The sequence below is a fragment of the Pseudophryne corroboree genome, chromosome 8 (genome assembly GCF_028390025.1).
Source record: "Pseudophryne corroboree isolate aPseCor3 chromosome 8, aPseCor3.hap2, whole genome shotgun sequence".
Taxonomy (NCBI): Eukaryota; Metazoa; Chordata; class Amphibia; order Anura; family Myobatrachidae; genus Pseudophryne; species Pseudophryne corroboree.
Window position 1 is genome coordinate 442,365,225 of NC_086451.1, and position 144,179 is coordinate 442,509,403.

General features: G+C 50.3%; 1 protein-coding gene and 1 long non-coding RNA gene across 6 annotated transcripts; one reads left to right on the forward strand and one right to left on the reverse strand.

Annotated features, from left to right (window-relative positions):
* Positions 1-7,273: 7,273 nt before the first annotated feature.
* Positions 7,274-82,774, reverse strand: LOC134949510 (uncharacterized). Of its 2 annotated transcripts, none has more exons than XR_010183171.1 (5): positions 82,717-82,774; positions 42,078-42,395; positions 8,635-8,699; positions 8,343-8,443; positions 7,274-7,784 (listed from the first exon to the last, which is right to left on the reverse strand). It is a non-coding gene; the product is annotated as an uncharacterized LOC134949510 (long non-coding RNA). The 2 variants fall into 2 exon arrangements; XR_010183172.1 differs by having other exon boundaries at positions 42,103-42,395; positions 82,717-82,773.
* NEU1 (neuraminidase 1) lies at positions 82,303-110,297 on the forward strand. 4 transcript variants are annotated; one of them, XM_063938123.1, is made up of 7 exons: positions 82,303-82,577; positions 85,693-85,746; positions 87,544-87,736; positions 96,690-96,952; positions 97,237-97,419; positions 97,614-97,833; positions 109,318-110,297. In XM_063938123.1, the coding sequence occupies exons 2-7, from the start codon at positions 85,702-85,704 to the stop codon at positions 109,533-109,535; spliced, it is 1,122 nt and encodes a 373-aa protein (XP_063794193.1). In that variant the 5' UTR covers positions 82,303-82,577; positions 85,693-85,701; the 3' UTR covers positions 109,536-110,297. The 4 variants fall into 4 exon arrangements, with proteins under 4 accessions (XP_063794193.1, XP_063794190.1, XP_063794192.1 ...); XM_063938120.1 differs by lacking the exon at positions 82,303-82,577 and adding an exon at positions 82,842-83,087; XM_063938121.1 differs by lacking the exon at positions 82,303-82,577 and adding an exon at positions 83,638-83,685.
* Positions 110,298-144,179: the final 33,882 nt, after the last annotated feature.

Consider the following 144,179-nt stretch of genomic DNA (forward strand, 5'->3'; position numbering starts at 1 on the left):
ACGCTGCCGTATGGATGGTACACGGCACCCCGGGTCTTTACCAAGGTAATGGCCGAAATGATGATATTCCTTTGAAGGAAGTGAATTTTAGTTATCCCTTCCTTGGACAATTCCCTGATAAGGGTAAGATCCAGGGAACAGTTGGAGGTCGGTGTAGCACTATCTCAGGTAGTGTTGCGGCAGCACGATTGGATTCTCAATATTCCAAAATCGCACCTGGTTCCGACGACGTGTCTTCTGTTCCTAGGGATGATCCTGGACACAGTCCAGAAAAAGGTGTTTCTCCCGTAGGAGAAAGCCAGGGAGTTATCCGAGCTAGTCAGGAACCTCCTAAAACCGAGCCAAGTCTCAGTGCATCAATGCACAAGGGTTCTGGGTAAAATGGTGGCTTCCTACGAAGCAATCCCATTCGGCAGATTCCACGCAAGAACTTTCCAGTGGGACCTGCTGGACAAATGGTCCGGATCGCATCTTCAGATGCATCAGCGGATAACCCTGTCACCAAGGACAAGGGTGTCCCTCCTGTGGTGGTTGCAGAGTGCTCATCTTCTAGAGGGCCGCAGATTAGGCATTCAGGACTGGGTCCTGGTGACCACTGATGCCAGCCTGCGAGGCTGGGGAGCAGTCACACAGGGAAGGAATATCCAGGGCTTATGGTCAAGCCTGGAGACATCACTTCACATAAATATCCTGAAGCTAAGGGACATTTACAATGCTCTAAGCTTAGCAAGACCTCTGCTTCAAGGTCAGCCGGTGTTGATCCAGTCGGACAACATCACGGCAGTCACCCACGTAAACAGACAGGGTGGCACAAGAAGCAGGAGGGCAATGGCAGAAGCTGCAAGGATTCTTCGCTGGGCGGAAAATCATGTGATAGCACTGTCAGCAGTATTCATTCCGGGAGTGGACAACTGGGAAGCAGACTTCCTCAGCACGACCTCCACCCGGGAGAGTGGGGACTTCACCCAGAAGTCTTCCACATGATTAAAAACTCGACAGGTATTGCGCCAGGTCCAGGGACCCTCAGGCAATAAGCTGTAGACGCTCTGGTAACACCGTGGGTGTACCAGTCAGGGTATGTGTTCCCTCCTCTGCCTCTCATACCCAAGGTACTGAGATTGATAAGATGGAGAGGAGTAAGCACTATATTCGTGGTTCCGGATTGGCCAAGAAGGACTTGGTAACCGGAACTTCAAGAGATGCTCACGGAGGATCCGTGGCCTCTACCTCTAAGAAGGGACCTGCTCCAGCAAGGACCCTGTCTGTTCCAAGACTTACCGCGGCTGCGTTTGACGGCATGGCGGTTGAACGCCGGATCCTGAAGGAAAAAAGGCATTCCGGATGAAGTCATCCCTATCCTGATCAAAGCCAGGAAGGATGTAACCGCAAAAACATTATCACCGCAATTGGCGAAAATATGTTGCGTGGTGCGAGGCCAGTAAGGCCCGACGGAGGAAATTCAACTGGGTCGATTCCTACATTTCCTGCAAACAGGAGTGTCTATGGGCCTGAAATTGGGGTCCATTAAGGTTCAAATTTCGGCCCTGTCAATTTTCTTCCAAAAAGAACTAGCTTCAGTCCCTGAAGTTCAGACGTTTGTAAAAGGGGTACTGCATATACAGCCTCCTTTTGTGCCTCCAGTGGCACTTTGGGATCTCAATGTAGTTTTGGGTTCCAAAAGTCACATTGGTTTGAACCACTTAAATCTGTGGAGTTAAAATATCTCACATGGAAAGTGGTCATGCTGTTGGCCCTGGCCTGGGCCAGGCGCGTGTCAGAATTGGCGGCTTTATCCTGAAAAAGCCCTTATCTGATTTTCCATTCGGACAGGGCGGAATTGAGGACTCGTCCTCAGTTTCTCCCCAAGGTGGTTTCAGCGTCTCACCTGAACCAACCTATTGGTGGTGCCTGCGGCTACTAGGGACTTGGAGGCCTCCAAGTTGCTAGACGTTGTCAGTGCCCTGAAAATATATGTTTCCAGGACGGCTGGAGTCAGGAAATCTGACTCGCTGTTTATCCTGTGTGCACCCAACAAGCTGGGTGCTCCTGCTTCTAAGCAGACTATTGCTCGTTGGATTTGTAGTACAATTCAGCTTGCACATTCTGTGGCAGGCCTGCCACAGCCAAAAATCTGTAAATGCCCACTCCACAAGGAAGGTGGGCTCATCTTGGGCGGCTGCCCGAGGGGTCTCGGCTTTACAACTTTGCCGAGCAGCTACTTGGTCAGGAGCAAATACGTTTGTAAAATTCTACAAAATTGATATCCTGGCTGAGGAGGACCTGGAGTTCTCTCATTTGGTGCTGCAGAGTCATCCGCACTCTCCCGCCCGTTTGGGAGCTTTGGTATAATCCCCATGGTCCTTACGGAGTCCCCAGCATCCACTTAGGACGTTAGAGAAAATAAGAATTTACTTACCGATAATTCTATTTCTCATAGTCCGTAGTGGATGCTGGGCGCCCATCCCAAGTGCGGATTGTCTGCAATACTTGTACATAGTTATTGTTACAAAAATCGGGTTATTATTGTTGTGAGCCATCTTTCAGAGGCTCCTCTGTTATCATGCTGTTAACTGGGTTCAGATCACAGGTTATACGGTGTGATTGGTGTGGCTGGTATGAGTCTTACCCGGGATTCAAAATCCTTCCTTATTGTGTACGCTCGTCCGGGCACAGTATCCTAACTGAGGCTTGGAGGAGGGTCATGGGGGGAGGAGCCAGTGCACACCAGATAGTCCTAAAGCTTTCTTTAGATGTGCCCAGTCTCCTGCGGAGCCGCTGTTCCCCCATGGTCCTTACGGAGTCCCCAGCATCCACTACGGACTATGAGAAATAGAATTATCGGTAAGTAAATTCTTATTTTTTCAAACACAGCATGTGACCTGGCAGTAAGGAGCTGATTGGCTGGTCATTTATCTCTCCTTATGTGTCTCAGATGTATCTCTTGTTAACGCTTAATACATTTGGGCCTATGTTAGAAATATATACATAGGCGTGCGCAGCTAATTTTATTAGGGGGTGCACCCCCGGAGGGGCATGTCTAGCACTGCCTTTTGAAGGCGTGTCTAGCACCACCCATAGACATGTCTAGAACTATTTTACATTCTCTCAGTAAAATCACATGGCTTAATCTAATTTCTCCGTAATAATAAAGTAGATATACTGCAATACACCCCAGAGAAACCATAATGAAATATAATGGTGCGACCACCAGGCAGTACTGACGGTCTACTACGGCATAACCCTGAGTGCTAGCTTCCGCTGTACCCTATTCACTGCTTACACTTCCACAATCCATCCCTGACCTAGTGGCGGAACTAGAGAGTTATGGGCCTAGGTGCATATGCATTCCCCTCCCCACCCCCCCACCCCCCCACTTGCACCCCCCAGCACTACACCCTAATTTTGAGTGGGCCACTCTGAAAAGTACGGGAGATTTATTGAGCCAAATGGGAGGCGATCACAAGACCGCCTGTCGGAAAACCGGCGCCACAGGCTTTTCTCCCTCTGTGAGTGTGCACGACACCCATAGAGGGAGAATAGATCCTTCGGTGAGCGTAGCGAGCCTGCAAGGGGCTTTCTAGCGCTCACCCCGCTGCAGGCATACTGGTGGTCAGTATCATGACAGCCGGGATCCCGGCCTCCGGTAAGAGGTATGTATTCTGGAACAAACATTTCCATTCTAAGATAACATAAGTAGGTTTATAATGTACACATGTGCCATCAGAGCCGCATGTGCCTCTTTCTATGCCAACAGACCCCTCCTCTGCAGGACACCAGCATTTGTCACACATGTTCCCATGCTCACCAGCTACTAGCCAGTTGTACCCCTTATTCACATTATGAGTCAAAATTCACATTATGCCACACAGTATGAGCCGAAATTCACATTACGCCACACAGTATGAGCCTAAATTCACATTACGCCACACAGTATGAGCCAAATTCACATTACGCCACACAGTATGAGCCGAAATTCACATTACGCCACATGGCATGAGACGAATTTCACATTACGCCACACGGTATGAGACGAATTTCACATTATGCCACACAGTATGAGCCAAAATTCACATTACGCCACAGCGTATGAGCCAAAATTCACATTACGCCACACAGTATGAGCTGAAATTCACATTACACCACATGGTATGAGACGAATTTCACATTACGCCACACAGTATGAGCCGAAATTCACATTACCCCACATGGCATGAGACGAATTTCACATTATGCCACACAGTATGAGCCGAAATTCACTTTTTGACATACAGTATGAACTGAAATTAACGTTATGCCACACAGTATTATCCAAAACTCACGTTATGTCACACAGTATGAGCTGGAATTCACATTATGGCAAACTGTATGCCCCCAGCAGTGCCAGATACACATAATACCCCCATAGTGCTCACCGTTATTATAAAAGTATAACACATTATTAATAATACCTGTAATAAATATTTTGAGGGATATAAATAATCCATAGTAATAAAAAAAAATCCAAATTTAACATATTATACAGAGCTGTCTCAGTGACACACTGACAGAGAGTGTGTGTCTTAAGGCCCATGCACACTGGGCGATTGTGAGCTGAGAGCAGGTCACTTTTGGTGTGTTGACCTGCTTTCAGCTCAAAACCACCCAGTGTGTATGCCCCGGCGATGAGCGTTGATGCGCGCCTACCAGCAGATGAACAGTGCGGTGGACGGCTTTCCATAGCGTCCTGTTATGGAAAGCCATGCACCCCCACTGACATCGCTGGGCGATTTTCAGCCCAGCGATGTCAGCGATCATCCCTGTGCATACACGCTGGGCAGAAACGTCCAGTGTGTATGCACCTATATACTCTCTGCTGAGTGCTGAACTGTCTCAGGCTCGCTCAGCTGTGTCCTCCACTTCAGCAGCGGCTCCGATTCCTCCTGAGAGGAACGCTACCTGGGCTGGGCCAGTGAAGTTGGCGTGGCTGGCGGCAGCAGTTACAGGACAGTGAGGACACAGCGCAGAGGCAAACACATATATATATATATATATATCACATAGTACACATAAACACACACAGCATACATACACACACGGTAAACTCACATAATAGTGTACATACACATAAATGATATACTTACATACATAAACACACATAGCAGTAGTACACAACATGCATACATACAGTACACACGTACACTAGTAAACAGATACACAGCTGACACCATAGTATACATTCTGTAGTGTACACACACACATCTCTTTCACAAAAAACACAGCCACCATAATTGCATATAGACACTGCCAGCCCCTGCCGAGTCAGCGAGAGCCCGCCTGGCTAGCATCTTTAATCAAAGACACCCGCGTACCGATCTCCCCCCACTGGACCCGCAACTACCGCCGTCCACCCCCATGAGAAGGAAGGAGCTGCTCTCACTTACCCCCTTGCGCGTGCGTTGCCGCAGGAGGAGACTGAAGAGCGGGGGCGGGAGGCGGCGCTTGACATCAGTCACCCGCTGGGCTGCCATTCGTGACACCAGCATGTGCCTCTATTTACTATATTGTCCGTGGCGGGCGGCGGGCGCAGCGGCAGTTTTCAGTGACAGACTCACGATTAACACAGGCGTGGAGTGCGGGGGGGTGCCAGACATTAGGGGGTGCCTGTGCGCACCAGGCAACCCCCGTGCGCACGCCTATGAATATATATATAAACTTATTTCACTGTTTATTAATAAACACCTATAGACGATATTTAACTAAAGCTAATGCTAGTATGTGAATGTCGCCATCTAGTGGCGCAACTTGAAAATAACAGGCTAAGTGGAGAATAATTTAAGAGTTTCGTATATAGCGCAGCATATTCTGTTGCGCTTTACAATTAGGGAGGTCTACTTCCTAAGCCTAAGATGGAGATAAAGTGGACGGAGAGAAAGCACCAGCCAATCAGCTCCTAACTGTCATGTTACAGGCTGTGTATGATAAATGACAGTTAGGAGCTGATTGGCTGGTACGTTATCTCCATCCAAGCCTTAGTAAATAGACTTCTTACTCCCCATTCAGGCGCGCTGCCTCACACAGGTCCCGCCAGTACGCATGCTCCTGATGACGTCACCAATAGTGTACCCATCACCACGGTCACAGACTGTATTAGAGAAAAGTACAATAAAGTTTAGTGAAACGAGCACTCTTAAAACTGCCTTAGAGATACGAGTGCGGTGTATAATAGTAATGCACGATGTATATCAAATATATTAAAGATATAAAAGACATTAAAAACTGTTATTTCACTGTTAATTTGTTAATAAACACCTATACACAATATTTAACTAAAGCTAATGCTAGTATGTGATTGTCGCCATCTAGTGGCGTAACCTGAAAATAACAGGCTTAGGGCCTCATTCAGTAAGAGCAGAATCTGCTACTCTTTCACTCGGATGCTGGGAGCCGCCCATTCATGCTACCCACTGCCCACCAACTGCGACCACGCTCTCTCTATATATATACACACATCATTAATATGCCGTTTTCTCACACATTGTATCAAAGTGGGTCTTGTACACAATGCTGTAGCCGGGTACTAATGGGCCCTCCACCCCCAACGTATATGAGACATCATGAGGTCACTAAGGGGGGTCTGGACCAGGGAGCTGAGCATCCTAAGGACTCATCAGGTGGCTCTCCAGGCTGCAGGGTGCCAGCGATGGTCCCACATCCTCTGCCTTGTGCCCTGAGCAGTACCACTTCTAGTTACTGCCCTGCTTGTGCTCAGGTGTTCATACACACTGACATAGACATCAACAAACTGTGCGTAACACACAGGAGTAGACACCGAAGCTCTTGTTGTTTCAGTCTTCAAGAAACTGCTGATCCATCTCTTCCAGAGGGAGATGTTTAGTTTTAGTTAAATAAAATGTTAAACTTCTCTCTTTCCCTCTGTAGGAGTTTCAGGAGTTTCAGCAATGTTTGCGTTTGCAGAGAGCGTAAGTGATGTTTTCTTCTTCTCACTGTAACTCCAAATTACCTATAACACAACCCTCAGGGCAGCCATATATGTGATACGTAGTATGTGTTGTGAGTTTCTGTGTTCCATAATATTCTGTATTTTCTGCTTGTAGGGAATTCTATAGACAAATGAATACACGGGCACCTGGTCATGTAAGTGATCTACATATATAAAAGCCAAATACCACTGATTGACTCACGGACCCATCACCAAATCTCCGGAACCATGAGGACTAGGAACTTGACATTTGGACAGTAGCTTTGGTTTGTGACGTAGGCACTCACTAAGAAGGGAGTTTTCAAAAGTCCACCCCAAAGGGGTGCAAAGGGGTGAATTGTTTATTTTTTTTAAGATACATTTTTCATTATCTCTTAATCCAGATAAGACTTACATTTGGTTTGTGCATACAAACGTTACCAAATGAAGTGCCTGAGTAGGTGTATATATTTTTAGCAGCATGATAATCTAGGTTTAAAAACAATTATTTTTTAAGATTTTTTTTTAACTGACAATCTGTCGATTTTTTGTTTCATTTTACATTGGAGGATTGTTAGGGGCTTCTTTAGCATCCACCCGAAACTCTCTCCATTCCCCAGAATTCCTCTGATCCCATCAGACTACCATTTCCAGTTCAATGGCTGCAGTTCCCGGTAAATGTCGGCTACGCCATGACCAGTAACAAAGCTCAGGGGCAGAGTGTGAAAGTGGCTGGTGTGGATCTGAGGAGTGACGGCTTCTCCCATGGAGATATATGTTGCCGGTTCCAGAGTCAGGTGCTCCGACAGCCCGGCCATTCTTCAGCCTGAAGGAAAGACTAAAAATTAAGTTTTCCAGGAAGTCCTTCAATGTTAAACGCACAAAAATACTTGAAATTCCATAGCGAAGCACGGGTATTCAGCTAGTTTAATACACGCACACAGACAGGAATAGTGAAATGTATAATACATATTTAAAAGTTTATATTGTCTACTGATCCTTTTCTTTTTCTCCCTTCTGCAGCAAGGCTTTGATGTACCAGGTAAGTCCCAAGATGTTATATGGCTTTTACTCTCTGTTATACCAGCCAAGAGTACGAAATAAGTTTTATTATATGCAAACGTTTTAAAAATATATATATAAATCTAAAAATACTCATTTTATGTTTCAGAGATACAGCCATGGGAGGAGGAGGACGGGTAATTATATTATTTTATTTAATGTTTGGACATTTTAGGTCTGGTAGAACCACATTAATAATAGCACAGGTCTAAACATAATTTTTATGAAAGAATACTGTATGATGTTATTTTATAAACCGATGAGGTTACTTGAATAAAAAGTGCATGCTCTGTAACAACTTAACATTCTGGCAGTGTCATACCGGTGCAGTGTCCTCAGGGGAAATGGACTGGTAGGGGGTCCACGGAAGGGAGGTGTGGTCAGCTGATTGAAGGGGTGTGACAGAGTATCACAATTTCCACCCTTATAATACAGAGAGCAATGCAGTGACTGCCATATAATAGAAAGCAATGCAGTGACGGCCATATAAAACACAGCAATGCAATGACATCATATAATATAAAGAGCAACGCAGTGACTGTAATAATACAGAGACAACACAGTGACTGCCAAATACAGACAAAACAAACACCCTCACATAAACCTTTACTTACCGGTTTATTTATCTCTGAAGTCCTGTGTGTCCAGGCTGATCCACTTTGATTCACGTAGTCATCCCCTGTTTAAAAAGAGGGGGGGGAGGGGGAAAGCATCAATTCTACAGCAAGTTTATTCCCACAGGCTGAGGTCAGACCATGGTCTAGATACACAGTACTATGCAGCGGCTTTTACCAGCTACCAATTCTCTGCAGATTTGGCCCTGAAATTTAAACCAAACACAACTGGTTTTAAATTTAATATTGATGCCACTTTGAATTTCAGGGTCGAACCTGTTGAGAATAACCGGTTTCCAAAATCCCCCATTATTATTATTCTGTATAGTCAGGCAGTGTTGTGTCACTTTTTTTCTTTAGATTGCAATACTGCTCTGTTGTGCTTTGTGCATCTGATATCATTGTAACTTTTTTTTATTCTTTTTCTAACAGAGCTGTGATGACATCTGGGTAACTACCTACAGTCTTGTTTTATTTTTCTAACAGATAAGTCACATAGGATTATATATTTTAATAATTTAATCAGCTCCTTGTTACAAAACTGTACATCACAAAGTAACAGAAAGTAATGCTGTATACTGTTATCCAGCACGTATTGTATGATTTACATTCTCACACGTTTTCTTTTCCTCTATGTGTAATAACCCACCCAGAATGGTATTGGATGACAGGCTCAGGTATGTATATCATTGTAACATGTTGTATTATGGAATATAGACAACGCGTATCTGTAGTAATGCTGCATACTGTTATACACCTATATAGCAGGTATATTATGATTAAGATTCTCACACATTTCCTTTTCCTCTGTGTAGCTTGTCTTCTGATGACACCATGTTTGGCATGTAAGTATATCTTTCTATGTCTTACTATGGGATACAGAAAAAACATCTCTATGTGCTAGTGTTGTGCTTAACAATCAGACACAGTTTTAACTTTTTCTTCTTCTTCTTCTTTTTCTAACAGCCCTGATCTGCCCTATGAGTAAGTACCTACATTCTTTATTTATATTTCTAACAGATACGTTACTTATGATGGTATATTTTAATCATTTAGCTGTTAAAAAAATCTACTTCATTAAGTAACATAATACTGAATACTGTAATACAGCTCTATAACAGGTATAGTATGATTTACATTCTCACACTTTCTTTTCCTCTGTGTAGTACGTCATCTGAGGGAGATCTGAGTGAGATGTACGGATATCTTTGTAACATGTCTTATTATGGGATATAGAAATGACATATCTATGTGCTAATGATGTGCTTGAGATTCAGATATAGTTTGAACTTTTTTCTTCTTCTTTTTCTAACAGCCCTGATCTGCCCTATGAGTAAGTACCTATGTTCTTTATATTTCTAATAGATAAGTCCCTTATCGTATATTTCTCTGACGTCCTAAGTGGATGCTGGGGACTCCGTCAGGACCATGGGGATTAGCGGCTCCGCAGGAGACAGGGCACAAAAATAAAAGCTTTAGGACTAGGTGGTGTGCACTGGCTCCTCCCCCTATGACCCTCCTCCAAGCCTCAGTTAGGTTTTTGTGCCCGGCCGAGAAGGGTGCAATCTAGGTAGCTCTCCTGAGCTGCTTAGAATAAAAGTATAGACTTAGGTTTTTTTATTTTCAGTGAGTCCTGCTGGCAACAGGCTCACTGCATCGAGGGACTAAGGGGAGAAGAAGCGAACTCACCTGCGTGCAGAGTGGATTGGGCTTCTTGGCTACTGGACATTAGCTCCAGAGGGACGATCACAGGCCCAGCCATGGATGGGTCCCGGAGCCGCGCCGCCGGCCCCCTTACAGAGCCAGAAGAGTGAAGAGGTCCAGAAATCGGCGGCAGAAGGCATCTTGTCTTCAAGAAAGGTAGCGCACAGCACTGCAGCTGTGCGCCATTGCTCTCAGCACACTTCACACTCCGGTCACTGAGGGTGCAGGGCGCTGGGGGGGGGGCGCCCTGAGACGCAATGAAAACACTATTTATGGTAAAAAATACATCACATATAGCTCTTGGGCTATATGGATGTATTTAACCCCTGCCATTTTACCTCATAAAAAGCGGGAGAAAGGCCGCCGTGAAGGGGGCGGAGCCTATCTCCTCAGCACACAAGCGCCATTTTCCCTCACAGCTCCGCTGGAAGGACGTCTCCCTGACTCTCCCCTGCAGTCCTGCACTACAGAAACAGGGTAAAAAAGAGAGGGGGGGGCACTAATTTGGCATATAAGAACATATATAGCAGCTATAAGGGAGAAACACTTATTTATAAGGTTGTCCCTATACATATATAGCGCTCTGGTGTGTGCTGGCAAACTCTCCCTCTGTCTCCCCAAAGGGCTAGTGGGGTCCTGTCCTCTATCAGAGCATTCCCTGTGTGTGTGCTGTGTGTCGGTACGCGTGTGTCGACATGTATGAGGAGGAAAATGGTGTGGAGGCGGAGCAATTGCCTGTATTAGTGATGTCACCCCCTAGGGAGTCGACACCTGACTGGATGGTCTTATTTAAGGAATTACGTGATAGTGTCAGCACTTTACAAAAAACTGTTGACGACATGAGACAGCCGGCAAGTCAGTTAGTGCCTGTCCAGGCGTCTCAAACACCGTCAGGGGCTCTAAAGCGCCCATTACCTCAGTCGGTCGACACAGACACAGACACGGACACTGACTCCAGTGTCGACGGTGAAGAAACAAACGTATTTTCCAGTAGGGCCACACGTTACATGATCACGGCAATGAAGGAGGCTTTGCATATTTCTGATACTACAAGTACCACAAAAAAGGGTATTATGTGGGGTGTGAAAAAACTACCCGTAGTTTTTCCTGAATCAGAAGAATTAAATGAAGTGTGTGATGATGCGTGGGTCTCCCCCGATAAAAAATTGCTGATATCTAAGAAATTATTGGCATTATACCCTTTCCCGCCAGAAGTTAGGGCGCGTTGGGAAACACCCCCTAGGGTGGATAAGGCACTCACACGCTTATCAAAACAAGTGGCGTTACCGTCTCTTGATACGGCCGCCCTCAAGGAGCCAGTTGATAGGAAGCTGGAAAATGTCCTAAAAAGTATATACATACATACTGGTGTTATACTGCGACCAGCGATTGCCTCAGCCTGGATGTGCAGCGCTGGGGTGGCGTGGTCGGAGTCCCTGACTGAAAATATTGATACCCTGGACAGGGACAGTATTTTATTGACTATAGAGCGTTTAAAAGATGCGTTTCTATATATGCGTGATGCACAGAGGGATATTTGCACCCTGGCATCAAGAGTAAGTGCGATGTCCATTTCTGCCAGAAGATGTTTATGGACACGACAGTGGTCAGGTGATGCGGATTCCAAACGGCATATGGAAGTATTGCCGTATAAAGGGGAGGAGTTATTTGGGGTCGGTCTTTCGGACCTGGTGGCCACGGCAACAGCTGGAAAATCCACCTTTTTACCCCAACTCACCTCTCAGCAGAAAAAGACACCGTCTTTTCAGCCTCAGTCCTTTCGTCCCCATAAGGGCAAGCGGGCAAAAGGCCAGTCATATCTGCCCCGGGGTAGAGGAAAGGGAAAAAGACTGCAGCAGACAGCCTCTTCCCAGGAACAGAAGCCCTCCACCGCTTCTGCCAAGTCCTCAGCATGACGCTGGGGCCTTACAAGCGGACTCAGGTGCGGTGGGGGGTCGTCTCAAGAGTTTCAGCGCGCAGTGGGCTCACTCGCAAGTGGACCCCTGGATCCTACAGGTAGTATCCCAGGGGTACAGATTGGAATTCGAGACGTCTCCCCCTCGCAGGTTCCTGAAGTCTGCTTTACCAACGTCTCCCTCCGACAGGGAGGCAGTATTGGAAGCAATTCACAAGCTGTATTCCCAGCAGGTGATAATCAAAGTACCCCTCCTACAACAGGGAACGGGGTATTATTCCACACTGTTGTGGTACCGAAGCCGGACGGCTCGGTGAGACCGATTCTAAATCTAAAATCTTTGAACACTTACATACAAAGGTTCAAATTCAAGATGGAGTCACTCAGAGCAGTGATAGCGAACCTGGAAGAAGGGGACTATATGGTGTCCCTGGACATCAAGGATGCTTACCTTCATGTCCCAATTTGCCCTTCTCACCAAGGGTACCTCAGGTTCGTAGTACAGAACTGTCATTATCAGTTTCAGACGCTGCCGTTTGGATTGTCCACGGCACCCCGGGTCTTTACCAAGGTAATGGCCGAAATGATGATTCTTCTTCGAAGAAAAGGCGTCTTAATTATCCCTTACTTGGACGATCTCCTGATAAGGGCAAAGTCCAGGGAACAGTTGGAGGTCGGAGTAGCACTATCTCGGGTACTGCTACAACAGCACGGGTGGATTCTAAATATTCCAAAATCGCAGCTGATCCCGACGACACGTCTGCTGTTCCTAGGGATGATTCTGGACACAGTCCAGAAAAAGGTGTTTCTCCCGGAGGAGAAAGCCAGGGAGTTATCCGAGCTAGTCAGGAACCTCCTAAAACCAGGAAAAGTGTCAGTGCATCATTGCACAAGGGTCCTGGGAAAAATGGTGGCTTCTTACGAAGCGATTCCATTCGGCAGATTTCACGCAAGAACTTTTCAGTGGGATCTGCTGGACAAATGGTCCGGATCGCATCTTCAGATGCATCAGCGGATAACACTGTCTCCGAGGACAAGGGTGTCTCTTCTGTGGTGGCTGCAGAGTGCTCATCTACTAGAGGGCCGCAGATTCGGCATTCAGGATTGGATCCTGGTGACCACGGATGCCAGCCTGAGAGGCTGGGGAGCAGTCACACAGGGAAGAAATTTCCAGGGAACGTGGTCAAGTCTAGAGACTTCTCTCCACATAAATATACTGGAGCTAAGGGCAATTTACAATGCTCTATGCCTAGCAAGACCTCTGCTTCAAGGTCAGCCGGTGCTGATCCAGTCGGACAACATCACGGCAGTCGCCCATGTAAACAGACAGGGCGGCACAAGAAGCAGGAGGGCAATGGCAGAAGCTGCAAGGATTCTTCGCTGGGCGGAAAATCATGTGATAGCACTGTCAGCAGTGTTCATTCCGGGAGTGGACAACTGGGAAGCAGACTTCCTCAGCAGGCACGACCTCCACCCGGGAGAGTGGGGACTTCACACGGAAGTCTTCCACATGATTGTGAACCATTGGGAAAAACCAAAGGTGGACATGATGGCGTCCCGCCTCAACAAAAAACTGGACAGGTATTGCGCCAGGTCAAGGGACCCTCAGGCAATAGCTGTGGACGCTCTGGTAACACCGTGGGTGTACCAGTCAGTGTATGTGTTCCCTCCTCTTCCTCTCATACCCAAGGTACTGAGAATTATAAGACGGAGAGGAGTAAGAACTATACTCGTGGCTCCGGATTGGCCAAGGAGGACTTGGTACCCGGAACTTCAAGAGATGCTCACAGAGGACCCATGGCCTCTGCCGTTAAGAAGGGACTTGCTTCAGCAAGGACCCTGTCTGTTCCAAGACTTACCGCGGCTGCGTTTGACGGCATGGCGGTTGAACGCCGGATCCTAAGGGAAAAAGGCATTCCGGAAGAGGTCATACCTACCCTGGTCAAAGCCAGGAAGGAGGTGACCGCACAACATTATCACCGCATTTGGCGAAAATATGTTGCGTGGTGTGAGGCCAGGAAGGCCCCCACGGAGGAATTTCAACTCGGTCTATTCCTGCATTTCCTGCAAACAGGAGTGTCTATGGGCCTCAAATTGGGGTCCATTAAGGTTCAAATTTCGGCCCTGTCGATTTTCTCCCAGAAAGAATTGGCTTCAGTTCCTGAAGTCCAGACATTCGTCAAGGGAGTACTGCATATACAACCCCCTTTTGTGCCTCCAGTGGCACCGTGGGATCTCAACGTAGTTCTGGGATTCCTCAAATCACATTGGTTTGAACCGCTCAAATCTGTGGATTTGAAATATCTCACATGGAAAGTGACCATGCTGTTGGCCATGGCCTCGGCCAGGCGAGTGTCAGAATTGGCGGCTTTGTCTCACAAAAGCCCATATCTGATTTTCCATTCGGACAGGGCAGAACTGCGGACTCGTCCCCAGTTTCTCCCTAAGGTGGTGTCAGCGTTTCACCTGAACCAACCTATTGTGGTGCCTGCGGCTACTAGGGACTTGGAGGACTCCAAGTTGCTAGACGTTGTCAGGGCCCTGAAAATATATATTTCCAGGACGGCTGGAGTCAGGAAAACTGACTCGCTGTTTATCCTGTATGCACCCAACAAGCTGGGTGCTCCTGCTTCTAAGCTCGTTGGATTTGTAGTACAATTCAGCTTGCACATTCTGTGGCAGGCCTGCCACAGCCAAAATCTGTAAATGCCCATTCCACAAGGAAGGTGGGCTCATCTTGGGCGGCTGCCCGAGGGGTCTCGGCTTTACAACTTTGCCGAGCTGCTACTTGGTCAGGGGCAAACACGTTTGCAAAATTTTACAAATTTGATACCCTGGCTGAGGAGGACCTGGAGTTCTCTCATTCGGTGCTGCAGAGTCATCCGCACTCTCCCGCCCGTTTGTGAGCTTTGGTATAATCCCCATGGTCCTGACGGAGTCCCCAGCATCCACTTAGGACGTCAGAGAAAATAAGAATTTACTTACCGATAATTCTAATTCTATTTCTCGTAGTCCGTAGTGGATGCTGGGCGCCCATCCCAAGTGCGGATTGTCTGCAATACTTGTACATAGTTATTGTTACAAAAATCGGGTTATTATTGTTGTGAGCCATCTTTTCAGAGGCTCCTCTGTTATCATGCTGTTAACTGGGTTCAGATCACAAGTTGTACAGTGTGATTGGTGTGGCTGGTATGAGTCTTACCCGGGATTCAAAATCCTTCCTTATTGTGTACGCTCGTCTGGGCACAGTATCCTAACTGAGGCTTGGAGGAGGGTCATAGGGGGAGGAGCCAGTGCACACCACCTAGTCCTAAAGCTTTTATTTTTGTGCCCTGTCTCCTGCGGAGCCGCTAATCCCCATGGTCTTGACGGAGTCCCCAGCATCCACTACGGACTACGAGAAATAGAATTATCGGTAAGTAAATTCTTATTTTTACTCATTTTGCTGTTAAAAAAAATCTACTTCATTAACTAATATAGCGGTAAATGTATTATGTGTCGATATTGGGGAGAAGCGGTATCAGCCCACATTATGTGCACTATACCGCTTCTCCCCCATGTATGATGGCAGCGGTGTCTGCAAGGTGACAGGGACGCCCCTGTCCTTATCGGCGCTGCTATCTAAAAGATAGCAGGCCGATATGCGAGGGCAATGTTTCGATACCTGCAGCTGCCGATTTTGAGTAGCGAGATCCTGCACATGCGCAAAGGGAGGCAGAGCACGTCATCTCTGAGCTGACGCGCTGTGAGCTCAGGGGGACATCGCCGGAGCATGGAGCTTTCGCTCCCCCGCTTCGGCAGACAAGATGTTAATACATCTTGTCGATATCCCTTCCTGTTTCCCCTCGGTAATGAGGCAAAGCAGGAAGTGTTATTATGGCAGGATATGTGCCGCTATAATACATTTATCTGATGATACTGAATACCATAATACAGCTATATAACAGGTATAGTATGATTTACAGTCTCACACACTTTTCTTTTCCTCTATATATAGTACACCATTTGAGGGAGATCGCTCGAAGGAGATGTATGTCTATCTTTATAACATGTCTTATTATGGTATGTAGAAATAACCTATGTGCAAATGTGATTGAGTATTAGATATAGTTTAAACTTTTTCATTATTATTATTTCTAACAGCTCTGCGTGGAGTGACCCAGTCACAACTTTTAAGTAAGTACCTACATACTCTTGTTTAATGTTCTAACAGATAAGTTATTTATGATCGCATATTTTAATAAATTCCTTGTAAAAAAAAAAAATCTACTTTATTAAGTTACATAATATTGCTGAATACTGGTACACACTTACATAGCATGATTAGAGTCTCACACATTTTCTTTTTCTCTATGTGTAGTCCACCATCGGAGGAAGAACCTCATGAGATGTATGTATATCATAACATGTTGTATTATAGGATATAGAAATAACGTATCTATGTGCTAATGTACGCATCGGATATAGTTTTACATTTGTATTATTTGTATTCTTTTCTAACAGCACTGTGTGGAGTGATCCTGTGATCACTTTTTATAAGTAAGTACCTACATTCTCTTATTAAATATTCTAACAGATAAGTTATTTATGATCGTATATTTTAATCATTTAATCAGTATTAAGCTAAAAAATAATGCTGAATACTGTTACAGTGATCGCGCTCCGCGAAAAAATTGGGTCCCAGGGACCTCTCACTTTAAAAAAATTGGGGTCCTACGCCACTTTTTCCGGGTCCCATCACATATTATGGGGGGTGAGGGCAGGCAGCAGTTGGGACAATGCTGGGGAAAAAGGAGGGGTATATATATATATATATATATATACTAGGTGCTTCATCGCGCCCTACGGGCGCTCTTCACACCGTCGCAAGGGGCTACGCCCTGTTAACCCTTGCATGCCTTTCTGGGGTTCAATATTTGTATTATATGGAGTATTACCTGCATTCCTTTGTAAGTGGGTAAATATTGCACAATGAAAGGGCGTGCGATGGTGAAGGAGGCGCAGCCCCTTGCGACGGCGTGAACAGCACCTGCAGGGAACGATGTACAGAATGTAGTGGGTGCGGGGGGGGACTGCGGATGGGGGAGGGTGTCTGTAGATGCTGCGGGTGGAGGGGGGGCGGAAGCGGGGGGGAGGCCGGATGGTGAAGGGTCGGGAGGTGCTGAGGGTGGGGGAGAGGCAGAGGAGTGGGGGCTTCAGATGGGGGAGGGCTCCGGAGGCACTGCAGGTGGGGGAGGGGCAGGGGTGCCACGGGTGGGAGGGGGGCAGGTGCAGGGATGTTGCGGATGCGTGAAGGGTTCTGGAGGTGCTGTGGGATGGGAAGGGGCGGGGGTGCCGGGGGTGGGGTAGGGGGTCCGGAGGTGCCATGGGTGGGGGAGGGGCAGGTGCAGGTGGTGCGGCGGATGGGGAAGGGGGTCCGGAGGCGCTGCAGGTGGTGGAGGGGCAGGTGCAGGGGTGCCGTGGGTGGGATAAGTGGGTGAGGGGGGGGGACCGCGGATGGAGGAGGGTGTCTGCGGGTGGAGGGGGGGGCAGGTGTTGGGGGAGACATATATGGGGGGTGGATGGTGGAGGGGGTCTGGAGGTACTGTGGGTGGTGGAGGGGCGGCGTAGTGGGAGCCGCCGGTGGTGTAGGGGGTCTGGAGACACAGCGTGTGGGGGAGGGGTGGAGTGCCAGTGGCGCACCCAGGGGGGGTTTCCGAGTACCCAGAAACCCCCCTCCACTAAAAAAAAAAAAAAAAAAAAATTTTTTTTTTTTTTTTTAGCTGCATGAGTATTATTAATGACTGTCTAGCGTCCTCTGCAGCCTGCTGTCTTCCTGGTGGCACTTGCAAGTGCAATAAAAGTTTACTTTTTTTTAATTATAGTACATATATATCCATGTGCCTACATATATACACATGTATATACATACATACATACGTACGTACATACATACATATAAACACACACACACACACACACACACACACACACACACACACATATGATATATATATATATATACATGTGTATATATATGTGTACTGTATGTGTGTATATATATATATATATATATATATATATATGTATGCATGTTTAATATGCTATGTATATGTGTATATGGATTCACTACGATCTCCCGGCGGCCGGCCTCCCGGCGACCAGCATACCGGTGCCGGGAGGCCGGCCGCCGGCTTACCAACAGTGTGGCGAGCGCAAATGAGACCCTTGCGGGCTCGCTGCGCTCGCCACGCTACGCGCGCCACACTATTCTATTCTCCCTCCAGGGGGGTCGTGGACCCCCACGAGGTAGAATAAGTGTCGGTATGCCGGCGGTCAGGCTCCCGGCGCCGGTATGCTGGTCGCCGGGAGCCTGACCGCCGGCATATTGAAGACCACCCGTGTATATGTATGTGTGTGTGTATGTGTGTATATATATATATATATATATATATATATGTGTGTGTGTGTAGATATATGTGTATATATATATATATATATATATGTGTAGATATATATATATATATATATATATACACACACACAGACACACTAGTTTTACGGACCCAGCATATACTGGGTCACCTCAGTCCCCACCCCCGTGATTGGCTCCGCCCAGTTCTGGAAACCCCCCCATGCAAATCCTGCGTTTGCCACTGAGTGCCGCATGTGGTGGTGGGGAAGGTGCGGAGGTGTGGTGCATTGGGGAGGGGTCTGGAGGCGCTGCGGGTACAATACCTGGCAAAAAGGTAGTTGGAGGGTATGCAGTAACAGGGCCAGGACAGGGGTGACAGGGTCAGAACAGGGGTGACGGGGCCAGGACAGGGGTGACGGGGTCAGAACAGGGGTGACGGGGCCAGGACAGGGGTGACGGGGCCAGGACAGGGGTGACGGGGCCAGGACAGGGGTGATGGGGCAAGGACAGGGGCGACAGGGCCAGGACAGAAATGACAGGGACAGGATAGGGGTGACAGGGCTAGGGTAGGGGTGGCAGGACCAGGACAGGGGTGACAGGGCCGGGATAGGGTTGACAGGGCAAGCACAGGGGTGACAGGGCCAGGATAAGGGTGACAGGGCCAGGATAAGGGTGACAGGGCAAGGCCAGGGGTGACAGGGCAAGGCCAGGGGTGACAGGGCAAGGCCAGGGGTGACAGGGACATGACAGAACACAGGGCACGGGAGAGATTGGTATCAGGGACAAAACAGTGGTGACAGACAGATGTGTCTTACCGGAGTCACCGCTGCTGGCTGCTGCTATTCCACTCGAACCTGTTGGGATCTGCTGCTGGTGGAGACTGGCATGGCTGACTCTCTCAGGCTGGAGTCCTGCTTCCTCTGCCCATCCGCATCCCTCCCCCCCACCTCAGTCACACACCGCGGACCTCGTGCGGCTGCCGGGCACTGTGGTAAGGGGAGACTGGGAGTGACTGGTTAGCCCCCAGGAGACGCTGCGGCTGGAGGGAGGAGGGGGTCATAGCATGCACGCGGCGCGGACCTCGCGGCTGCCGGGCACTGTGGTAAGGGGAGACTGGGAGTGACTGGTTAGCCCCCAGGAGACGGACTTCTGCAGCACTGCCTGCCGGCTAAAGTGTGAGGAGCTGGGTGCACCTCACTGCAGGCGGCAGCACTGCAGGTAGCGGTGGGGTTGCTGGGGCTGGAGATAACAGAGGCGGTACGGAACCTGCACAGCGGCAGGTGCCCCACAAAACTGCAGCTAAGAAGCGTGGAGTGTGCCAGAAAGTGACGCTCCTCCGCGCCAGAGAGCCCCTGCTGAGTATGCTGATGTGGGGGGTCAAGCACACAGTGAGCCGGTGCCCGTCTCTGTCTGTACGGCTTACCCCCTCACACACCACCATACCATACCTGCCTACCTGACCCTCTCCATGAGGGAGAAAATGCTCTGTTCCTGGACTTTCCTGGTAATGTATGATTGCCATCACCTGTGGTGAGCTAGTTAATTGATAAGAAAGGTGTTTCACCACAGGTGATGGCAATCATACATTACCAGGAAAGTCCAGGAACAGAGCATTTTCTCCCTCATGGAGAGGGTCAGGTAGGCAAGTATGCCCCATACCTCCCAACTGTCCCGATTTTCGCGGGACAGTCCCATTTTTTTGGGTCTGTCCCGCTGTCCCACCCGCGGGCCGCAGTATCCCACGGTGGGGGGGCAGTTGGAAAGCTCCTGTACTCGCTGCGCACAGCGTTTATTTAGTGGAGACAGGGAGAGGGGACATCAAGGGGTACGGATTAAGAGGGGGTTCCGGCAGCAGAGCCGTATTAAGGAGGGGGCCCAGGGGGTACGTACCGCGGGCCCCACAGTTTTAGCCCCCCCCCCGGCTGGAGTAGCTCTGTCCCAGCTCTGAAGCTCCCCCGTCCTGCCAGTAACAGCAGCAGCATTGTCCTACAGTCAGCACACGCTGCTGCGTGTTGGCAGGTCTGTGGTGTTGCAGGGAGGCAGAAGCCTCCCTGCTTTCTTCTGCCTGTGCGGGTGTGTAGGGGGGGTGTCTGGATTTACCCCTAGCTGAGGGGACAAAATCCCATGTAAAAAAAAAAATTCCTGGAATTTGCATAAGAGGGCGTGGCAACACGGGCGCGATTAGGCCACGCCCCCAAACCCACAGCAGGCACAGCAATGAGATGACTCAAGTGCCCTGGGCCCCCCAGACTCATAATCTGCCCTGGGGGCATGCCAGCAGCTCACAGAGCGCTGGGCATGCCCCCTCACTTACGAAAACGGGGGCGTGGCTCGTGATTGCGGGTCCTCCCGCAAAGCCACACCCCCTTTTTGTTGACCACGCCCCTTTTCGCTCTGTGTGTGTGTGTGTGTGTGTCCCTCATTCTGCCTAAAGAAAGCTGGGAGGTAGGCACCCCTGTCTGCCTGAAGAAAGCTGGGAGGTATGCATCGCTTCTGTTCCTAGTCTCCTATAGATTTGAACAGATCTGTGACTCATTTGACTAACTCCGCCCAGTGTTGTGACTCCGCCCAGCGTTAGCAAATGAAGCACAAAGTCACAGATCTGGGCTATTATATAGGAGATATATATATATATATATATATATAATATTCATATATATTCTCTCCAGAATTCTTTCCAGCCGGATGGCATAAGAAATCGCAGAGTGGGGGCCTTTGCACATTTTTTAAACCATGCCCAGATTGCTCTGTGGACACTTGTGTTTTTAAAGAGTTCACAGATAGTGCCCAGTTGCTTTGTGGATGCAAATATTATTTTTTTACAGCTTCCAGATACTGTCCCCACTTGCTTGCTTGACTGATAGCCAGCCCCTATACTGCCCCCACTTGCCAGCTACACAGAATGCCCCCCAGTAACAAGCCCTTGACGTGTCCGAAAAACACGCCGTGCTGACGTCAGTGTCTTGCAGCTTTTGGACGCGTCTCTGTGCTAGGAGGGTTGAGGGAAAGCCGTTAAAATACCGCTAGTCGGGATCCCGGTGGTCACAATGCAGACGCCAGAATCTCGACTAGCGATGAAATGCCACCGCCGGAATTACGGCGAAGTAGGTGATGCTCCCTCTATGGGTGTCCACGATACCCATATACGGAGAACATAACCTGTGGTGAGCGTAGCGAGCCACCAGGCCCACATTGTGGCGAGCCTACAAGGGACTTTCTAGCGCTCGCCCTGCTGCTGGCATACTGTTGGCCGGGATGCCGCTGTCTGTATACTGACGGCCCCCGCATCCCGGCCGCCAGTCATTCATACTGAACCCGGGGTGAGTGCCGATGACAGGCAGCAGGGGATTTTTGCTGTGCTGAGAGCCCGGGCAGAACACTGTATTGTACCTGGTGACCCCTACCCATAGGCCTGTAATACTGGTCTGACAGCACCCCTCAATCTGTCATATTGCCCTCACAGAACTCCTCACCCACCCCTTTGTCTCTGTAACTCCTCTCCCCCCCCCCCCCCCCCCCACATGTCTGTCATACTGCTGCCCCTTCCCCCCGGCCATACCCCGTTACTCCTGGGCCCTGACCCTTACAGGCTGCCTGCAGAATCTCCCTCCTCAGCCCCCCCTGTACTTGATCAGCTCCTCCATTCTCCACTCACAGTGCTGCTGAGACCCAATGAACTTCTGCTGCGCCTTCTTCAGCTTCTGCTCCACCATCAGTCATTGCTCCATGTCCGCGGATGGCGAGGCTGGGGAGTCCAGGGGCCTTCCTCAGACAAGAGCAGCTCCTCAACCGAGGCCAAACCCTCCACTGCCAGTGTAACGTGTGCGGGGCTGGGGTGGCCTCTCCGCCAGTACAGGTCTCTGGCTCTCTGCGCTCGGGTCTCCTCTGTGCACTCCCCGGGAAACGCCGGCACTGACAAAGCTGCTGTGATCGGCGGTACGCGGCCGCACCACTCTGCGGGCAGGGTTAGCCAGATGCTGCTCAAGTTCTCATTGGAGCAGCGCGCTGGCGGTCAGGAAGGAGGGAGGTCCCGGGAGGCACCTCAATGGGGATTGGCTGAGGTGGGACTCAGAGCCGAGCGCGTCCTGCAGGACCCGCTTATTTTTTAAAAATGAGTCCTCTGCTGCCCATAGCGCGTAAAAACGCGATATACCGCGTATTTTGCGATCACTGCTGTTATACCGCTACATAGCATGAATTACAGTCTCACATATTTTCTCTTCCTCTATATGTAGTTCACCATCGGAGGAAGAATCCCAGGAGGAGAGGTATGTATATCATAACATGTCGTATTACAGAATATTGAAAAAGTGTATCTATGTATAAATTAAACTTATTATTTTTTTCTTTTCCTCTGTGTAGAATCCCATCTGCATCCTCCGTGCAGGAGACGTATGTATATCATTATAACATGTCATATTATGGAATACAGAAACAGCTACAGGTCACGCAGCAATGCATCAAGTTTAAAATGTTGCCCTTAAATATGAAAATATGCCCCCTCACTGATTATGGGCCTAATTCAGGTTGGATCGCAATTTGCTTTGATAAAGCTTTGTTTTACCCTATCCCACAGGTTCTCAAACTCGGTCCTCAGGACCCCACACAGTGCATGTTTTGCAGGTCTCCTCACAGAATCGCAAGTGAAATAATTAGCTCCACCTGTCGGTCTTATAAAATGTGTCAGTTAGTAATGAGTACACCTGTGCTCCTGCTAGGTGACCCGGAAAACGTGACCTGTGTGGGGTGACAGTTTGAGAACCACTGCAATATCAGGATTTTGGTACTTACCGATAAATCCCTTTCTCCGATTCCACAGGGGCCACTGGAGCGTAGTTACAATGGGGAAATAGTAGGCAGTAATTGGGAGCTGGCACTTTAAAAATTCTCACACTGTGGCTAGCTCCTCCCCTACTATCTCCCCTCCAAGCCAGTCTACGTAAAACTGTGCCCGAGGAGAGCTGGAAAAAACAAACCGTAAGGTAGAGGAGGTTAATGAGGCCCTGTAAACCAGGATAACCCAGACCCAACCTGGAACAGAACCTGACAAAAACCAGGCTAGCCTGAACTCAACAAGCAGTCATATGGTGATCTGCAAACCGTTAAGCAAAAAACAAGGAGGAACAGCGCTGGGCGGGCGTCCAGTGGCCCCTGTGGAATCGGAGAAAGGGATTTATCGGTAAGTACCAAAATCCTGATTTCTCCTTCATCCACTAGGGGCCACTGGAGCGTAGTTACAATGGGGACGTCCCAGAGCTCCCAAAACGGGTAGGAGAGCGCTGAGAGTCCTGTAAAACGCTCGGCCAAACTGTGATGCAGAGGCCGCAAAAGTGTCAAACTTGTAGAATTTGACAAAACGAATGTCGGTCCGACCAAGTAGCCGCCCGACATAAAGTCTTCATGGCGACCCCACGGGCAGCTGCCCACGAAGGTCCCACAACGCGCGTAAAGTGCGCTGAAATGGAAAACGGAGGCTCCTGAGCAATCGCTGGGACCCCGGCTATTTAGTACAGGAGCATCGTACCGAACAAAGAAGAAAAACCCTTTGTTGAATAGCCTAAGACCTCTGTAGAGAGAGTCGGCGAGCCCTGACAACAGTCAAAGAGGACTGAAAAACACTAGTGTCAGATTTATATGAAAAAACGGACATCCCCTTTGGAAGAAACGACCGCTGAGGCCGAAGCTCAGCCGGGGGAGTTGCCAATAGAGAACTCCCTGAAGGAGAGCCCGAACTTACGGCCGCCAGGCTAATCTCTTTTGGAAGAGAACCGAAAAAGGCAGAGACCTAAAATTTAGGTCCATGTGGTTTGAAGCGCAGCGGAGCAAAACCTCCCAGAGAAACCAAGGATGACGGCTGAATGGTAACTGAAAGAAGGGGAAAAACCCCTTTTATCCTTAGTATGTCCCATACAGTTTTCCAAAAGTGGCAAAAGCGAGAAGAGGTAACAGACTTCTGAAATCGGGGCCCAGTAGGCCTAACCGAACTAGGGAACTCCTCTTCTGAGGTCTCGTGAACAGTCACACGGTTAAATGAAACCAGTGTAGGATTGAACAAAGAAAAAGGACCCTGTTGAAGTAGACAGTCCAGTCGAGATAGGAGCCAAGGCTCCTCTACTGACAACAGGTGTAGCCGTATCTTCAAGTCATGGGTGGCCGAACCCGAGCCACCGAGAGGACTAGCACGCATATTCCCCTCCTTTTTTTTTTTTTTTTACCGAAAGTAAGGTAGAAATAGAAAAGGAGGCAGGATAGAATAACCAGAAAATCCCAGGAGCCCTGAGGGCATCCTCGGCTACTGCCGCCAGAGCGCACGTCCGAGAGTAGTAAAGGGTTAAAGAGTCAGTCAGAACGCCCTGAGGTCGATTCGAAATCTCCACCCACAGCAGACCAGCTGACAAAACTCTGGGGAATGTTCCTTCACCCAGGAGTCTGACCTGGTGGCTTGTGGAAAGAAGATTGTTGTCTCCCGCTCAGAGGGGAATGTAGGCGACCATCATTGCGTCGCAACTTGACTGAAGAAATAAAGTACCTGGTGCCGAGGGGGGAAAAATCCTCTGACGGACCGTGTTGAGAAAACATCTATGAGGAGCATAAATTGGATCTGTGTCGAACCAGAAGCTCCTGGATCCTTTGGATATTTAGAAGCCACCCAATGTACAGAGTGTGATAGTAGCAGTAGTTTGTCCCATTAGGGAACCAACGTCACCTCCTGCCCCTGAAAAATAGTTATTCTGTGATCTTCCTGAACCCTGTGGGAGCGGAAGAGAAACCGAAAGGAAAGGACCGACAGTGAAAATGAGAATCCTGTAATGCGAATCTGAGAAAAACCCGATGAGGAAACCCAACGGAAATGAGTAAACAGGCATCCCTGAAGACAAGGGACGCGTAAAACTCCCTTTCTTGTTAAAAGTAGCAATCACAGACCGAAAGGATTCTAAGGCCAGAATAGGCCTGGCCGAGTCAACTGGCTTCGGAACGTGAAAAGAAACAAAGGCCTGAGAACTGTCCCGATTCAAATGATATGTGAAACACAGGGATCAACCCCCCTTTGCGGTTAGAAGCATATGGAGCGCCGCCTGCAGTATGACTCTCTTTTCATAGTAAATCGTCCGACCCCTGCCAAGGGACTCCCGAGACGGTTGTACTCCAAAATCTAGTCTGTAATCGCCCAAGCCTTCTCCCACCGACCTGCGCCTACCCTGGGACCCTCCAGGTGGTAGGAAAGTCTGACCTGTAGTGTGAGTATAGGATGATATAAAATCAGCCTGGACCGAGGAGGATGAACCTCTGCTTCAGCTTTTTTTTTTTTTTTTATCAAATCCCCTGGCGACGGAGATATCGCCCGTGTTGGGTCGAAAGCTTGAAAGGGCAGGGAAAAAACTAAAGGAAAGACCGGTAAAGGTCTGTTTTGGAGCTGGGGCAGTAGTAGGAGAAAGCAAAGTGGACTTACCTCCAATGGTTCAAGAAATCCTGCAGAAAGTTCCTTCACCTGAACCATCTGCCTGTAGGATTTCATGTTCACCTGTCACTGTCGCAGCCTCAGAGGTAGTCAGGTTAAGACAGCCCAAGCGAAAATGCAGGTTCGGAGTCTGCAGACGTGAAGACCTCCAAAGAACATAAAGCAGAATCGTGATTCTGACCTGTACCAAAGTATCAATTGATCCTGATGCGAAACATCATGTAACCTATAAGACAATTGTTCCACAACCTACCTGCTCCGGACAAGGTAGAACCCCGTTGCCGTATATGTGCGTTCGATGGTTCCCTGAGCAAGGTTGCCTCAGGAAAAAAAACTGCAGCTTGTTGGACCGGCGATACATCGAGGGGTATACCCTGGAGAGGTACTGATACCATTTCCTGCCGTCTGCGGGGAAAGGATAGGAAAACAAACATTGTTTGATACCTGAAATTGTGTATTCGGGTGTCTACCGGAGCCTGCCCAGCTCATTCGATGCTGGACCAGTCGCTGTCATTTCGTCATTGGCGTCGAACCCTGATGGACTTGACGTGTCCGCCTCCTTTACCTGCAGTCTCAGACGAACTGCTGTATAATGCACCTGGATATTCTGAGACCTTGGTTCAGACTCCACAGAAAACAGACATCATCAGTATTGTAACATGGAAGGTTAGCAAGGATCCTTTAGAAACCTTGGAGAGGTGAAATGACGTATAAGGTCTCTGGTTACCAGTGACATTACCTGCATAATCTGAGCTGTTCAAACAGGAGTGTCCTGCAGGTGCGTGGACGGCTCTGCAGATGGCTCCACCGCATACTTCACACCTAAGAGGGAATTCTTTGACTATCCCAGGTGAGACAAACTAAAGGAGAAAAGGTGGTTAAATAAACACAGCCCTATGTAAGGTCTGCACTATAATGTGTAGTGACCGACACAATTCAAATAAACTTTCTGGAGCAGCGGAGACCTGAACCAGTAGCGCTGCGCTGTGGGACAGGAGTCTTAGCCCTAGGCTATAGGAGGTCCCGTTAAAGTTTTTTTTTTTGGATTTAAACCTCTGTTCAGATATCCGTTACTAGTATACAGAGCCACAGTGCTATTTGTCGGATGCCTTAGACACATTCCCAAATTACAAATAGCATTAGTAACTAGTGACACCAAGGAATAATAAAGGGAAGGCAACACCCCGCCCTGCGTTGAGGGCTGAAGAGATGGCTGCCCCGCTCAATCCCCACCTAACGGGCATTTCTCTTGCTATGAACGAATTAAAGATGCGTAGCCCTATGTAATGTCTGCAGTATTACCTGCAGTGACAGAATAGGAGCTTTGAAGTAGGTTTTTGTTGGGGTCCCAACCTTGGTCCCTGTGTTCAGATGTACCCGCTACTCGTGTACTTGTCTGATGCCACACACATTCCCCATTACAAGTGAAATAAAGGAATAATAAAAGGAAAACCCGGATGGTCACCCAAAATGGCGGTTAGCCAGTGATAAAAGCTGGGGAGAAATGTTATGTGGCAAGGCGGAGAATGGCCGCCAGATTGAAACTCCCCTGGGCTATGAGATAAAACCTATATAGTGCTGAGCCACTGTGACTGCATAGTGTATATTAACTCTTATAACTGAACATCCAATATACATGGGACTTTATCTATTTGTGTATGCAAGATTAGCCCCCTATGGAAACACTGCAAATATGAAGCCAGGTCTGTACCTGGATGTGGCAGAGGTTTCCCCTGCAGGGAGGATTACACTCTCACCAGCACCACCTGTCTGAGTTGTGCATTAAACTCGGATAAATGGCCACTACACTATAACAGTGGCCGGGGAGCGGAGAGCGCTGAGCCCGCTGTACAGAGCGGGAGTTAGCTCCGCCCCCCGGTTATGGCGCCTTATTGAAAACCTATAGCTACCGAAGCGGGAAGCGGAGGGCTGGACCTGCGAGTCACCGCGGGGAGCGTTGAGCCCTGTATCTGCGAGCCGCTGCCGGGGAGTGTTGCGCTGTACAGAGCGCGAGTCGCCGCCGGGGAGCCGGGAGCGCTGAGCCCGCTCTACAGAGCGGGACTTAGCTCCGCCCCCTACGTTCAAGGCGCCAATTTAAAAATTGCTTTGCGCTCCAGCGGGATCCCTGTGCCGGCTCTGTGAGTCGCGCTGAGCGGGGATCCGTGCGGGGGGAGCGGGGAGGTGTAATGAGGTTCACTACAGATTAGAACCTGTGATCTCAGTTCCATAAAACTCCGCAGCAACTTACATGTATAATCATCTACACAGCCTCCCCCATACATCCTGTCTGTTTCTCCCTGAGGAGGAACAGGTAAGGATACATGAACCACCCAGTACATTACAGCCCCAGAGAGCCCTTCTGGAGTGGGTTGTACAACACTAAACAGTGCATTGTTCTAAAAACATAAATAGCCACCACAAATAAAGTACAGCTCACTCACCACTGCTGCTGTTCTTGGTGGAGCGGCCCCGACACGCGCCGCACGCAGCGGTGTCCGGCCGTATATACTTACTCCAGCTGCCGGAATCTTCTGCCGGATGGAGCGGCCCCGACACGCGCCGCACGCAGCGGTGTCCGGCCATTTTTGATACTCACCGCTGCCATGCTGCCGGAATCTTCTGCTGGATGGAGTGGCCGCGACACGCGCCGCACGCAGCGGTGTCCGCCAACTCAGGAGAGCTCAGTGTCTCCCTCAGCCGGGGCCCATCCCGAGCCGCACGCAGCTGCGATGGGACCCCGCCGGCAGCTCCCACGGTGCAGACTGGCAGTGGCAGAGCTGCCAGTCTGTGCATGTGTGTAAAGAAAAATAAAATAATAAAGAAAAAAGAAAAATTTCTTCAGCTAAACCCAAGTGAACCAGCTCACATCGGGCACTAACTAAGACTGGCTTGGAGGGGAGATAGTAGGGGAGGAGCTAGCCACAGTGTGAGAATTTTTAAAGTGCCAGCTCCCAATTACTGCCTACTATTTCCCCATTGTAACTACGCTCCAGTGGCCCCTAGTGGATGAAGGAGAAAAAGGGTTAATGGTAACACTGCTTTCACTACTAATAACACCTATTGTTGTTGATCTGAGTATTATTTAAAAAAATGCTATTTTATTGGACCAATGCATCTTCTATTGTCTAAGGCAGGGGTGGGCAATTATTTCAGCTGAGGGGCCACTTGACATTTCCTGTCAGTATCCGAGGGCCACATACAAAATAGCAGCTCCCCCCACTTGCCAAAAATATAGGGACGTGCTTCATGTGGAAGGGGTGTGGGCAAAAAATAATACAGATTCATATTAGGCTGCACAATAGTCTCCATTATTCAAATTGCGCCACACAGCGCCACTTACACACATTACACCAGATAGAGCCCCTTTTACACAGTATGGAAGGTAGAGCCCCTTTTACACATTACACCAGATAGAGCCCCTTTTACACATTACAGCAGGTAGAGCCCCCTTTTACACATTAACATTTTATTTAGGATAATTATTGTGCAGCAAGCAAATTATCCAGTGTCTTATGGCCCCTCGGGAAAGGTGTGACACGGTGACAGAACACGGGGAGGGGGGGTGACAGTGACAGAACACGGGGTGTGTGACACGGTGACAGAACACGGTGAGGGTGACACGGTGACAGAACACGGGGGGTGTGACACGGTGACAGGTGACAGAACACGGTGGGTGTGACACGGTGACAGAACACGGTGGGTGTGACACGGTGACAGAACATGGTGGGGGTGACACGGTGACAGAACACGGGGGGTGTGACACAGTGACAGAACACGGGGGGGTGACAGTGACAGAACATGGGGGGTGTGACACGGTGACAGAACACGGGGGGGGGGGGTGACAGTGACAGAACACGGGGGTGACATGGTGACAGAACACGGGACGGGTTGGTACAGCGAGAGCTAAAGATCTCTCCCCCAAACCTAAAAACAGACTGACGCCACTGCCCGCACACACAAATATACGCACACTATCACACACACACACTATCACACACACACACCCCTTTCTTTCTCTCACTCACTTTTCCCATTAACTTTACTGATCTGGCTGGCTGGCAGTGGCAGGAAGGATGGATCTATTCTGTACAAGTCTGGCTCTTGTCCCGTGTAGCTCCGCCCCCTGAGGCCCCGTGTAGCCCCGCCCCCTCATTGGCACATAGCTCCGCCCCTTTTCTGTTGAACCCAGCCGTTGTCACTGGGGACTCTGGAGGAGGAGGAGGCTGCTACAACGCAGCAGCAGGGGAGAGAGGCCTTCTTTATTAATTTGAAGCAAAAAGTCAGTCCCACTGCACAGGCCCACGCACCCGAGCTTAACGTCTGTTTTTTGTTTTTCTGAAAGCCTAGGCGATTCTCGTGCCTGTGGTGGCGCGCCAAGTGCCTAAAGTGAGTAATAACCCGGATTATAATCCCTTCTCATTTCCACATTACCCTATTTCATGGGTCTTCAACCTGCGGCCCTCCAGGTGCTGTGGAACTACAAATCCCAGCACTGCCTCCATTTTAGCATGTCTTAATAGCAAAACTATGGCAGGGCATGCTGGGATGTGTAGTACCACATCAGCCGGAAGGCCGCAAATTGAAGACCCATGCCCTATTTTAAGGGTTAATTTACATTGAAGTGGTGGCGACTGGAGCATTACCAGAGATTTCGCCCCCGTTTTAATGTAACCTATAAAAGGAGACGTGAATGAGGGATCAGGGATCTCTGACAAAGTGACTGTTTCTTGGCATGTGATGGTATCTAAATGCACATTCTTTCCCACTGTAGGTACTTGTGCTGCTGTTTCACAGCAAGTGGCCTTACTGGCCAGTAAGGTAAGTACACAGGAGGCTCACAGGGGTAGGTCACATTACAGGACAGAGGGATACTGGCGCTCGTTACCACAGCACCACAGTAGTGTCAGGGACGTTGTAGAGTTGGTGCCATCTCCTCAGATTGCCTTTAGGGATAGTTATGGTGTTCTGGCAAGATAGGGACTTTACATTCATGGCATGAAGCCTGAATGGTAATTACACGGTGAGAACCAGAATAATGGGGGCTGCGGTCTGCAGCGTCACTTTTCCTCCCAGTCCCTTAAATAATAAGAATGATAACTATACCAGTTCATTCCAATGCTCCACAAACAGCAAAACTATATTCACGAACAGTACTAATACCTCACTTACACCGCCAGCATATAACACGGGTTATTGCATATAGATGTGCATAACCCTTGTGATCTCCCAGCGCCGACCCCGCTGCGTCACAGGCAACGTCACCAACCCGGCAATATGCCGGGCTGGTGACTGTGGTGGGAAAGGGGGTTGACGTGGGTCACAGCCAGGTAGCACCCGTGACAGGCTCCCGGCTGTGACCCGCGGTTTTTGTTGGAAAATAGGTTTCTCTAACGTCCTAAGTGGATGCTGGGGACTCCGTAAGGACCATGGGGAATAGCGGCTCCGCAGGAGACTGGGCACATCTAAAGAAAGCTTTAGGACTATCTGGTGTGCACTGGCTCCTCCCCCTATGACCCTCCTCCAAGCCTCAGTTAGATCTCTGTGCCCGAACGAGAAGGGTGCACACTAGGGGCTCTCCTGAGCTTCTTAGTGAAAGTTTTAGCTTAGGTTTTTTATTTTCAGTGAGACCTGCTGGCAACAGGCTCACTGCATCGAGGGACTAAGGGGAGAAGAAGCGAACTCACCTGCGTGCAGAGTGGATTGGGCTTCTTAGGCTACTGGACATTAGCTCCAGAGGGACGATCACAGGCCCAGCCATGGATGGGTCCCAGAGCCGCGCCGCCGGCCCCCTTACAGAGCCAGAAGACAGAAGAGGTCCGGAAAATCGGCGGCAGAAGACATCCTGTCTTCACCAAGGTAGCGCACAGCACTGCAGCTGTGCGCCATTGCTCCTCAGCACACTTCACACTTCGGTCACTGAGGGTGCAGGGCGCTAGGGGGGGGCGCCCTGAGCAGCAATAAAAACACCTTGGCTGGCGAAAATACATCACATATAGCCCCCAGGGCTATATGGATGAATTTTAACCCCTGCCAGAATCCATAAAAAAGCAGGAGAAAAGTCAGCGAAAAAGGGGCGGAGCCTATCTCCTCAGCACACTGGCGCCATTTTCCCTCACAACTCCGTTGGAGGGAAGCTCCCCTGGCTCTCCCCTGCAGTCACTACACTACAGAAAGGGTTAAAAAAGAGAGGGGGGCACTAATTAGGCGCAGTATTAACAATACATCAGCTATAAGGGGAAAAACACTTATATAAGGTTATCCCTGTATATATATAGCGCTTTGGTGTGTGCTGGCAAACTCTCCCTCTGTCTCCCCAAAGGGCTAGTGGGGTCCTGTCCTCTATCAGAGCATTCCCTGTGTGTGTGCTGTATGTCGGTACGTTTGTGTCGACATGTATGAGGAGAAAAATGATGTGGAGATGGAGCAGATTGCCTGTAATAGTGATGTCACCCCCTAGGGGGTCGACACCTGAGTGGATGAACTGTTGGAAGGAATTACGTGACAGTGTCAGCTCTGTATAAAAGACAGTGGTTGACATGAGACAGCCGGCTACTCAGCTTGTGCCTGTCCAGACGTCTCATAGGCCGTCAGGGGCTCTAAAGCGCCCGTTACCTCAGATGGCAGATATAGATGCCGACACGGATACTGACTCCAGTGTCGACGGTGAAGAGACAAATGTGACTTCCAGTAGGGCCACACGTTACATGATTGAGGCAATGAAAAATGTTTTACACATTTCTGATAATACGAGTACCACCAAAAAGGGGTATTATGTTCGGTGAGGAAAAACTACCGGTAGTTTTCCTGAATCTGAGAAATTAAATGAGGTGTGTGATGATGCGTGGGTTTCCCCCGATAACAACTGATAATTTCTAAAATGTTATTGGCATTATATCCTTTCCCGCCAGAGGTTAGGGTGCGTTGGGAAACACCCCCTAGGGTGGATAAAGCGCTCACACGCTTGTAAGGGCTCTATCCTCTCCTGAGATGGCCGCCCTTAAGGATCCTGCTGATAGAAAGCAGGAGGGTATCCTAAAATGTATTTACACACATACTGGTGTTATACTGCGACCAGCAATCGCCTCAGCCTGGATGTGCAGTGCTGGGTTGGCGTGGTCGGATTCCCTGACTGAAAATATTGATACCCTAGATAGGGACAGTATATTTTTGCCTATAGAGCATTTGAAAGATGCATTTCTATATATGCGTGATGCACAGCGGAATATTTGCCGACTGGCATCAAGTCTAAGTGCGTTGTCCATTTCTACCAGTAGAGGGTTATGGACACGTCAGTGGTCAGGTGATGCGTATTCCAAACGGCATTTGGAAGTATTGCCTTATTAAGGGGTGGAGTTATTTGGGGTCGGTCTTTCAGACCTGGTGGCCACGGCAACAGCTGGGAAATCCACGTTTGTACCCCAGGTCGCCTCTCAACATGAGAAGACGCCGTATTATCAGGCGCAGTCTTTTCGTGGATAAGTGGGCAAAAGGTTCCTCATTTCTGCCCCGTGACAGAGGGAGAGGAAAAAGGCTGCAGAAATCAGCCAGTTCCCAGGAACAGAAACCCTCTCCCGCCTCTGCCAAGCCCTCAGTATACGCTGGGACTTTACAAGCAGAATCAGGCACGGTGGGGGGCCCGTCTCAATGAATTTCAGCGCGCAGTGGGCTCACTCGCAAGTAGACCCCTGGATCCTTCAGGTGATATCTCAGGGATACAAATTAGAATTCGAGACGTCTCCCCCTCGCCGTTTCCTAAAGTCGGCTTTACCGATGTCTCCTTCTGACAGGGAGACAGTTTTGGAAGCCATTCACAAGCTGTATTCCCAGCAGGTGATAATCAAGATACCCCTCCTGCAACAGGGAACGGGGTATTATTCCACACTGTTGTGGTACCGAAGCCGGACGGCTTGGTGAGACCGATTCTAAATCTAAAATCTTTGAACACTTACATACAGAGGTTCAAATTCAAGATTGAGTCACTCAGAGCAGTGATTGCGAACCTGGAAGAAGGGGACTACATGATGTCTCGGAACATCAAGGATGCTTACCTTCATGTCAAAATTTACCCTTCTCACCAAGGGTACCTCAGGTTTATGGTACAGAACTGTCACTAGCAGTTCAGACGCTGCCGTATGGATGGTCCACGGCACCCCGGGTCTTTACCAAGGTAATGGCCGAAATGATGATATTCCTTCAAAGGAAGGGAATTTTAGTTATCCCTTACTTGGACAATTCCCTGATAAGGGTAAGATCCAGGGAACAGTTGGAGGTCGGTGTAGCACTATCTCAGGTAGTGTTGCTGCAGCACGGTTGGATTCTCAATATTCCAAAATCGTAGCTGGTTCCGACGACTTGTCTTCTGTTCCTAGGGATGATCCTGGACACAGTCCAGAAAAAGGTGTTTCTCCCGGAGGAGAAAGCCAGGGAGTTATCCGAGCTAGTCAGGAACCTCCTAAAACCGAGCCAAGTCTCAGTGCATCAATGCACAAGGGTTCTGGGTAAAATGGTGGCTTCCTACGAAGCAATCCCATTCGGCAGATTCCACGCAAGAACTTTCCAGTGGGACCTGCTGGACAAATGGTCCGGGTCGCATCTTCAGATGCATCAGCGGATAACCCTGTCACCAAGGACAAGGGGTCCCTCCTGTGGTGGTTGCAGAGTGCTCATCTTCTAGAGGGCCGCAGATTCGGCATTCAGGACTGGGTCCCGGTAACCACGGATGCCAGCCTGCGAGGCTGGGGAGCAGTCACACAGGGAAGGAATATCCAGGACTTATGGTCAAGCCTGGAGACATCACTTCACATAAATATCCTGAAGCTAAGGGACATTTACAATGCTCTAAGCTTAGCAAGACCTCTGCTTCAAGGTCAGCCGGTGTTGATCCAGTCGGACAACATCACGGCAGTCACCCACGTAAACAGACAGGGTGGCACAAGAAGCAGGAGGGCAATGGCAAAAGCTGCAAGGATTCTTCGCTGGGCGGAGAATCATGTGATAGCACTGTCAGCAGTATTCATTCCGGGAGTGGACAACTGGGAAGCAGACTTCCTCAGCACGACCTCCACCCGGGAGAGTGGGGACTTCACCCAGAAGTCTTCCACATGATTATAAACCGTTGGGAAAAACTCGACAGGTATTGCGCCAGGTCCAGGGACCCTCAGGCAATAGCTGTAGACGCTCTGGTAACACCGTGGGTGTACCAGTCAGTGTATGTGTTCCCTCCTCTGCCTCTCATACCCAAGGTACTGAGATTGATAAGATGGAGAGGAGTAAGCACTATATTCGTGGCTCCGGATTGGCCAAGAAGGACTTGGTAACCGGAACTTCAAGAGATGCTCACGGAGGATCCGTGGCCTCTACCTCTAAGAAGGGACCTGCTCCAGCAAGGACCCTGTCTGTTCCAAGACTTACCGCGGCTGCGTTTGACGGCATGGCGGTTGAACGCCGGATCCTGAAGGAAAAAAGGCATTCCGGATGAAGTCATCCCTATCCTGATCTAAGCCAGGAAGGATGTAACCGCAAAAACATTATCACCGAAATTGGCGAAAATATGTTGCGTGGTGCGAGGCCAGTAAGGCCCGACGGTGGAAATTCAACTGGGTCGATTCCTACATTTCCTGCAAACAGGAGTGTCTATGGGCCTGAAATTGGGGTCCATTAAGGTTCAAATTTCGGCCCTGTCAATTTTCTTCCAAAAAGAACTAGCTTCAGTCCCTGAAGTTCAGACGTTTGTAAAAGGGGTACTGCATATACAGCCTCCTTTTGTGCCTCCAGTGGCACTTTGGGATCTCAATGTAGTTTTGGGTTCCAAAAGTCACATTGGTTTGAACCACTTAAATCTGTGGAGTTAAAATATCTCACATGGAAAGTGGTCATGCTGTTGGCCCTGGCCGGGGCCAGGCGCATGTCAGAATTGGCGGCTTTATCCTGAAATAGCCCTTATCTGATGTTCCATTCGGACATGGCGGAATTGAGGACTCGTCCTCAGTTTCTCCCTAAGGTGGTTTCAGCGTTTCACCTGAACCAACCTATTTGTGGTGCCTGCGGCTACTAGGGACTTGGAGGACTCCAAGTTGCTAGACGTGGTCAGGGCCCTGAAAATATATGTTTCCAGGAGGGCTGGAGTCAGGAAATCTGACTCGCTGTTTATCCTGTATGCACCCAACAAGCTGGGTGCTCCTGCTTCTAAGCAGACTATTGCTCGTTGGATTTGTAGTACAATTCAGCTTGCACATTCTGTGGCAGGCCTGCCACAGCCAAAAATCTGTAAATGCCCACTCCACAAGGAAGGTGGGCTCATCTTGGGCGGCTGCCCGAGGGGTCTCGGCTTTACAACTTTGCCGAGCAGCTACTTGGTCAGGAGCAAATACGTTTGTAAAATTCTACAAAATTGATATCCTGGCTGAGGAGGACCTGGAGTTCTCTCATTTGGTGCTGTAGAGTCATCCGCACTCTCCCGCCCGTTTGGGAGCTTTGGTATAATCCCCATGGTCCTTACGGAGTCCCCAGCATCCACTTAGGACGTTAGAGAAAATAAGAATTTACTTACCGATAATTCTATTTCTCATAGTCTGTAGTGGATGCTGGGCGCCCATCCCAAGTGCGGATTGTCTGCAATACTTGTACATAGTTATTGTTACAAAAATCGGGTTATTATTGTTGTGAGCCATCTTTTCAGAGGCTCCTCTGTTATCATGCTGTTAACTGGGTTCAGATCACAGGTTATACGGTGTGATTGGTGTGGCTGGTATGAGTCTTACCCGGGATTCAAAATCCTTCCTTATTGTGTACGCTCGTCCGGGCACAGTATCCTAACTGAGGCTTGGAGGAGGGTCATAGGGGGAGGAGCCAGTGCACACCAGATAGTCCTAAAGCTTTCTTTAGATGTGCCCAGTCTCCTGCGGAGCCGCTATTCCCCATGGTCCTTACGGAGTCCCCAGCATCCACTACGGACTATGAGAAATAGAATTATCGGTAAGTAAATTCTTATTATTACACATTGTCTATCAGCAACATCACATTTCTCCTCCCCTGTTCCCCATGTTACAGAAGATAAGAATGTATCTCCTATATAATAGCCCTATTCTGTGACATTGTGATTCATTTGCTAACGCTGGGCGGAGTCACAACACTGGGCGGAGTTAGTCAAATGAGTCACAGAGATCTGGCCAAATCTACAGGAGACTAGGAGCAGAAGCAGATGGTATGGGCATTGGGCATGGCACAGGCAGGGGTGCAGACCTCCCAGCTTTCTGCAGGAGCTTTCTCCAGGCAGAAGGAGGGACACACACTCGTCGAAAAGGGGGCGTGGCTTCACGGGAGGGTCCCCGTTTTCGTCAGTGAGGGGGCATGCCCAGCGCTCTGTGAGCTGCTGGCATGCTCCCAGGGGCTGATTATGAGTCCGGGGGGCCCAGGGCACTTGATACAGGGGAGCCCTATCTCATTGCTGTGCCTGCTGGGGGTTGGGGGCGTGGCCTAATCGCGGGACGAGCGGCCACGCCCCCTTATGCAAATTACGAGTTAAATTTTTATTTTTTAAATGGGATTTTGGCCCCTCAGCTAGGGCTAAATCCAGCGGAGGTGGTCGCTCCCCCCTACACACCCGCACAGGCAGAAGAAAGCAGGGAGACTGCTGCCTCCCTGCAACACCACAGACCTGCCAATACGCAGCAGCCTCCCTGCAACACCACAGACCTGCCAATATGCAGCAGTGTGTGCTGACTGTAGCACAATGCTGCCGCTGTTGCTGGCAGGACGGGGGGGGGCTTCTGAGCTGGGACAGAGCTACTCCAGCCGGGGGGCCCCCTAAAACTGTGGGGCCAACGGTACGTATCCCCTGCCCCCCCTCCCTTAATCCGGCTCTGCTGCTGGAACCCCCCCATTAATCCGTACCCCCTGATGCCCCCTCTCCCTCTGTGTCCACTATTCACCGCTGCTCTGCTAAGCAGAACAGCGAGTACAGGAGCTTTCCAACTGCCCCCCCCCCCCACCGCGGGACACTGCGACCCGCGGGTGGGACAGCGGGACAGACCCCAAAAAATGGGACTGTCCCGCGAAAATCGGGACATTTGGGAGGTATGGGGTTGTGTGAGGGGTATGTCATACAGACAGACGGACACCGGCTCACTGTGTGCTTGACCCCCCACATCGGCAAACTCAGCAGGGTCTCTCTGGTGCAGAGGAGCGTCACTTTCTGGCACACTCCACGCTTCTTAGCTGCAGTTTAGTGGGGCACCTGCCGCTGTGCAGGTTCCATACTGCCTCTGTTATCTCCAGCCCCGGCAACCCCACCGCTAGCTGCAGCGCTGCCACCCGCAGTGGAGTGCGCCCAGCTCATTCACACACTTTAGCTGGCGGGTAGCGCTGCAGAAATCCGAGCTGCTTGCAGGCTCAGACCCACTTCTCCCTCCAGCCGCAGCGTCTCCTGGGAGCTAACCAGTCACTCCCAGTCTCCCCTTACCACAGTGCCCGGAAGCCGTGAGGTCCGCGCCACGTGCATGCTATGACCCCCTCCTCCCTCCAGCCGCAGCATCTCCTGGGGGCTAACCAGTCATTTCCAGTCTCACCTTACCACAGTGCCCGGCAGCTGCGCGAGGTCTGCGGTGTGTGACTGAGGAGGGGGGGGGGGGGGATGCGGACGGGCAGAGGAAGCAGGACTCCAGCCTGAGAGAGTCAGCCATGCCAAGTCTCCAGCAGCAGCAGATCCCAACAGGTTGGAGTGGAACAGCAGCAGCCAGCAGCAGTGACTCCGGTAAGACACATCTGTCTGTCACCACTGTTTTGTCCCTAATACCAATCTCTCCCGTGCCCTGTTTTCTGTCATGTCCCTGTCACCCCTGGCCTTGCCCTGCCACCCTTATCCTGGCCCTTTCACCCTTATCCTGGCCCTTTCACCCTTATCCTGGCTCTGTCACCCTTATGCTGGCCCTGTTACCCCTATCCTGGCCCTGTCACCCCTGTGCTTGCCCTGTCAACCCTATACTGGCCCCGTCACCCCTTTCCTGGTCCTGCCGCCCCTACCCTGGCCCTGTCACCCCTATCCTGTCCCTATCATTTCTGTCCTGGCCCCGTCACCCCTGTCCTGGCACCGTCACCCCTGTCCTGGCACCGTCACCCCTGTCCTGGCGCCGTCAACCCTGTACTGACCCTGTCACCCCTGTCCTGGCCCTGTTACTGCATACCCTCCAACTACCTTTTATGGCATGTACAGTACCCGCAGCGCCTCCAGACCTCTCCCCAATGCACCACACCTCCGCACCTTCCCCTCCACCACATGCGGCACTCCACCCCTCCCCCACATGCTGTGCCTCCAGACCCCCTACACCACCCGTGGCTCCCACTCCTCCACCCCTTCACCACCCACAGCACCTCCAGGCCCCTTCCACCATTCACCCCCCTTATATGTCTCCCCCCACACCTGCCCCCCTCCACCCGCAGCATCTGCAGACACCCTCCTCCATCAGCGGTCCCCCCCTCCCCCACCCCTCCCCCACCAATGGCACCCCTGCACCTGCCCCTCCACCACCTGCAGCACCTCCGGACCTCCTTTCCCATCCGCCGCAACACCCGTACCTGCCCCTACCCTACCCAGGGTGCCTGCGGTCCCCTACCCCACCCCCGGCACTCCCGTCCCTTCCCATCCCACAGCACCTCCGGAACCCTTCACCCATCCACAACATCCCCACACCTGCCCCTCTCCTACCCGTGGCACCCCTGCCCCTCCCCCACCTGCAGTGCCTCCGGACCCCTCCCCCATCTGCATCCCCCACTCCTCTGCCCCTCCCCCACGCGCAGCACCTCCCGAACCTTCCCCATCCGGGCCCCACCCTCACTTCTGCCCCCCCCTCCACCCGCAGCATCTACAGACACCATCCGCAGCCCCCCCCCCCCCGCACCCGCTACATTCTGTACATCGTGCCCTGCAGGTGCTGTTCACGCCGTTGCTAGGGGCTGCGCCTCCTTCACCATCGCACGCCCTTTCATTGTGCAATATTTAACCACTAACAAAGGAATGCAGGTAATACTCCATATAATACAAATATTAAACCCCAGAAAGGCATGCAAGGGTTAAGGGGGCGTAGCCCCTTGCGACGGTGTGAAGAGCGCCCGTAGGGCGCGATGAAGCACCTAGTTCAGTAATAATCACTGGTGGATTTCCCACTAGGTACCCGAGGCCTGGTGGGCGCCACCTGCTGGGAAGGGAACAACAGGCTGCTACCCCCGTCACATGCAATTTATTCAATGGCAGAGGCAGTCTGGGGACCAGGGCTTACTGTGTCTGGACCTATTCTATTACACGCCAGCCCCCTGACAGTGATTTTTTTTGTTCCCTTAGGCCCCCTTTTTCCTGTTTCTCCCCGCCCTCTTCTTTCCTCCCCTTCCTATTACTCCCTGCCCTCCCCCCAAAACCGCCATCTGGCACACCTCCCCTCCCTCCTCCCAAAACCGCCATCTGGCACATCTCCCCTTCCTCCCCCCAAAACCGCCATCTGGCCCACCTCCCCCCTCCCTCCCCCCCAAACCGCCATCAGGCGCACCTCCCCCCCTTATCCCTCTCCCTCCCTCCAAAACCGCCTTCTGGCGCACCTCCCACCCCTCCCTCCAAAACCGCCATCTGGCGCACCTCCCGCCCCCCTACCCCTCTCCCACCCTTCCTCCAAAACCGCCATCTGGTGCACCCCCCCCCCCCCCCACCCCTCTCCCTCCCTCCAAAACTGCCATCTGGCACACCTACCCCCCTCCCTACCCCTCTCCCTCCCTCCCTCCCTCCCTCTTCAAACCGCCATCTTCGCACCCCTTCCCCTCCCTCCCTCTAAAACCGCCATCTGACGCACCTCCCTCCCTCCCTCCCCCCCTACTCCAATTCAACTCCAGCAGAAGAACAGTGAAAGAGGGAAGAGCCAGTTATCATCCTGACTCCATGCCCTCCATACACTGAGAGTGGAAACTACAGCACCAGTGTTTCCTGTAATTCCACAATGAAGGTAAGTCACTTACTGTACCTGTTACACTTATCATTTATTAATAACGTGCAGCAATATATATTAGACATGAAGAGCACTGGAGGTTACGCAGTCATCATGATTTTTGACATCCGTGATGTCAACGTGTTCATAATGTTGACATTAAACATGTCGACAGGCAGAATGTCAACACATGAATTTAGGGTTAGGCTGCAGTTAGGGTTATGGTGCAATCAGGGTGGGGTTTATGGTGCAACGTGGGTGAGGATTAATCTAATAATAAGTAATACTTACCAGGAGCCACATCTGCCGGGTTGTGGGTGACAGTACAGATGATCTCCCTGCCTGTAAGATCTCACGCCCGCTGAGAGCAAGGGACAGTCTGCAAACTACTTGCCACTGTACACGTGTACTCACACACTGCTGAATACACTTGTATAATGGCAAGTAGTATGCAGACTGTCCCTTGCTCTCAGCATGAGGTAGACTGTGACCTTGCAGACAGAGTAGCCAGTGTGGTAAGTATTATAGGTGTAATGGGTGGTGGTGGTGAGGGGTTGGAGAACCTGTCATTGTGTGTGTCCCTTATACCTGTACTAAGGTGTCCCCCCTACTACTAATACTACTGTGCCTAGGGGCTTCCTGACCCCTAAATCCCCCCGCTGGTAATAATCCTGTCTCCACATATGCTATGTACATCACAGTAACATGACTTTATTTCCACTAATTACAGGTTACCATCACCAGAGACCCCACCCCATTATTCCACCTGCTGGAGACAGCAATAATTACATATATGTGGGGTGTGACCTGGACATGCATGGTGGAAGAAGAAAGTCCTGCAGTTCCCACAACCAATGAGTGTACTGCATTGTCTAACGCACCAAATCTCCTCCTACCAGCATATAAAGGATGATAATAATAACACTGTTATAATGACAATAAAACCTTTGAATCTTAAATCATCCTGAGTCTTAATTCTGTGGTTACCCTGAGACTCCTGCTTACCTGTACCTGATGTCCATCTACTGACCTCTGACCTCTGTGTGCTTCCCTGATCCTCCGCTCTGCACTGCGGCCCGCCACGCTTCCAGATGCTAAGCCGCCATTACTCTGCTCTCCTGTCTGTGGCCCCGCTGTCTGGTGGAGCTTCTATTCCTGCCTCTGGATTACTCACAGCTGCCTGTCCCCTTCCTGCTGAATGCTCCTATGGCGCTGACCCTCTGTTGTGGTCTCCGGCCTACCACCATCTTCAAAGCCTCTTGCTGATTGCTGTGTTGCTCCAGGCGCCGCTGCAGCTGCTCAGTGGTACTGCAGGCCGAGGAACTGAAAAATCAAAAAGTAGTGATTTACACAATAATAGCTCTGACTGAAATTGCACATATTGCTGAACATCTTCCAGATGAAGACAGTAACAATGGATATCCTGGGTGACGTTTATTGAGGAGCTACAAAAGACCAGAGAACACAATTCATGCTCCTTCACCACCACCTAGAAATAGGGTCAGAGGTGCTGAAAGAGAAACTGGCAAAAGAGCAGAGCACTGCTGCCAATGTTAGTGCTGGGAGGAGAAGACGAGGGCCCTGCACGTGAGAGCTTAGGTATTATGGGGAAGGGGAGAACAGGGGGAAGGTGACCTGGTAAGGATATGTGGAGGAGATGTGCAGGGTCTCTGGATACAGAAGCTGCTGTCCTAGAGGATCCATAACTATTCCTAGTAGCTGTGTGTGGGTGTGAGGTTTAGGCCTCAGTATTCCTATGCCCCCAGTACTGATAATGATGTGGGTATACCTGCACAGCCTCATTCCAGAACACTCGCTGGCCTGATTCAGAGTTACACACTAGTCGCCCATATAAGCGGTAACACTGTGTGTCTGTGACATAGATGCTGCTGTATAGTCACCTATAGTCAGAGCTGCACACACCTATGCAGCCACTCCGCCCCCGCCGATCCACATGTGGATGTAGCCATCACTATTATCGCATTGGTTCCTCTCCTCTGTGTAAAAGCCGTATTCCTGTCTACACTCCCGCCACGCTCCCTTACCCTACATGTGACTATGCCGTTACCTCCCAGTTACATCTACTCATCTGGAGGCTGGATTGTGCCCGTAGCTGCTCAAAGTCACATACAGTATGCTCCGCTGCAGAGTGGTCTACACAGCGGGGCTAATTCAGATCCCAAAGAACCTGCATCCTGCGCAAAAGTACCGATGTCCACCTCTGCAGCACTGCACCTTGCCCAGACACCACTGCGGCACTGCACCTTGCCCAGACACCACTGCACCTTGCCCAACCACCTCTGCGCCACTGCACCTTGCCCAGACACCTCAGCGGCATTGCGCCTTGCCCAGACACCTCTGCATTACTGCACCTTGCCCAGACACCTCTGCGCCACTGCACCTTGCCCAAACAACTCCGCGCCACTGCACCTTGCCCAACCACCTCTGCGCCACTGCACCTTGCCCAGACACCTCTGCGGCACTGCACCTTGCCCAGACACCTCTGTGGCACTGCACCTTGCCCAGACACCTCTGCGGCACTGCACCTTGCCCAGACACCTCTGCGGCACTGCACCTTGCCTAGACACCTCTGCGCCACTGCACCTTTGCAGCACTGCACCTTGCCCAGACACCTTTGCAGCACTGCACCTTGCCCAGACACCTTTGCGGCACTGCGCCTTGCCCAGCCACCTTTGCGGCACTGCACCTTACCAACACACCTCTGTGGCACTGCACCTTGCCCAGACACCTCTGCAGCACTGCACCTTGCCCAGACACCTTTGCAGCACTACACCTTGCCCAGCCTCCTTTGCGGCACTGCACCTTGCCCAGCCACCTTTGCTGCACTGCGCCTTGCTCAGACACCTTTGCGGCACTGCGCCTTGCCCAGACACCTCTGCGGTACTGCGCCTTGCCCAGTCACCTCTGCGGTACTGCGCCTTGCCCAGTCACCTCTGCGGCACTGCGCCTTGCCCAGCCACCTTTGCGGCACTGCACCTTGCCCAGACACCTTTGCGGCACTGCACCTTGCCCAGACACCTTTGCGGCACTGCACATTGCCCAGACACCTCTGCGGCACTGCACCTTGCCCAGACACCTTTGCGGCACTGCACCTTGCCCAGCCTCCTTTGCGGCACTGCACCTTGCCCAGACACCTTTGCGGCACTGCAACTTGCCCAGCCACCTTTGCAGCATAGCACATTGCAGCAGCCACCTTTAACACACTCACATAGATGCACAGCGGCCTGACACACACACATAACACACATATATTTACAGCAGCCTGACACACACACGGGACGCAGTTGAAAATAGGATTTTAATACCTACCGGTAAATCCTTTTCTCTAAGTCCGTAGAGGATGCTGGGGATGCTTCAAGAACCATGGGGTATAGACGGGATCCGCAGGAGACATGGGCACACTTTAAGACTTTGAATGGGTGTGAACTGGCTCCTCCCTCTATGCCCCTCCTCCAGACTCCAGTTTAAGTAACTGTGCCCAGGGAGACAGACATTTCGAGGAAAGAATTTATTGCTAACCACGGTGAGCATTTTACCAGCTCACACCTCCAGTATACCGCAGAACGTGGCATTCAATAGAAAACCAGCCGACGGCATGAAGAATATGCAGCAATACGCTGACATAAAGCGTAACACAACCTGTGTGTGTAAACACAACCAATAACAGCATAACGCATGCCATGGCATGAATATCGTCAGCAAAAGGCTGACTTAAACGCAACACACCATGGCCCTCATTCCGAGTTGTTCGCTCGTTAGCTGCTTTTAGCAGCATTGCACACGCTAAGCTGCCGCCTACTGGGAGTGAATCTTAGCATAGCAGAATTGCGAACGCAAGATTAGCAGAATTGCGATTACAAATTTCTTTGCAGTTTCTGAGTAGCTCGAGATTTACTCTGCCACTGCGATCAGTTCAGTCAGTTTCGTTCCTGGTTTGACGTCACAAACACATCCAGCGTTCGCCCAGACACTCCCCCGTTTCTCCAGACACTCCCGCGTTTTTCCCAGAAACGGCTGCGTTTTTCACACACACCCATAAAACGGCCAGTTTCCGCCCAGAAACATCCACTTCCTGTCAATCACACTCCGATCACCAGAACGAAGAAATTTCTCCGGCAAGCCGTGAGTAAAATACCAATCTTTTTAGCAAATTTACTTGGCGCAGGCGCAGTTTGCGACTAATCGCACCGATGCGAAGAAAAATAACGAGCGAACAACTCGGAATGAGGGCCCATGTGTGTAAACATACTCAATAACTGCAGATACAGTACGCACTGGGACGGGCGCCCAGCATCCTCTACGGACTAAGAGAATAGGATTTACCGATAGGTATTAAAATCCTGTTTTCTCATACGTCCTAGAGGATTCTGGGGATGCTTCAAGAACCATGGGGTTTATACCAAAGCTCTAGAACGGGCGGGAGAGTGCGGATGACTCTGCAGCACCGATTGACTAAACAAGAGGTCCTCATCAGCCAGGGTATCAAACTTGTAAAACTTCACAAAGGTGATTGATCCCGACCAAGTAGCAGCTCGGCAAAGCTGGAATGCTGAGACCCCTCGGGCAGCCGCCCAGGATGAGCCCACCTTTCTGGTAGAATGGGCTTTCACCGATTTCGGTAACGGCAATCCTGCCATAGAATGAGCCTGCTGAATCGTATTACAGATCCAGCGTGCAATAGTCTGCTTGGAAGCAGGAGCCCCAATCTTGTTGGGAGCCCACCGGACAAAGAGCCTCTGTTTTCCTAATCTGAGCCGTTCTGGCGACATAGATTTTGAAAGCTCTGACCACATCGAGAGACTTCGATTCCGCCAAGGCGTCAGTAGCCACTGGCACCCCAATAGGCTGGTTTACGTGAAACGATGAAACCACTTTTGGCAGAAATTGCTGACAAGTTCTCAACTCCGCTCTATCTGCATGGAAGATTAAATAGGGGCTTTTGTGAGACAAAGCCGCCAATTCAGACACCCGCCTTGCAGAGACCAAGGCCAACAGCATGACCACTTTCCAAGTAAGGAATTTCAACTCAAGCTTACGCAAAGGTTCAAACCAATGAGATTGCAGGAACTGCAACACCACATTAAGATCCCATGGTGTCGCTGGGGGCACAAAGGGAGGTTAGATGTGCAGCATGCCCTTACCGAAGGTCTGAACTTCTGAAAGGAAGGCCAATTCTTTCTGAAAGAAAATAGATAAGGCCGAAATTTGTACTTTAATGGAGCCTAACCTTAGGCCCGCATCCACCCTGCTTGCAAAAAATGGAGCAAACGCCCCAGGTGAAATTCTTCCGTAGGAGCCTTCTTGGATTCACACCAAGACACATATTTTCTCCAAAAACGGTGGTAAAGCTTCGCCGTTACTTCTTTTCTAGCCTGAAGCAGTGTGGGAATTACTTCACTGGGAATACCGTTTCGGGCTAGGATTTGGCGTTCACCCGCCATGCCGTCAAACGCAGCCGCGGTAAGTCTTGATACACGAACAGTCCTTGCTGTAACAGGTCCTCTCGTAGAGGAAAAGGCCAGGGATCTTCTATGAGTAATTCTTGAAGATCTGGATACCAAGCCCTCCTTGGCCAGTCCGGAACAATGAGGATCGCCTGAACCTTTGTTCTTCTTATGATCTTTATCACCTTCGGAATGAGTGGAAGTGGAGGGAACACATAGACCGACTGAAACACCCACGGTGTAACCAGGGCGTCCACCGCTATTGCTTGAGGGTCCCTCGACCTGGAACAATATCTCTGAAGTTTCTTGTTGAGGCGAGACGCCAGCATGTCTGTTTGAGGAATTCCCCAACGACTTGTCACTTCTGCAAAGACCTCTTGATGAAGACCCCACTCTCCTGGATGGAGATCTTGTCTGCTGAGGAAGTCTGGTTCCCAGTTGTCTACACCCGGAATGAAGACCGCCGACAGAGCGCTTACATGTCTTTCCGCCCAGCGGAAAACTTTTGTGGCTTCTGCCATTGCCGCTCTGCTCTTCGTTCCGCCCTGGCGGTTTACGTACGCCACTGCTGTTAAGTTGTCCGGCTGAATTAAGACGGGCAGATCGCGAAGAAGATGTTCCGCTTGCAGAAGGCTTTTGTAAATAGCCCTCAATTCCAGAATGTTTATTGCAGACAAGCTTCCTGGCATTTAACCTGCTCACTGAATGGCCTTGTAGGCCGCAACCATCTTTTTCATCAACGGAACGTATTGATGGATTGACACTGTTGCAGATCCGATCTGACTCTGGATCCACAGAGCTCTTTCCACCGGAAGAAACAAACTCTCAACAGTTCTGTATCTAACATTATTCCCAACTCTGACAACCGCGTCGTTGGGATCAACAGTGATTCTGGCAAGGTCAGGAGCCAACCACTTTGTTGAAAAACTGTCAGGGAGAAAACAACATTTTGGACCACTTGTTTCTTTACCTCGCCGTACTCAGGAGAGCGTCCCAGTACAGAATAATAATGACTCTTACTATAGAAGGAAAACCATCATACCGCCATCACTCCGGTGAATTGGCAATGACAATCCTGAATAGCAAACCCAGGTAAGCCTAATGCGGAAGAAACCGTACTTAGACCCTCTTTCTCCTTTTACAGATTGGAGATCCCTGCCCTGAGAGATTCCATCTTGTAGTTCAACTTCTTAAGTAGAAATTTTTGGGGTTGTTCTGACCGAGCCGTCCGGCCTCAGAAGGACGAAAAAGCTTGAATAACAGCTTTTTCCTTTTTTTTTTGTGACCGGGACAGCAGGACAATGACCTGATCCTGACCCAACTCCTGTATGGCGTTGCATACTACCTCCCCGTCCAGAGGAGAATCGGTAAGGTCTATTTGAAAAATCAGTGAGGGGAATCGTCTGGAAACTCCAGACCCTTGGGACTCTATTCTTAAACTCACTGGTCCATGTCCATTCCAGGACTGACTGAAGAGTATTACAAGTGGTCCCACCGGTGTGGGCTCCCGCAAGATAGACCCAGCGACATGCGGTGGATATGGTAGAAACAAGAGGATGATTTCTGCTTCTGCGAACTTGAAAAAGATGCTGACCTCTTACCTTTTCACCTTCCTCTACCTGCAAAGAAAGGGAAAACCGTATCCATTTGATCGAAATGACTGCATCCTACACAAATGCGTCACCAACCGTTGTGAGGGAACATAGGTCAAGAAGGTAGACTTACCAGTGGTATCTGTCGAGATCAACTTAACAAAGCCATCCCCAAACCAGGTTTCACCTTCATAGGGAAGATACTCCAGTACTTCTCAGAGTCCGCCTCAGCATTCCATTGGTGAATCCACAACGTCCTCCTAGTCGAGACTGCCATGGAAGTGGCCCGCGATCCCAAGAGTCCTATATCCCTTGTAGTCGCACGGCAGTATGCTGCAATGATATAGACATGACTCAACTTCAGGAGTACCCTGCATACTACTACTCCCCCATGCGCATGCAATGCTAGCATAATCAACGTACATGCGGACACATAATTAGAGTATCACATATCTTCCTGCATACGATCCTTTGTGACAGAGCACTGTGCAGAACAGGGGTGACTCTCACTTTATTCTATCCATGAGAAGGAATAACTTTACCTCAGCATTCATTATAAAAATATATATATATATATATATATATATATATATATATACAGGTTGAGTATCCCTTATCCAAAATGCTCGGGACCAGAGGTATTTTGGATATGGGATTTTTCCGTATTTTGGAATAATTGCATACCATAATGAGATATCATGGTGATGGGACCTAAGTCTAAGCACAGAATGCATTCATGTTTCATATACACCTTATACACACAGCCTGAAGGTCATTTTAGCCAATAATTTTTGTAACTTTGTGCATTAAACAAAGTGTATCTACATTCACACAATTCATTTATGTTTCTTATACACCTTATACACACAGCCTGAAGGTCATTTAATACAATATTTTTAATAACTTTGTGTATTAAACAAAGTTTGTGTACATTGAGCCATCAAAAAACAAAGGTTTCACTATCTCACTCCCACTCAAAAAAGTCTGTATTTCGGAATATTCCGTATTTCGGATATTTGGATATGGGATACTCAACCTGTATATATATATATATATATATATATATATATATACATACCTTCAAATGCACCTATACACACATATATCTATATATATATCTAATACGTATACATATATCCTTTTGTCAGGAACAGCAGGGTCCCTAGTGACGTTAATACGTTCCAATCTGTATGAACAGGTACTGAATGCCGATTTTGTGGATCTGATCAGGAAACATTATGGTCAACATAAGAAACATTATTTGAGTCGATCTCAGGGAGTAGTAACTGGGCAAAATAAAATTTTTGCGACCCCGAGGGGTCAGAGAGAAATCAATTCTATGAATATGACTCCCTCCATAAATATTACCACGTCTGTGATTGTGCCACAGACCTATGTAACTTTACCATACATATATATATATATACATGTAGGTATAGCTCTTTCTGATATGCACCCAGCCACGTCGGTGTCTTCCATATAGTTTTCTCTTGGGAAAAATATACCTCTACTGACATGTTGACATTTATTTACATGTACCAAGTACTATTAGGAGTCGACAGTGCCGACATAGTCATTCCCTTTGTGGCAGAGCACTCAGCCTCAGATATGCCGACACACGTGTACCAAACACCCACCGACATTACACTGGCTATAAGGGATAGACCCCAGTACATTCTGTCATGGAAACACAGAAGGAGTTACCAGCTCATTTCCTCAGCGCTCATGATATAGTGTGCTTTTATGTTTAACTTATATTGCACCAAACAACTGTGCCCCCCCTCGTTTTTCACTCTGATCTGTACAGCAGTGCTTTGGAAGGACCAGCGTCTCTGTGAGGAGAAAATGGCGCTGAAATGAGCTGTGAGGGGGAAGCCCCGCCCCCTTAATGTCGCGTTTCAGCCCCACTATTACTTACAAATATTAATACTGGCGGGGGTTAAATATAGTGCCCAGTCTCTGTTGAGGATTTATATGCCGCCCCCCCCCCCCCCTCGTTTTTCACAGCGTCACTGTGAGGAGAAAATGGCGCTGGTTAGAGCTGTGAGGGCTAAGTCACGCCCCCTTAATGGTGCGCTTCAGTCCCGCTCATTTTTATATATTTATACTGGCGGGGGTCTGTATTTAGTGCCCAGGCACTGTATACTCTTTATGCCAGTTGCTTATGAGGTTTTATGCTGCCCAGGGCGATCCCCCTGCGCCCTGCAGTGCCGCTTTGTATGTGGGAGTGTGGCACGCAGCGCGCCCGCTGCGCGGTACCTCAAAGCAGTCACTGAAATCTTCTGCCGTCACTGAAGTCTTCTGATCTTCTTCTACTGACCCGGCTTCTGACTTTTGGCTCTGCAAGGGGGGTGACAGCGCGGCTCAGGGAACGAGCATCTAGGCGTACCTAGCGATCAGACCCTCTGGAGCTAATGGTGTCCAGTAGCCTAAGAAGCAGAGCCTTGAAACTCACAGAAGTAGGTCTGCTTCTCTCTCCTCAGTCCCACGATGCAGGGAGCCTGTTGCCAGCAGTGCTCCCTGAAAATAATAAACCTAACAAAGTCTTTTCCGAGAAACTCAGTAGAGCTCCTCAGTGTGTGACCAGTCTCACTGGGCACCGAATCTAACTGGAGTCTGGAGGAGGGGCATAGAAGGAGGAGCTAGTTCACACCCATTCAAAGTCTTAAAGTGTGCCCATGTCTCCTGCGGATCCCATCTATACCCCATGGTTCTTGAAGCATCCCCAGCATCCTCTAGGACGTATGAGAAATACCGGTTGTCGGTATCCCGAAGTTTAGGAGACAGACGCCGGAATCCCGACAGCTGGTGAAAATAAGAATTTACTTACCGATAATTCTATTTCTCATAGTCCGTAGTGGATGCTGGGACTCCGTCAGGACCATGGGGAATAGCGGGCTCCGCAGGAGACAGGGCACATCTAAAAAAGCTTTTAGGTCACATGGTGCGTACTGGCTCCTCCCCCTATGACCCTCCTCCAAGCCTCAGTCAGGTACTGTGCCCGGACGAGCGTACACAATAAGGAAGGATCTTGAATCCCGGGTAAGACTCATACCAGCCACACCAATCACACCGTACAACTTGTGATCTGAACCCAGTTAACAGTATGATAACACAAACGAAGTAGCCTCTGAACAGATGGCTCACAACAACAGTAATAACCCGATTTTTGTAACAATAACTATGTACAAGCATTGCAGACAATCCGCACTTGGGATGGGCGCCCAGCATCCACTACGGACTATGAGAAATAGAATTATCGGTAAGTAAATTCTTATTTTCTCTAACGTCCTAGTGGATGCTGGGACTCCGTCAGGACCATGGGGATTATACCAAAGCTCCCAAACGGGCGGGAGAGTGCGGATGACTCTGCAGCACCGAATGAGAGAACTCCAGGTCCTCTTTAGCCAGAGTATCAAATTTGTAAAATTTTACAAACGTGTTCTCCCCTGACCACGTAGCTGCTCGGCAAAGTTGTAATGCCGAGACTCCTCGGGCAGGCGCCCAGGATGAGCCCACTTTCCTTGTGGAATGGGCCTTTACAGATTTAGGCTGTGGCAGGCCTGCCACAGAATGTGCAAGTTGGATTGTACTACATATCCAACGTGCAATCGTCTGTTTAGACGCAGGAGCACCCAACTTGTTGGGTGCATACAATGTAAACAACGAGTCAGATTTTCTGACTCCAGCTGTCCTTGAAATATATATTTTTAATGCTCTGACAACGTCCAGTAACTTGGAGTCCTCCAAGTCGCTAGTAGCCGCAGGCACCACAATAGGCTGGTTCAAGTGAAATGCCGAAACCACCTTAGGGAGAAATTGAGGACGTGTCCTCAATTCTGCCCTGTCCGAATGGAATATCAGATATGGGCTTTTGTATGACAAAGCTGCCAACTCCGAAACTCTCCTGGCTGAAGCCAGGGCCAACAGCATGGTTACCTTCCATGTAAGGTATTTTAAATCTACCGATTTTAAAGGCTCAAACCAATGAGATTTGAGAAAATTTAGAACCACGTTCAAATCCCACGGTGCCACTGGAGGCACTATTGGGGGTTGTATATGTAGTACACCTTTGACAAAAGTTTGTACTTCAGGCACTGACGCCAATTCCTTCTGGAAGAAAATTGATAAGGCCGAAATTTGAACTTTAATGGACCCCAATTTGAGGCCCATAGACAATCCTGCTTGCAGGAAATGTAAGAATCGACCCAATTGAAATTCTTCCGTTGGAGCCTTCTTGGCCTCACACCACGCAACATATTTTCTCCAAATGCGGTGATAATGTTGTGCGGTCACTTCTTTCCTGGCTTTAATTAAAGTAGGAATAACTTCCTCAGGAATGCCCTTCTCTTTTAGAATCCGGCGTTCAACCGCCATGCCGTCAAACGCAGCCGCGGTAAGTCTTGGAACATACAAGGTCCCTGCTGAAGCAGATCCCTTCTTAGAGGTAGAGGCCACGGATCCTCCGTGAGCATCTCTTGAAGTTCCGGATACCAAGTTCTTCTTGGCCAGTCCGGAGCTACCAGTATTGTTCTTACTCCTCTTTTCCGTATAATTCTCAGTACCTTTGGTATGAGAGGCAGAGGAGGGAACACATACACTGACTGGTACACCCACGGTGTTACCAGAGCGTCCACAGCTATTGCCTGAGGGTCTCTTGACCTGGCGCAATACCTGTCCAATTTTTTGTTGAGGCGAGACGCCATCATGTCCACCTTTGGTTTTTCCCAACGGTTCACAATCATGTGGAAAACTTCTGGATGAAGTCCCCACTCTCCCGGGTGAAGGTCGTGTCTGCTGAGGAAATCTGCTTCCCAGTTGTCCACTCCCGGGATGAACACTGCTGACAGTGCTACGACATGATTCTCCGCCCAGCGCAGAATCCTTGCAGCTTCTGCCATTGCACTCCTGCTTCTCGTGCCGCCTTGTCGGTTTACGTGGGCGACTGCCGTGATGTTGTCGGACTGGATCAACACCGGCTGACCCTGAAGCAGCGATTTTGCCAGGCTTAGAGCATTGTAGATCGCTCTTAGCTCCAGTATATTTATGTGAAGAGACGTCTCCAGGTTTGACCACACGCCCTGGAAGTTTCTTCCCTTTGTGACTGCTCCCCAACCTCGTAGGCTGGCATCCGTAGTCACCAGGACCCAGTCCTGTATGCCGAATCTGCGGCCCACTAACAGATGGGCAGTCTGCAACCACCACAGGAGAGACAACCTTGTTCTCGGTGACAGTGTTATCCGCTGATGCATGTGCAGATGCGATCCGGACCATTTGTCCAGCAGATCCCACTGAAATGTTCGTGCATGGAATCTGCCGAATGGAATCGCTTCGTACGAAGCCACCATCTTTCCCAGGACTCTTGTGCATTGATGTACTGACACAGTTCCTGGTTTTAGGAGGTTCTTGACAAGTTCGGATAACTCCCTTGCTTTCTCTTCCGGGAGAAATACCTTTTTCTGAACCGTGTCCAGAATCATGCCCAGGAACAGCAGATGTGTTGTCGGGGTCAATTGAGATTTTGGAAGATTTAGAATCCACCCGTGTTGCTGAAGCACTACTTGTGTTAGCGCTACACCGACTTCCAGCTGTTCTCTGGACTTTGCCCTTATCAGGAGATCGTCCAAGTAAGGGATAATTAATACGCCTTTTCTTCGTAGAAGAACCATCATTTCGGTCATTATCTTGGTAAAGACCCGAGGGGCCGTGGACAACCCAACGGCAGCGTTTGAAACTGATAATGACAGTCTTGTATCACGAACCTGAGATACCCTTGGTGTGAGGGGTAAATCGGGACATGTAGATAAGCATCTTTTATGTCCAAGGACACCATGAAGTCTCCTTCTTCCAGATTCGCTATCACTGCTCTGAGTGACTCCATCTTGAACTTGAATTTCTTTATGTACAGGTTCAAGGATTTCAGATTTAGAATAGGCCTTACCGAACCGTCCGGTTTCGGTACCACAAATAGTGTGGAATAATACCCCTTTCCCTGTTGTAGGAGGGGTACCTTGACTATCACCTGCTGAGAATACAGCTTGTGAATGGCTTCCAAACCGACGTCCTTTCTGAGGGAGACGTTGGTAAAGCAGACTTTAGGAACCGGCGAGGGGGAGACCTTTCGAACTCCAGCATGTAACCCTGAGATACTATCTGCAGGACCCACGGGTCCACTTGTGAGTGAACCCATTGATTGCTGAAAATCTTGAGTCGACCCCCCACCGTTCCTGAGTCCGCTTGTAAAGCCCCAGCGTCATGCTGATGGCTTTGTAGAAGCCGGGGCGGGCTTCTGTTCCTGGGCAGGGGCTGCTTGCTGCCCTTTCTTACCCTTTCCTCTGCCTCGCGGCAGATAAGACTGTCCTTTTGGTCGCTTTTTATAGGAGCGAAAGGACTGCGGCTGAAAAGACGGTGTCTTTTTCTGTTGGCAGGGGATCTGAGGTAAAAAAGTGGATTTGCCGGCAGTTGCCGTGGCCACCAGGTCCGAAAGACCGACCCCAAACAATTCCTCTCCTTTATATGGCAATACTTCCATATGCCTCTTGGAATCCGCATCACCTGACCACTGTCGCGTCCATAAACTTCTTCTGGTAGATATGGACATCGCGCTTACTCTTGATGCTAGAGTACAAACATCCCTCTGAGCATCTCGCATATAAAGGAAAGCATCCTTTAATTGCTCTAGAGTCAATAAAATACTGTCCCTATCCAGGGTATCAATATTTTCAGTCAGAGAATCCAACCACACTACCCCAGCACTGCACATCCAGGCTGAGGCTATTGCCGGTCGCAGTATAACACCAGTATGTGTGTATATACTCTTCAGTGTAGTTTCCAGCCTCCTATCTGCTGGATCCTTGAGGGCGGCCGTATCAGGAGACGGCAACGCCACTTGCTTTGATAAACGTGTGAGCGCCTTATCCACCCTAGGGGGTGTTTCCCAGCGCGCCCTAACCTCTGGTGGGAAAGGGTATAATGCCAATAACTTCTTGGAAATTAGCAGTTTTCTATCGGGGTTAACCCACGCTTCATCACACACGTCATTCAATTCCTCTGATTCTGGAAAAAATACAGGTAGTTTTTTCACCCCCCACATAATACCCCTTTTTGAGGTACCAGCAGTATCAGAGATCTGCAAAGCCTCCTTCATTGCCGTGATCATATAACGTGTGGCCCTATTGGAAAATACGTTTGTTTCTTCACCGTCGACACTAGATTCATCTGTGTCGGTACCCGTGTCGACTGACTGAGGTAAAGGACGTTTTACAGCCCCTGACGGTGTCTGAGACGCCTGAACCGGTACTAACTGGTTTGCCGGGCGTCTTATTTCGTCAACTGACTTTTGTAATGTGCTGACATTATCACGTAATTCCATAACTAAAGCCATCCATTCCGGTGTCGACTCCCTAGGGGGTGACATTACCATCATCGGCAATTGCTCTGCCTCCACACCAACATCGTCCTCATACATGTCGACACACACGTACCGACACACAGCAGCCACACAGGGAATGCTCTAATCGAAGACAGGACCCCCTAGCCCTTTGGGGAGACAGAGGGAGAGTTTGCCAGCACACACCAAAAGCGCTATAAATGTATATAAACAACCCTAGAAGGTGTTGTTTACTATATATGCGCTCTTAATATATAAATATCGCCAATTTATGCCCCCCTTCTCTTTGTTACCCTGTTTCTGTAGTGCAGTGCAGGGGAGAGACCTGGGAGCCTTCCTCACCAGCGGAGCTGAGCAGGAAAATGGCGCTGAGTGCTGAGGAGAATAAGCTCCGCCCCTTTTTCGGCGGGCTTTTCCCCGGTTTTTAAGAAACTGGCCTGGGTTAAAATACATACATATAGCCTTAATGGCTATATGTGATGTATTTATTTTGCCACTAAAGGTAATTATATTGCTGCCCAGGGCGCCCCCAGCAGCGCCCTGCACCCTCCGTGACTGAGTCAGTGAGCCGTGTGACAACAATGGCGCACAGCTGCCGTGCTGTGCGCTACCTTCAAGAAGACTGAGGAGTCTTCTGCCGCCTGCTTTCCGGACCTCCGTTCTGCCGTCTCTTCAGCGTCTGTAAGGGGGATCGGCGGCGCGGCTCCGGGACGAACCCCAGGCTGACCTGTGTTCCGACTCCCTCTGGAGCTAAGTGTCCAGTAGCCTAAGACTCCAATCCATCCTGCACGCAGGTGAGTTGGAAATCTCTCCCCTAAGTCCCTCGATGCAGTGATCCTGTTGCCAGCAGGAATCACTGAGATTGAAACCTAAAAAAAAACTTTTCTAAACAGCTCTTTAGGAGAGCCACCTAGATTGCACCCTCTCGGACGGGCACAAAAACCTAACTGAGGCTTGGAGGAGGGTCATAGGAGGAGGAGCCAGTACGCACCATGTGACCTAAAAGCTTTTTTAGATGTGCCCTGTCTCCTGCGGAGCCCGCTATTCCCCATGGTCCTGACGGAGTCCCAGCATCCACTAGGACGTTAGAGAAATATAGCCGGACGGTATCCTGACCTCCGCATAATATATTCACTCGGTTGGTGGGACCTCGCCACCAAACGAGTGGCAATATAACATATGGCAAGCAAAGCGAATCTGCTATACGAGTCGTTGCTGGCTCCCCGTCTATTGGTAAAACATACAAATTCCAAACATACACACGAGGGGCATCAGCAGCACCGGGCTCTCTCACACATGACACACACACACACACACACAGGAGGGGCATCAGCAGCACCGGGCTCTCTCACACATGACACACACAGGAGGGGCAGCAGCAACACCGGGCTCTCTCACACATGACACACACAGGAGGGGCAGCAGCAGAAGCACCGGGCTCTCTCACACATGACACACACAGGAGGGGCAGCATCAGCAGCACCGGGCTCTCTCACACATGACACACACAGGAGGGGCAGCAGCAGAAGCACCGGGCTCTCTCACACATGACACACACACACACACACACACACACACACACACACACACACAGGAGGGGCAGCAGCAGCAGCAGCACCGGGCTCTCTCACACATGACACACACACACAGGAGGGGCAGCAGCAGCACCGGGCTCTCTCACACATGACACACACACACAGGAGGGGCAGCAGCAGCACCGGGCTCTCTCACACATGACACACACACAGGAGGGGCAGCAGCAGCAGCACCGGGCTCTCTCACACATGACACACACACACAGGAGGGGCAGCAGCAGCAGCACCGGGCTCTCTCACACATGACACACACACAGGAGGGGCAGCAGCAGCACCGGGCTCTATCACACATGACACACACACACAGGAGGGGCAGCAGCAGCACCGGGCTCTCTCACACATGACACACACACAGGAGGGGCAGCAGCAGCAGCACCGGGCTCTCTCACACATGACACACACACACAGGAGGGGCAGCAGCAGCAGCACCGGGCTCTCTCACACATGACACACACACAGGAGGGGCAGCAGCAGCACCGGGCTCTCTCACACATGACACACACACACAGGAGGGGCAGCAGCAGCACCGGGCTCTCTCACACATGACACACACACAGGAGGGGCAGCAGCAGCACCGGGCTCTCTCACACATGACACACACACACAGGAGGGGCAGCAGCAGCACCGGGCTCTCTCACACATGACACACACACAGGAGGGGCAGCAGCACCGGGTTCTCTCACACATGACACACACACAGGAGGGGCAGCAGCACCGGGCTCTCTCACACATGACACACACAGGAGGGGCAACAGCACCGGGCTCTCTCACACATGACACACACACACACACAGGAGGGGCAGCAGCAGCACCGGGCTCTCTCACACATGACACACACAGGAGGGGCAGCAGCACCGGGCTCTCTCACACATAAAGGAGGGGCAGGCAGCCTCTCCTTGTCCCGCAGCACGTCACCCATCATGTCCTCGGGCAGCTGGCTCACTGCGTCCTTGGCCTCCCGGCTGCACATGCGCAGCACAGACCCCGCACGCCGGCAGCACACGCGCAACACAGATCCCACACACTAGCAGCACAGACCCAGCACCCGCACAGCACAGACCCCGCACGCCAGCAGCACAGATACGGCACCCATGCAGCACAGACCCAGCACACCGGCAGTACAGATCCCACACACGCACACAGTACAGACCCTGCACTGGAGTAGATGTGAGGACATTGGAGGTGTATGGAAGCCATTGGGTGTGTGTGCATCTGGCTCATAGTGCTGCGGCTGTAATTAGGAGGAGTGATGACTGTCAGCTCTCATAACATGAGCTGCCACCCCCAGTATGTACAGTGCTGTGTACCGGGCACGCCATGTCCTCCATGTGAGTGTAATAATAAGGGCAGTGTGTGCAGGGAGGCGGTGCCGTACGGTGGAACAGCAGCTATATACAGGCAGCAGTGATACAGGCAGTGTGTGCAGTGGTACAGCAGCTATATACAGGCGGCAGTGATAGAGGGTAGGGGCTGTGCAGCGGTACAGCAGCTATATACGGCAGCAGTGATACAGGCACGGACTGTGCGGCGGTACAGCAGCTATATACAGGATGCAGCGATACAGGCAGGGGCTGTGTGTGCGGCGGTACAGCAGCTATATACAGGCGGCAGTGATACAGGGCAGGGGCTGTGCAGCGGTACAGCAGCTATATACAGGATGCAGCGATACAGGCAGGGGCTGTGTGTGCGGCGGTACAGCAGCTATATACAGGCGGCAGTGATACAGGGCAGGGGCTGTGCAGTGGTACAGCAGCTATATACAGGCGGCAGTGATACAGGCAGGGGCTGTGTGTGCGACGAAACAGCAGCTATATACAGGCGGCAGTGATACAGGCAGGGGCTGTGTGTGTGGCGGTACAGCAGCTATATACAGGTGGCAGTGATATAGGGCAGAGGCTGTGTGTGCGGCGGTACAGCAGCTATATACAGGTGGCAGTGATACAAGGCAGGGGCTGTGTGTGCGGCGGTACAGCAGTTATATATAGGCGGCAATGATACAGGCAGGGGCTTTGCGGCGGTACAGCAGCTATATACAGGCGGCAGTGATACAGGCACGGTCTGTGCGGCGGTACAGCAGCTATATACAGGCGGTAGTGATACAGGCACGGGCTGTGCGGCGGTACAGCAGCTATATACAGGCGTCAGTGATACAGGCACGGGCTGGGCGGCGGTACAGCAGCTATATACAGGCTGCAGTGAACCAGGCAGGGGCTGTGCGGCGATACAGCAGCTATATACAGGCGGCAGTGATACAGGCATGGGCAGTGTGGGCAGTGAGGCGGCGCTGTGCGGCGGTACAGCAGCTATATACAGGCGGCAGTGATACAGGCAGGGACTGTGCGGCGGTACAGCAGTTATACACAGGCGGCAGTGATACAAGTAGGGGCTGTACGGCGGTACAGCAGCTATATACAGGCGGCAATGATACAGGCAGGGGCTGTGCGGCGGTAAAACAGCTATATACAAACGGCAATGATACAGGCACGGGCTGTGCTGCGGTACAGCAGCTATACACAGTCGGCAGTGATACAGGGTAGGATAGCTATATACAGGGGCAGTGTGTGCAGGGAGGCGGCGCTGTGCGGCGGTACAGCAGCTATATACAGGCAGCAGTGATACAGGCAGGGGCTGTGCAGCGGTCCAGCAGCTATATACAGGCGGCAGTGATACAGGGCAGGGGTTTTGTGTGCGGCGGTACAGCAGCTATATACAGGAGGCAGTGATACAAGGCAGGGGCTGTGTGTGCGGCGGTACAGCAGCTATATACAGGCGGCAGTGATACAGGGATGGGTTGTGCGGCGGTACAGCAGCTATATACAGGCGGCAGTGATACAGGCAGGGGCTGTGCGGCGGTACAGCAGCTATATACAGGCGGCAGTGATATAGGCAGGGGCTGTGCGGCGGTACAGCAGCTATATACAGGCGGTAGTAATACAGGCATAGACTGTGCGGCGGTACAGCAGCTATATACTGGCGGTAGTGATACAGGCAGGGGTTGTGCGGCGGTACAGCAGCTATATACAGGCGGTAGTAATACAGGCATAGACTGTGCGGCGGTACAGCAGCTATATACTGGCGGTAGTGATATAGGCAGGGGCTGTGCGGCGGTACAGCAGCTATATACAGGCGGCAGTGATACAGGCACGGACTGTGCAGCGGTACAGCAGCTATATACAGGCGGTAGTAATACAGGCATAGACTGTGCGGCGGTACATCAGCTATATACTGGCGGTAGTGATACAGGCAGGGGTTGTGCGGCGGTACAGCAGCTATATACAGGCGGCAGTGATACAGGCACGGTCTGTGCGGCGGTACAGTAGCTACAGGCGGCAGTGATACAGGAACGGACTGTGCGGCGGTACAGCAGCTATATACAGGCGGCAGTGATACAGGCAGGGGCTGTGCGGCGGTACTGCAGCTATATACAGGCGGTAGTGATACAGGCATGGGCAGTGTGTGCAGGGAGGCGGCGCTGTGCGGCGGTACAGCAGCTATATACAGGCAGCAGTGCTACAGGCACGGGCTGTGCGGCGGTACTGCAGCTATATACAGGCGGCAGTGATACAGGCAGGGGCTGTGCGGCGGTACAGCAGCTACATAAAGGCGGCAGTGATACGGGAAGGGGTTTTTGTGTGCGGCGGTACAGCAGTTATATACAGGCCGCAATGATACAGGCACGGGCTGTGCTGCGGCGGTACAGCAACTACATACAGGCGGCAGTGATACAGGCAGGGGCTGTGCAGTGGTACAGCAGCTATATACAGGCAGCAGTGATACAGGGCAGGATAGCTATATACAGGGGCAGTGTGTGTAGGGAGGCGGCGCTGTGCGGCGGTACAGCAGCTATATACAAGCGGCAGTGATACAGGGCAGGGGCTGTGTGTGCGGTGGTACAGCAACTACATACAGGCGGCAGTGATACAGGCAGGGGCTGTGCAGCGGTACAGCAGCTATATACAGGCATCAGTGATACAGGGCAGGGGTTTTGTGTGCGGCGGTACAGCAACTATATACAGGCGGCAGTAATACAAGGCAGGGGCTGTGTGTGCGGCGGTACAGCAGCTATATACAGGCGGCAGTGATACAGGCACGGTCTGTGCGGCGGTACAGCAGCTATATACAGGCGGCAGTGATACAGGCACGGTCTGTGCGGCGGTACAGCAGCTATATACAGGCGGCAGTGATACAGGCACGGCCTGTGCGGCGGTACAGCAGCTATATACAGGCGGCAGTGATACAGAAAGGGGCTGTGCTGCGGTACAGCAGCTACATACTGGCGGTAGTGATACAGGCAGGGGCTGTGCGGCGGTACAGCAGCTATATACAGGCGGCAGTGATACAGGCACGGTCTGTGCGGCGGTACAGCAGCTATATACAGGCGGCAGTGATACAGGCACGGACTGTGCGGCGGTACAGCAGCTAAATACAGGCGGCAGTGATACAGGCAGGGGCTGTGCGGCGGTACTGCAGCTATATACAGGCGGTAGTGATACAGGCATTTGCAGTGTGTGCAGGGAGGCGGCGCTGTGCGGCGGTACAGCAGCTATATACAGGCGGTAGTGATACAGGCAGGGGCTGTGCAGCGGTACAGCAGCTATATACAGGCAGCAGTGATACAGGCAGGGGCTGTGCGGCGGTACGGCAGCTATATATAGGCGGCAGTGATACAGGCAGGGGCTGTGCGGCGGTACTGCAGCTATATACAGGCGGTAGTTATACAGGCATTTGCAGTGTGTGCAGGGAGGCGGCGCTGTGCGGCGGTACAGCAGCTATATACAGGCGGTAGTGATACAGGCACGGGCTGTGCAGCGGTACAGCAGCTATATACAGGCAGCAGTGATACAGGGCAGGATAGCGATATAAAGGGAGGCGGCGCTGTGCGGCGGTACAGCAGCTATATACAGGCGGCAGTGATACAGGGCAGGAGCTGTGTGTGTGGCGGTACAGCAGCTACATAAAGGCGGTAGTGATACAGGCAGGGGCTGTGCGGCGGTACAGCAGCTATATACAGGCGGCAATGATACAGGAAGGGGCTGTGCAGCGGTACAGCAGCTATATACAGGCAGCAGTGATACAGGGCAGGGGTTTTGTGTGCGGCGGTACAGCAGCTATATACAGGCGGCAGTGATACAAGGCAGGGGCTGTGTGTGCGGCGGTACAGCAGCTATATACAGGCGGCAGTGATACAGGCACGGTCTGTGCGGCGGTACAGCAGCTATATACAGGCGGCAGTGATACAGGCACGGTCTGTGCGGCGGTACAGCAGCTATATACAGGCGGCAGTGATACAGGCACGGTCTGTGCGGCGGTATAGCAGCTATATACAGGCGGCAGTGATACAGGCACGGACTGTGCGGCGGTACAGCAGCTATATACAGGCGGCAGTGATACAGGCAGGGGCTGTGCGGCGGTACTGCAGCTATATACAGGCGGTAGTGTTACAGGCATTTGCAGTGTGTGCAGGGAGGCGGCGCTGTGCGGCGGTACAGCAGCTATATACAGGCGGTAGTGATACAGGCAGGGGCTGTGCAGCGTTACAGCAGCTATATACAGGCAGCAGTGATACAGGCAGGGGCTGTGCGGCGGTACGGCAGCTATATACAGGCGGCAGTGATACAGGCAGGGGCTGTGCGGCGGTACTGCAGCTATATACAGGCGGTAGTGATACAGGCATTTGCAGTGTGTGCAGGGAGGCGGCGCTGTGCGGCGGTACAGCAGCTATATACAGGCGGTAGTGATACAGGCACGGGCTGTGCAGCGGTACAGCAGCTATATACAGGCAGCAGTGATACAGGGCAGGATAGCGATATAAAGGGAGGCGGCGCTGTGCGGCGGTACAGCAGCTATATACAGGCGGCAGTGATACAGGGCAGGAGCTGTGTGTGTGGCGGTACAGCAGCTACATAAAGGCAGTAGTGATACAGGCAGGGGCTGTGCGGCGGTACAGCAGCTATATACAGGTGGCAATGATACAGGAAGGGGCTGTGCTGCGGTACAGCAGCTATATACAGACGGCAGTGATACAGGGCAGGATAGCTATATACAGGGGCAGTGTGTGCAGGGAGGCGGCGCTGTGCGGCGGTACAGCAGCTATATACAGGCGGCAGTGATACAGGGCAGGGGCTGTGTGTGCGGCGGTACAGCAACTACATACAGGCGGCAGTGATACAGGCAGGGGCTGTGTGTGCGGCAGTATAGCAGCTATATACAGGCGGCAGTGATACGGGAAGGGGTTTTGTGTGCGGCGGTACAGCAGTTATAATAAGAATTTACTTACCGATAATTCTATTTCTCGTAGTCCGTAGTGGATGCTGGGACTCCGTCAGGACCATGGGGAATAGCGGCTCCGCAGGAGACAGGGCACAAAAGTAAAGCTTTCCGATCAGGTGGTGTGCACTGGCTCCTCCCCCTATGACCCTCCTCCAAGCCAGTTAGGTACTGTGCCCGGACGAGCGTACACAATAAGGGAGGAATTTTGAATCCCGGGTAAGACTCATACCAGCCACACCAATCACACCGTACAACTTGTGATCAAAACCAGTTAACAGTATGATAACAGAGGAGCCTCTGAAAGATGGCTTCTTAACAATAACCCGAATTAGTTAACAATAACTATGTACAATTATTGCAGATAATCCGCACTTGGGATGGGCGCCCAGCATCCACTACGGACTCCGAGAAATAGAATTATCGGTAAGTAAATTCTTATTTTCTCTATCGTCCTAGTGGATGCTGGGGTTCCTGAAAGGACCATGGGGATTATACCAAAGCTCCCAAACGGGCGGGAGAGTGCGGATGACTCTGCAGCACCGAATGAGAGAACTCCAGGTCCTCCTTAGCCAGAGTATCAAATTTGTAAAATTTTACAAACGTGTTCTCCCCTGACCACGTAGCTGCTCGGCAAAGTTGTAATGCCGAGACCCCTCGGGCAGCCGCCCAAGATGAGCCCACCTTCCTTGTGGAGTGGGCCTTTACAGATTTAGGCTGTGGCAGGCCTGCCACAGAATGTGCAAGTTGGATTGTGCTACAGATCCAACGAGCAATCGTCTGCTTAGACGCAGGAGCACCCATCTTGTTGGGTGCATACAATATAAACAACGAGTCAGATTTTCTGACTCCAGCTGTCCTTGCAATATATATTTTTAATGCTCTGACAACGTCCAGTAACTTGGAGTCCTCCAAGTCACTTGTAGCCGCAGGCACTACAATAGGCTGGTTCAGATGAAATGCTGACACCACCTTAGGGAGAAAATGCGGACGAGTCCGCAGTTCTGCCCTGTCCGAATGGAAAATCAGATATGGGCTTTTGTAAGATAAAGCTGCCAGTTCTGACACTCTCCTGGCCGAAGCCAGGGCTAGTAACATGGTCACTTTCCATGTGAGATATTTTAAATCCACCTTTTTTAGTGGTTCAAACCAATGAGATTTTAGAAATTCCAAAACCACATTGAGATCCCACGGTGCCACTGGAGGCACCACAGGAGGCTGTATATGCAGCACTCCCTTAACAAAAGTCTGGACTTCAGGAACTGAAGCCAATTCTTTTTGAAAGAAAATCGACAGGGCCGAAATTTGAACCTTAATAGATCCCAATTTGAGACCCATAGACAATCCTGATTGCAGGAAATGTAGGAATCGACCCAGTTGAAATTCCTCCGTCGGAGCACTCCGATCCTCGCACCACGCAACATATCTTCGCCAAATGCGGTGATAGTGTTGCACGGTTACTTCCTTCCTTGCTTTAATCAAAGTAGGAATGACTTCTTCCGGCATGCCTTTTTCCTTTAGGATCCGGCGTTCAACCGCCATGCCGTCAACGCAGCCGCGGTAAGTCTTGAAACAGACAGGGACCCTGCTGAAGCAAGTCCCTCCTTAGAGGTAGAGGCCACGGATCTTCCGTGATCATCTCTTGAAGTTCCGGGTACCAAGTCCTTCTTGGCCAATCCGGAACCACTAGTATCGTTCTTACGCCTCTTTGCCGTATAATTCTCAATACTTTTGGTATGAGAGGCAGAGGAGGAAACACATACACCGACTGGTACACCCAAGGCGTTACCAGCGCGTCCACAGCTATTGCCTGCGGATCTCTTGACCTGGCGCAATACCTGTCCAGTTTTTTGTTGAGGCGAGACGCCATCATGTCCACCATTGGTCTTTCCCAACGGGTTACCAGCATGTGGAAGACTTCCGGATGAAGTCCCCACTCTCCCGGGTGAAGGTCGTGTCTGCTGAGGAAGTCTGCTTCCCAGTTGTCCACTCCCGGGATGAACACTGCTGACAGTGCTATCACATGATTCTCTGCCCAGCGAAGAATCCTTGCAGCTTCTGCCATTGCACTCCTGCTTCTTGTGCCGCCCTGTCTGTTCACATGGGCGACTGCCGTGATGTTGTCCGACTGGATCAACACCGGTTTTCCTTGAAGCAGAGGTTCTGCCTGGCTTAGAGCATTGTAGATTGCTCTTAGTTCCAGAATGTTTATGTGAAGAGACGTTTCCAGGCTCGTCCACACTCCCTGGAAGTTTCTTCCTTGTGTGACTGCTCCCCAGCCTCTCAGGCTGGCGTCCGTGGTCACCAGGATCCAATCCTGTATGCCGAATCTGCGGCCCTCCAATAGATGAGCACTCTGCAACCACCACAGAAGAGATACCCTTGTCCTTGGAGACAGGGTTATCCGCTGGTGCATCTGAAGATGCGACCCTGACCATTTGTCTAACAGATCCCTCTGGAAAATTCGTGCATGGAATCTGCCGAATGGAATTGCTTCGTAAGAAGCCACCATTTTTCCCAGGACTCTTGTGCATTGATGTACAGACACCTTTCCTGGTTTTAGGAGGTTCCTGACAAGCTCGGACAACTCCTTGGCTTTTTCCTCCGGGAGAAAAACCTTTTTCTGAACCGTGTCCAGAATCATCCCTAGGAACAGCAGACGAGTTGTCGGCATTAACTGGGATTTTGGAATATTCAGAATCCAGCCGTGTTGTTTTAGCACTTCTTGAGACAGTGCTAATCCCCTCTCTAGCTGTTCTCTGGACCTTGCCCTTATTAGGAGATCGTCCAAGTATGGGATAATTAATACGCCTTTTCTTCGAAGAAGAATCATCATCTCGGCCATTACCTTTGTAAAGACCCGAGGTGCCGTGGACAATCCGAACGGCAGCGTCTGAAACTGATAGTGACAGTTTTGTACAACGAACCTGAGGTACCCCTGGTGTGAGGGGTAAATTGGAACGTGGAGGTACGCATCCTTGATGTCCAAGGACACCATAAAGTCCCCTTCTTCCAGGTTCGCTATCACTGCTCTGAGTGACTCCATTTTGAACTTGAACTTCTTTATGTACAGGTTCAAGGACTTCAGATTTAGAATAGGTCTTACCGAGCCGTCCGGCTTCGGTACCACAAATAGAGTGGAATAATACCCCTTTCCCTGTTGTAGAAGAGGTACCTTGACTATCACCTGCTGAGAGTACAGCTTGTGAATGGCTTCCAAAACCGTCTCCCTTTCGGAGGGGGACGTTGGTAAAGCAGACTTCAGGAAACGGCGAGGCGGATCTGTCTCTAGTTCCAACCTGTACCCCTGAGATATTATCTGCAGGATCCAGGGATCTACCTGCGAGTGAGCCCACTGCGCGCTGAAATGCTTGAGACGACCGCCCACCGCCCCCGAGTCCGCTTGAGAAGCCCCAGCGTCATGCTGAGGCTTTTGTAGAAGCGGGGGAGGGCTTCTGTTCCTGGGAAGGAGCTGCCTGTTGGTGTCTCTTCCCCCTTCCTCTGCCTCGTGGCAGATATGAATATCCCTTTGCTCTCTTGTTTTTAAAGGAACGAAAGGACTGCGGTTGAAAAGTCGGTGTCTTTTTCTGTTGGGGAGTAGCTTGAGGTAAAAAGGTGGATTTCCCGGCTGTAGCCGTGGCCACCAAATCTGATAGACCGACTCCAAATAACTCCTCCCCTTTATACGGCAAAACTTCCATATGCCGTTTTGAGTCCGCATCGCCTGACCACTGTCGCGTCCATAAACTTCTTCTGGCCGAAATGGACATAGCACTTACCCGTGATGCCAGTGTGCAGATATCCCTCTGTGCATCACGCATATAAAGAAATGCATCCTTTATTTGCTCTAAAGACAGTAAAACATTGTCCCTATCCAGGGTATCAATATTTTCAATCAGGGACTCTGACCAAACTACTCCAGCACTGCACATCCAGGCTGACGCTATAGCTGGTCGTAGTATAACACCTGTATGTGTGTATATACTTTTTTGGATATTTTCCATCCTCCTATCTGTTGGATCTTTAAGTGCGGCCGTCTCAGGAGAGGGTAACGCCACTTGTTTAGATAAGCGTGTGAGCGCCTTATCCACCCTAGGAGGTGTTTCCCAGCGCGCCCTAACCTCTGACGGGAAAGGGTATAAAGCTAATAACTTCTTTGAAATTAGCATCTTTTTATCGGGGGCAACCCACGCTTCATCACATACATCATTTAGTTCTTCTGATTCAGGAAAAACTATAGGTAGTTTTTTCACACCCCACATAATACCCTGTTTAGTGGTACCAGTAGTATCAGCTAAATGTAACGCCTCCTTCATTGCCAAAATCATATAACGTGTGGCCCTACTGGAAAATACGGTTGATTCGTCACCGTCGCCACTGGAATCAGTGCCTGTGTCTGGGTCTGTGTCGACCGACTGAGGCAAAGGGCGTTTTACAGCCCCTGACGGTGTTTGAGGCGCCTGGACAGGCACTAACTGATTGTCCGGCCGTCTCATGTCGACAAACGACTGCTTTAGCGTGTTGACACTATCCCGTAATTCCATAAATAAAGGCATCCATTCTGGTGTCGACCCCCTAGGAGGTGACATCCCCATATTTGGCAATTGCTCCGCCTCCACACCAATATCGTCCTCATACATGTCGACACACACGTACCGACACACAGCAGACACACAGGGAATGCTCTTAACGAAGACAGGACCCCACTAGCCCTTTGGGGAGACAGAGGGAGAGTTTGCCAGCACACACCAAAAGCGCTATATATGACAGGGATAGCCTTATAATAAGTGCTCCCTGTATAGCTGCTTTTATAATATAATTTTTGCCACTATTTTGCCCCCCCTCTCTTGTTTTACCCTGTTTCTGTAGTGCAGTGCAGGGGAGAGACCTGGGAGCCGTCCTGACCAGCGGAGCTGTGTAAGGAAAATGGCGCTGTGTGCTGAGGAGATAGGCCCCGCCCCTTTTCCGGCGGGCTCGTCTCCCGCTCTTTAGTGTATTCTGGCAGGGGTTAAATATCTCCATATAGCCCCGGAGGCTATATGTGAGGTATTTTTTAGCCAAATAGGTTTTCATTTGCCTCCCAGGGCGCTCCCCTCCCAGCGCCCTGCACCCTCAGTGACTGCCGTGTGAAGTGTGCTGAGAGGAAAATGGCGCACAGCTGCAGTGCTGTGCGCTACCTTTAGAAGACTGAGGAGTCTTCTGCCGCCGATTCTGGACCTCTTCATGTTTCAGCATCTGCAAGGGGGCCGGCGGCGAGGCTCCGGTGACCATCCAGGCTGTACCTGTGATCGTCCCTCTGGAGCTGATGTCCAGTAGCCAAGAAGCCAATCCATCCTGCACGCAGGTGAGTTCACTTCTTCTCCCCTAAGTCCCTCGTTGCAGTGATCCTGTTGCCAGCAGGACTCACTGTAAAATAAAAAACCTAAGCTAAACTTTCTCTAAGCAGCTCTTTAGGAGAGCCACCTAGATTGCACCCTTCTCGGCCGGGCACAAAAATCTAACTGGCTTGGAGGAGGGTCATAGGGGGAGGAGCCAGTGCACACCACCTGATCGGAAAGCTTTACTTTTGTGCCCTGTCTCCTGCGGAGCCGCTATTCCCCATGGTCCTTTCAGGAACCCCAGCATCCACTAGGACGATAGAGAAACCTTTTTCTGAACAGTGTCCAGAATCATCCCTAGGAACAGCAGACGTGTCGTCGGGATCAGTTGGGATTTTGGAAAATTCAGAATCCACCCGTGCTGTTGGAGCACTACTTGAGTTAGTGCTACTCCGACCTCCAGCTGTTCTCTGGATCTTGCCCTTATCAGGAGATCGTCCAAGTAAGGGATAATTAATACGCCTTCTCTTCGAAGAAGAATCATCATTTCGGCCATTACCTTGGTAAAGACCCTGGGTGCCGTGGACAATCCAAACGGCAGCGTCTGAAACTGATAATGACAGTTTTGTACCACGAACCTGAGGTACCCTTGGTGTGAAGGGCAAATTGGGACATGAAGGTAAGCATCCTTGATGTCCAAGGACACCATAAAATCCCCCTCTTCCAGATTCGCTATCACTGCTCTGAGTGACTCCATCTTGAACTTGAATTTTTGTATGTACAGGTTCAGAGATTTCAGATTTAGAATAGGTCTTACCGAGCCGTCCAGCTTCGGTACCACAAATAGCGGGGAGTAATACCCCTTTCCCTGTTGTAGAAGGGGTACCTTGACTATCACCTGCTGAGAATACAGCTTGTGAATGGCTTCCAATACCGTCGCCCTGTCGGAGGGAGACGTTGGCAAAGCAGACTTTAGGAACCGGCGAGGGGGAGACTTCTCGAATTCCAACCTGTAACCCTGAGATACTACCTGCAGGATTCCGGGGTCCACCTGCGAGTGAGCCCACTGTGCGCTGAAATTCTTGAGGCGACCCCCCACCGCCCCTGAGTCCGCTTGTAAGGTCCCAGCGTCATGCTGAGGCCTTTGCAGAAGCCGGGGAGGACTTCTGCTCCTGGGAAGGGGCTGCTTGGTGCAGTCTCTTACCCTTTCCTTTGCCTCGGGGCAAATATGAATGTCCTTTTGCTCGCTTGTTCTTATAGGAACGAAAGGACTGCGGCTGAAAAGACTGCAGCTTTTTCTGTTGGGAGGGGACTTGAGGTAAAAAGGTGGACTTCCCGGCTGTTGCCGTGGCTACCAAATCCGATAGACCGACCCCAAATAATTCCTCTCCTTTATACGGCAATACTTCCATATGCCGTTTGGAATCCGCATCGCCTGACCACTGTCGTGTCCATAGACTTCTTCTGGCAGATATGGACATCGCACTTACTCTTGATGCCAGAGTGCAGATATCTCTCTGTGCATCTCGCATATAAAGGAACGCATCCTTTAATTGCTCTATAGTCAATAAAATACTGTCCCTATCCAGGGTATCAATATTTTCAGTCAGGGAATCCGACCAAGCCACCCCAGCACTGCACATCCAGGCTGAGGCGATTGCTGGTCGCAGTATAACACCAGTATGTGTGTATATACTTTTTAGAGTATTTTCCAGCCTCCTATCAGCTGGATCCTTGAGGGCGGCCGTATCAGGAGACGGTAACGCCACTTGTTTGGATAAACGTGTGAGCGCCTTGTCCACCCTAGGGGGTGTTTCCCAGCGCGCCCTAACCTCTGGCGGGAAAGGGTATAATGCCAATAACTTCTTTGAAATTAGCAGTTTTTTATCAGGGGTAACCCACGCTTCATCACACACGTCATTCAATTCCTCTGATTCAGGAAAAACTACAGGTAGTTTTTTCAGACCCCACATAATACCCCTTTTTGTGGTACTTGCAGTATCAGAGATATGCAAAGCCTCCTTCATTGCCGTGATCATATAACGTGTGGCCCTACTGGAAAATACGTTTGTTTCTTCACCGTCGACACTGGATTCAGTGTCAGTGTCTGTGTCGACCGACTGAGGTAAAGGGCGTTTTACAGCCCCTGACGGTGTCTGAGACGCCTGGACAGGTACTAACTGGTTTGCCGGCTGTCTCATGTCGTCAACCGACTTTTGTAGCGTGCTGACACTATCCCGTAATTCCATAAACAAAGCCATCCATTCTGGTGTCGACTCCCTAGGGGGTGACATCACCATTACAGGCAATTGCTCCGCCTCCACGCCAACATCGTCCTCATACATGTCGACACACACGTACCGACACACAGCAGACACACGGGGAATGCTCTGATAGAAGACAGGACCCCACTAGCCCTTTGGGGAGACAGAGGGAGAGTTTGCCAGCACACACCCAAGCGCTATAAATATATATAGGGACAACCTTAATAAGTGTGTTCCCTTTATAGCAGCTCAAATATTATAAATATCGCCAATAAGTGCCCCCCCTCTCTGTTTTTACCCTGTTTCTGTAGTGCAGTGCAGGGGAGAGTCCTGGGAGCCTTCCTCGCAGCGGAGCTGGGCAGGAAAATGGCGCTGTGTGCTGAGGAGAATAGGCCCCGCCCCCTTTTCGGCCGGCTTCTTCTCCCGGTTTTTTTGGAACCTGGCAGGGGTTAAATACATCCATATAGCCCCAGGGGCTATATGTGATATATTTTAGCCAGAATAGGTATATTACATTGCTGCCCAGGGCGCCCCCCCCAGCGCCCTGCACCCTCAGTGACCGCTGGTGTGAAGTGTGCGGAGAGCAATGGCGCACAGCTGCAGTGCTGTGCGCTACCTCATGAAGACTGAGACGTCTTCTGCCGCCGGTTTCTGGACCTCTTCTCTATTCGGCATCTGCAAGGGGGTCGGCGGCGCGGCTCCGGTGACCCATCCAGGCTGTACCTGTGATCGTCCCTCTGGAGCTAGTGTCCAGTAGCCTAAGAAGCAAATCCATCCTGCACGCAGGTGAGTTCACTTCTTCTCCCCTAAGTCCCTCGCTGCAGTGAGCCTGTTGCCAGCAGGACTCACTGAAAATAAAAAACCTAACAAATTTTTTCTAAGCAGCTCTTTAGGAGAGCCACCTAGATTGCACCCTGCTCGGACGGGCACAAAAACCTAACTGAGGCTTGGAGGAGGGTCATAGGGGGAGGAGCCAGTACACACCACCTAGTGGTCAAACTTTTAAAATTTGTGCCCTGTGTCCTGCGGAGCCGCTATTCCCCATGGTCCTGACGGAGTCCCAGCATCCACTAGGACGTCAGAGAAATACAGGCGACAGTGATACAAGGCAGGGGCTGTGTATGCGGCGGTACAGCAGCTATATACAGGCGGCAGTGATACAGGGCAGGGGCTGTTTGTGCGGCAGTACAGCAGCTATATACAGGCGGCAGTGATACAGAAAGGGGCTGTGCTGCGGTACAGCAGCTATATACAGGCGGTACTGATACAGGCAGGGGCTGTGCGGCGGTACAGCAGCTATATACAGGCGGCAGTGATACAGGCACGGACTGTGGGGCGGTACAGCAGCTATATACAGGCGGCAGTGATACAGGGCAGGGGCTGTGTGTGCGGCGGTACAGCAACTACATACAGGCGGCAGTAATACAGGCAGGGGCTGTGTGTGCGGCAGTACAGCAGCTATATACAGGCGGCAGTGATACGGGAAGGGGTTTTGTGTGCGGCGGTACAGCAGTTATATACAGGCGACAGTGATACAAGACAGGGGCTGTGTATGCGGCGGTACAGCAGCTATATACAGGCGGCAGTGATACAGGGCAGGGGCTGTTTGTGCGTCAGTACAGCAGCTATATACAGGCGGCAGTGATACAGAAAGGGGCTGTGCTGCGGTACAGCAGCTATATACAGGCGGCAGTGATACAGAAAGGGGCTGTGCGGCGGTACTGCAGCTATATACAGGCGGTAGTGATACAGGCAGGGGCTGTGCGGCGGTACAGCAGCTATATACAGGCGGCAGTGATACAGGCAGGGGCTGTGCGGCGGTACAGCAGCTATATACAGGCGGTAGTGATACAGGCAGGGGCTGTGCGGCGGTACAGCAGCTATATACAGGCGGCAGTGATACAGGCACGGACTGTGCGGCGGTACAGCAGCTATATACAGGCGGCAGTGATACGGGAAGGGGTTTTGTGTGCGGCGGTACAGCAGTTATATACAGGCGACAGTGATACAAGGCAGGGGCTGTGTATGCGGCGGTACAGCAGCTATATACAGGCGGCAGTGATACAGGGCAGGGGCTGTTTGTGCGGCAGTACAGCAGCTATATACAGGCGGTAGTGATACAGGCAGGGGCTGTGCGGCGGTACAGCAGCTATATACAGGCGGCAGTGATACAGGCACGGTCTGTGTGGCGGTACAGCAGCTATATACAGGCGGCAGTGATACAGGCACGGACTGTGCGGCGGTACAGCAGCTATATACAGGCGGCAGTGATACAGGCAGGGGCTGTGCGGCGGTACTGCAGCTATATACAGGCGGTAGTGATACAGGCATTTGCAGTGTGTGCAGGGAGGCGGCGCTGTGCGGCGGTACAGCAGCTATATACAGGCGGTAGTGATACAGGCAGGGGCTGTGCAGCGGTACAGCAGCTATATACAGGCAGCAGTGATACAGGCAGGGGCTGTGCGGCGGTACGGCAGCTATATACAGGCGGCAGTGATACAGGCAGGGGCTGTGCGGCGGTACTGCAGCTATATACAGGCGGTAGTGATACAGGCATTTGCAGTGTGTGCAGGGAGGCGGCGCTGTGCGGCGGTACAGCAGCTATATACAGGCGGTAGTGATACAGGCACGGGCTGTGCAGCGGTACAGCAGCTATATACAGGCAGCAGTGATACAGGGCAGGATAGCGATATAAAGGGAGGCGGCGCTGTGCGGCGGTACAGCAGCTATATACAGGCGGCAGTGATACAGGGCAGGAGCTGTGTGTGTGGCGGTACAGCAACTACATACAGGCGGCAGTGATACAGGCAGGGGCTGTGTGTGCGGCAGTATAGCAGCTATATACAGGCGGCAGTGATACGGGAAGGGGTTTTGTGTGCGGCGGTACAGCAGTTATATACAGGCGACAGTGATACAAGGCAGGGGCTGTGTATGTGGCGGTACAGCAGCTATATACAGGCGGCAGTGATACAGGGCAGGGGCTGTTTGTGCGGCAGTGTGTGCACAGCGCCGCCTCCCTGCACACACTGCAAATGCCTGTATCACTACCGCCTGTATATAGCTGCAGTACCGCCGCACAGCCCCTGCCTGTATCACTGCCGCCTGTATATAGCTGCTGTACCGCCGCACAGTCCGTGCCTGTATCACTGCCGCCTGTATATAGCTGCTGTACCGCCGCACAGACCGTGCCTGTATCACTGCCGCCTGTATATAGCTGCTGTACCGCCGCACGGTCGACCGTGCCTGTATCACTGCCGCCTGTATATAGCTGCTGTACCGCCGCACAGACCGTGCCTGTATCACTGCCGCCTGTATATAGCTGCTGTACCGCCGCACACACAGCCCCTGCCTTGTATCACTGCCACCTGTATATAGCTGCTGTACCGCCGCACACAAAACCCCTGCCCTGTATCACTGCTGCCTGTATATAGCTGCTGTACCGCTGCACAGCCCCTTCCTGTATCATTGCCGCCTGTATATAGCTGCTGTACCGCCGCACAGCCCCTGCCTGTATCACTACCGCCTTTATGTAGCTGCTGTACCGCCACACACACAGCTCCTGCCCTGTATCACTGCCGCCTGTATATAGCTGCTGTACCGCCGCACAGCGCCGCCTCCCTTTATATCGCTATCCTGCCCTGTATCACTGCTGCCTGTATATAGCTGCTGTACCGCTGCACAGCCCGTGCCTGTATCACTACCGCCTGTATATAGCTGCTGTACCGCCGCACAGCGCCGCCTCCCTGCACACACTGCAAATGCCTGTATCACTACCGCCTGTATATAGCTGCAGTACCGCCGCACAGCCCCTGCCTGTATCACTGCCGCCTGTATATAGCTGCCGTACCGCCGCACAGCCCCTGCCTGTATCACTGCTGCCTGTATATAGCTGCTGTACCGCTGCACAGCCCCTGCCTGTATCACTACCGCCTGTATATAGCTGCTGTACCGCCGCACAGCACCGCCTACCTGCACACACTGCAAATGCCTGTATCACTACCGCCTGTATATAGCTGCTGTACCGCCGCACAGTCCGTGCCTGTATCACTGCCGCCTGTATATAGCTGCTGTACCGCCGCACAGACCGTGCCTGTATCACTGCCGCCTGTATATAGCTGCTGTACCGCCGCACAGCCCCTGCCTGTATCACTACCGCCAGTATGTAGCTGCTGTACCGCCGCACAGCCTATGCCTGTATCACTACCGCCTGTATATAGCTGCTGTACCGCAGCACAGCCCCTTTCTGTATCACTGCCGCCTGTATATAGCTGCTGTACCGCCGCACAGACCGTGCCTGTATCACTGCCGCCTGTATAAAGCTGCTGTACCGCCGCACAGACCGTGCCTGTATCACTGCCGCCTGTATATAGCTGCTGTACCGCCGCACACACAGCCCCTGCCTTGTATCACTGCCGCCTGTATATAGCTGCTGTACCGCCGCACACAAAACCCCTGCCTTGTATCACTGCTGCCTGTATATAGCTGCTGTACCGCTGCACAGCCCCTGCCTGTATCACTGCCGCCTGTATGTAGTTGCTGTACCACCGCACACACAGCCACTGCCCTGTATCACTGCCGCCTGTATATAGCTGCTGTACCGCCGCACAGCGCCGCCTCCCTACACACACTGCCCCTGTATATAGCTATCCTGCCCTGTATCACTGCTGCCTGTATATAGCTGCTGTACCACTGCACAGCCCCTGCCTGTATCACTGCCGCCTGTATGTAGTTGCTGTACCGCCGCAGCACAGCCCGTGCCTGTATCATTGCGGCCTGTATATAACTGCTGTACCGCCGCACACAAAAACCCCTTCCCGTATCACTGCCGCCTTTATGTAGCTGCTGTACCGCCGCACAGCCCCTGCCTGTATCACTGCCGCCTGTATATAGCTGCAGTACCGCCGCACAGCCCGTGCCTGTAGCACTGCTGCCTGTATATAGCTGCTGTACCGCCGCACAGCCCGTGCCTGTATCACTATCGCCTGTATATAGCTGCTGTACCGCCGCACAGCCGCTGCCTTTATCATTGCGTCCTGTATATAGCTGCTGTACCGCCGCACAGCGCCGCCTCCCTGCACACACTGCCCATGCCTGTATCACTACCGCCTGTATATAGCTGCAGTACCGCCGCACAGCCCCTGCCTGTATCACTGCCGCCTGTATATAGCTGCTGTACCGCCGCACAGTCCGTTCCTGTATCACTGCCGCCTGTAGCTACTGTACCGCCGCACAGACCGTGCCTGTATCACTGCCGCCTGTATATAGCTGCTGTACCGCCGCACAACCCCTGCCTGTATCACTACCGCCAGAATATAGCTGATGTACCGCCGCACAGTCTATGCCTGTATTAATACCGCCTGTATATAGCTGCTGTACCGCTGCACAGCCCCTGCCTGTATCACTGCCGCCTGTATATAGCTGCTGTACCGCCGCACAGTCTATGCCTGTATTACTACCGCCTGTATATAGCTGCTGTACCGCCGCACAGCCCCTGCCTATATCACTACCGCCAGTATATAGCTGCTGTACCGCCGCACAGTCTATGCCTGTATTACTACCGCCTGTATATAGCTGCTGTACCGCCGCACAACCCCTGCCTGTATCACTACCGCCAGTATATAGCTGCTGTACCGCCGCACAGTCTATGCCTGTATTACTACCGCCTGTGTATAGCTGCTGTACCGCCGCACAGCCCCTGCCTATATCACTGCCGCCTGTATATAGCTGCTGTACCGCCGCACAGCCCCTGCCTGTATCACTGTCGCCTGTATATAGCTGCTGTACCGCCGCACAACCCATCCCTGTATCACTGCCGCCTGTATATAGCTGCTGTACCGCCGCACACACAGCCCCTGCCTTGTATCACTGCCTCCTGTATATAACTGCTGTACCGCCGCACACAAAACCCCTGCCCTGTATCACTGCCGCCTGTATATAGCTGCTGGACCGCTGCACAGCCCCTGCCTGTATCACTGCTGCCTGTATATAGCTGCTGTACCGCCGCACAGCGCCGCCTCCCTGCACACACTGCCCCTGTATATAGCTATCCTACCCTGTATCACTGCCGACTGTGTATAGCTGCTGTACCGCAGCACAGCCCGTGCCTGTATCATTGCCGTTTGTATATAGCTGTTTTACCGCCGCACAGCCCCTGCCTGTATCATTGCCGCCTGTATATAGCTGCTGTACCGCCGTACAGCCCCTACTTGTATCACTGCCGCCTGTGTATAACTGCTGTACCGCCGCACAGCCCCTGCCTGTATCACTGCCGCCTGTATATAGCTGCTGTACCGCCGCACAGCGCCGCCTCGCTGCCCACACTGCCCATGCCTGTATCACTGCCGCCTGTATATAGCTGCTGTATCGCCGCACAGCCCCTGCCTGGTTCACTGCAGCCTGTATATAGCTGCTGTACCGCCGCCCAGCCCGTGCCTGTATCACTGACGCCTGTATATAGCTGCTGTACCGCCACACAGCCCCTGCCTGTATATAGCTGCTGTTCCGCCGCACAGCCCGTGCCTGTATCACTACCGCCTGTATATAGCTGCTGTACCGCCGCACAGACCGTGCCTGTATCACTGCCGCCTGTATATAGCTGCTGTACCGCCGCAAAGCCCCTGCCTGTATCACTGCCGCCTGTATATAGCTGCTGTACCGCCGCACAGCCCTTGGCTGTATCACTGCCGCCTGTATATAGCTTCTGTACCGCCGCACATGCAACCCCTGCCTTGTATCGCTGCTGCCTGTATGTAGTTGCTGTACCGCTGCACACACAGCCCCTGCCTGTATCATTGCCGCCTATATATAACTGCTGTACCGCCGCACACACAGCCCCTGCCTTGTATCACTGCCACCTGTATATAGCTGCTGTTTCGTCGCACACACAGCCCCTGCCTGTATCATTGCCGCCTGTATATAGCTGCTGTACCGCTGCACAGCCCCTGCCCTGTATCACTGCCGCCTGTATATAGCTGCTGTACCGCCGCACACACAGCCCCTGCCTGTATCGCTGCATCCTGTATATAGCTGCTGTACCGCCGCACAGTCCGTGCCTGTATCACTGCCGCCGTATATAGCTGCTGTACCGCCGCACAGCCCCTGCCTGTATCACTACCGCCTGTATATAGCTGCTGTACCGCAGCACAGCCCCTTTCTGTATCACTACCGCCTGTATATAGCTGCTGTACCGCAGCACAGCCCCTTTCTGTATCACTGCCGCCTGTATATAGCTGCTGTACTGCCGCACAAACAGCCCCTGCCCTGTATCACTGCCGCCTGTATATAGCTGCTGTACCGCCGCATACACAGCCCCTGCCTTGTATCACTGTCGCCTGTATATAACTGCTGTACCGCCGCACACAAAACCCCTTCCCGTATCACTGCCGCCTGTATATAGCTGCTGTACTGCCGCACACACAGCCCCTGCCTGTATCACTGCCGCCTGTATGTAGTTGCTGTACCGCCGCACACACAGCCCCTGCCCTGTATCACTGCCGCCTGTATATAGCTGCTGTACCGCCGCACAGTCCGTGCCTGTATCACTGCCGCCTGTATATAGCTGCTGTACCGCCGCACAGCCCCTGCCTGTATCACTACCGCCTGTATATAGCTGCTGTACCGCAGCACAGCCCCTTTCTGTATCACTGCCGCCTGTATATAGCTGCTGTACTGCCGCACAAACAGCCCCTGCCCTGTATCACTGCCGCCTGTATATAGCTGCTGTACCGCCGCATACACAGCCCCTGCCTTGTATCACTGTCGCCTGTATATAACTGCTGTACCGCCGCACACAAAACCCCTTCCCGTATCACTACCGCCTGTATATAGCTGCTGTACTGCCGCACACACAGCCCCTGCCTGTATCACTGCCGCCTGTATGTAGTTGCTGTACCGCCGCGCACACAGCCCCTGCCCTGTATCACTGCCGCCTGTATATAGCTGCTGTACCGCCGCACAGCGCCGCCTCCCTGCACACACTGCCCCTGTATATAGCTATCCTGCCCTGTATCACTGCCGTCTGTATATAGCTGCTGTACCGCAGCACAGCCCCTTCCTGTATCATTGCCGCCTGTATATAGCTGCTGTACCGCCGCACAGCCCCTGCCTGTATCACTACCGCCTTTATGTAGCTGCTGTACCGCCACACACACAGCTCCTGCCCTGTATCACTGCCGCCTGTATATAGCTGCTGTACCGCCGCACAGCGCCGCCTCCCTTTATATCGCTATCCTGCCCTGTATCACTGCTGCCTGTATATAGCTGCTGTACCGCTGCACAGCCCGTGCCTGTATCACTACCGCCTGTATATAGCTGCTGTACCGCCGCACAGCGCCGCCTCCCTGCACACACTGCAAATGCCTGTATCACTACCGCCTGTATATAGCTGCAGTACCGCCGCACAGCCCCTGCCTGTATCACTGCCGCCTGTATACAGGCGGTAGTGATACAGGCAGGGGCTGTGCAGCGGTACAGCAGCTATATACAGGCAGCAGTGATACAGGCAGGGGCTGTGCGGCGGTACGGCAGCTATATACAGGCGGCAGTGATACAGGCAGGGGCTGTGCGGCGGTACTGCAGCTATATACAGGCGGTAGTGATACAGGCATTTGCAGTGTGTGCAGGGAGGCGGCGCTGTGCGGCGGTACAGCAGCTATATACAGGCGGTAGTGATACAGGCACGGGCTGTGCAGCGGTACAGCAGCTATGTACAGGCAGCAGTGATACAGGCAGGGGCTGTGCGGCGGTACTGCAGCTATATACAGGCGGCAGTGATACAGGCAGGGGCTGTGCGGCGGTACTGCAGCTATATACAGGCGGTAGTGATACAGGCATTTGCAGTGTGTGCAGGGAGGCGGCGCTGTGCGGCGGTACAGCAGCTATATACAGGCGGTAGTGATACAGGCACGGGCTGTGCAGCGGTACAGCAGCTATATACAGGCAGCAGTGATACAGGGCAGGATAGCGATATAAAGGGAGGCGGCGCTGTGCGGCGGAACAGCAGCTATATACAGGCGGCAGTGATACAGGGCAGGAGCTGTGTGTGTGGCGGTACAGCAGCTACATAAAGGCGGTAGTGATACAGGCAGGGGCTGTGCGGCGGTACAGCAGCTATATACAGGCGGCAATGATACAGGAAGGGGCTGTGCTGCGGTACAGCAGCTATATACAGACGGCAGTGATACAGGGCAGGATAGCTATATACAGGGGCAGTGTGTGCAGGGAGGCGGCGTTGTGCGGCGGTACAGCAGCTATATACAGGCGGCAGTGATACAGGGCAGGGGCTGTGTGCGCGGCGGTACAGCAACTACATACAGGCGGCAGTAATACAGGCAGGGGCTGTGTGTGCGGCAGTACAGCAGCTATATACAGGCGGCAGTGATACGGGAAGGGGTTTTGTGTGCGGCGGTACAGCAGTTATATACAGGCGACAGTGATACAAGGCAGGGGCTGTGTATGCGGCGGTACAGCAGCTATATACAGGCAGCAGTGATACAGGGCAGGGGCTGTTTGTGCGGCAGTACAGCAGCTATATACAGGCGGCAGTGATACAGAAAGGGGCTGTGCTGCGGTACAGCAGCTATATACAGGCGGTAGTGATACAGGCAGGGGCTGTGCGGCGGTACAGCAGCTATATACAGGCGGCAGTGATACAGGCACGGACTGTGCGGCGGTACAGCAGCTATATACAGGCGGCAGTGATACAGGGCAGGGGCTGTGTGTGCGGCGGTACAGCAACTACATACAGGCGGCAGTGATACAGGCAGGGGCTGTGTGTGCAGCAGTACAGCAGCTATATACAGGCGGCAGTGATACGGGAAGGGGTTTTGTGTGCGGCGGTACAGCAGTTATATACAGGCGACAGTGATACAAGGCAGGGGCTGTGTATGCGGCGGTACAGCAGCTATATACAGGCGGCAGTGATACAGGGCAGGGGCTGTTTGTGCGGCAGTACAGCAGCTATATACAGGCGGCAGTGATACAGAAAGGGGCTGTGCTGCGGTACAGCAGCTATATACAGGCGGTAGTGATACAGAAAGGGACTGTGCTGCGGTACAGCAGCTATATACAGGCGGTAGTGATACAGGCAGGGGCTGTGCGGCGGTACAGCAGCTATATACAGGCGGCAGTGATACAGGCACGGACTGTGCGGCGGTACAGCAGCTATATACAGGCGGCAGTGATACAGGGCAGGGGCTGTGTGTGCGGCGGTATAGCAACTACATACAGGCGGCAGTGATACAGGCAGGGGCTGTGTGTGCGGCAGTACAGCAGCTATATACAGGCGGTAGTGATACGGGAAGGGGTTTTGTGTGCGGCGGTACAGCAGTTATATACAGGCGACAGTGATACAAGGCAGGGGCTGTGTATGCGGCGGTACAGCAGCTATATACTGGCGGCAGTGATACAGAAAGGGGCTGTGCTGCGGTACAGCAGCTATATACAGGCGGTAGTGATACAGGCATAGGCTGTGTGGCGGTACAGCAGCTACATACTGGCGGTAGTGATACAGGCAGGGGCTGTGCGGCGGTACAGCAGCTATATACAGGCGGCAGTGATACAGGCACGGTCTGTGCGGCGGTACAGCAGCTATATACAGGCGGCAGTGATACAGGCATGGACTGTGCGGCGGTACAGCAGCTAAACACAGGCGGCAGTGATACAGGCAGGGGCTGTGCAGCGGTACAGCAGCTATATACAGGCGGCAGTGATACAGGCACGGACTGTGCGGCAGTACAGCACCTATATACAGGCGGCAGTGATACAGGCAGGGGCTGTGCGTCGGTACTGCAGCTATATACAGGCGGTAGTGATACAGGCATTTGCAGTGTGTGCAGGGAGACGGCGCTGTGCGGCGGTACAGCAGCTATATACAGGCGGTAGTGATACAGGCAGGGGCTGTGCAGCGGTACAGCAGCTATATACAGGCAGCAGTGATACAGGCAGGGGCTGTGCGGCAGTACGGCAGCTATATACAGGTGGCAGTGATACAGGCAGGGGCTGTGCGGCGGTACTTCAGCTATATACAGGCGGTAGTGATACAGGCATTTGCAGTGTGTGCAGGGAGGCGGCGCTGTGTGGCGGTACAGCAGCTATATACAGGCGGTAGTGATACAGGCAGGGGCTGTGCAGCGGTACAGCAGCTATATACAGGCAGCAGTGATACAGGCAGGGGCTGTGCGGCAGCTATATACAGGCGGCAGTGATACAGGCAGGGGCTGTGCGGCGGTACTGCAGCTATATACAGGCGGTAGTGATACAGGCATTTGCAGTGTGTGCAGGGAGGCGGCGCTGTGTGGCGGTACAGCAGCTATATACAGGCGGTAGTGATACAGGCAGGGGCTGTGCAGCGGTACAGCAGCTATATACAGGCGGCAGTGATACAGGCAGGGGCTGTGCGGCGGTACAGCAGCTATATACAGACGGCAGTGATACAGGGCAGGATAGCTATATACAGGGGCAGTGTGCAGGGAGGCGGCGCTGTGCGGCGTTACAGCAGCTATATACAGGCGGCAGTGATACAGAGCAGGGGTTTTGTGTGCGGCGGTACAGCAGCAATATACAGGCGGCAGTGATACAGGCACGGACTGTGTGGCGGTACAGCAGCTATATACAGGTGGCAGTGATACAGGCAGGGCAGCTATATACAGGCGGCAGTGATACAGGCAGGGCAATGATACAGAGCGGGGGTTGCTGTGTGTGTGTGACCGGACACACCGGAAAATAGACCGGAAAATAGACTCGGCGTCACTCACCGGCGCTATCTCCCTGCAGCCGGGGACAAGTAACCCCCCTCCCCCACACAGCGCGGCCTATCACTGGCTGCTGCTGCTCTGCACACACCCACGTGACCCGGCGCTCAGCTGACTCTGGTCATGTAACTGGGTGATGTGGAGGCTCCCGGAAGTGTCCTGCGGTATATCGTAAGCTGTGTCCCGGCAGCGGCCCCTGTGCGGGGGATCTGCGGCTGCTGCGTACACTCAGGGGCCCGGGAAGAGGCTGCTCCAGGAGGACGTGCAAGCTGACGTGCAGAGCTTCCACTATGGATCACAGGGCTCCCATCTGCTGGCTGCTGCCCATTGCCCTGGCACTGCTGGGCTCTGCATGGTGTGCACCCTTTACCCAGGTACAGTGCAGGGGCTGCTGGGGCTGGGAGCCTGCCGTCCTGCTCTCTGTCTAGCCGCCCTTTGTGGAAACTTCCCGCAGTGTAATATTATGGGCTCCTTTTAGCACCAATGCTTTAGTGTCACAGTGATACTGATGAATATGCCATCAGTATTTCTCATGGCTTACCTACCAGTGACAGTGGAGTACTCCGCGCTGTTGGTGGCAGCCTACCGGCGGGCTGTTCTGTAATGCACATGTGAGACGGCAGTCTGTACACTAGAGAGCTTCCCCAATGGTGGAAAGGCTTTTGCTGGGTCCACATTGCCAGTAGGGTGGCCAGTCCCGGGATTGGGATCGTCAGGATCCCGGATTATTGTCCTAAAATTGTCCAGTATTGAATCCCAGGATTTGAGTTTCCAATCCCCGATATTTCAGGATTAGCCAACACCTTTTTTTTTTTTTTTTTTTAATGCCGGCAGCGTTGAGCATCTTCAGCAGACTCTGATGCTGCTCGGCGGCCCCTGGCTGTGCGCACTGTGCAGCGTGATGTCAGAGGTCGCGCTGTGCAGCCTGACGACAGCCACATGCACCGCCCGGACCTCATTGCGCTGCCCAAAGTAAGTGGACTCTCCTGTTCAGAGGGGATGTGGTCAAGATCCCGCCGGACGGAATCCCGTCGGTCGGAATCCTGACCGGCACAATCCCGACATTCTCCTTTTGTGGGTGTCCACGACATCCATAGAGGGAGAATAAATTAGTGTGGCGAGCATAGCGAGCCCGCAAGGGGCTGCATTGCGCTCGCCCTCCTGTCGGGATTGTGCCGGTCGGGATTCCGGTGTCTGTATTCCGACCGCTGGGATCCCGTCCAGCGGGATTTCGTACTGATCCCGTCCAGAGGGTGGTGAGTTGTTGTGTGGGCTTGGTGGGACATTGAAGAATTTAATTTTAAAACCAACTTATTCCCAGGACTGAACAATGGTCCAGGGATTGGCCTCCCTAATTGCCAGCAATGGAGACTGTACAGCAATCACCTTGTGTGCGTAAGCTGTACAGAATGGCGGTAAGACAAGCTTGCGGACTTGGGGCGTCGCTGGGAGATGAGCTCATCTCTGCGCCACCTCTTCCTGCTGTAGTAAACGCATCGACTCGGGAGTCCATTTACACTGCCACTGACCCGGTATTCAACCTGGGTATAACACTGCTTTATTCCCGGGTTGAATTGCCGGGTCAGGCAACCCGCGATTTCGGCTTCGCCCCTTTCACACCGCACGCCGACCCGTGTCAACCCGGCAATATGCCGGGTCGATACCGGCTTATTTGTGCGGTGTGAAAGGGGTATAAATTGCAGTAAGGGTCTGCATGTTAGTGGTGTGGTAGGGCATAGACTGGCAGAGGCTCCCGTCTTCTGTCTCCTGGGCAGAGACTTTCTGTAGGAAAATGAAGTGTCTTCGTGGCGAATGTACAAACCTGTTCTACCTGTTCCTTGTTATTTAATAATTTCCTTAACCAGTTAACTGGCATGGTCAGATCACATGCGAACACGCCACCCCACTTTGTCCCCCCGTTTTTGACAAGGAGATCCATTCTGCAGATGTACATAATATAATATTTAAATATTTAAAAAAATACTTTTTAAACTATTTTAAATAAAACAAATAGTTAAAAAACAATGTTATGAACGGTTTTGAAGGGGAAAAAAATACTGCTAAATAGTATAAGGCCTGAATCGGATTTTGATGCAATTAAATTTTTTATTTTTTTTTAAACAATGTGCACCTATGGAAAACCATATTGCACTGCAGGCGTCGCAGATTTTATATTTTATACTCCGGAAGGGGCTCAGTCTGCGCTTAATTCTAAATTTTAGTGTGAAACCAAAGCTGCCCGGTGTTTCTTCTTTACATATGGATGCAGCCAGTAATTTCACTGCATGCAAAATAAATAAATGAGTAAATATATTTGCTTCCCCTGCGTTGCAACATGGTTTGCACCAGCAGCAAATTTTTCCGGTTTTGTTTAGCTCCTAACTCTGAACCGTGCCCTCCATATGTATTATATAGGAGCTATAGGGGAACATCATGATGCCATATTCTATGAACCCCATATTCCCATGCAGTACTATGGACAGGGTCCTTTGGATCGTTAAAAGGGAAACACATAATTTTGGTTCAAAATGTGCCCAGGGTTTGCTTATTATAGGGCAGCACTGTCTCTGCTGCATGGCACCTATGTTTGGCATGGAAAGGCAGCCTAAAAAGTCACCGTCTGGAGCGTCTTTGGACACTTCAGGCCTATGCCTTCTCCTTGGTCCGTGCAGCCCTGCCCCCTTGTTGTGATGTGATGACATTGCACAGTATGACTTCTCAGATTCTAAATGCTTGGTACAATTCTCAGTAACTGTCTTTGGGGGGGAATTCAGTTCGGCGCAAAGGACGCAGTGTGCCATTTTGGAATGTCACATTTCGCCCTGTAACATCGCACATTTTCCCTTGCACCCCAAGAGGTTGGGGGCACATCACTTTCATTTGAATTCCACCTATTATTCTGTGTTATGTGCAAATTAAAGATTGATATCACCAAAAATATTTAATGAAATTATACCTAATGTTTCTTCTCCCTAACAGCTAGCAAAGATGCGGGGGAGGTCCAATACCAAAACGACGACGTTTGGCATAGGGGTCAGTGTTTCTACCACCGGTGCTGGTTGTGTGATATCACCACTCAGTTTGCACTGTTGTTGGGAAATGGGGTGGTGCAGTTTGAGTGGTACTTGGTTGCCAATAGGGGCGCACACACAAGTTGTAGGGGTGTAAGGTATCCATTCAGATGGTCGACAGTGTTAAGGTCTGCATTCACTAGTGGTCGACATTGACATGGACAAATGGTTGACACATGAAAAGGTCGACAGGTCTTTTTAAAAAAAAAATTACAACTTTTTCATACTTTACCATCCACGTGGACTACGATTGGGAATAGTAACCGGCATGGCGAGCGGTACACTAATTGGGGTTACCGGTCATGTTACGGAAAAAATGACACCAAAATCAGTTCAAAAATCCACGTCGACCTTTTCATGTGTCGACCACTAGTGGTCAACTTAGTGAATGTCGAACTTAACATTGTCGACCATTCATACCAGAACCGGGGGTGTAAGTGTTCCATTTCTGTTGGTGCTTCTAATTTGAATCTATAGACTTTCCACCTTCACTAAAGATCTGGTTTTATTATGGTCACTATGTCAGCATTTGTGTTTCTTAAGGGTGTATACACATGGGTGTGGGGAAGGCGGTTTCCATAACGTCTAGCAGTCGGCGGACTAGACAGATTGCACTTATTGTTGCCTGTCCAGCATTAGAGGCGTGTAAGTGTACTTTGTGTATCCGAGTGAATGATCATTGTTCTTCCAGCCGCTCCCATGCAGAGGAACGCTTCCCAGAAGGATGTGTATGAACCGTGAAGATCACTTTAATAACTGATTTCCACTTGCCTGCACCTGAGGTTTCTATGTGTCATGCAGTCCGTGGGGTAAATCTCGCCTTCATGCCGTCGGATTTACTATACCGCGGTTTGGAGGGTGGTTTAAAACCAGGATTCAGAGCACCTGCCAGTTCCAAATTACTAGTTAATTATATTTTTATTGCCCCTTTGATATAAATATGAAGTAAAATAGTGTTGCTGTTGGAGGCACATAATAATGCCCCCCTTCAATATAAAGTATAAATATATATATATTTATAGTTGCCAACTTTGGCAAGCGCCTCTCTTGGAGGTCCCTAGAGCGTAAGGTCCACGTGGGCAGGTTGAGGTGATGTTTTGCTGCAGTTCCAGACCTTTGTCACTTGCGGGAGGCGAGCTGACTGGATCAATTGCAAAACGCCTTTCTATTGCCCCTTGCCCCGCCCACTCCATCTAAGACGTGGTGGTGGCCGACAGTTTGTGAGAAAATAAGCCACTTTTCTGAGGGCCATTTGACTTAGCCCAAATGTAGTACTTTTTTTTTTACCTCAGATTGCCCCAAAATTGTTATTAGTGTAATGGTACTATTGGGGCCAAACCATGTGCACTGCAGGTGGGGCAGATGTAATGTGCAGTGAGATTAGATTTGGGTGGGTTATATTGTTTCTGTGCAGGGTAAATACGGGCTGCTTTATTTTTACACTGCAATTTACATTTCAGTTTGAACACACCCCATCCAAATCTAACTCTCTCTGCACATGTTACATCTGCCCCCCCTGCAGTGCAGCATGGATTTGCCCATTAGTGTGCTATCTTTGGTTTGATAACAAATAAGGCCCTATATTACTAGTTAAACTTAAATATGTCCAACAATTTGTAAACTTCATGGTTGAAATCCAGAGATTTGCACTAACCACCTCTTAAGTAAATGAATCCCTTTATGTGTTTGGTGCAGGGCTGGATGTGTACTGTATAAATGGTTCAGTGTATAACCCTTTGCCCTGTCTCTTCCCAAAAAGGTTTCCCCAGTGATTACTATGGAACAGTTGCTGTGGGTCAGTGGGCGAATGATTGGCGGAGTTGACACATTCCGTATCCCTCTGATCACCTACACCCCTCGGGGACACCTCTTGGCATTTTCCGAAGCCAGGAAATATTCTGCCTCTGACCTAGGAGCTAAGTTTATCGCCACCCGCAGGTCACAAGATGGAGGTGAGAATGAAATCATTGTCAGGTTTATGTGTACACTAATGTCAACATTATTATTAACAGTTTCTTATATAGCGCAGCAAATTCCATTGTGCTTTACAATTGGAACATGGCAGCCATTTTGTTATAGCCAAGGCATCTGTACGTGGGTGTTTGTTGAACAATAGAAGGAAAAATGTCTGTGCACGTTACCGTTCGTATGTCATAAAATTTAAATTAAACTTTTTCTGCAGTTACCAAGAATTGCTACAGCTATTGGGGTATATGCAATTGCGGTCGAATTCCAGAAATTGTCGAAAAACTGGACTTTTTCGCCCCCCAAAAAAATTCGCCAATGCAATTCAGTACTTTCCGTCAAAAAAACGGACTTTCAAAATTCGACTTTTTGAAATTCGACATTTGTCAAATTCGACTTTTCTGCAATGGTACAAATGCGGCAATTCGACAAAAGTATATTCAATTGAAGTTTGGAAATTCGACAACAGTGCTTTTAGACAGTAAATTCCTCATTTTCAATCTGCCACACACTTTGGTGGGTGAATCTAATAAAAAAAAATTAAAACATGTTTTTTTTGGTGTTTTTTTTATTGATAATAGCATATCTATTTATATTAGAAGGGATTAGGTACTTGGTTTGTCTTTTTGGGAGGCACAAGTATTATTTATATATTTTTAAAAATATTATTATTATTTTTTTTTAAATTGGAATGGTAAAATCCCGAAAAAAAATGGCGTGGGGTCCCCCCTCCAAAGCATAACCAGCCTCGGGCTCTTCGAGCCGGTCCTGGTTCTAAAAATCCGGGGGGAAAATGGACAGGGGATCCCCCGTATTTTTAAAACCAGCACCGGGCTCTGCGCCTGGTGCTGGTGCAAAAAATACGGGGGACAAAAAGAGTAGGGGTCCCCCGTATTTTTTACACCAGCATCGGGCTCCACTAGCTGGACAGATAATGCCACAGCCAGGGGTCACTTTTATACAGCGCCCTGCGGCCGTGGCATTAAAATATCTAACTAGTCACCCCTGGCCAAGGTACCCTGGGGGAGTGGGGACCCCTTCAATCAAGGGGTTTCCACCCCCCCCAGCCACCCAAGGGCCAGGGGTGAAGCCCGAGGCTGCCCCCCCCCCCCCCCATTCAAGGGCTGCGGATGGGGGTCTGATAGCCTTGAGAAAATTACAAGAATATTGTTTTTTCCTGTAGTACTACAAGTCCCAGCAAGCCTCCCCCGCAGGCTGGTACTTGGAGAACCACAAGTACCAGCATGCGGGAGAAAACGGGCCCGCTGGTATCTGTAGTACTACTGGAAAAAAAATACCCAAATAAAAACAGGAGACACACACCTTGAGAGTAAAACTTTATTGCACACCTGCCGACACACACATACTTACCTATGTTGACCCGCCGACTGCCACGTCTCCTGATCCGACGATCCGAGGTACCTGTGAATAAAATTATACTCACCTCAATCCAGTGTCTAGATATAAATCCTCGTACTTGGCAAAACAAATAAACGAACACCCGACCAAGCCGGACTGAAAGGGGTCCCATGTTTACACATGGAACCCCTTTCCCCGAATGCAGAGACCCCCACCCCCGTGACTGCTGTCACAGAAAGGTCTCTTAAGCCAATCAGCGAGCGCAACGTCCTGGCACTCTGCTGATTGGCTGCACGTCTGAGCTGTCAGACAGCGCATCGCAAAGCCTCTCCATTATACTCAATGGTGGGAACTTTGCGTCAGCGGTGAGGTCACCCGCGGTCAGCGGCTGACCGCGGGTAACCCCACCGCTGACGGCAAAGTTCCCACCATTGAAAGTAATGGAGAGGCTTTGCGATGCGCTGTCTGGCTGTATGCGCGTGTGAGCTCAATCAGGTGAGTGCAACGAAGTAGCGCTTCCTGATTGGCTGAAGGGACCTCTGTGACAGGAGTCACGTGGGGTCCCGGCATTCGGGGAAAGGGGTCCCATGTGAAAACGTGGGACCCCTTTCAGTCCGCTGGTCCGGGTGTTCGTTTATTTGTTTTGCCAAGTACGAGGATTTATATCTGGACACTGGATTGAGGTGAGTATAATTTTATTCACAGGTACCCCGGATCGTCGGATCAGGAGACGTGGCAGTCGGCGGGTCAACATAGGTAAGTATGTGTGTGTCGGCAGGTGTGCAATAAAGTTTTACTCTCAAGGTGTGTCTCTCCTGTTTTTATTTGGGTATTTTTTTCCCCAGTAGTACTACAGGTACCAGCGGGCCCGTTTTTCTCCCGCATGCTGGTACTTGTGGTTCTCCAAGTACCAGCTTGCGGGGGAGGCTTGCTGGGACTTGTAGTACTACAGGAAAAACAATATTCTTGTCATTTTCTCAAGGCTATCAGCCCCCCATCCGCAGCCCTTAGATGGGGGGGGGACAGCCTCGGGCTTCACCCCTGGCCCTTGGGTGGCTGGGGGGGGGACCCCTTGATTGAAGGTGTCCCCACTCCCCCAGGGTACCCCGGCCAGGGGTGACTAGTTGGATATTTTAATGCCACGGCCGCAGGGCGCTGTATAAAAGTGACCCCCGGCTGTGGCATTATCTGTCCAGCTAGTGGAACCCGATGCTGGTGTAAAAAATACGGGGGACCCCTACTGTTTTTGTCCCCCGTATTTTTTGCACCAGGCGCAGAGCCCGGTGCTGGTTTTAAAAATACGGGGGATCCCCTGTCCATTTTTCCCCCGGATTTTTAGAACCAGGACCGGCTCGAAGAGCCCGAGGCTGGTTATGCTTTGGAGGGGGGACACCACGCAATTTTTTTTCGTGTTTTTTCCCGTTTTTACCCTTTTTTTAAAAATCGGAACAAAATCCGTCAAATCGGCCGTTTTTCGTCAGCGGGACTGTCGAATCCGTTTTTTATTGAATATGGTCAATTTCGGCACCCACTTGCCGAAATTAGACGGTCGAATTGTGTAGAATTAAAAAAACGGCCGAAAAATTGCCGCGATTCGCCGCTAATTGCATATACCCCATTATGTGTATTTGTGGCCACGCCATCTAGTGGCAAATGTAGGTTACAGCAGGAAGTAAAGCTGAAGGCGTATTATGGAGTTAATTTAATTCATGATTGTTTTAATCTGTTTTATATTAATGCAGGTGTGAGTTTATGTTGTTGTTGTTGTTTTATATAATCCAAAAATAAAACATTTTATAGTATAATATAAATAATTTTTTTACAACATGTAATCAAAATGTGTCACAGCCCCAATCTACACAAATACTCTGATTTGTCAAACAAAAATAAAACCATCTCTGTCTACCTATGTACTATACATTTTTCTCTATCGTCCTAGTGGATGCTGGGGTTCCTGAAAGGACCATGGGGAATAGCGGCTCCGCAGGAGACAGGGCACAAAAAGTAAAGCTTTAGGATCAGGTGGTGTGCACTGGCTCCTCCCCCTATGACCCTCCTCCAAGCCAGTTAGATTTTGTGCCCGGCCGAGAAGGGTGCAATCTAGGTGGCTCTCCTAAAGAGCTGCTTAGGAAAGTTTAGCTTAGGTTTTTTATTTTACAGTGAGTCCTGCTGGCAACAGGATCACTGCAACGAGGGACTTAGGGGAGAAGAAGTGAACTCACCTGCGTGCAGGATGGATTGGCTTCTTGGCTACTGGACATCAGCTCCAGAGGGACGATCACAGGTACAGCCTGGATGGTCACCGGAGCCTTGCCGCCGGCCCCCTTGCAGATGCTGAAGTAAGAAGAGGTCCAGAATCGGCGGCAGAAGACTCCTCAGTCTTCTAAAGGTAGCGCACAGCACTGCAGCTGTGCGCCATTTTCCTCTCAGCACACTTCACACGGCAGTCACTGAGGGTGCAGGGCGCTGGGAGGGGGGCGCCCTGGGAGGCAAATGAATACCTATTTTGGCTAAAAATACCTCACATATAGCCTCCGGAGGCTATATGGAGATATTTAACCCCTGCCAGAATCCGTTAAGAGCGGGAGACGAGGCCGCCGAAAAAGGGGCGGGGCCTATCTCCTCAGCACACAGCGCCATTTTCCCTCACAGAAAGGCTGGAGGGAAGGCTCCCAGGCTCTCCCCTGCACTGCACTACAGAAACAGGGTTAAAACAGAGAGGGGGGGCACTAATTTGGCGATATGCTTATATATATATTAAGATGCTATAAGGGAAAACACTTATATAAGGTTGTCCCTATATAATTATAGCGTTTTTGGTGTGTGCTGGCAAACTCTCCCTCTGTCTCTCCAAAGGGCTAGTGGGTCCTGTCCTCTATCAGAGCATTCCCTGTGTGTGTGCTGTGTGTCGGTACGTGTGTGTCGACAGGTAGGAGGACGATGTTGGTGAGGAGGCGGAGCAATTGCCTGTAATGGTGATGTCACTCTCTAGGGAGTCGACACCGGAATGGATGGCTTATTTAGGAAATTACGTGATAATGTCAACACGCTGCAAGGTCGGTTGACGACATGAGACGGCCGACAAACAATTAGTACGGTCCAGACGTCTCAAAAACACCGTCAAGGGTTTTAAAACGCCCGTTTACTTTAGTCGGTCGACACAGACACAGACAGGGACACTGAATCCAGTGTCGACGGTGAATAAACAAACGTATTCCTTATTAGGGCCACACGTTAAAGGCAATGAAGGAGGTGTTACGTATTTCTGATACTACAAGTACCACAAAAGAGGGTATTATGTGGGATGTGAAAAAACTACCATAGTTTTTCCTGAATCAGATAAATTAAATAAAGTGTGTGATGATGCGTGGGTTCCCCCCGATAGAAAATTATGGGCGGTATACCCTTTCCCGCCAGAAGTTAGGGCGCGTTGGGAAACACCCCTTAAGGTGGATAAGGCGCTCACACGCTTATCAAAACAAGTGGCGGTACCGTCTATAGATAGGGCCGTCCTCAAGGACCAGCTGACAAGGCTGGAAAATATAATAAAAAGTATATACACACATACTGGTGTTATACTGCGGCCAGCGATCGCCTCAGCCTGGATGTGCAGAGCTAGGGTGGCTTGGTCGGATTCCCTGACTAAAAATATTGATACCCTTGACAGGGACAGTATTTTATTGACTATAGAGCATTTCTATATATGCGAGATGCACAGAGGGATATTTGCACTCTGGCATCATGAATAAACGCGATGTCCATAACTGCCAGAAGATGTTATGGACACGACAGTGGTCAGGTGATGCAGATTCCAAACGGCACAGTATGGCCGTATAAAGGAAGAGGACTTGTTTGGGGTCGGTCCATCGGACCTGGTGGTCACGGCAACTGCTGGAAAATCCACCGTTTTTTACCCTAAGTCACATCTCTGCAGAAAAAGACACCGTCTTTTCAGCCTCAGTCCTCTCGTCCCTATAAGATCATATCTGCCCAGGGATAGAGGAAAAGGAAGAAGACTGCAACAGGCAGCCTATTCCCAGGAACAGAAGCGTTCCACCGCGTCTGACAAGTTCTCAGCATGGCGCTGAGACCGTACAGGACCCCTGGATCCTACAAGTAGTATCCCGGGGGTACAGATGGGAATGTCGAGACGTTTCCCCTTCGCAGGCTCCTGAAGTCTGCTTTACCAAGTCTCCCTCCGACAAGGAGGTAGTATGGGAAAAAATTCACAAGCTGTGTTCCCAGCAGGTGACAATTAAATTACCCCTCCTACTACAGAAAAGGGGTATTATTCCACACTATATTGTGGTACTGAAGCCAGAAGGCTAGGTGAGACTTATTCTAAAAAATTTTTTTTTGAACACTTACAAAGGTTCAAATTAAGATGAAGTCACTCAGAGCAGTGATAACGAACCAGGAAGAAGGGGACTATATAGTGTCCCGGGACATCAGGGATGCTTACCTCTATGTCCCAAATTTGCCCTTCTCACTAAGGGTACCTCAGGTTCGTGGTGCAGAACTGTCACTATCAGTTTCAGACGCTGCCGTTTGGATTGTCCACGGCACCCCGGGTCTTTACCAAGGTAATGGCCGAATTGATGATTCTTCTTCGAAGAAAAGGCGTCTTAATTATCCCTTACTTGGACGATCTCCTGATAGGGGCATAGTCCAGGGAACAGTTGGAGGTCGGAGTAGCACTATCTCGGATACTGCTACAATCAGCACGGGTGGATTCTAAATATTCCAAAATCGCAGCTGATCCCGACGACACGTCTGCTGTGCCTAGGGATGATTCTGGACACAGTCCAGAAAAAGGTGTTTCTCCCGGAAGAGAAAGCCAGGGAGTTATCCGAGCAAGTCAGGAACCTCCTAAAAACAGTGCATCATTGCACAAGGGTCCTGGTAAAAATGGTGGCTTCCTACGAAGCAATTCCATTCGGCAGATTTCACGTAAGAACTTTTCAGTGGGATCTGCTGGACAAATGGTCCGGATCGCATCTTCAGATGCATCAGCGGATAACCCAATATCCAAGGACAAGGGTGTCTCTCCTGTGGTGGTTATAGAGTGCTCATCTTCTAGAGGGCCGCAGATTCGGCATTCAGGATTGGATGCTGGTAACCACGGAGCCCAGCCTGAGAGGCTGGGGAGCAGTCACACAAGGGAAAAATTTCCAGGGAGTGTGATCAAGTATGGAGACTTTTCTCCACATAAATATACTGGAGCTAAGGGTAAATTTATAATGCTCTAAGCTTAGCAAGACCTCTGCTTCAAGGTCAGCCGGTATTGATCCAGTGGGAAAAACATCACGGCAGTCGCCCACGTAAACAGACAGGGCGACACAAGAAGCAGGAGGGCAATGGCAGAAACTGCAAGGACTTTTCGCTGGGCGGAAAATCATGTGATAACACTGTCAGCAGTTTTTCATCCCGGGAATGGAAACTGGGAAGCAGACTTCCTCAGCACGACCTCCACCCGGGAGAGTGGAAACTTCATTGAGAAGTTTTTTCCACATGATTGTAAACCGTTGGGAAATACCAAAGGTGGACATGATGGCGTCCCGTCTGAACAAAAAACGGGACAGGTATTGCGCCAGGTCAAGGGACCCTCATGCAATAGATGTGGACGTTCTGGTAACACCGTGGGTGTACCAGTCGGTGTATGTGTTCCCTCCTCTGCTTCTCATACCTAAGGTGCTGAGAATTATAAGACGTAGAGGAGTAAGAACTATACTCATGGCTCCGGATTGGCCAAGAAGGACTTGGTACCCGGAACTTCAAGAGATGCTTACAGAGGTCTTATGGCCTCTGCCGCTAAGAAGGGACTTGCTTCAGCAAGTACCATGTCTGTTCCAAGACTTACCGCAGCTGCGTTTGTCGGCATGGCGATGGAAAGCCGGATCCTAAGGGAAAAAAGGCATTCCGGAAGAGGTCATTCCTACCCTGGTCAAAGCCAGAAAGGAGGTGACCGCACAACATTATCACCACGTGTGGCGAAAATTTGTTGCGTGGTGTGAGGCCAGGAAGGCCCCACAAAGAAATTTCAACTCGGTCGTTTCCTGCATTTCCTGCAAACAGGAGTGTCTATGGGCCTCAAATTGGGGTCCATTAAGGTTCAAATTCGGCCCTGTAAATTTTCTTCCAGAAAGAATTGGCTTCAGTTCCTGAAGTCCAGAAGTTTGTCAAGGGAGTATTGCATATACAAACCCCTTTTTTGTGCCTCCAGTGGCACTGTGGGATCTCAACGTAGTTCTGGGATTTCTCAAATCACATTGGTTTAAAACCAGTCAAATATGTGGATTTGCAGCATCTCACATAAAAAGTGATCATGCTCTTGGCCCTGGCCTGGACCAGGCGAGTGTCAAATTGGTGGTTTTTTCTCAAAAAAGCCCATATCTGTTTGTCCATTCGGACAGGGCAGAGCTGCGGACTCGTCCCCAGTTCTCTCCCTAAGGTGGTGTCAGTGTTTCACCTGAACCAGCTTATTGTGGTGCCTTGCACCTACTAGGGACTTGGAGGACTCCAAGTTGCTAGAAGTTGTCAGGGCCCTGAAAATATATTCCAGGACAGCTGGAGTCAGAAAATCTGACTCGCTGTTTATACTGTATGCACCCAACAAGTTGGGTGCGCCTGCTTCTAAGCAGTCGATTGCTCGTTGGATTTGTAACACAATTCAACTTGCACATTCTGAGGCAGGCCTGCCACAGTCTAAATCGGTTAAGGCCCATTCCACAAGGAAGGTGGGCTCATCTTGGGCGGCTGCCCGAGAGGTCTCGGCATTACAACTCTGCCGAGCAGCTACGTGGTCAGGGGAGAACACGTTTGTAAAATTCTACAAATTTGATATCCTGGCAAAAGAGGACCTGGAGTTCTCTCATTCGGTGCTGCAGAGTCATCCGCACTCTCCCGCCCGTTTGGGAGCTTTGGTATAATCCCCATGGTCCTTTCAGGAACCCCAGCATCCACTAGGACGATAGAGAAAATAAGAATTTACTTACCGATAATTCTATTTCTCGGAGTCCGTAGTGGATGCTGGGCGCCCATCCCAAGTGCGGATTATCTGCAATACTTGTACATAGTTACAAAAATCGGGTTATTATTGTTGTGAGCCATCTTTTCAGAGGCTCCGCTGTTATCATACTGTTAACTGGGTTTAGATCACAAGTTGTACGGTGTGATTGGTGTGGCTGGTATGAGTCTTACCCGGGATTCAAAATTCCTCCCTTATTGTGTACGCTCGTCCGGGCACAGTACCTAACTGGCTTGGAGGAGGGTCATAGGGGGAGGAGCCAGTGCACACCACCTGATCCTAAAGCTTTACTTTTTGTGCCCTGTCTCCTGCGGAGCCGCTATTCCCCATGGTCCTTTCAGGAACCCCAGCATCCACTACGGACTCCGAGAAATAGAATTATCGGTAAGTAAATTCTTATTTTTTCAATTGATTTGAGAGCATACGTAGTTAGTGCAATATATACGTTTATGTATCGTCCTGGGGTGACTTGCAGACGTGATCTAGGTCTTGAAGTTAATGGTTGAGCTCCCCTGACCTGGTACATTATGATTCTAGGCTGTTTGTATCTACAGGTTACACATGGAAAGCCACCTCCTTCATTGTGGATGATGGCTCCACTCCAGATGGACTCAATTTAGGAGCTGTGGTGGTGGATGATGAGACGAGAAACATCTTCCTGGTGTACACGTTGTGTGCCCACTACCTTCAATGCGAGGTTTCCAGTGTCATGGTCACCAACAGCTCAGATGATGGTATAACGTGGAGCACCCCAAGGAACCTCTCACGTGAGATTGGCACCAAAATGTTTTCCCCAGGTCCCGGATACGGAATCCAGGTGATTGCAGGGAGATGGGCAGGGTTGAGGGATGAGGACAATAGGACGTTTGGCTGGGGGGAAATGTGGTGGGGTAAAGAGAGAGGATAATAAATAAAAGGGTTTCTTGGGCTCCTTAGAAAGTGGGCTGAGAAGAAAAACACAAAGGACTGCAGTCCTTAGAATAGACATGCTTAGATAGAGGGCAGGAGGTGACTCTGTCCATGTCCTTCTTCATCTTATCTCTACTTCCAGGATTTGGTATTTATAGGTCTCCTCTAATCTAATAAATTCTATCCATGCAGAAAAAGCTAGAGCCAAAGAAGGGGCGTCTCATTGTGTGTGGTCATGGAACCCTGGACGAGGACGGAATCTTCTGTCTTCTAAGTGATGACCATGGGAACACCTGGAAAAAAGGGGGAAGCCTAGAGGGGCTTCCCTTCAAGCAACAAAAAAGGCAGGGGGACTTCAGTCCAGATGAGTGTCAGGTAATGACTGTGGAGACGTTGGAACCTTCAGCTTCTCACGCTGTATCTTCCTTTACCACCACTTCTTCTATTGTCTTCCATTAGAGTCCTCCTCTACTCACAGACCTTTCTTTCTCTACTCAGCCGTTGTCACCCACAATCCAATTTATTTAATGATCTATATTTTATCATATCTTGTTTTATCTACATTTCAGCCCTACGAGCTCCCAAATGGCACAGTGGTAATAAATGCCCGGAATCAGTACTTTTATCACTGCCGCTGTCGGATTGTGGTGCACTCTACTGACGGTTGTGACTCTCTGCCACTGGAAAACGTCCGCTTTGATGAGAACTTGCCGGACCCAGCTGTGGCCGCGGGGGCTTTATACAAGGATGGAATGACCTACTTTGTTAATCCAGCAAACCAGGCTCAGAGTAAGATTTTCTTTTTGTTCACACTTCCCAGATTTTCCAGTATTCCCATGTCTGCTGCCAAGCCCCATTCTCTACCCCAAAACTTTTTTTTTCTCCTCTTTGCATCATTCCGTGTGCTTTCTTCAGGGATTGTGAGCACCATTAATTTTTTTATTACCAGTTATTTATATAGCGCACACATATTCCGCAGCGCATTACAGAGAGAATATTTGGCCATTCACATCAGTCCCTGCCCCAGTGGAGCTTACAATCTATATTCCCTAGCACATTTTACACGCACACACATTCACACATAGGGTTAATTTTGTCAGGAGCCAATTAACCTACCAGTATATTTTTGGGATTGTGAGAGGAAACCGGAGTACCCGGAGGAAACCCACGCAAGTACGGGGAGAATATACAAACTCCACACAGTTAGGGCCATAGTGGGAATCGAACCCATGACATCAGTGCTGTGAGGCAGTAATGCTAACCATTACACCATCCGTACTGGATTAATGGGGTAATCCATGTATGACCAGCTTTCACACCTTCTCTGTTATGGGCAAGTGGGATATGTCCTAAACACTGCAGGGGCTCAAATGGATAGGAGGGCTTCCGAAAAAGTCTCAACCTTATAGTTGCTATCAGATTTGATTATGGGGTGAAGATTGATGACCTAATCACACTTTGAATGTGATGACATCAAAAAGCCTCGACCCTTCCAGGCAAAACACTGCAGACATTCCTATAAGCCAGGACTTACGGGAGGGAGCATTAAAAGTGAAATTCAGAGTCTTCTGGAAAAAATAAACCAACAGCTCCAATATACAGTACTGTGCAGAAACGATGCTGCAGAGTAAGAATGCTTTCAAAAATAGAGGTGTTACTAGATTGTGTTTATCAATTAAAATACAAAGTGAATGAACAGAAGAGAAATCCAAATCAATATTTCTCTAACGTCCTAAGTGGATGCTGGGGACTCCGTCAGGACCATGGGGAATAGCGGCTCCGCAGGAGACGGGGCACAAAAATAAAGCTTTAGGATTAGGTGGTGTGTACTGGCTCCTCCCCCTATGACCCTCCTCCAAGCCTCAGTTAGGTTTTTGTGCCCGTCCGAGCAGGGTGCAATCTAGGTGGCTCTCCTAAAGAGCTGCTTAGAAAAAGTTTTTAGGTTTTTTTTATTTTCAGTGAGTCCTGATGGCAACAGGCTCACTGCATCGAGGGACTTAGGGGAGAGAATTTCAACTCACCTGCGTGCAGGATGGATTGGATTCTTAGGCTACTGGACACCATTAGCTCCAGAGGGAGTCGGAACACAGGTCTCACCCTGGGGTTCGTCCCGGAGCCGCGCCGCCGACCCCCCTTACAGATGCTGAAGATTGAAGGTCCGGAAACAGGCGGCAGAAGGCTCTTCAGTCTTCATGAAGGTAGCGCACAGCACTGCAGCTGTGCGCCATTGTTGTCACACACTTCACACCAAGCGGTCACGGAGGGTGCAGGGCGCTGCTGGGGGCGCCCTGGGCAGCAATATTTAATACCTTTATGGCAAAAGAATACATCACATATAGCCATTGAGGCTATATGTATGTATTTAACCCATGCCAGTTATCTAAAACTACGGGAGAAAAGCCCGCCGAAATAGGGGCCGGAGCTTATTCTCCTCAGCACACAGCGCCATTTTCCTGCTCAGCTCCGCTGTGAGGAAGGCTCCCAGGACTCTCCCCTGCACTGCACTACAGAAACAGGGTAAAACAGAGAGGGGGGGCATTTTTTTGGCGATATTTTGATATATTTAAGCTGCTATAAAGAACAACACTTATATAAGGTTGTTCCCATATATATTATAGCGCTTGGGTGTGTGCTGGCAAACTCTCCCTCTGTCTCCCCAAAGGGCTAGTGGGGTCCTGTCTTCGATAAGAGCATTCCCTGTGTGTCTGCTGTGTGTCGGTACGTGTGTGTCGACATGTATGAGGACGATGTTGGTGTGGAGGCAGAGCAATTGCCGATAATGGTGATGTCACCCCCCAGGGAGTCGACACCGGAATGGATGGCTTTGTTTATGGAATTACGTGATAATGTCAGCACATTACAAAAATCAGTTGACGACATGAGACGGCCGGCAAACCAGTTAGTACCTGCCCAGGCGTCTCAGACACCGTCAGGGGCTGTAAAGCGCCCTTTACCTCAGTCGGTCGACACAGACACAGACACTGAATCTAGTGTCGACGGTGATGAAACAAACGTATTTTCAAGTAGGGCCACACGTTATATATGATCACGGCAATGAAGGAGGCTTTGCATATCTCTGATACTGCAAGTACCACAAAAAGGGGTATTATGTGGGGGGTGAAAAAACTACCTGTAGTTTTTCCTGAATCAGAGGAATTAAATGATGTATGTGATGAAGCGTGGGTTAACCCAGATAGAAAAATGCTAATTTCAAAAAAGTTATTAGCATTATACCCTTTCCCGCCAGAGGTTAGGGCGCGCTGGGAAACACCCCCTAGGGTGGATAAGGCGCTCACACGCTTATCAAAACAAGTGGCGTTACCGTCTCCTGATACGGCCGCCCTCAGGGATCCAGCTGATAGGAGAATGGAAACTACCCTAAAAAGTATATACACACATACTGGTGTTATACTGCGACCAGCCATCGCCTCAGCCTGGATGTGCAGTGCTGGGGTCGTCTGGTTGGATTCCCTGACTGAAAATATTGATACCCTGGATAGGGACAGTATTTTATTGACTATAGAGCAATTAAAGGATGCTTTCCTTTATATGCGAGATGCTCAGAGAGATATTTGCACTCTGGCATCGAGAGTAAATGCGATGTCCATATCTGCCAGAAGGAGTTTATGGACGCGACAGTGGTCAGGTGATGCGGATTCCAAACGACATATGGAAGTATTGCCGTATAAAGGGGAGGAATTATTTGGCGTCGGTCTATCGGATCTGGTGGCCACGGCAACTGCCGGAAAATCCACCTTTTTACCTCAGACCCCCTCCCAACAGAAAAAGACACCGTCTTTTCAGCCGCAGTCCTTTCGGTCCTATAAGAACAAGCGGACAAAAGGACAGTCATATCTGCCTCGGGGCAGAGGAAGGGGTAAGAGAGGGCAGCAAGCAGCCCCTGCCCAGGAACAGAAGCCCTCCCAGGGTTCTGCAAAGCCCTCAGCATGACGCTGGGGCCTTACAAGCGGACTCAGGAGCGGTGGGGGGTCGACTCAAGAATTTCAGCGCACAGTGGGCTTGCTCACAGGTGGACCCCTGGATTCTGCAGGTAGTATCTCAGGGTTACAGGTTGGAATTCGAGAAGTCTCCCCCTCGCCGGTTCCTAAAGTCTGCTTTGCCAACGTCTCCCTCAGACAGGGCGACGGTATTGGAAGCCATTCACAAGCTGTTTTCTCAGCAGGTGATAGTCAAGGTACCCCTCCTACAACAGGAAAAGGGGTATTACTCCACACTATTTGTGGTACCGAAGCCGGACGGCTCGGTAAGACCTATTCTAAATCGGAAATCTTTGAACCTGTACATACAAAAATTCAAGTTCAAGATGGAGTCACTCAGAGCAGTGATAGCGAATCTGGAAGAAGGGGACTTTATGGTGTCCCTGGACATAAAGGATGCTTACCTGCATGTCCCAATTTGCCCTTCACATCAAGGGTACCTCAGGTTCGTGGTGCAAAACTGTCATTATCGGTTTCGGACGCTGCCGTTTGGATTGTCCACGGCACCTCGGGTCTTTACCAAGGTAATGGCCGAAATGATGATTCTTCTGCGAAGAAGAGGCGTATTAATTATCTCTTACTTGGACGATCTCCTGATAATTGCAAGGTCCAGAGAACAGCTGGAGGACGGAGTAGCACTAACCCAACTAGTGCTGCAACAACACGGGTGGATTCTGAATTTTCCAAAATCTCAGTTGACCCCGACGACACGTCTGCTGTTCCTGGGAATGATTCTGGACACGGTTCAGAAAAAGGTGTTTCTTCCGGAGGAGAAAGCCAGGGAGTTATCCGAACTTGTCAGGAACCTCCTAAAACCAGGGAAAGTGTCTGTGCATCAATGCACAAGAGTCCTGGGAAAGATGGTGGCTTCTTACGAAGCGATTCCATTCGGCAGATTCCACGCACGAACTTTTCAGTGGGATCTGCTGGACAAATGGTCCGGATCGCATCTGCAGATGCATCAGCGGATAACCTTATCGCCACGGACAAGGGTGTCTCTTCTGTGGTGGTTGCAGAGTGCTCATCTGTTATAGGGCCGCAGATTCGGCATACAGGACTGGGTCCTGGTGACCACGGATGCCAGTCTGAGAGGCTGGGGAGCGGTCACACAGGGAAGAAACTTCCAGGGAGTATGGTCAAGCCTGGAGATGTCTCTTCGCATAAATATACTGGAGCTAAGAGCGATTTACAATGCTCTAAGTCTGGCAAAACCCCTGCTTCAGGGTCAGCCGGTGTTGATCCAGTCGGACAACATCACGGCAGTCGCCCACGTAAACAGGCAGGGCGGCACAAGAAGCAGGACAGCAATGGCAGAAGCTGCAAGGATTCTTCGCTGGGCGGAAGATCATGTGATAGCACTGTCAGCAGTATTCATTCCGGGAGTGGACAACTGGGAAGCAGACTTCCTCAGCAGACACGATCTACACCCGGGAGAGTGGGGACTTCATCCAGAAGTCTTCCACATGATTGTGAACCGTTGGGAAAAACCAATGGTGGATATGATGGCGTCCCGCCTCAACAAAAAACTGGACAGGTATTACGCCAGGTCAAGAGACCCTCAGGCAATAGCTGTGGACGCTCTGGTAACACCGTGGGTGTTCCAGTCAGTGTATGTGTTCCCTCCTCTGCCTCTCATACCAAAGGTATTGAGAATTATACGGCAAAAGGGAGTAAGAACGATACTAGTGGCTCCGGATTGGCCAAGAAGAACTTGGTACCCGGAACTTCAAGAGATGCTCACGGAGGATCCGTGGCCTCTACCTCTAAGACCGGACCTGCTTCAGCAGGGACCGTGTCTATTCCAAGACTTACCGCGGCTGCGTTTGACGGCATGGCGGTTGAACGCCGAATTCTAAGGGAAAAAGGCATTCCGGAAGGTCATTCCTACACTGGTAAAAGCCAGGAAGGAGGTGACTGCACAACATTATAACCGCATTTGGAGAAAATATGTTGCGTGGTGTGAGGCCAGGAAGGCCCCCACGGAGGAATTTCAACTGGGTCGATTCCTACATTTCCTGCAAACAGGATTGTCTATGGGCCTCAAATTGGGGTCCATTAAGGTTCAAATTTCGGCCCTGTCGATTTTCTTCCAGAAAGAATTGGCTTCAGTTCCTGAAGTCCAGACTTTTGTAAAAGGAGTACTACATATACAGCCCCCGGTTGTGCCCCCAGTGGCACCGTGGGATCTTAATGTAGTCTTGGATTTTCTCAAATCCCATTGGTTTGAGCCGCTCAAATCGGTGGAGTTGAAGTATCTTACATGGAAAGTAACCATGCTACTGGCCCTGGCTTCAGCCAGGAGAGTATCAGAATTGGCGGCTTTATCATATAAGAGCCATATCTGATTTTCCATACGGACAGGGCAGAACTGCGGACACGTCCTCATTTTCTGCCTAAGGTGGTGTCAGCGTTTCACCTGAACCAGCCTATTGTGGTGCCTGCGGCTACTAACGATTTGGAAGATTCCAAGTTGTTGGACGTGGTCCGGGCATTGAAAATATATATTTCAAGAACGGCGGGAGTCAGAAAGTCTGACTCACTGTTTATATTGTATGCACCCAACAAGATGGGTGCTCCTGCTTCTAAGCAGACGATTGCTCGTTGGATTTGTAGCACAATTCAACTTGCACATTCTGTGGCAGGCTTGCCACAACCTAAATCTGTCAAGGCCCATTCCACAAGGAAAGTGGGCTCATCCTGGGCGGCTGCCCGGGGGGTCTCGGCATTACAACTCTGCCGAGCTGCTACTGGGTCAGGGGCAAACACATTTGCAAAATTCTACAAATTTGATACCCTGGCTGAGGAGGACCTGGAGTTCTCTCATTCGGTGCTGCAGAGTCATCCGCACTCTCCCGCCCGTTTGGGAGCTTTGGTATAATCCCCATGGTCCTGACGGAGTCCCCAGCATCCACTTAGGACGTTAGAGAAAATAAGAATTTACTTACCGATAATTCTATTTCTCGTAGTCCGTAGTGGATGCTGGGCGCCCATCCCAAGTGCGGATTGTCTGCAATACTTGTACATAGTTATTGTTACATACAAATTCGGGTTGTTATTGTTGTGAGCCGTCTGTTCAGAGGCTCCTACGTTTGTCATACTGTTAACTGGGTTCAGATCACAAGTTATACGGTGTGATTGGTGTGGCTGGTATGAGTCTTACCCGGGATTCAATATCCTTCCTTATTGTGTACGCTCGTCCGGGCACAGTATCCTAACTGAGGCTTGGAGGAGGGTCATAGGGGGAGGAGCCAGTACACACCACCTAATCCTAAAGCTTTATTTTTGTGCCCTGTCTCCTGCGGAGCCGCTATTCCCCATGGTCCTGACGGAGTCCCCAGCATCCACTACGGACTACGAGAAATAGAATTATCGGTAAGTAAATTCTTATTTTGGTGTGGCCACCCTTTGCTTTCAAAACAGCATCAATTCTTCTAGGTACACTTGCACATAGGTTTTGAAAGAACTTGGCAGGGAGGTTGTGCCAAACATCTTGGAGAACTAACCACATATAGTACCAGTCAAAGGTTTGGACGCACTTTCTCATTCATATGAATGAGAAAGTGTGTCCAAACTTTTGACTGGTACTGTATCTTCTGCAGAATAAATTTGGAGTCAATCAGACGCCTCCTTGATGGTATTGCATGATAGATAAGTACCTGCCTGTATCTCTCAGTATTGAAGCACCAAGAAACAGGCACCACTGAGGACCACTGAGGAATGTGCATCAGATGAAAGACGCATCATGCTTGCTTCCTTTCGAAATCAGAAGATGTCCAGAAGTGCCATCAGCTCAGAACTGGCAGAAACCAGTGGGACCCAGGTACACCTGTCTACTGTTCCAAGAAATCTGGCCAGAAGAAGTCGGAGGGGCGGTCATCGGCCTCTTGAGGTGCAGTGCCGCTTCCCCGCTGCAGGACCACCGTTCTGAGGGGCTGTTTGTTCAGCGGAGCATGGCGCCTTAGCTGCCGCAGCATGCCGCACACCCCTAACGCTGCCTGAAGGTGATCATTGGTGGTGAGTAGCAACCGGGGTCATTTCATTCCAGGGCTAATCAAATTAAAGAAGGTCTCTCGGGTGATATGACCTTAGTTAATACTGTTAACTTCCTGAATCATATTCAGGACATGGCTAGAGTTCTCTGTGACTCCCTTAAAGAGATTGGCAATATTAATGCTAGAACCACGGCTATGGCTGTGTCTGCGCGCAGAACCATATAGTTGCGTCAGTGGATTGCTGAGGCTGCATCCAAACGTGATGGGGAATCTCTTACCTTCGCAGGTGAATGGCTCTTTGGAGGTGAACTGGATGCATGGATTTCCGAAGCTACTGCTGGAAAAGCCATGTTTCTCCCTTCAGGGGCTCCACCTGCTAGACGTACCTACCCGGGACCGTCTACTCGGTCCTTTCGGTCCTCCAGATTTCGATCTAGGGCCAGAGGGGCCTCCAACGCAGCTAGAGGCTCCAGGGGAAAATCTAAGAAACCAGCCGTCGCCGGATCTCAGAACCAGAACTCCAGTTCTGCTTCCGCAAAGACTTCGGCATGACGGAGCCCACCCACCCCGAGGGGATCTCATGGTAAGAGCTCTGTTATGTCACTTCAGCCACATCTGGGACAGTTCCTGCCAAGATGTTTGGGTAAGGGACCTTATCTCTCAGGGTTACTAGCTGGAATTCGACGTATCTCCTCCCAAACGATTTTTCAAATCAGGCTTACCAGCTTTGGAAAATATGCGTGGTACGCTAGTACTGGCCATAAACAACTTGGTCCAGTCCCAGGTCATTGTTCCAGTGCCCTTGCTGCAACCAGGACAGGGTTACTACTCCAGTCTGTTCGTAGTACCAAAACCAGACGGGTCTGAGAGATCCATTCTGAATCTGGTCCTTGAATCCTTACCTGAAGGTTTTCAAATTCAAGATGGAATCTTTGAGAGCAGTGATCGCAGGCCTGGAGCAACAGGTATTCCTAGTGTCCTTGGATATCAAGGACACTTACCTACATATCCCAATTTGGCCTCTTCACCAGGCCTATCTGAGGTTTTCCCTACTGAACGATCACTACCAGTTTCAGGCGTTACCCTTCGGCCTGTCTACAGCTCCGAGGCTGTTCACGAAGGTGATGGCAGAAATTATGTTTCAGCTCAGGGTCCAGGCGGTCAATGTAATTCCATACCTGGACGTTCTCCTGATAAAAGCGAACTCCAGGGAGCTTCTATTGCTCCATATAGATCGCACAATCCAACTTCTGTCTCACCACGGGTGGATCATCAATCTGCAGAAGTCCCTCCTGGAACCGTCTCAGCGGCTCCTGTTTCTGGGGATGCTACTGGATACTGTAGCACAGAAAGTGTGCCTCCCAGAGGAAAAAGTGAGAACACTTCAAGAAATGGTTCACATGGTGCTGCAACCTGCTCAAGTCTCCATTCATCTTTGCATAAAATTCTTGGGAAAGATGGTGTACGAGGCGATTCAATTCAGAAGGTTTCATGCCAGACTGTTCCAATTGGACATCCTGAACAAGAGGTCCGGTTCCAATCTTCAGATGCATTGGATGATTCGGCTGTCACACCAGGCCAGGATTCCTCTCCTGTGGTGGCTACAGTCTTCTAACCTGTTGGAAGGTCTAGTCTTTGGGATTCAGGTTTGGATCCTCCTCACGACGGATGTGAGTCCAAGAGGATGGGGAGCTGTCACCCAGGGGGCGCAGTTCCAGGGGAAGGTGGTCCGCCCAAGAGGCCTTACTTCCGATCAACATTCTGGAACTTTGGGCTATCCACAATGCTCTGAAGTCAGGCATCCCCTCTACTCTGGGTTCCAGTGATTTGGGTGCAGTCGGACAACGCCATGGCGGTGGCATACATCAGTCGACAAGGGGGGACAAAAAGCAGGGCCTGCTTTCGAGAAGTGTCCAGAATACTCCTCTGGGCAGAAAGAAATGCAAGAACACTGTCTGCAATCTTCATTCCGGGAGTGGACAGCTGGGAAGCGGACTTCCTCAGCTGCCACAACCTTCACCCGGGGGAGTGAGGACTACACCCTCAGGTGTTTCAACAGATCATCGACAGGTGTGGATACCCACAGATTTACTTGATGGTCTTTCGCCTCAACAAGAAGCTTTGCTACTATTGCTCAGGAACCAGGGACCCACAGACGAGTGCAATGGATGCGCTGACATCACCTTGGCCTTACGAGCTGGTCTACCTGTTTCCTCCAATTCCGCTGGTCCCAAGGGTGCTCAAGCAGATTAGACATCAAAGAGTGGAAGCAATCTTGATTGCCCCAGATTGGCCCCGAAGAGCGTGGTACGTGGCTCTTCTGGACATGTCTGTAGAGGACCCTTGGCCTCTGCCGCTAAGAAGGAATCTTCAACAAGGACTGTTTGTCTACCCGGACTTACGACGGCTTTGTTTACCAGCATGGAAGTTGAGCGGAACATCCTAGCTCACAAAGGGATTTCCAAAAAGGTCATTGCCACTATGGTGCAAGCCAGAAAACCTGTGACGTCAAAACACTATCCTCGTATCTGGTGGCGATATGTCTCTTGGTGCGAGGAACGTACATATCCCTCTGCAGAATACCACTTAGGAAGGTTCCTGCAGGCTGGTGTGGATAAAAGCTTACGTCTGGGATCCATTAAGGTCCAGAATTCAGCTCTTTCCATCTTCTTCCAGAAGCAGTTGGCTCTCTTGGCGGAAGTTCAGATCTTCTCATTCCCATACAACCTCCTTTCGTGCCACCTACGGCACCTTGGGATCTGGATGTAGTGTTACGCTTTCTACAGTCCTCCTGGTTTGAACCTCTGACGACGGTAGAAGACAACTACCTCACGTGGAAAGCAGTGATGTTACTGGCCCTGGCTTCTGCTAGGCGTGTCTCAGAATTGGGGGCCTTGTTGTGCAAAAGTCCGTACTTGGTCTTTTACGAGAACAGAGTGGAGCTGAGGACTAGACAGCAGTTCCTGCCGAAGGTGGTCTCAGCGTTTCATTTGAATCAACCTATTGTGATTCCGTCTGGTTCTGGCACTTCTGCTCCTCCGGAGGCGTTGGATGCTGTGCAAGCCTTGAAACTCTGTCGAGAGGACGGCTCAGATCAGAAAGATGGATTCCTTGTTCGTGCTGTATGATGCGCAGAAAAAGGGTTTCCCTGCTTCTAAGCAGTCCATTGCTCATTGGATTAGGCTTACTATCCAACAGGCCTATGCGTCAGCAGCCTTACCTGTTCCACAGTCTCTGAAGGCCCACTCTACCAGATCGGTGGGCTCTTCCTGAGCGGCTGCCCGTGGAGTCTCGGCCCTACAACTGTGCCGAGCTGCTACCTGGTCGGGGAAGAACACCTTTGTGAAGTTCTACAAGTTTGATACCCTGGCCAAAGAGGATACCCAGTTTGGGCAGGCGGTGCTGCAGATGTGTCTGCACATTCTGGAAGCTTTGGGACATCCCCATCGTTCTAATCTGTTCCCCAATATCCCTTATGGATGCTAGAGAAAATAGGATTTTGAATACCTACCGGTAAATCCTTTTCTCGTAGTCCATAAGGGATATTGGGTGCCCGCCTCTTTGAGGTGACTCTCTGCAGGTTCTCTGTTCAGTGTTTCCTGTTCAGCTGTTGCTGTTAATGTTGCCAGGCGTTGCTGGCTAAGTTATATGTTTGTGTGCTGGTGTGTAAATCTCACCACACCTTTTGTTATTATGTTCCTTCTCAAGTATGTCATTGTCCTTTAGGCACTGTTTTACCTATAACTGAGCTGCAGGAGGAGGCATAGAGGGGAGGAGCCAGCACACCCAGTTGAAGAAACTTAGGAGGAGCCAGCACACCCAGTTGAAGAAATTTAGGAGGAGCCAGCACACCCAGTTGAAGAAATTTAAAGTGCACTGGCTCTTTTGGACCCGTCTATACCCCATGGTACTAATCTGTAACCCAATATCCCTTATGGACTACTAGAAAAGGATTTACCGGTAGGTATTCAAAATCCTATTTTTTTTTTTTTTTCCATATCTTGTGAATTGATTCACACTAAGTAATTGTATTATATTTTAACTGATATTCATGTATTAGGAGGAATAAGGCACCCCTTACTGTGTTCTATATAAGGATAAGAGAAACCGGCCTACAGCCTTGTGCAGTTATATGCCCAGGAACTACCTCAGTGACCTCTAATAACCATATATGTCACAGTAGGAAGTGCGTTACCTCCTGGATCTCTTACACCAGTGCTCTCTTCTCATTACCTATATGTTACATGCACTTAACCCTCCCTTCTCCAACCTTCATTCCCCAGGAGTAAACCTCACTCTGCGTTGGAGTTCCACTTCTGGGGACTCTTGGGACCAGAAGTCCATCCAGATCTGGCCGGGCCCCAGCGGATACTCGTCCCTGACCACCTTGTCGCATCGGATCGAGGACAGTGAGAACCTCTTCATCATCTACGAGAAGGGCAGAAAGGACATTACGGAGTCCATTGCTTTTGTTAAGGTCAACCTCTACGGACACGTCTGACCTTGCTTCTCATCGGCTGCTGCATCTGATGTGGAAAGTCACCGCATTGCTTGTTAGACTTGTTGCTATAAAGTGACTCCTTTTATAGACCCAGACTCTGGTCATGGACTTTCTCTCTTCATAAGAGATCAGTTTGAGCTATTCTAGCTTCTAGATGACCACTCCTATTTACTATCATTCTCTCACATTGCACTCACAAATTTCTATTTGTTATTTACACTCTATTTTTTCTGGCTTCTTATGTGGGACGCGCTACTCAAGAGAAGGACGAGGCAGACTCCGCAGCTTTCGGTTTCCTAAAAGGACATTTTCTGATGCTTTATATATGTATGGAGGGGTGGTGGGGGGGGGGGGGGGGGAATTGTTAAATTTAAATTATTTAATCTGTTTTCAGGCCACTTTTTTGTGGTGACTGGAACAATTTCAGATCTGTACCACAGGGGAATTCTAAATGTCACTTTTTTTGTAGGTCTCAAAATCAATCAAGAGGGGAGAAAACACCCTCTGTGGGGAGGGGGAATCTTTCATAAGTGTGTAAATATGTGTATTATATGATATGATCATGGCGGTGTTTTGCCCGGGATCTTTATAAAGTTCCGTTCCCCTTCCCCACTCTACATCTTTAAACCACTTTGCTAGAATCAAAGAGAAATATGGGTTTGTAACGATTAAATTATTTGGATACCTGTAAGTATGGAGCTTATATAATGGACGGAGTTTTATATTTTTTTTCAGCCTGAATAAAACTGGATTGCTGATCTATCTGCGAGATGTCTTCATTCATCAGTAGACACATTCTCTAATCTTCCATAGCTATCTAATACATCATTATCACATGACACATGAATCACTGTGGTTGTGAATGTTCCCATGTGACCTGGTCGTTTCAGTTGATCTGGGGACTGGCTGTGTAATCACGAAGTACTGACACAGAAGATATAATAGACACAGAGAGATAATGACTATAATCTAATTTTTTTAGTTTTGAGTGTAGGTTATCAAACAGACACAGGCGTCGGGAAAAGGCGCAGGAATCCCAGTCAGTTGACTTAAAATGTTCCGAGATCTTTAGCAGGAAGATATCAGGACCCTTGTATTTAAGGGCAATGGAGAGACTTCAAATTACTTCTGCTCTGGCGTGCAATCTGCGACCATTACATACACCGTTAGATGGTAGTAGTCCTACACAGTAAAGGTTACACTCATGTTTGGTGCTTTTGAGACGGCCCTCGCCCAGGAACCGATCACTTGTGTAATCATAGTGATATGTAATGTCCTGCGTATTTTCATAAAGGTTCCATCACTGACAATGTTAAAGGAGAAAGCACACCGTATATAAGTGACAGACTACAATGCTGTACTGATTTGCGCTAGGTTTGGAGGTACTTTCATACCCACCGTAAACTGTTGGTTTTTATGTGAATAGCGCTGACTGGTGGCATGGCTGTGACGTCAGACAGATCTATTGGTTCTGCCAGGCCAGCTTGGCTGACCACTCAAGTCCCTGACACAGGTGCCAGTCACAGCCTGCAGTGCACATGGTTTTGCCCAAATGCTAACAAATTTGCTGCTGCGATCAGATCTGAATTACCCCCCATAGACCCCAAATCATTTAGCCTTCAGACTAGGATGCTCATACCATCCCTTTAAACCAGGCTGTTCATGGATTACACAAGTTCTGTGGCTGGCTTAATTCAAGCCTACATTTCACCTGGTTTTAATCACCAACCGAACCTGTGTTAAACCATGAGCGTCCCAGTTTAAAGGGATGGCATGTTTAGCCTATGTATCTCTCTCCACTTTATCACTCTCCAAGGCTTGGTACATTTTGTCCCAAAGTGGTTGCTCTGCTCCTGCTGAAGCAGAGACCCATCAAGTGTATATGTACTAACGTGCAGGTTTTTATATGTGGAGAGGTTGCCTATAGCAACCAAGTAGATTCTACTAATCATATCTAGCACCTTCTAGAACGGGCGTTCCCAATCTCTGTCCTCAAGGCACACTTATGGGCCCTACACACTGGGCGATAATACTGAAAGATATGAACGATCTCGTTCATTAATGAATAAGATAACGTTCATATCTTTGAGTGTGGAGGCTCCAGCGATGAACGATGTGCGGCCCCGCGCTCGTTCATCGCTGGAGCCCCTTCGCTTGTGCATGCAGGCCAATATGGACGATCTCGTCCATATTTGCCTACACTGCTATGGAGCCGGGTGACGGGGGGAAGCGAAGAAACTTAATTCCCCCTGTCACCAGACCCTCCAACATGACCCCCCCCCCCCCCCCCCACACTAGGTACAAAATGCTCTGTTTCTGGACTTCCCTCTTAATTTATGATTTCCATCACCTGTGTTGAACTAGTTGAATGATAGGAAAGCTGTTTCTTCACAGGTGATGGCAATAATAAATTAAGAGGGAAGTCCAGATACAGAGCATTTTGTACCTAGTGAGGCGGATCATGTTGGAGGATATGCGTCACTGCCCTCCAACCGCTGGGTCAGCCGTATCCGCCATATCCGCCGTCAGGCAGCTCGGCGGCGGATCGACAAATGTGTAGGGCCCATAACAGTCCAGATTTTACTGATATCCACTTGAACACAGGTGACCATTAGTCCCTTAGTTATTTTGATTTAACCATCTGTGCTGAAGCCTGGATATCACTAAAACCTGCACTGTTAGTATGCCTTGAGGACTGAGGTTGGGAATGCCTGTTTTAGAAGATAATTCTGGCCTGTGTTTAGAAACTCAAGGGCCCATGGGGGTCATACCAAGTTGATCGCTTGCTAGCTAGTTTTTGCAGCCGTGCAAACGCTATGCCGCCGCCCACTGGGAGTGTATTTTAGCTTAGCAGAAGTGTGAACGCTTGTGCAGCCGAGCTCTACAAAAACAGTTTGTGCAGTTTCAGAGTAGCTCTGAACCTACTCAGCACTTGCGATCACTTCAGCCTATTCGTGTCCGGATTTGACGTCACACACCCGCCCAGCCACGCCCACTTCATGTCGATCACTCTGCGGCCGTCAGTGCGACTTAAATCTTCGCTAGAGACTGTGCAGAACCACATCGTTTGTTGTACCCGTACATCACACGTGCATATGCATAAATGCCGTTTTTTTACCCTCATCGCTGCGCTGCGAAAATCAGCAGCGAGCGATCAACTCGGAATGACCCCCCATACGTGATAGTTTGCGATCTGCTCCTGGCTTCATTTCAGCTGCTAGATTTAAATTGGGCTGTTTTTACTTTAAAACTAATAGCTGCTTTAAATCTAGCGGCTCTCACGCTAGAAATCGCTGCCTATTATACATACGGGCCAAGGTGGTCATTCCGAGTTGTTCGCTCATTGGCGATTTTCCACTTACTATGCATGCGCAATGTCCGCAGTGCGACTGCGCCAAGTAAATTTGCTATGAAGTTAGGTTTTTTACTCACAGCATTACGAGGATTTTTCTTCGTTCTGGTGATCGTAATGTGATTGACAGGAAGTGGGTGTTTCTGGGCGGAAACTGGCCGTTTTATGGGTGTGTGTGAAAAAACGCTACCGTTTCTGGGAAAAACGCGGGAGTGGCTGGAGAAACGGGGGAGTGTGTGGGCGAGCGCTGGGTGTGTTTGTGACGTCAAACCAGGAACGAAACTGACTGAACTGATCGCAATGGCAGAGTAAGTGTTGAGCTACTCAGAAACTGCTAAGAAATTTCTACTCGCAATTTTGCGAATCTTTCGTTTGCAATTCTGCTAAGCTAAGATACACTCCCAGAGGGCGGCGGCTTAGCGTGTGCAATGCTGCTAAAAGCAGTTTGCGAGCGAACAACTCGGAATGAGGGCCTAAGACCTCTGAATGCAGCTGATAACATCTATATATGTATACATGTAATCATGGAAATGTAGAATTTGACAGCTAAAAGGGACATAGATCCATCTACACCACTGATCTAGTCTGATCTCTTAGTGGGTCTGTGTGTTTGTATTCGAGCTTCTTTTTCTTAAATGTAGTGATTTTTATCTTTCTCTGACGTCCTAGTGGATGCTGGGGACTCCGTAAGGACCATGGGGAATAGACGGCTCCGCAGGAGACTGGGCACATCTAAAGAAAGATTTAGGACTATCTGGTGTGCACTGGCTCCTCCCCCTATGACCCTCCTCCAAGCCTCAGTTAGATTTCTGTGCCCGGCCGAGCTGGATGCACACTAGGGGCTCTCCTGAGCTCCTAGAAAGAAAGTATAGTTTAGGTTTTTTATTTTACAGTGAGACCTGCTGGCAACAGGCTCGCTGCAACGAGGGACTAAGGGGAGAAGAAGCGAACCTACCTAAGTGGTGGTAGCTTGGGCTTCTTAGGCTACTGGACACCATTAGCTCCAGAGGGATCGCACACAGGACCCGACCTCGTCGTCTGTTCCCGGAGCCGCGCCGCCGTCCCCCTTACAGAGCCAGAAGCAAGAAGGTCCGGAAAATCGGCGGCTGAAGACTTCTGTCTTCTCCAAGGTAGCGCACAGCACTGCAGCTGTGCGCCATTGCTCCTCATGCACACCACACACTGCGGTCACTGATGGGTGCAGGGCGCTGGGGGAGGGCGCCCTGAGCAGCAATAAATAACACCTTGGCTGGCAAACTGACACCATATATAACCCCATGGGCTATATAGGTGTTAATTAACCCCTGCCAGAATTATTGAAATAGCGGGAGAAAGCCCGCCGAAAAAGGGGCGGAGCCATCTCCCTCAGCACACTGGCGCCATTTTCCCTCACAGCTCCGCTGGAAGGATCGCTCCCTGGCTCTCCCCTGCAGTCCTGCACTACAGAAAGGGTAAAAAAGAGAGGGGGGGCACAAATTTAGGCGCAGTATAGAATATATATGCAGCTATAAGGGAAAACACTCTTTATAGGTGATATCCCTGTGGTATATAGCGCTCTGGTGTGTGCTAGCATACTCTCCCTCTGTCTCCCCAAAGGGCTTTGTGGGGTCCTGTCCTCTGTCAGAGCATTCCCTGTGTGTGTGCTGTGTGTCGGTACTGCTGTGTCGACATGTATGATGAGGAAAATGATGTGGAGGCGGAGCAAATGCCTGTGAATGTGATGTCACCCCCTACGGGGTCGACACCTGTGTGGATGGACTTATGGAAGGAATTACGTGACAGTGTCAACTCCTTACATAAAAGGTTTGACGACATAGGACAGCCGGCTACTCAGCTTGTGCCTGTTCCAGCGTCTCAAATGTCATCAGGGGCTTTAAAAAGCCCGCTACCTCAGATGACAGACACAGATGTCGACACGGATACCGACTCCAGTGTCGACGACGATGAGACTAGTGTACCCTCCAATAGGTCCTCCTGTTACATGATTGAGGCAATGAAAAATGTATTACACATTTCTGATAATACCCCAGGTACCACAAAAAAGGGTATTATGTTTGGTGAGAAAAAACTACCAGTAGTTTTTCCTGCATCTGAGGAATTAAATGAGGTGTGTGAGGAAGCGTGGACTTCCCCAGATAAGAAATTTATAATTTCTAAACGGTTATTGGCAGCGTACCCTTTCCCGCCAGAGGATAGGTCACGTTGGGAAACACCCCCTAGGGTAGATAAAGCGCTGACACGCTTATCAAAAAAGGTGGCACTACCGTCTCCGGATACGGCCGCCCTAAAGGAACCTGCTGATAGAAAGCAGGAAACTACCCTTAAAGCTATATACACACACACGGGCATTATATTGAGACCAGCTATTGCATCGGCATGGATGTGCAGTGCTGCAGCTACGTGGTCAGATTCCCTGTCAGATAATATTGATACTATGGATAGGGACAATATTTTGCTGACGATAGAGCATATAAAAGACGCCGTCTTATACATGCGTGATGCACAGAGGGATATTTGCTGGCTGGCATCAAAAATAAGCGCTATGTCCATTGCCGCCAGAAGGGGGTTATGGACTCGGCAATGGTCAGGCGATGCCGACTCGAAACGGCACATGGAAGTTTTGCCCTATAAGGGGGTGGAACTGTTTGGGGATGGTCTTTCAGACCTCGTTTCCACAGCTACTGCTGGGAAATCTACTTTTTTGCCACAGACTACCCCACAGCAAAAGAAAGCACCGTATTATCAGGTACAGTCCTTTCGGCCCCAGAAAAGCAAGAGGCCTAGAGGCTCATCCTTTCTGCCGAGAGGCTAAGGTAGAGGGAAAAAGCTGCAGCACACAGCTAGTTCCCAAGAGCAGAAGTCCTCCCCTGCGTCCGGTAAGTCCACAGCATGACGCTGGGGCTGCTCAGGCGGACCCGGGTACGGTGGGGGCCCGTCTCAGGAATTTCAGCGCACAGTGGGCTCTCTCACAGGTGGATTCCTGGGTCCTTCAAGTAGTATCTCAGGGGTACAGGCTGGAATTCGAGACGTCTCCCCCCCCTGCCGTTTCCTAAAATCTGCCTTACCGGCAACTCCCTCTGCCAGGGAGGCAGTGTTGGTGGCTATTCAAAAACTGTATTCACAGCAAGTGATTGTCAAGGTACCCCTCCTTCAACAAGGAAAGGGTTACTATTCCACAATGTTTGTGGTACCGAAACCGGACGGTTCGGTGAGACCCATCTTAAATTTAAAATCCTTGAACACTTATATCAAAAGATTCAAGTTCAAGATGGAACCGCTCAGGGCGGTTATTGCGAGCCTGGACGAGGGGGATTACATGGTCTCCCTGGACATCAAGGATGCGTACCTGCATGTCCCCATTTACCCTCCACACCAGGAGTACCTCAGATTTGTGGTACAGGACTGTCACTATCAGTTCCAGATGCTGCCGTTTGGGTTATCCACGGCACCGAGGGTCTTTACCAAGGTAATGGCCGAAATGATGATACTCCTTCGCAAGAAGGGAGTTTTAATTATCCCGTACTTGGACGATCTCCTGATAAAGGTGAGGTCCAAGGAACAGTTGGTAGTGGGGGTAGCACTTTCTCGGGAAGTGCTGCAACAGCACGGCTGGATTCTCAATATTCCAAAGTCACAGCTGGTCCCGACGACACGTCTTCTGTTCCTGGGAATGATTCTGGACACGGACCAGAAAAAAGTGTTTCTTCCAGTGGAAAAAGCCGAGGAGTTGTCATCTCTAGTCAGAAACCTCCTAAAACCAAGACAGGTGTCGGTACATCAATGCACACGAGTCCTGGGAAAAATGGTAGCTTCGTACGAAGCAATTCCATTCGGAAGGTTCCACGCAAGGATTTTCCAGTGGGACCTGTTGGACAAATGGTCCGGGTCCCATCTCCAGATGCAGCAGCGGATAACCCTGTCGGCAAGGACCAGGGTGTCGCTGCTGTGGTGGCTGCAGAGGGCTCATCTACTAGAGGGCCGCAGATTCGGAATACAGGACTGGATCCTGGTGACCACGGATGCCAGCCTTCGGGGCTGGGGTGCAGTCACACAGGGAAGAAATTTCCAAGGACTGTGGTCAAATCAGGAGATTTCACTTCACATAAATATTCTGGAGCTAAGGGCCATTTACAATGCCCTAAGCCAAGCAAGACCCCTGCTTCAGAACCAGCCGGTACTGATCCAATCAGACAACATCACGGCGGTCGCCCATGTAAACAGACAGGGCGGCACAAGAAGCAGGAGGGCAATGGCAGAAGCCACAAGGATTCTCCGATGGGCGGAAAATCACGTGTTAGCACTGACAGCAGTGTTCATTCCGGGAGTGGACAACTGGGAAGCAGACTTCCTCAGCAGGCACGACCTCCACCCTGGAGAATGGGGACTTCATCCAGAAGTCTTCCAAATGCTGGTAAACCGTTGGGAAAGACCACAGGTGGACATGATGGTGTCCCGCCTCAACAAAAAGCTAAAAAGATGTTGCGCCAGGTCAAGGGACCCTCAGGCGATCGCTGTGGAGCTCTAGTAACACCGTGGGTGTACCAGTCGGTTTATGTGTTTCCTCCTCTGCCTCTCATTCCCAAGGTACTGAGAATAATACGAAGGCGAGGAGTGAAAACTATACTCGTGGTTCCGGATTGGCCAAGAAGAGCTTGGTACCCGGAACTTCAAGAGATTCTTTCAGAGGACCCATGGCCTCTACCGCTACGGCGGGACCTGCTGCAGCAGGGGCCCTGCCTGTTCCAAGACTTACCGCGGCTGCGTTTGACGGCATGGCGGTTGAACACCGGATCCTGAAGGAAAAAGGCATTCTGGAGGACGTCATCTATGTTGCTTGGTGTGAGGCCAGGAAGGCCCCAACGGAGGAATTTCAACTAGGTCGATTCCTGCATTTTATGCAAGCAGGGGTGACGTTGGGCCTCAAATTGGGGTCCATTAAGGTCCAGATTTCGTCTCTGTCGATTTTCTTCCAGAAAGAACTGGCTTCACTGCCTGAAGTTCAGACTTTTGTCAAAGGAGTGCTGCATATTCAGCCTCCTTTTGTGCCCCCAGTGGCACCTTGGGATCTCAATGTGGTTTTGGAGTTCCTGAAATCACATTGGTTTGAGCCACTTAAGACTGTGGATTTGAAATATCTCACGTGTAAAGTGGTCATGCTGTTGGCCCTGGCTTCGGCCAGGCGTGTATCAGAATTGGCGGCTTTGCCTTGTAAAAGCCCTTATCTGATTTTCCATATGGATAGGGCAGAGTTGAGGACTCGTCCTCAGATTCTCCCGAAGGTGGTATCAGCTTTTCACTTGAACCAACCTATTGTGGTGCCTGCGGCTACTAGGGACTTGGAGGATTCCAAGTTACTGGACGTAGTCAGGGCCCTGAAAATTTATGTTTCCAGGACGGCTGGAGTTAGGAAAACTGACTCGCTGTTTATCCTGTATGCACCCAACAAGCTGGGTGCTCCTGCTTCTAAGCAGTCTATCGCGCGCTGGATTTGTAGCACTATTCAGCTGGCGCATTCTGCGGTGGGATTACCGCAGCCTAAATCTGTAAAAGCCCATTCCACAAGGAAGATGGGCTCATCTTGGGCGGCTGCCCGAGGGGTCTCGGCTTTACAACTTTGCCGAGCTGCTACTTGGTCAGGGGCAAATACGTTTGCAAAATTCTACAAATTTGATACCCTGGCTGAGGAGGACCTGGAGTTCTCTCATTCGGTGCTGCAGAGTCATCCGCACTCTCCCGCCCGTTTGGGAGCTTTGGTATAATCCCCATGGTCCTTACGGAGTCCCCAGCATCCACTAGGACGTCAGAGAAAATAAGAATTTACTCACCGGTAAATCTATTTCTCGTAGTCCGTAGTGGATGCTGGGCGCCCATCCCAAGTGCGGATTGTCTGCAATACTTGTAAATAGTTATTGTTACACAAATCGGGTTGTTATTGCGAGCCTTCTGTTCAGAGGCTCCATTGTTATCATACTGTTAACCGGGGTTCCTATAACGTGTTATATGGTGTGACTGGTATGAGTCTTACCTGGGATTCAAAAATCCTTCCTTATTGTGTCAGCTCTTCCGGGCACAGTATCCTAACTGAGGTCTGGAGGAGGGTCACAGGGGGAGGAGCCAGTGCACACCAGATAGTCCTAAATCTTTCTTTAGATGTGCCCAGTCTCCTGCGGAGCCGTCTATTCCCCATGATCCTTACGGAGTCCCCAGCATCCACTACGGACTACGAGAAATAGAATTACCGGTGAGTAAATTCTTATTTTAATATGTTAAGGGCCCCGTACACTAGAATGATTTTGCTCAATTTCAGCTCAATTCGGTCATTCTGGCCGATATATAGGGGAAAATCGTGCATTTCTGCTGTTTATCCGATCCAATCCGATGCGCGGCTCCGTGAGCGTCGGGTCATCTCCTCTAGGTCGTTGGTGCTGCACTCGTTATATGTCGTGATTATATGGAATCGAACGGAAAAAAAGTGTGGTTTTTGTGCTCGCGATATGTCGCATGCGATCTATAGTAGGAAGTTTGAAGTACCCTAATCCAGCCCATCAGATGTATCTGATGGTACCTGTGAATGCATGCTATACATCCCATGCGATATGTAGGCGCTTATAGAGCATGCTCAAAGAAGTCAAATTGTACAAAATCGTTTGGAATCGTATGTAAACACCCCCGGGAAGCTCCCAGGAGAGTTCAAGGAAAATTGCCGTGACTTCAGCCTCTAGACATATCGTTCTAGTGTATGGGGCCCTTTAGATCCACAGTAATACCCCTTTTCTCTAATGTCCTAAGTGGATGCTGGGACTCCGTAAGGACCATGGGGAATAGCGGCTCCGCATGAGACTGGGCACAACTAAAGAAAGCTTTAGGACTACCTGGTGTGCACTGGCTCCTCCCTCTATGCCCCTCCTCCAGACCTCAGTTAGAATTTTGTGCCCGGCTGAGCTGGATGCACACTAGGGGCTCTCCTGAGCTCCTAGAAAAGAAAGTATATTTTAGGTTTTTTATTTTCAGTGAGATCTGCTGGCAACAGACTCACTACTGCGAGGGACTAAGGGGAGAGAAGCGAACCTACCTGCTTGCAGCTAGCTTGGGCTTCTAGGCTACTGGACACCATTAGCTCCAGAGGGATCGAACACAGGCCCAGCCTCGGCCGTCCGGTCCCGGTGCCGCGCCGCCGTCCCCCTTACAGAGCCAGAAGCAAGAAGACGTTCCTGGAAATCGGCGGCAGAAGACTTCGGTCTTCATCAAGGTAGCGCACAGCACTGCAGCTGTGCGCCATTGCTCTCCATGCACACCTCACACTCCGGTCACTGATGGGTGCAAGGCGCTGGGGGGGGGGGGAGGGGGGGCGTCCTGGGCTGCAATATAGAATACCTTGCTGGCAAAAAGAACACATAATATAGTCATAAAGACTATATATGTGAAAAATACCCCTGCCAGATATACAGAAAAAAGTGGGAGAAGTCCGCCGGAAAAGGGGCGGGGCTATCTCCCTCAGCACACTGGCGCCATTTTCCCTCGCAGCTCCGCTGGAAGGATCGCTCCCAGGCTCTCCCCTGCAGTTTCCAGACTACACAGGGTAAAAAAGAGAGGGGGGTCACTAAATTTAAGCGCAGTATTACATATATAAGCAGCTATTGGGAAAAATCACTCAGTTATAGTGTTAATCCCTGTGTTATATAGCGCTCTGGTGTGTGCTGGCATACTCTCTCTCTGTCTCCCCAAAGGGCTTTTGTGGGGTCCTGTCCTCAGTCAGAGCATTCCCTGTGTGTGTGCGGTGTGTCGGTACGGCTGTGTCGACATGTTTGATGAGGAGGCTTATGTGGAGGCGGAGCAGGTGCCGATAAATGTGATGTCACCCCCTGCGGGGCCGACACCTGTGTGGATGGTAATGTGGAAGGAATTACGTGATGGTGCCGACTCGTTACATAAGAGGTTTGACGACATAACAGATGTGGGACAGCCGGCTTCTCAGCTCGTGCCTGCCCAGGCGTCTCAAAAGCCATCAGGGGCCCTAAAACGGCCGCTACCTCAGATGGCAGACACAGACGTCGACACGGATACCGACTCCAGTGTCGACGATGAGGAGACTACTGTACATTCCAATAGAGCCACCCGTTATATGATTGCGGCAATGAAAAATGTCTTGCACATTTCTGATGTTACCCCAGGTACCACAAAAAAGGGTATAATGTTTGGGGAGAAAAAACTACCAATGGTTTTTCCCCCATCTGATGAATTAAATGAAGTATGTGAAGAAGCGTGGGCTTCACCCGATAAGAAACTAGTAATTTCTAAAAAGTTACTAATGGCGTACCCTTTCCCGCCAGAGGACAGGTTACGATGGGAGACGCCCCCTAAGGTGGATAAAGCGCTCACACGTCTATCAAAGAAGGTGGCACTGCCGTCTCCGGACACGGCCGCCCTCAAGGAACCTGCTGATAGAAAGCAGGAGGCTATCCTGAAGTCTGTTTATACACACTCAGGCATTATACTGCGACCAGCTATTGCTTCAGCATAGATGTGCAGTGCTGCAGCTGCGTGGTCAGATTCCCTGTCAGAAAATATTGATACCTTAGACAGGGACACTATATTGCTAACCATAGAGCATATAAAAGACGCTGTCTTATACATGAGAGATGCACAGAGGGATATTTGCCGGCTGGCATCTAGAATAAATGCACTGTCCATTTCTGCCAGGAGGGGTTTATGGACTCGGCAGTGGACAGGGGATGCAGATTCTAAAAGGCACATGGAAGTTTTGCCTTACAAGGGTGAGGAGTTGTTTGGGGATGGTCTCTCGGACCTAGTTTCCACAGCGACAGCTGGGAAATCAGCATTTTTACCCCATGTTCCCTCACAGCAAAAGAAAGCACCGTATTATCAGGTACAGTCCTTTCGGCCCCAGAAAGGCAAGCGGGTTAAAGGCGCGTCCTTTCTGCCCAGAGGCAGAGGTAGAGGGAAAAAGCTGCAAAATACAGCCAGTTCCCAGGAACAAAAGTCCTCCCCCGCTTCCTCTAAGTCCACAGCATGACGCTGGGGCTCCACTGGCGGAGCCAGGTGCGGTGGGGGCCCGTCTCAAGTACTTCAGCGATCAGTGGGCTTGCTCACGGGTGGATCCCTGGATACTACAAGTGGTGTCTCAGGGATACAAGCTGGAACTCGAAAACTATTGCGCCAGGTCAAGGGACCCTCAGGCGATAGCAGTGGACGCTCTAGTGACACCGTGGGTGTACCGGTCGGTTTATGTGTTCCCTCCTCTTCCTCTCATACCAAGGGTGCTGAGGATAATAAGAAGGAGAAGAGTAAGAACTATACTCATTGTTCCGGATTGGCCAAGAAGAGCTTGGTAGGCAGAACTTCAAGAAATGATCTCAGAGGACCCATGGCCTCTACAGCTCAGACAAGATCTGCTGCAGCAGGGGCCATGTCTGTTCCAAGACTTACCGCGGCTGCGTTTGACGGCATGGCGGTTGAACACCGGATCCTGAAGGAAAAGGGCATTCCGGAGGAAGTCATTCCTACGCTGATCAAAGCCAGGAAGGATGTGACCGCAAAACATTATCACCGTATATGGCGAAAATATGTTGCTTGGTGTGAGGCCAGGAAGACCCCAACGGAGGAATTTCAACTGGGTCGATTCCTGCACTTCCTACAGTCAGGGGTGACTATGGGCCTCAAATTGGGGTCCATTAAGGTCCAGATTTCGGCTCTGTCGATTTTCTTCCAAAAAAAACTGGCTTCACTGCCTGAAGTTCAGACTTTTGTTAAAGGAGTGCTGCATATTCAGCCCCCTTTTGTGCCTCCAGTGGCACCTTGGGATCTCAACGTGGTGTTGGATTTCCTTAAGTCGCATTGGTTTGAGCCACTTAAAACCGTGGAGCTAAAATATCTCACATGGAAAGTGGTCATGCTGTTGGCCCTGGCTTCGGCCAGGCGTGTGTCAGAGTTGGCGGCTTTGTCATGTAAAAGCCATTATCTGATTTTCAATATGGATAGGGCGGAATTGAGGACTCGTCCCCAATTTCTTCCTAAGGTGGTTTCAGCGTTTCATTTGAACCAACCTATTGTGGTGCCTGCGGCTACTCGGGACTTGGAGGATTCCAAGTTGCTGGATGTAGTCAGGGCCCTGAAAATGTATGTTTCCAGAACGGCTGGAGTCAGGAAAACTGACTCGCTATTTATCCTGTACGCACCCAACAAGCTGGGTGCTCCTGCTTCATAGCAGACTATTGCTCGCTGGATCTGTAGCAAAATTCAGCTTGCACATTCTGCGGCTGGACTGCCGCATCCTAGATCAGTGAAAGCCCATTCCACGAGGAAGATGGGCTCTTCTTGGGCGGCTGCCCGAGGGGTCTCGGCTTTGCAACTTTGCCGAGCAGCTACTTGGTCGGGGTCAAACACATTTGCAAGATTCTACAAGTTTGACACCCTGGCTGAGGAGGACCTAGAGTTCGCTCATTCGGTGCTGCAGAGTCATCCGCACTCTCCCGCCCATTTGGGAGCTTTGGTATAATCCCAATGGTCCTTACGGAGTCCCAGCATCCACTTAGGACGTTAGAGAAAATAAGATTTTACTCACCGGTAAATCTATTTCTCGTAGTCCGTAGTGGATGCTGGGCGCCCATCCCAAGTGCGGATTGTCTGCAATACTTGTATATAGTTATTGTTTAACTAAAGTGTTATTGTTGAGAGCCATCTGTTGAGAGGCTCCGTTGTATTTCATACTGTTAACTGGGTATAGTATCACGAGTTGTACGGTGTGATTGGTGTGGCTGGTATGAGTCTTACCCGGGATTCAAAATCCTTTCCTTATTGTGTCAGCTCTTCCGGGCACAGTATCCTAACTGAGGTCTGGAGGAGGGTCATAGAGGGAGGAGCTAGTGCACACCAGGTAGTCCTAAAGCTTTCTTTAGTTGTGCCCAGTCTCCTGCGGAGCCGCTATTCCCCATGGTCCTTACGGAGTCCCAGCATCCACTACGGACTATGAGAAATAGATTTACCGGTGAGTAAAATCTTATTTTCCACTACTAAGCACGGGTCGCAGCCGGGAGCCTGACACGTGCTACCCGGCTGCAGACCGTGCTCAGCCCCCTTTCCCACTGCACTCACCAACCCGGTATATTGCTGGGTTAGTGAGGCTGCTAGTGACGTGGCAGGGGCGGCGCTGGGAGATTACATGATCTCCCAGCGCCGCCCTTCCATACAGTGTAAATGGGAACCGTGTTGCATTGACATGGCTTCCGTTTACACTACAACCCTACCTGGATCATTCCCGTGTCCTACCCAGGTAGCTACCTGGGTAGGATTCATGGCTCACTTGATCCGGGTTTTTGCAGGGGGACCCTTTTCCACTAGCAAAAAACACGGGTAAATGCGCGCCCCCATGCATTTACCCGTGTTTTTGGAGCTAGTGGAAAAGGGGTATAAGTGAAAAAGTTGCATTTTCATTATTTTATAAGACTTCTACTGTAAAATGTGGTTGTGGAGAAAGAACGTTCTCCTATGCAGGCCAAACTTTCTGTTTTTACATTTCTAGATTAGACGGATGCTGCAGGAAACATTGTGAAGCCTTAGGGGTTAACGCTGCTGTGCATTTTCGCACAGCAGGCGATTAATGCGCACGTGCGTCACCAAACAACAACAGGCATCGCCGGTCACCGACAGGCTGGTGCAAAAATTCCAATTGCACAGCCATTCGCAAGCTGATAGACAGGAAGAGGCCGTTTGTGGGAGTGTTAGGGAAAACGTGTCCCAAGTGTTTTCAGGGTGGGTGTCAGAGTTGCCGACTTCTGGGCTGCTCTCTCCGGGAGAGAGCAGCCCGTCGGCTCAGCAGGGGGGGGGGGGGCGGGCCTGAGATGCCGTGCAGGGGGCGGACCAGAGGCGTAATGGGGGCGGGGCTTCTGACGGCATCGTTTAAGCCACGCCCCCTGCTGTGTAATGCCGCTATTACCGGCATTATACAGCAGGGGGCGTGGTTACGATGACGCAATTCAACAAGAATCGCGTCATCACCTGCCCGGACCGCCCACTTTACTCGTTAAGTGGGCGGCCGGGCAGAGGGGGACCCCTGTGACCGGGAGACTTGCCTGCTCTTCCGGGGGGCCGGGAGGGTCACCCGTTTTTCGGGAGCCTCCCGCCCATTCCGGGAGGGTAGGCAAGTATGGTGGGTGTGCGACGTAATTTCCATTCTTAATCAGCCCATTCTGATCGCACTGTAGGAGGCCCCCATCCACTAGTCAGATTTGGGCAGTTTTCTTCAGATTTCGATGCATCTGACCGTCATATCTGAAGAAAAGTGTCACATCGGATGGCTCTTCAGATCCAATGCTCACTCCCGTGTCAGATATGTCTGAACTACAGATCTCTGAGGCTGCCCCAACTATTTATCTGAATCTGAAGAAAACAGGTGCACATCGGATTGTTTTTTTACTTCAGATGTATCTGATCAGATTCATCTGAAGCGTCACTTGACTGGCATCTCCCTGACCACGCCCACCTATCAAGAGGGGGAACAGCGGCAGCAGCAGCATCAGATCAATCACATGTAGCATGTGTGCATCAGATATATCTGATGCGATCTGGCACATGATATATCGCATCAGATATATCTGAAGTGAATGTAATGAAAATTAAAGCCAGGGTCTGATCCGATTCCCGGGACGCTCCCGGGAGAGTTCAAGAGAAATCTGATGCTATCTGCAGTGGATGGCCAAAGAGCCTGATTCAGATCTGATCGCAGCAGCAAATTTGTTAGCTAATGGGCAAAACCATGTGCACTGCAGGTGTGGCAGATATAACATTTGCAGAGAGATTAATGGGCCCTACACACTGGCCGATATTTTGAAAGATATGAACGATCTCGTTCATAAATGAACGAGATCTCGTTCATATCTTTCAGTGTGGAGACTTAAGCGATGAACGATGTGCGGCCCCGCGCTCGTTCATCGCTGGTCTCCTGTCGGCTGTGCATGCAGGCCAATATGGACGATCTCGTCCATATTTGCCTGCACGTCTATGGAGCCGGGTGACGGGGGGAGTGAAGAAGCTTCACTCCCCCCGTCACTGCCCCCCCCGCCGCCGGGTCGCTCGTCGGCCGTATCGGCCGTCGGGCACCTCGGCCAGTGAGTAGGGCCCATTAGATTTGGGTGGGTTATTTTGTTTCTGTGCAGGGTAAATATTGGCTGCTTTATTTCTACACTGCAATTTAGATTTCAGTTTGAACCCACCACACCCAAATCTAACTCTCTCTGCACATGTTATATCTGACCTCCTGCAGTGCACGTGGTTTTGCCCAACTGCTAACAAATTTGCTGCTGCGATCAGATCTGAATTAGGCACAAAGTCCTGGGCTGCGCAAAGAAGAAAAATCATTCACTGGTGTGTGAGGTGCGAACGGATTTGCAGCTGTCCGCTGACTGAGGGGTTTGTAGCAGCTCGGCGTACACAAGCGATCGCACACTAGCACGGCGAATATACACTCCCCTTGGGCGGCGATCTGATCGCAGGACTACAATTTTAGCAGCCAAGCGATCAGGTCTCCCCCTTAATGCCCTAGCATAAAATGTACAATACAAGCAGCTACATACTGCAGCAAATGTAAATAAGATCATCTGTGGTTCTGTCATCCTACATGTACATACTGTATATTAACATCACCTGTGTATTATGGGACTGGTTTCTGAGTCTGTAGCAAAAAGCGTAAGAAACTTTGGACCATGGGATTCACAGATGTTCGCAGTGCCGATATTGACGGAGTCGGGCGATAATCAACCAACTGCACGTGTCACAGACACACTGCGCACGTGCCAAGGGGCGATGTGGCTCGCAAGATTCCTCCGCAAAGTGATTGTCAGGGACCATTTGGGGGACGTTATGGGGAATGCCGGCAAAAACACATGCAAGTCGTTAATATTTTATGGGGTGTGTCTCAACCTATTAATGCGATCCCATACACAGAAAACATGGCATCAACATCTCAGTTCCTGTGGGCTACATGCAAAGCAGCCAGTATTTATCCTGCATGCAAAAGCAATAAATGTATTTGCTCCCCTTGCATTGCAACGTGGTTTGTTCCAGGCGCAAAGTTACTTGTTTTGTTTTTTTAAAGCTTCACTCCCTCTCAGAATCAGCCCATATATGTATATTTCTGCTGCGGGGTACACTGGGCTCCACAGGGAATAACATTGGGGTGTAGAGTAGGATCTTGATCCGAGGCACCAACAAGCTAAAAGCTTTGACTGTTCCCAGAATGCATAGCGCCACCTCCTCTATACTCTATAACCCCACCTCCGTGCACAGGAGCTCAGTTTTGTAGTTGATGCCAAGCAGTGCAGGCATACAACAGGTGGGCTTCTCCAGCAGCCCACAGAAGAGCTTTTTTAAGTGAAAAATTAAGACTTCAAGGGCTGCAGCAGAGACACTGTGAGTGTTAGCTGTCAGTTAGACATCTCCTGCTGCAGCTCCATCACCTCCCCCAGCGGCGCTGTATACTCCCGCGCCCTGGTTGCCGGGTACCTACAGCAGAGGCTCCGGTTTTCATCTGTCAGTCACACACCCCACCGCAGCTCTCCAGGATCGCGTGGCCGCACTCAGGGAGGAGGTAAGTGGCGCGGGCAGTGGGAAGCAGGCAGCGCGCTGGTTTGGCCACTGGTAGTACAGGGACCCCACTAGACTACCAGGATAAGGGCACAGGTCGGTTTTACTAAAAACTGTTTACTATAAAGCCCGCAGTACCCAGTGGTGAAGTCCAGCTAGGGGATAAAGCTTTGACCTGTAGCCCCTCTCCCAGCCCCAGGGCGCCATTTAGAGTAAATGTTCCCGCCCTGGAGCTGCATATCTCTCTCCCTCATTCCCTGTCAGCGTTTGGGTGCCATTGGGACAAGCTGAGCTGATCCTGGGACTGTTTGGGCAAATCCTCCTCTGTAAAGCCGCCTGCATGTCAGCGCTGTGCATTTTACAGGACACCTAAGTATTCTACATGTCTGCTGACAGTGTTAATTAAGAAATAGTGCATTTAGTCAGGGTTATATAGTACAAGTACCCTGTGATATACATCCAGTCTTTACTGTGCATTGATATATCTATTGAGTGTATAGCTATACTTAGTACTACTATGTATTGCTAGTCCAGTGCAGTTTTATTGCATGTCATAATTTCTGCATTGTACAATGTGACTATGTGTGTGTGCATATAGCTGCTGTGTGACCTCCATTTCGTGTATCTCACTCAGATTGCTATCCCTATATTCTGTAACCTGAGGGGGCTAGATGCGTCAGGGTTATATTTAATATAGGTGTTTCACAAGATATACTTATTGTGTATTTTTCTCTGTGATTTGTTTAGTCACCATATACCTCTGGAACTCTCTGTGTGTGCTAATACTTTACACAGGGGTTCTTGTCAGGTGTTGGGCTGCTGATATTGTACTGTGTTGCCTTGAATTGAGCTTTCAGATATGTCAGCTACAAGGGGTGACGGAGCTGGGGCTGATCCCACAGTGCATGGTGGTGACGCTGCAGAAACGTTTGAGGAAAATATAGCAGCAGAGGGTTCAGGTTCTGGGGTTTCCTTACCCCCCAGTGGGACCATAGCAACGGGGGTTCAAAAAGATCCACATTACTGAATACGCTGGTAACTAGACTAACACCCCCTATGGGACCTCCTGTGCCAGTACAACCACTTATGGTCCCTGCGGTTAATCGGTCATGGGCAGATCAACTGTCCACTCAGTTACAGCAATTGAACAAATCACTGACTAAACAGAAATCTCACCCTCGTCTACCTAAGACCAAGGGGTCCTCTAAGCGGGCCATTACTTCCTCACAATCCACCAACGTCCCAGACACCTCGTCTGATGAGGATGGCGTATATACTGACCACACAGACACTGATTCTGATGCGTCTGATGGCGAATCTGTTTCACAGGTGGATGTTCCTGACTTGTTGGAGGCTATCAGGTTAATCCTTCAAATTACTGATGACCCAGAGCCTGATACTGCCCATAAGAAACCGGACAGATTTAAACATCAGAAAGTGGTTAAACAAGTTTACCTCACTCTGACCATTTAGTTGACATACGTCAGGAATGCTGGGAAAATCCAGGAAAGAAATTCACACCTCACAAGAAGATGCTGGCTCGCTATCCCCTCACGGCGGAGCTAAGTATAAATTGGGAGACACCCCCGCCAGTGGATTCGCAGGTGGCGCGGCAGGTGGTATCCTCAGCTCTGCCTGTAACAACCGTCACGTCTCTGAAAGAACTGACGGATAAGCATGTGGAGGGTTGTTGAAAGGCAATTTACACCCTAGCTGGTGCTGCGCATCGGCCCACCATTGCAGCGATTTGGGCTGCAGAGGCTATTTAAGCGTGGGCTCAGGAGTTGGAAGCTGAGCTGCCTTCCAACGTTTCTGATCATGCTAGACAATGTCTGTCGTATATTGTCACAGCTTCTCATTACATTAAGGAGGTGGCTTCTGATGCCAGTATTCTGGCAGCCAAGGCTTCTACTACGTCCATTTTGGCTCGCCAGATTCTCTGGTTGCGGGCCTGGTCTGTGGATCTGAACTCTAAGAAAAATGTGGAAGTGCTCCCTTTTAAGGGAGAGATTCTTTTTGGAGAAGACCTCAACAAGATAGTGGCTGACTTAGCTTCTGCTAAAACAGCTTGTCTACCTAGTACTGCTCCTTCGGTATCTAAGGCTAAGAGTACTTCCTTTCGCTCCTTTTGTCCTTCAGGGAAAGCAAAGGGTCAGGCGTACCCGAAACAGGCTCGCACTTCCAAACCCACTAAGCCCAAACCTAAACAGGCCTGGGCTGCCCGTCAGCCTGCTTCCAAAACTGACAAGCCTGCTGCATGATGAGGCGGGCATCCCTCTGGGGGATCCCAGGGTCGGGGGACGACTTCTAGGGTTTTCCCAGGAATGGTTGAAGACCACTTCAGATGCCTGGGTACAGGAAGTCGTCACTCGAGGTTACACCATATCTTTCAAGAATCGTCCCCCTCATCGATTTTGCCTGAAGGACGTCCCTTTGGATCAGGTGAAGGCAAAGACTCTTCATTCCGTGGTACAGTCCCTCCTGGACACAGGAGTGGTAGTACAGGTGCCTCTGGCTCAGAGAGGCAAGGGGTACTATTCACCGCTGTTCTTAATCCTGAAACCGAATAGGTACTCTCTGCCCATTCTCAACCTCAAGTCCTTGAACAACTTTGTGAGGGTCTCCAAATTTCGTATGGAAACTCTTCGCTCTATTGTTCTGGCCTTGGAACCTGGGGATATTCCCATTGCAATGTTGCATCAGCAGTACCTGAGGTTTGTGGTTGGCAACCTCCATTACCAATTTTGGGTGTTACCTTTTGGTTTGACCACGGCTCCACGGGTCTTCACCAAGGTCATGTCTGTAATGACGACTGTGCTCCGCCGTCAAGGGGTCAAGATCCTGCCGTATCTGGACGAATTGTTGATCCTGGTGAATTCCCCAGAAATTCTCCTGCGCCATCTGGATCTGACTATACAGTTTCTGCATGCCCACGGGTGGCTCATCAACTGGAAGAAATCTTCCCTGGTCCCTTCTCAGAGCATGGTGCACCTGGGGGCATTGTCGGACACTCACAACCAGCGGCTGTTCTTGTCTCACGAGAAAGTCCTGAAGCTTCAGAACAGAATTCGATGCTTCCTATCTCGTCCACAAGCGTCGATACATTCGGCAATGCAAGTGCTAGGTCTCATGGTGTCGGCTTCGACATGGTGGAGTACGCTCATTTCCATTCCCGCCCTCTGCAAAAGCTGATTCTTGCCAGGTGGGACGGCCTGCCTCACTGGATCAGGTCGCAAATGATCTCTTTGTCTAAGGAGGTCTGTCTGTCACTAAGATGGTGGCTGCAGGACCATCGATTGAGCAGGGGTCGTCCCTTCTGGATCTCACTGGGTCCTTCGGACAACGGATGCCAGTCTGAGGGGTTGGGGCGCGGTGTTGAAGCAACACTCCCTTCAGGGTCGGTGGACCAGGGAGGAGTCTCTCCCAAAAAACATTCTGGAACTGCCGACGGTGTTCAACTCATTGAACTTGGCCCAGCATTTAATACAGAACAGACCTGTTCAAGTACAGTCGGACAACGCCACCACGGTGGCGTACATCAATCATCGAGGCGGCACTCGAAGCCGCATGGCAATGAGGGAAGTATCAAGGATTGGCGGAGTGGGCGGAACACCATCTGCCAGCCATATCGGCAGTATTCATTCCGGGGGTCCTAAACTGGGAAGCGGAATTTCTCAGTCGTCAGGACGTACATGCCGGAGAGTGGAGCCTTCATCCAGAAGTGTTTCAACTACTCGTGGACAGGTGAAGTCTTCCAGATGTGGACCTAATGGCGTCTCGACACAATCACAAGGTTCCGGTCTTCGGAGCAAGGACAGGGGATCCTCAAGCAGCGTTCGTGGACACACTGGCAATTCCATTGAACTTTCAGCTGCCATACGTGTTACCTCCGGTGTCACTCCTGCCCAGAGTAATAAGGAAGTTCAAGCAAGAAGGAGGAATCCTACTTCTGATCGCTCCCGCGTGGCCCAGATGGCATTGGTTCTCAGACCTTCAGGGTCTCTCAATAGAGCGTCCCCTTCTACTTCCACAGTGCCCGGATCTCCTCGTTCAGGGCCCCTGTGTGTATCAGGATTTAGCCCGGTTGGCTTTGATGGCGTAGCTCTTGAAGCTTCCGTCCTGAGGGCCACAAGGATTTTCTGAGGCGGTCATTCAAACCATGTTGAGGGCCCGGAAACCAGCTTCTGCTCGGATTTATCATAGGGTCTGGAATTCTTACTTTGCTTGGTGCGCCACTAATAATCATGACACTTACAAGTTTAGTACGGCCAAACTTTTGGCCTTTCTACAACAAGGCCTGGACTTGGGCTTCGTCCGGCCTCCATCAAGGTTCATATTTATGCCTTGTTGGTTTGGTTTCAGAGAAAAATTGTGACTTTACCTGATGTTCATACGTTCACTCAGTGTGTTGCGGATTCAACCTCCTTATGTCCAGCGTGTGGCTCCTTGGGGCTTGTCTGTGGTTCTGGAGGCATTGCCAGGGTCTTCGTTTGAGCCTCTTGAATATGCAGACCTTATGTGGCTTTCTCTCAAGGTATTGTTTCTGCTGGCTATTGCCTCTGCTAGACAGGTGTCGGATCTGGGTGCCTTGTCTTGTAGGTCCCCATATCTGATTTTCCACCATGACCGGGCAGTTCTTAGAACACGACCCGGGTACTTACCTAAGGTGGTGTCTTCTTTCCACCTTAATCAGGAGATCGTGGTTCCGGCCTTTGCCTCTCCTGGCTTGTCTTCCGAAGTGCGTTCTTTGGATGTGGTACGAGCTCTCCGTATCTATGTGAAGAGAACTGCATTCCTTCGGAAGTCTGATTCTCTGTTTGTACTGTTTGGTTTTCACAAACGTGTCTGGCCTGCTCACAAGCAGACCATGGCCAGATGGATTAGAATGGTAAAGAAAAGAACAAAATTGGGCGCTGATGTTTTAATCAAACGCTAGCCGCATGTTCCTGGGGCCTGGTTCTTATGCCACCAATTAAATATAACAAGAAAGAACAAAAAAACTTTGCAACTGCGCTTAGCATTTAATTTTAGCTTTTTATTCTTTACCACAATAAAATATAAAAATATATAAAAATGTATATAATTATACAATTACCGGCCAGATTTCTTTGTAATATACAAATCAAGACATAAAACATTTAGTGTATCCAAAATATGCATCTGTTGCCCATAGAGAATTTTTCCTCCTAAAAACATATATTTAAATCTTAATGCACATAAGGGAACTCCACTAATTGAGAGAAACTGCCTTTGTGACTCCTATAACTTCGCAGGCGTCCCTGCAATATAGGATATCTCGTAAACTGTCCGTTTTAATTATGTGAGGGAAAGAGAATGGTACGTTGCTACCTCAGTCACTCTTTATGAGCTGTCCCAAAGATCGCAGGTGCCAGCACAATATTTGTTGGACAGATCTTATATACTGTATCCTTCCTTTTAGCAACGGAGTATCTCAGCAGTCTCTACATACAATGTAGGGGAGTTCAGGTGTCAGAGTGTCCATATATCAGCACAACGACATTCTCAATGCGGTTATATCAAGCTGTGTATGAGGAAGCCGCCGAGGACACATGAAGGCGGAGAAACGCGTATGTGAACAAGTGAGTTTATAGCCGGCCGGCTAATTTAACTTTTCCAGGAAGCGCCTGCTGTCTCCACTTTATTACTCTACTCAGTACCCGGATACCCGGACCCCAGTGCTAAGGGGGAATAAGGAGTACGCTCCCTGATCTGAGTTTATCTACAATTTAATTAGAGGCAGATGCGGCACCTGGGGTTAGAGGGAGGATTGCATTATCAGCTTGATATAACTGCATTGAGAATGTCGTTGTGCTGATATATGGACACTCTGACACCTGAACTCCCCTACATTGTATGTAGAGACTGCTGAGATACTCCGTTGCTAAAAGGAAGGATACAGTATATAAGATCTGTCCAACAAATATTGTGCTGGCACCTGCGATCTTTGGGACAGCTCATAAAGAGTGACTGAGGTAACAACGTACCATTCTCTTTCCCTCTCATAATTAAAACGGACAGTTTACGAGATATCCTATATTGCAGGGACGCCTGCGAAGTTATAGGAGTCACAAAGGCAGTTTCTCTCAATTAGTGGAGTTCCCTTATGTGCATTAAGATTTAAATATATGTTTTTAGGAGGAAAATTTCTCTATGGGCAACAGATGCATATTTTGGATACACTAAATGTTTTATGTCTTGATTTGTATATTACAAAGAAATCCGGCCGGTAATTGTATAATTATATACATTTTTATATATTTTTATATTTTATTGTGGTAAAGAATAAAAAGCTAAAATTAAATGCTAAGCGCAGTTCCAAAGTTTTTTTGTTCTTTTGGATTAGAATGGTGATTGCACATGCTTATGTACAGGCTGGCATTCCAGCTCCTGCTACCATCAAGGCCCATTCTACTCGGTCTGTTGGACCTTCTTGGGCGACCCACTGTGGTGCGACACTTGAACAATTGTGCAGGGTGGCCACGTGGTCCTCAGTGAACACGTTCATAAGGTTCTATGCCTTCAATACTTCCACCTCCCAGGATGCTTCCTTTGGATACCGGGTTCTTGTGCCCCCTACAGTGCGTCCCCTCCCATGAGAAACTGCTTTAGGACATCCCCAATGTCATTCCCTGTGGAGCGCAGCAGAAAATGAGATTTATGGTAAGAACTGACCGTTGTTAAATCTCTTTCTGTGAGGTACACTGGGTCCACAGGGCGCCCACCCTGATGCACTTAGCTTCTTTGGGTTGGTATGGCATTAGCCGCTGATACCTTCTCCTGTCGTGAGAATGTGGTGTATGTGGCTACTAACGGTTATCGTCTCTTTTACCTGCTACTGCATTGGACTGGTTGACAAAAACTGAGCTCCTGTGCACGGAAGCGGGGTTATAGAGGAGGCGGCACTATGCATTCTGGGAACAGTCAAAGCTTTTAGCCTGTTGGTGCCTCGGATCAAGATCCTACTATACACGCCAATGTCATTCCCTGTGGAGCCCAGTGTACCTCGCAGAAAGAGATTTAACAACGGTAAGGTCTTACCATAAATCTTGTTTTTATGACAAGTATCAGCTGTAAAGACAATGGCTCTCATTGAGATATGGGGGGCTCATTCCGAGTTGATCGTAGCTGTGCTAAATTTAGCTACGATCATGAACTTAGACATGCGGGGGGACGCCCAGCACAGGGCTAGTCCACCTCGCATTTCCCTCCCCCCCCCTGCACAAATACAAAAGCATCGCACAGCGGCGATGCTCTTGTATTTGTGAAGTAACTCCCCCATGGTTGGAGATGCTATCACTTCCTTGGAAGCAGCGGTGATAGTGCTGTATGGTGGTGCAGCAGGAGCCATCTATTACACACAGATGCCTCCGTTATTACAAATGGAGGCCATCACCCCGTCCCCCAGACTGCAGCAGACTGTCAATCGCTGACAGTCTGCTGCAGCTTTGCATCCTGTGTTGCAGGACTTGTTTGCAGTGATGGGCGCAGCTTCAACCACATCTAAATCAGGCCCAATGGCAGAGTGTCACACACGTCCATTTTGAAAGCAGATGTTGTGCCTTTTTTTCTCGCACTGCGTGTGTCGGAGACTGCATAAGCAATATTTAGCAACTGTAGACAATACAGAGTCGTTTGCATCTCAGCCACAGCCCCATCTGCTGAACCAGTTATACACCTTGCACAAATGTACGCTAATAGCGATAAAGGCTACTTTCACTACTGACAACATTGGCCACATAGATGCTTTCAGGAGATCATCATCTGTGAGCAATATGGCCAACTTCAATCTGGTCCAATGAGTTCTGTTGCCATCATCTCAGGCGGGAGGCCGGGAGCAGTACGCTATGGTACACTACACAGAGGGGGACAGATAAGGTGATGTGACTGTGTATGGAGGGATGAGGGAGCAGTACGCTATGGTACACAGAGGGGGACAGATAAGGTGATGTGACTGTGTATGGAGGGATAGAGAGTAGTACACTATGGTACACAGAGGGGACAGATAAGGTGATGTGACTGTGTATGGAGGGATGAGGGAGCAGTACGCTATGGTACACAGAGGGGACAGATAAGGTGATGTGACTGTGTATGGAGGGATGAGGGAGCAGTACACTATGGTATACAGAGGGGACAGATAAGGTGATGTGACTGTGTATGGAGGGATGAGGGAGCAGTACGCTATGGTACACAGAGGGGACAGATAAGGTGATGTGACTGTGTATGGAGGGATGAGGGAGCAGTACGCTATGGTACATAGAGGGGACAGATAAGGTGATGTGACTGTGTATGGAGGGATAGAGAGCAGTACGCTATGGTACACAGAGAGGACAGATAAGGTGATGTGACTGTGTATGGAGGGATAGAGAGCAGTACACTATGGTACACAGAGGGGACAGATAAGGTGATGTGACTGTGTATGGAGGGATGAGGGAGCAGTACACTATGGTACACAGAGGGGACAGATAAGGTGATGTGACTGTGTATGGAGGGATGAGGGAGCAGTATGCTATGGTACACAGAGGGGACAGATAAGGTGATGTGACTGTGTATGGAGGGATGAGGGAGCAGTATGCTATGGTACACAGAGGGGACAGATAAGGTGATGTGACTGTGTATGGAGGGATGAGGGAGCAGTATGCTATGGTACACAGAGGGGACAGATAAGGTGATGTGACTGTGTATGGAGGGATGAGGGAGCAGTATGCTATGGTACACAGAGGGGACAGATAAGGTGATGTGACTGTGTATGGAGGGATGAGGGAGCAGTACGCTATGGTACACAGAGGGGACAGATAAGGTGATATGACTGTGTATGGAGGGATAGAGAGCAGTACGCTATGGTACACAGAGGGGACAGATAAGGTGATGTGACTGTATGGAGGGATGAGGAAGCAGTACGCCATGGTACACAGAGGGGGACAGATAAGGTGATGTGACTGTGTATGGAGGGATGAGGGAGCAGTACGCTATGGTACACAGAGGGGGACAGATAAGGTGATGTGACTGTGTATGGAGGGATGAGGGAGCAGTACGCTATGGTACACAGAGGGGACAGATAAGGTGATGTGACTGTGTATGGAGGGATGAGGGAGCGGTACGCTATGGTACACAGAGGGGACAGATAAGGTGATGTGACTGTGTTTGGAGGGATGAAGGAGCAGTATGCTATGGTACACAGAGGGGACAGATAAGGTGATGTGACTGTGTATGGAGGGATGAGGGAGCAGTATGCTATGGTACACAGGGGACAGATAAGGTGATATGACTGTGTATGGAGGAATGAGGAAGCAGTACCCTATGGTACACAGAGGGGACAGATATGGTGATGTGACTGCGTATGGAGGGAAGAGGGAGCAGTACACTATGGTACACAGAGGGGGACAGATAAGGTGATGTGAAAGTGTATGGAGGGATAGAGAGTAGTACGCTATGGTACACAGTGGAGACAGATTAGGTGATGTGACTGTGTATGGAGGGATGAGGGAGCAGTACGCTATGGTACACAGAGGGGACAGATAAGGTGATGTGACTGTGTATGGAGGGATGAGGAAGCAGTACACTATGGCACACAGAGGGGACAGATAAGGTGATGTGACTGTGTATGGAGGGATGAAGGAGCAGTACGCTATGGTACACAGAGGGAACAGATAAGGTGATGTGACTGTGTATGGAGGGATGAGGGAGCAGTATGCTATGGTACACAGGGGACAGATAAGGTGATATGACTGTGTATGGAGGAATGAGGAAGCAGTACCCTATGGTACACAGAGGGGACAGATATGGTGATGTGACTGCGTATGGAGGGAAGAGGGAGCAGTACACTATGGTACACAGAGGGGGACAGATAAGGTGATGTGACTGTGTATGGAGGGATAGAGAGCAGTACACTATGGTACACAGAGGGGACAGATAAGGTGATGTGACTGTGTATGGAGGAAGAGAGAGCAGTACGCTATTGTACACAGAGGGGACAGATAAGGTGATGTGACTGTGTATGGAGGGATGAGGGTGCAGTATGCTATGGTACACAGGGGACAGATAAGGTGATGTGACTGTGTATGGAGGGACAGAGAGCAGTACGCTATGGTACACAGAGGGGACAGATAAGGTGATGTGACTGTGTATGGAGGGATAGAGAGTAGTACGCTATGGTACACAGTGGAGACAGATAAGGTGATGTGACAGTGTATGGAGGGATGAGGGAGCAGTACGCTATGGTACACAGAGGGGACAGATAAGGTGATGTGACTGTGTATGGAGGGATGAGGGAGCAGTATGCTATGGTACACAGAGGGGACAGATAAGGTGATGTGACTGTGTATGGAGGGATGAAGGAGCAGTACGCTATGGTACACAGAGGGGACAGATAAGGTGATGTGACTGTGTATGGAGGGATGAAGGAGCAGTACGCTATGGTACACAGAGGGGACAGATAAGGTGATGTGACTGTGTATGGAGGGATAGAGAGTAGTACGCTATGGTACACAGTGGAGACAGATAAGGTGATGTGACAGTGTATGGAGGGATGAGGGAGCAGTACGCTATGGTACACAGAGGGGACAGATAAGGTGATGTGACTGTGTATGGAGGGATGAGGGTGCAGTATGCTATGGTACACAGGGGACAGATAAGGTGATGTGACTGTGTATGGAGGGACAGAGAGCAGTACGCTATGGTACACAGAGGGGACAGATAAGGTGATGTGACTGTGTATGGAGGGATAGAGAGCAGTACACTATGGTACACAGAGGGGACAGATAAGGGGATGTGACTGTGTATGGAGGGATAGAGAGCAGTACGCTATGGTACACAGAGGGGACAGATAAGGTGATGTGACTGTGTATGGAGGGATGAGGGAGCAGTACACTATGGCACACAGAGGGGACAGATAAGGTGATGTGACTGTGTATGGAGGGATAAGGGAGCAGTATGCTATGGTACACAGAGGGGACAGATAAGGTGATGTGACTGTGTATGGAGGGATGAGGGTGCAGTATGCTATGGTACACAGGGGACAGATAAGGTGATGTGACTGTGTATGGAGGGACAGAGAGCTGTACGCTATGGTACACAGAGGGGACAGATAAGGTGATGTGACTGTGTATGGAGGGATAGAGAGCAGTACACTATGGTACACAGAGGGGACAGATAAGGTGATATATCTGTGTATGGAGGGATGAGGGAGCAGTACGCTATGGTACACAGAGGGGACAGATAAGGTGATGTGACAGTGTATGGAGGGATGAGGGAGCAGTACGATATGGTACACAGAGGGGACAGATAAGGTGATGTGACTGTGTATGGAGGGATGAGGGAGTAGTACACAGAGGGGACAGATAAGGTGATGTGACTGTGTATGGAGGGATGAGGAAGCAGTACGCTATGGTACACAGAGGGGACAGATAAGGTGATATGTCTGTGTATGGAGGGATGAGGGAGCAGTACGCTATGGTACACAGAGGGGACAGATAAGGTGATGTGACTGTGTATGGAGGGATGAGGGAGCAGTACGCTATGGTACACAGAGGGGACAGATAAGGTGATGTGACTGTGTATGGAGGGAGAGAGAGCAGTACGCTATTGTACACAGAGGGGACAGATAAGGTGATGTGACTGTGTATGGAGGGATGAGGGAGCAGTATGCTATGGTACACAGGGGACAGATAAGGTGATGTGACTGTGTATGGAGGGACAGAGAGCAGTACGCTATGGTACACAGAGTGGACAGATAAGGTGATGTGACTGTGTATGGAGGGATAGAGAGCAGTACACTATGGTACACAGAGGTGACAGATAAGGTGATGTGACTGTGTATGGAGGGATGAGGGAGCGGTACGCTATGGTACACAGAGGGGACAGATAAGGTGATGTGACTGTGTATGGAGGGATGAAGGAGCAGTATGCTATGGTACACAGAGGGGACAGATAAGGTGATGTGAAAGTGTATGGAGGGATAGAGAGTAGTACGCTATGGTACACAGTGGAGACAGATTAGGTGATGTGACTGTGTATGGAGGGATGAGGGAGCAGTACGCTATGGTACACAGAGGGGACAGATAAGGTGATGTGACTGTGTATGGAGGGATGAGGAAGCAGTACACTATGGCACACAGAGGGGACAGATAAGGTGATGTGACTGTGTATGGAGAGATGAAGGAGCAGTACGCTATGGTACACAGAGGGAACAGATAAGGTGATGTGACTGTGTATGGAGGGATGAGGGAGCAGTATGCTATGGTACACAGGGGACAGATAAGGTGATATGACTGTGTATGGAGGAATGAGGAAGCAGTACCCTATGGTACACAGAGGGGACAGATATGGTGATGTGACTGCGTATGGAGGGAAGAGGGAGCAGTACACTATGGTACACAGAGGGGGACAGATAAGGTGATGTGACTGTGTATGGAGGGATAGAGAGCAGTACACTATGGTACACAGAGGGGACAGATAAGGTCATGTGACTGTGTATGGAGGAAGAGAGAGCAGTACGCTATTGTACACAGAGGGGACAGATAAGGTGATGTGACTGTGTATGGAGGGATGAGGGTGCAGTATGCTATGGTACACAGGGGACAGATAAGGTGATGTGACTGTGTATGGAGGGACAGAGAGCAGTACGCTATGGTACACAGAGGGGACAGATAAGGTGATGTGACTGTGTATGGAGGGATAGAGAGTAGTACGCTATGGTACACAGTGGAGACAGATAAGGTGATGTGACAGTGTATGGAGGGATGAGGGAGCAGTACGCTATGGTACACAGAGGGGACAGATAAGGTGATGTGACTGTGTATGGTGGGATGAGGGATCTATATGCTATGGTACACAGAGAGGACAGATAAGGTGATGTGACTGTGTATGGAGGGATGAGGGAGCAGTACGCTATGGTACACAGAGGGGACAGATAAGGTGATGTGACTGTGTATGGAGGGATGAGGGAGCAGTACGCTATGGTACACAGAGGGGACAGATAAGGGGATGTGACTGTGTATGGAGGGATAGAGAGCAGTACGCTATGGTACACAGAGGGTACAGATAAGGTGATGTGACTGTGTATGGAGGGATAGAGAGCAGTACGCTATGGTACACAGAGGTGACAGATAAGGTGATGTGACTGTGTATGGAGGGATGAGGGAGCAGTATGCTATGGTACACAGAGGGGACAGATAAGGTGATGTGACTGTGTTTGGAGGGATAGAGAGCAGTACGCTATGGTACACAGAGGGGACAGATAAGGTGATGTGACTGTGTATGGAGGGATTGAGAGCAGTACGCTATGGTACACAGAGGTGACAGATAAGGTGATGTGACTGTATGGAGGGATGAGGGAGCAGTATGCTATGGTACACAGAGGGGACAGATAAGGTGATGTGACTGTGTATGGAGGGATGAAGGAGCAGTACGCTATGGTACACAGAGGGGACAGATAAGGTGATGTGACTGTGTATGGAGGGATGAAGGAGCAGTACGCTATGGTACACAGTGGAGACAGATTAGGTGATGTGACTGTGTATGGAGGGATGAGGGAGCAGTACGCTATGGTACACAGAGGGGACAGATAAGGTGATGTGACTGTGTATGGAGGGATGAGGGAGCGGTACGCTATGGTACACAGAGGGGACAGATAAGGTGATGTGACTGTGTTTGGAGGGATGAAGGAGCAGTACACTATGGCACACAGAGGGGACAGATAAGGTGATGTGACTGTGTATGGAGGGATAAGGGAGCAGTATGCTATGGTACACAGAGGGGACAGATAAGGTGATGTGACTGTGTATGGAGGGATGAGGGTGCAGTATGCTATGGTACACAGGGGACAGATAAGGTGATGTGACTGTGTATGGAGGGACAGAGAGCTGTACGCTATGGTACACAGAGGGGACAGATAAGGTGATGTGACTGTGTATGGAGGGATAGAGAGCAGTACACTATGGTACACAGAGGGGACAGATAAGGTGATATATCTGTGTATGGAGGGATGAGGGAGCAGTACGCTATGGTACACAGAGGGGACAGATAAGGTGATGTGACAGTGTATGGAGGGATGAGGGAGCAGTACGATATGGTACACAGAGGGGACAGATAAGGTGATGTGACTGTGTATGGAGGGATGAGGGAGTAGTACACAGAGGGGACAGATAAGGTGATGTGACTGTGTATGGAGGGATGAGGAAGCAGTACGCTATGGTACACAGAGGGGACAGATAAGGTGATATGTCTGTGTATGGAGGGATGAGGGAGCAGTACGCTATGGTACACAGAGGGGACAGATAAGGTGATGTGACTGTGTATGGAGGGATGAGGGAGCAGTACGCTATGGTACACAGAGGGGACAGATAAGGTGATGTGACTGTGTATGGAGGGAGAGAGAGCAGTACGCTATTGTACACAGAGGGGACAGATAAGGTGATGTGACTGTGTATGGAGGGATGAGGGAGCAGTATGCTATGGTACACAGGGGACAGATAAGGTGATGTGACTGTGTATGGAGGGACAGAGAGCAGTACGCTATGGTACACAGAGTGGACAGATAAGGTGATGTGACTGTGTATGGAGGGATAGAGAGCAGTACACTATGGTACACAGAGGTGACAGATAAGGTGATGTGACTGTGTATGGAGGGATGAGGGAGCGGTACGCTATGGTACACAGAGGGGACAGATAAGGTGATGTGACTGTGTATGGAGGGATGAAGGAGCAGTATGCTATGGTACACAGAGGGGACAGATAAGGTGATGTGAAAGTGTATGGAGGGATAGAGAGTAGTACGCTATGGTACACAGTGGAGACAGATTAGGTGATGTGACTGTGTATGGAGGGATGAGGGAGCAGTACGCTATGGTACACAGAGGGGACAGATAAGGTGATGTGACTGTGTATGGAGGGATGAGGAAGCAGTACACTATGGCACACAGAGGGGACAGATAAGGTGATGTGACTGTGTATGGAGAGATGAAGGAGCAGTACGCTATGGTACACAGAGGGAACAGATAAGGTGATGTGACTGTGTATGGAGGGATGAGGGAGCAGTATGCTATGGTACACAGGGGACAGATAAGGTGATATGACTGTGTATGGAGGAATGAGGAAGCAGTACCCTATGGTACACAGAGGGGACAGATATGGTGATGTGACTGCGTATGGAGGGAAGAGGGAGCAGTACACTATGGTACACAGAGGGGGACAGATAAGGTGATGTGACTGTGTATGGAGGGATAGAGAGCAGTACACTATGGTACACAGAGGGGACAGATAAGGTCATGTGACTGTGTATGGAGGAAGAGAGAGCAGTACGCTATTGTACACAGAGGGGACAGATAAGGTGATGTGACTGTGTATGGAGGGATGAGGGTGCAGTATGCTATGGTACACAGGGGACAGATAAGGTGATGTGACTGTGTATGGAGGGACAGAGAGCAGTACGCTATGGTACACAGAGGGGACAGATAAGGTGATGTGACTGTGTATGGAGGGATAGAGAGTAGTACGCTATGGTACACAGTGGAGACAGATAAGGTGATGTGACAGTGTATGGAGGGATGAGGGAGCAGTACGCTATGGTACACAGAGGGGACAGATAAGGTGATGTGACTGTGTATGGTGGGATGAGGGATCTATATGCTATGGTACACAGAGAGGACAGATAAGGTGATGTGACTGTGTATGGAGGGATGAGGGAGCAGTACGCTATGGTACACAGAGGGGACAGATAAGGTGATGTGACTGTGTATGGAGGGATGAGGGAGCAGTACGCTATGGTACACAGAGGGGACAGATAAGGGGATGTGACTGTGTATGGAGGGATAGAGAGCAGTACGCTATGGTACACAGAGGGTACAGATAAGGTGATGTGACTGTGTATGGAGGGATAGAGAGCAGTACGCTATGGTACACAGAGGTGACAGATAAGGTGATGTGACTGTGTATGGAGGGATGAGGGAGCAGTATGCTATGGTACACAGAGGGGACAGATAAGGTGATGTGACTGTGTTTGGAGGGATAGAGAGCAGTACGCTATGGTACACAGAGGGGACAGATAAGGTGATGTGACTGTGTATGGAGGGATTGAGAGCAGTACGCTATGGTACACAGAGGTGACAGATAAGGTGATGTGACTGTATGGAGGGATGAGGGAGCAGTATGCTATGGTACACAGAGGGGACAGATAAGGTGATGTGACTGTGTATGGAGGGATGAAGGAGCAGTACGCTATGGTACACAGAGGGGACAGATAAGGTGATGTGACTGTGTATGGAGGGATGAAGGAGCAGTACGCTATGGTACACAGTGGAGACAGATTAGGTGATGTGACTGTGTATGGAGGGATGAGGGAGCAGTACGCTATGGTACACAGAGGGGACAGATAAGGTGATGTGACTGTGTATGGAGGGATAGAGAGCAGTACACTATGGTACACAGAGGGGACAGATAAGGTGATATATCTGTGTATGGAGGGATGAGGGAGCAGTACGCTATGGTACACAGAGGGGACAGATAAGGTGATGTGACAGTGTATGGAGGGATGAGGGAGCAGTACGATATGGTACACAGAGGGGACAGATAAGGTGATGTGACTGTGTATGGAGGGATGAGGGAGTAGTACACAGAGGGGACAGATAAGGTGATGTGACTGTGTATGGAGGGATGAGGAAGCAGTACGCTATGGTACA

What these genes read in the sequence shown, in the direction of transcription:
- NEU1 (XM_063938120.1), top strand. Translation starts at nt 83,004, where the DNA reads ATGGATCACAGGGCTCCCATCTGCTGGCTGCTGCCCATTGCCCTGGCA. An exon ending in CGACGACGTTTGGCATAGGG is followed by an intron (nt 85,747 to 87,543) that starts GTCAGTGTTTCT and finishes CTTCCCAAAAAG; the next exon opens with GTTTCCCCAGTGATTACTAT. An exon ending in CCGCAGGTCACAAGATGGAG is followed by an intron (nt 87,737 to 96,689) that starts GTGAGAATGAAA and finishes TTGTATCTACAG; the next exon opens with GTTACACATGGAAAGCCACC.